Source organism: Chanodichthys erythropterus, chromosome 12 (genome assembly GCF_024489055.1).
Source record: "Chanodichthys erythropterus isolate Z2021 chromosome 12, ASM2448905v1, whole genome shotgun sequence".
NCBI classification, from domain to species: Eukaryota; Metazoa; Chordata; class Actinopteri; order Cypriniformes; family Xenocyprididae; genus Chanodichthys; species Chanodichthys erythropterus.
Genome location: NC_090232.1, coordinates 18,169,908 through 18,314,086, shown reverse-complemented (window position 1 = coordinate 18,314,086; position 144,179 = coordinate 18,169,908). Strand labels below are relative to the sequence as shown.

The following is a 144,179-nucleotide window of genomic DNA, read 5'->3' as shown; positions in this document are numbered from 1 at the left end:
CAGCTGAGATCGGTTTTGTCCGTTAAACACGTTCTATGACTCAATCAGTAATCACTAAATTTGGCAATTCGATGGCAATTGGATCGCAATTTGATCACATAAAACTATAAAAAGTTCCACCGAATTGCATATAAACAGTATACGGATGAGGCTTTTGTGCCACATTCTGCTTTGTAACTTCGGGAAACATTAGTAAACCATAGTAAATTGCACGTCTTTATTAGAGCAGGTTGTCTCTATTCAAACAAGCCCAAACACAACATAGCATGATGAATAGAAAATCCTCATGGAGCAAAATGACATGCTGCTTGGCTAAAGTTATAGGACTTCTGGGATCTGATCATGTCGCAGTCATGACCCAACGTCATTTGAACCAATAACTGGATCTTGGGTATGGTGTGTAGAGACCAATCAGACACTGTTTTACAGCTGGAACACCCTTGGATTGGAATCTTTCGCTCAGATTGACGTTTAGCTTTACTGTGCACCATAGAATAGGAGCACACAGCTGAAACGGCGCTTATCACTCATCAACCAGGATACTTTTTTACTTTATTCTATGTTATTTATAAATATTTGTATGCGTTGGCATTTACACATATAAGTATTTTTGATGTTCAGTAAAACACTCAGATCACTTGTTTGGAGAGGTTTTTTAACTTTTGATAAAAAGGCTAACATGGTTCCAAAATGACGTATTTTGATTGCTTTGAGATATCAAATCAGTCATTTCTAATAGTCATCATGTCAAGCATGAATAATAACAAAACAAATCAATAAATAGCATCACTTTTTCTGGGATTTTCTCAGCAGTGTTTTAACATAAGAACCTCCAAACATGATCAAAATCTATTTTCTTCAAAATTCAAAGGTTTTCTATCAAATGTGACCATGTACTTGATGATGCCTTGTTTTAAGCCATTACTTTTAAGTATGCCACTTGCATGTGAAATCATTAAAAATGCCTTTACGGTTAACAGTGACAGTCAACAGAGAGCTTGTATATCACTTTTATAAAGCTTGATTGATCAGCATCGGTATCAGGCAATCATGATGACAAGAAATCGGTAGCCGGCATTGGCTGCAAAAATCTTGATCGGAGCGTCCCTACGTAAAATGTTTCCTACGTAGTTTGTAAGCAGCTCACTAGGTATTGAACACAGTGTGGCATATATCCATTGCTAATAGTTTGTGCTGACACTGACAGTCATTTGTGTGCTTGGTGTCTTACTGGACTTCTTGTTTTTGGGCCTTTGCTTTATGGGCTTCACTGTCTAAGCACTAGTGTCTTTTTGTCTCCTTTTTCTTGATCTCTTAATTTTCTTGTTCTTTGGCTCTTCACTGGTCTGTGTTTTAGGAAGAAAAAGTGGAGGAGTCTTGGGTAAGTGTGACTGCTACTGTCTTTCTCTTTTTTCCTTCACTTTCTCTTTTAACTGTCATTGTTTTGCTGTGTGCAATGTACTAAACAACACTAACACTTCTTTTAATAGCTTATTTAAAAGCTTATTTCTCCCAAATGTTAATATTCATCCTCTGGAAAAGCATGAATTTTTCTTATCAATGTTTTTCTACAATGATTTATATGGTTGTATAAAAGTGTTGCTACTTGAGTAGGAGTGGGCATTGAGCAATATTGTAGTTGAGTACTAAAATGTTTTATTTAGTATTATATAATCAGTAATAGATAAAAATACTCAAATGCATTAATAAAAACAAAGATTTAAAAAACAAATTTATATTTGCAGTCACCTGCGTCTTGCATAGAAAATACATTTGCTCTGTTTTTTTAAAAAAGGATACTAAAGGAGGTATTAAAGGTTGCAGGGACAATAAAATACCACTCTTTAACAAGTTTTCACTGTGAAATCAAAATCTCATTTGATGGTACTCTAGCAACCGTTAGTAGAGTTGTATTCAGTAAGGGAAAAATTTATTGGCGCCTACCGGTGTTATTTTTACTAGTATTTATATGATATAGTTTTTAAAAATATTTGGAATTAGGTTTTAATTTTTTCATTTTTTTAAATATCATTTTTGTTTCATTTTTAGTAAATTTTAGTGTGCTTTTGTCTATTACGGCTTAAGTTTAATTTATTTTTATTTCAGTTTTAGTTTGTTCAGTTTTAGTTTTTAATTATTTCCTGTTTATTTTAGTGCTTCAACTTAAACTTATATCAGTTAGTTGCCAATTTATCTAATATTAGATATTATTTCAGCTTTTTCAATTATTAAAAGTTTTTTTTTGTTGTTGTTGTTGTTTATTAATTTTAGTTTTAGTTACTGATAATAACCCTGTTGCCTCTAGCAAGTAAGCGCAAATAAACATCAATTTCCAAGTAATTTGATTTGGTATTTTACTAGTTTACTGGTTAGTTGAAGAACGAGTACTTGACTAGTTACTCATGCTCATCCCTACTTTCTAGACATGTAAATATTTCATTAACCTGTAGCTAGTCTCTCATCTATATTCTCTTCATTATGCATGTTAAAAAAAAGGCTGTGATAATTCCCCAGCAGGATTCTCTGGCAGATTTATCTAGCTGTCTTGCTAACTTCCTGTTGGTTTGATGTGTTGACCCGTTTTCATTAACATACATTGCCTTTTGTTCTAATGTGTTTAGGTCTCTAAGCCAGGTGAGCAGCTCTTCTCTCTCTGACATCGGAACGATGGGCGGGAAGAGGAAAGGGAGGCGGAGCTCTTTTCTCAGTGCTAAGAAACTCTATGAGGTGGAGATGATGAGTAGACGTGTGCGACAGTATCTGGACTCACACACACACGAGAGTAATGAGGACACACTCCATGAACTCTCCATGCAGTGTGAGCCCGCCAACAGCTCGAGTGAGTTGGCGTGCACATTTTAAAGAACACTATGACCCTGAGGAAGTCAAAAAATAATCGATTATTGCTAGTTGTGCATTATATCAGTAATTACTTTATAGTGCCTATCTCTCATGCATGTATTTTTTGCATTGATCAGCTCTGTTTATTAAATCAAGTCATGCGTGAATGATTTTCTTTTATGCCTTTTATGTTCTCAAACGTCCTTAAATACCATAATGTGAATAACATAATAGCATAGTAATGAAATGGACTTTTCTTAGAGACTAAATTTATATGATTAGTCTGGAATTGAAAAACTACAGAAATACAAAAAAATGGCTTTTTTTTGTTCTATAAATTAATATCCACAACATTTATACCTTTCATATAATGGGCCAGCTAACCTTGTGTATGTGTGCTTGTGGTTTCAGTGCTGAAGAACTCTAACGACAGGAGGCGAGTGGATGTATCTCCTGTTGGTCAAAGAAGCGCCACTCCGCAGCAAACAAATGGAAGTCATGGTATCAAGAAATCACTTGACAAAGAGTTAGCACCATTTGGTAAGACTTTCCTCTGTTGTACCTATACAAATGAGCTGAGTTCTGTTAATGTTTGAGCGCCCTCTGCTGGTGACTTGTAAGTTATGTTTGTAGTGAGATGGTGTTCTTTGTGTCTGTAGGTGCCCAGTCTCCTCAGTCTCTCCATAAGATTTTGTCTCTGTCAGAAAAGGGGCGGGACAGACAACGAAAACCGCCTGAGGACAGCCAGTCATATGCTTCCTCTCTACTCTCCTCTCCACGTACCTCACCTCAGAGCACACCTAGAAAAGGTATGTAGGAATGTGCATTGATTCAGTTAAATAAAACTTGGTAGCACTGATGGAAACATTCTTTAGAGATTTTGGTCCATATTGACATGATAGCATCAGGCAGTTGCTGCAGATTTGTCGGCTACACATCCATGATGCGAATCTCCCAAAGGCCTCTCACTGGATATTTTCTCTTTTTGGTCCATTTTCTGTAAACCCTATATGGTTGTACGTGAAAATCCCCATAGATCAGCAGTAGATCCTGATAGATGATCACACTTCTAAAGTGTAAGATGTTCTCTGATTTATGTAATTATTGTTTGCTTATGCATGTGTTTTTCTCATAGCCCCACAGTTAGTGGTGAGTGAAGCATCGGATCAGTTGAGTCTGTTAAGCTCCTCCTCCTCTGATCTCATCATGGTTGATGACCACACACATGCTCAACCCCATACGCTTGCACACCCACTCAGCACGCGTAGATCTGAGCCTGACCAAATAAGCCTGGGGTAAGAGGTTTACACAAGTTAGAAAAAAATATTTTTTTTCTTTTTTTTTCCCCCCTTTTTGTTTCTGGATGTCAAAGCTTGTTTCTTCCACTGAATTAAAAACAAAATTTTTTTGACTTTTTATCTCAAAATTCAGACTTTTTTTCTTGCAATTGCGAGGTTACATCTCACAATTCTGACTTTTTTCTCAGAATTGTGAGTTTATATCTCGCAATTCTGACTGTATAACTCGCAATTGTAAGTTAATAACTCACAATTGTGGGTTTATAGCTTGCAATTCTGACTATAACATGCAGTTGCGAGTTATAAAGTCAGACTTGCGAGTTATGAAGTGAGGAAAAAGTCAGTTCTTTTTTTTTTTCTTTTTTTTTTTTTTCTCTCAGAATTGTACTTTATAACTCCCAGTTGCATATCTCACAATTCTGAGAAAATAAGTCAGAATTGTGAGATGAAAAAGTCGCAATTATCTTTTTTTTTTATTAATTTATTTTGTTCAATAGCAAGCTTCCATAAGTACCTTATTTTTAAAGTTTTTCTATATTTCTTTCTCTCAGGTCCTACTCCTTGACTCAGGATCTGTGTGACCGTGCGTCGTTGGACGCAGCAGACAGTGGCCGTGGCAGCTGGACGTCCTGCTCCAGTGGTTCCCATGACAACATCCAGAGCATTCCACAGCGTGTGGGTTATTATGATAACCGCAGCTGGGAGACGCTGTCAGAAGGGATGGGACGTAGTCACGTGACCACACCTACCGGTTACTGGGGTGATGAATTGGAAGGTGACACAGGAACAATAAAACGAAGGGGTGGAAAAGACGAGACTCCAAATTCAAACAAGAATACTGCGAGTCGGAGGGAGGGACGTTTTAGAGAGCCGCCGCCCACACCACCTGGTTATACTGCTCTGTCATTGGCTGAGGCAGACAGCCACAGTCATGCTCATGGGCGACGCCCACCAGACTACACAGCAGCTCTGCAGAGGTCTCGATTCCTTAAAAGGTCATGTGATCCTCCTCCAATACACCCATCCAGTAGATTACCAGCATACAACCACTGCCAGTCACGAAGACCACAACCAGATGGTGAGTATTTGATTACTCAGTAATCACTACAAAAAAAAACAGTCATATTGTGAAATAATATTACAATTTATAATAACTATTTTCTATTTGAATATATTTTAAAATGTAATTTATTCCTGAGATGGCAAAGCTGAATTTTCAGCATCATTACTCCAGTCTTCAGTGTCACATGATCCTTCAGAAATCATTCTAAAATGCTGATTTGATGTTCAAGAAACATTTATTATTATTATCAATGTTGAACACTGTTGTGTACAATTTTTTCCAGGATTCTTTGATGAATAGAAAGTTGAAAAGAACAGCATTTACCTGTAATAGAAAGCTTTTTATACACTACCGTTCAAAAGTTTGGTTCAAAAAAGTTTTTATTCATACTTTTATTCAGCAAGTATGTATTAAATGGATCACAAGTGACAGTAAAGACATTTATAATGTTACAAAAGATTTCTATTTCAGATAAATTCTGTTCTTTTCAACTTTCTATTCATCAAAGAATCCTGGAAAAAAATTAAACATTGATAATGTTTTTTTTTTTTTTTTTTTGACAACACAGGCATAAATTACATTTTAAAATATATTCAAATAGAAAACGGTTATTTTAAATTGTAACAATATTTCACAATATTACTGTTGTTTTTCTTTTTTGTATTTTTAATCAAATAAATACAGCCTTTGGTGAGCAGGCGAAACTTCTTTTAAAAACATTAAAAATCTTACCGATCCCAAACTTTTGAATGGCGGTGTATTTGATTATTGATTTTGATATTATTATTTGTACAGTTGTTTAATATATTAAATAACAGCCAAGAATGTGTAGCTTAACAGTTACACATAGCCCAAAATTTTGCATAGAAATTAAATGAATAAATAAAAATGTTCTCATTCATATTATGATTTTATTGTTATTATAGTTTATGATATACAAGATAGATTTCTATTTTTAAATATTAGGAAATTATAATTCAAGTTTTCTTTTTTTGTCTTTTCTTTCTACAGAAAATGAGCAGATATCTGCAGTTTAATAAGGGACAATTATAATATATCTCTACCCTCATAGTTTCACAACCTTGATATGACAGTCGATATGGAAACATGGCCCTGGACTGAACTACAGCATTTAAGGCCCTTCATGGAGATCACTGTGAAAGAGTAAAGGAGCAGAGAAAATGTTGGCACTTTTAACATAAGTTCTGCAAAACAAAGACAAGAAGGAACAAACTGATTGTTGCGTAGTAAAATGAAACGCAGTCTCATTTTAAGCACAGAATGATGAGAGGTGTTGCACATAATGCAATATCAGTGTTACAAAACCATGGAAACCAGTATTATGTCATTTCATTTGAAGTTTTAATCTGCCATGTTACTATTTAACATGCTAAAGAAACTGTATGTGTGTGTTTGTGTGCGTGTGAGAGAGAGTGTTCAAATCAATGACAGAAGGAGATGTAGCTCTCTTCGGACACTTGAAGACAGAAAGAAAAGACTGAGCAGCTGCCTCTCACAGACCTCAATAGTCTCAGACATCTCTCTGTTCTTATATCAGTGTTTAATGTTACTCATTTACATTTTAAACATGCCTTTTCTCATTTGATCGTGACCCCAAAAACTTTCCAAATGTGCCCACAAGATTCTGTTTGAAAAGATTTTATGTTTTGTATTTTTATTTAATTTTATGTGTCAGTTTTATTGTTTCTGGCTGTCGAAGTGTATGGCACAAATCATGAACTGTTGCACAAATTTTCAGAAGCAAGCGATAGTAGTCAAGAATATATAAATTATAGTTGTTGCATAGATGATAGGTGGTCATGATATGGTCAGTAAATAGTTACGACAATATATTTTATATAGAACGTCATGAGTTCAAATGTATCGCTTTTAGCTCCTTGTGTTTCTACCCAGCCAAATCTATAAGAATCACATGTATTTCTACGTCTTTTACAAAGACAACTGGCAAAGTCTGTAACTACTTTTGTATTTTTAATACAACTATTGTAAATACTGGTTATATTTTGTTAAAGATTTCAGAGACCTATTCTGTTTATTGGACACAATTCAGCTACAAATGACTGAAGGAAAATAAACACTGTAGCAATGAAATCCCATGCCTCGTATCTCCATCTTTAATTCTTTTGGTGCTTTAACGTTGTGTACAAAGTATTGTAGGGGTGAAGAATTTGCATAAAGTTTGACAAACAAGTAGCCCCACCCAAAACTCATGCCACTGGCAGAGAGGAGCCTCCATGTTTTCTGATTGGCTAACACCTGTGGTCTGCTCAGATTCTTCTCTGCTGTTTACAGAGCCCAGGGTTGTCAGTGTTGTATCTCAGGACATGTATTTCAGTGATACCTGTCAGGTAGTGGGGGCATTTTATGCATAGTATTTTCAAATTATTAGCTTATAATTAGTGTTGTTGTCACAAAAGAACAATCGTAAGATTGAACTATCTTTTCCCCTGTGCAACAGTAGAATGTTCCATAGTCAAGACTTTGTTCCTATACAGAAATTAATGTTCAGAAATACTGAGAAATGTTCACTGGAGTAAAAAGTTTAACAACTAGCCCTGGACTTCATTATTTAGAAATTTTCAAATCATTTTATGAAGTATGAGGTTCAAGGGTGGGAAAATTATAAAGCTATTGACAAAGACATGTAAATGTCTTTTGTTTTTTTAATTATTTTGAAAGCATTTCGACATATATATATATATATATATATATATATATATATATATATATCTTGGTATATAATTGTTGAACATTACAATTTTGAACATTATTGTACGTATATTAATCTTATGACATTTTATATGAATTTTAACTATATAAAATGATTAAAAACAGGATGTCCTTGGACTTAAAGGGTTAGTTCACCCAAAAATGAAAATTCTGTCATTAATGACTCACTCTCATGTTGTTCCAAACCTGTAAATCCTTTGTTCATCTTCAGAACACAAATTAAGATATTTTTGATAAAATCCGAGAAGTATCGGATTATTATTATTTTTTTTAGACCGCAATTTAACCACCACTTTCAATAGATGTGGAACCTGGAAGCACTGAGTGTAAACAGCATAGGAGAATGACACAGAAGAGAAGATATTGTTGAATAAAGTAATTATTTTTGTTTTGTTTTTGTGCACAAAAAGTATTCTGGTCGCTTCATAAAATTGAGGTTGAACCACTGCTGTCACGTGGACTATTTTAACAACGTCTTTAGTACATTTCTGGACCTCAAAAGTGGTGGTTAAATTGCTGTCTATGGAGGAGTCAGACAGCTATTGGATTTCATCAAAAATATCTTAATTTGTGTTACCGGTTCGGAACGACATGAGGGTGAGTAATTAATGACAGAATTTTCATTTTTGGGTTAAACCCTTTAATCTGGTCTAGGAGATGTAACCAAACGGCACATTGCCGTCTCTCATTTGTCTGCCATGATGAGGTCTTCCAGCAGAAGGGGGCGCTGTGGGGCCGCTCGTGTTTTTGTGTTTCGCCGAAGGAGAGTGTCATTCTTTCCTTTACTCTTGTTTTTGTATGTGAGATACAGCGTCTCAGTCTCTGGATGTGTCCTGTCTTCACCCACACAACGGACCTGTCTGTCTCTCATTATCTGGAGACGTCAGTCACACTGACACCGTTTCTGAGGCCGATTTTCATTTTCGTTAGCGGAGCTGGACCCGCACACCGGGACTCAGTCCAGCCCGGTTCGGCTCGGTTCGGTGGACGGGACACAGCGGGGATTTAAACGACAGAGCCCGACCAGAGATGGAGAGACGCAGACTGATGTGAACAGAACCAACGCTATGGAGATACATCCACTGTAAGCGCAGTGTGTGTTTGTGTGTGTGTGTGAGAGAGAGAGAGACGCCTGCATGTGTTCACACTACTGTAATGTCAATATAGAGTAAATCAGTTCAGCCATAAGATCACATGACATCTCTCTGTCTTTGTCCACACACCTCCAACACTTTTTCTCTCACATGTTTAGGAACTGACTTATGTCACATTTGTTAATTGCCATATAATGGAGGCTTGTTTCCGCCACGGAATAAAAAAATAAATAAGGTTATTGTAACTTTTTATCTCACAATTCTGGCTTTTTCCCTCATAATTCTGAGAAAGTTCTGAGAAAAAAGGTAAATTGTGTTAGACAAACTCGCAATTATGAGGAAAGTCAGAATTTAAAAGTCACAGTTACCCTTTTTATGTTTTTATTTTGTGGCAAAACCAAGCTTCCATACCATATGGCCACTGTAAAGATTGTGTAATGTACAGCATTTGCCGAGGAACCACTCTGTGTGTGTGTGTGTGTGTGTGTGTGTGTGTGTTTCAGATGCACTAAGCTTTGCCATCATAAAGCTGTGGAGCTGAAGGATGATGTGTGTGAGAAACAGAGTGCAGTCACCATCAATCCACGTCACATGAAGAAAGCCTTCAGGATCATGAACGAGCTCCGCAGGTGTGTGTGTGTTATACTGTTAGAAGTCATGCAGTGACTATTAATAACAGTGGTTATAAACAAAGTTTTTATGTTTCTGCTCATAATAGATCATTTACCTAAAAATGAAAATGCTTTCATCACTTTCTTCTGTTGGAAGAATGACAGCCTCAGTCAAAGTTCACCTTTATTGTTTGTTTGTTTGTTTGTTTTTTAAAGATGCAATGAAAGTGAGCGGTGACTGAGGTTAACTATTCTATAACACAAATATAGGTTGTAACATTAAAACAGTTATATTAATGCAGATGCAACAAAGTATTTGTTGAAGAAAAAAAGAAACTTTTTAAAAATGTCTTTGCATTAAATATCAAAATATCCAACAAAATGGCATTTATTTTTTACAATATACAGTACTGTCCAAAGAAAAGAAACAAAATAAATTAATACTTGTATTTATTTATGCATTAAATTAATTAAAAGGTCAAATAAATGCAAAAAATATTGTTCATTTGAACATAAACACACACACACACAAAAAAATATTAAGCACAGCTGTTTTCAACATGGATTAGTAAGAAATGTTTCTTGAGCACCAAATCATCATATTTCTATATATATATATATATATATATATATATATATATATATATATATATATATATATATATATATATATATATATAAAATGTAAAACATTTATTTTAACATTAATATTTCAAAATGATTCTTTTTACTGTATTTTCATCATATATGCAGACTCAGCACAAGCACACATTTCAAACTAAATATTTTAGAAAAGCTTTTTCAAAATCTAAAACCGTGGACACACTGACCAATTCCTAAAAACACACACAGTGTCCCCAAAAAGTAAAACATGTTCATAGTAAATGTGATGAACTGCAGCTTCAGTTACTCTGCTTGGACACCTGTGTGAATTTATGGGAATTTAATTCATATAGCCACTAAAAATCACTTTCACACCAGTTTCTTGAAAGTCTTTTTAAAACGGATCAGAAAATGTTAGTTATGAGGAACTTCCTCTGTTTGCAGATCCCACATGGTTTGATGTTAGTAATGTCAAATGCAATGTCATTCAGACATTTTGTCCAAAAGTGTCCAAATACTTTTTGGCACCACTGTGTTTTTTTTTTAAGAACTGGTCAGTGTGTATGAAATCTTTCCTCTCTGCAGTCAGAGCGTGCTGTGTGATGTCACCATCATTGCGGAGGATGTGGAGATAGCTGCTCATCGAGTCGTCTTAGCTGCTGGGAGTCCTTACTTCCATGCTATGTTTACTGGTAAGTTTACAGAACACGCACAGTTTTTAATTACAAGTAATTTATTTGCACGATTGTGTTATTGCAAAAGCATTATACAATAATAGAAATATAAAATATAAAATAAATATACAATATTACAATACAATATTACAATAACAACAATAAAATAGTATTAAAGGTGCTAATTAATAAAAATAACATTAAACAAAGATATACATACATATATACATACATATATATATATACATACATATATATACATACATACACACACACACACAGTAGTCAACATTTGAAGTGGATCAAAACCTTCTTCTTAGGACAACTTAGATGAACTTTTTTGATCCACTTCAAATGTTGATTACTAATATATATATATATATTATATAGACCTTATGACACACTCACACATAAACACACACCAGTGGAATGTCACATTAGTATGATTGGACCATTAGTCCATTGGCTGGTCATGTAGTCAGAGCTGCTAGAATATAGTAATAGTCTGGAAATGAAAAAAAAAATCCTTAATAAAGGACAAATAGGAAAATGGTCTTTGTCATGATGGAAAATCGAAATGACTCAAGTTTTCTACTAATAAATGCACAAATAAATGGTTCACTTTGCATGGTTTGTGTTACAGTGAATTCACTGTTAATTCATGCAACATTTACTAAGCTAACAAAAATTGCTGCCACTAAGGATGCAAAGATTCTAGAAAATAATGACCCATAGATAAAAACTAGGCATTTTTTTTTTAACCAATTTGATGTGCCTTGAACATCGAGCATACAAACCACTATGACAGTGACATATTTGAGGGCCAAAATTTTGTTATCACCATATGTATAACCTACAGGAGCATCTAACACAACAACACCAGTCCAAATAATACAGTAAACAGTCATTTGGATTAATTATACATGCCATAGTGTGTGCTGGGAACTGTATTCCTTCCTCCAGCACCCCAGACATCACTTTTACCTAAATAAACTTATAATAACATTTACCTTTTAAACTTATAAGTTAAACTTATAATTTGGTTGTTATTGCATTCATTGTTATTTTGTTATTCTACATTTATTTGTGCTTAATTGAACTACATTAGACTGCATAAAATATATATACGTGTGTGTATTTTCAAAATGCTAAAGAATATTTAAAGTAAAATTTGTAAATATTTGTGTTTGTAGGAGAGATGACCGAGAGCCGTCAGAAGAAGGTTCGAATCAAAGAGATTGATGGCTGGACTCTGGGAATGCTGATTGATTATGTTTACACTGCTGAGATCCAAGTAACGGAGGAGAATGTGCAGGTGAGTGTGTGTGAGTGACTTTTTGCATGCTATGAAAATATGACCTAAAAACACACTTGATTGAATCTGTATTATTTTTTTACGTTGTGCTCTTTGGTATTACTCTGAGAGGACAGAAAATCACATCCAGGAAGTGTGCGTGTTTGTGTGCTGTGTGGGTGGGTGTCAGTAGCTTATGTGTCTGTGTCTGCACATTTGACTAGACGGAGGGTGTTAAAATGAGGCCGAATTTTTAAGGAAGGGACTCAAATGCAAACTTTGCTGCAGGGCTTACAATAAGAATGCCCCAGGGCCAGTTGACAGTACCATAACTTGCCCAGTCTAGGACGATTAATTTCGCATGTGCGTAAAGCTTCTTTTGAGCAAATAGAGGTGAAAAGATGTGAGGTGGGAGATATGGCAAAAATATATTTGGATGTATTTTTTTTTTCTTCAGGAAAATCACAATTCACAATTTTTTCATGTTGGTTTTACTATTTAAAAAATCACACTATCAATATTTGCACACATATCAAAATAGCTTTATTCACAACGTTTCGGTCTCATGACCTTCATCAGGAATGCCAGGTATGGCTGATAAAGGTCATGGGACCGAAACTTTGTGAATAAAGCTATTTTGATACGTGTGCAAATATTGATAGTGTGGGATTTTTTTGGTTTTGATTTTTGACTTGTTTTTGGTCTTTTTTCCTACACACCTATCTATCACATAGAGGTGTGTGAGGATAATTGTTGATAGGTTTTACTAATTTGCAAGTGACTGAGCAGTACAGCCAAACAAATTTACATATGTTAAAAAATTTAAAAATATAAAAGAAAAAAGACTGACAGACCATTTAGGCCAAAGTAGGTGTGGGTGAAAATGAAAGTATTTTTTTCATTATTTTATGTTTTGTTATTAAAAATAAGAACAAAGATGCACATTACAAATATTACAATATAACAATTACAATATAATATACAATATATAATATACAAATGAAATAAACTGTGCTTTATTTTTTTCACAATAGATGAAGTATTCAAGAATGTAAATAAAATCATGAATAAACAAATGTAAAAATATAACACTAGATTTCACTGTATAAATTATTTACACACTAATTCTTATTAAAGCTACTAAAGTTACTTAGTGAAGAGCAGTAAGTGATTTCCTGTCTTTTGTTGTTTGATTAACATTAATGACAAGCGACAGCCGGATTATTAGGCTACTGTCACTTTAAAACCTCATGCACAGATCTAATATACAGATACGCATCCAGTTTTCTTCCAACCGTTTACATTCACATAAGACATAATTGACTGTGCTTCTGTAAACCTTGTGTGTATTTGACAGTTTAAGTGTATTGAAACGTGAAAGAGAACATAGTTCAGTACTCACATGCTGTTTGACAGACTTTTAGTATGCATGCGAGTGTATTCGCTCAGAAAAGCACATGTCAGAAAAGTGTGCAGATAAAAGGGTTAGTTCACCCAAAAATTAAAGTTCTGTCATTAAAGCTGCTGTCCACGATTTTTGTCCCTCTAGCGGTTAATAAACACAACTGCACGCGTTTTGTGGAGGAAAATTCTAGCCAGAGCTAGTTTTCTCCGTGTATGTCTATGGCGAGTCACGCAGTTAATGTGATACTCTGCGGCGAGTCCTACCAGTCCGGTCTGAAATAGTCCGAATATAAACACTTATTATAAGTGTACCATAATGATTCAGGATAAGACAAAAACACAGTTTGGAAAATGGATTCATGTTTATATTCTCATTATATAATTTTTGTAAATTTTTAACACAAAAAAAGTTGTGGACTACAGCTTTAATTAATTCCTTCCAGCTCAGTATTGGCCGACGCTGTTCACGTGAGCAGCACGACACATGCGTGTGATGCTGATGCAAGAGCCGGCCAATATCTTTAACCTTTAAAACATGCAAATAATAAACTTTTGTGATTGTGAATAACTGCAATGTCACGTGAGCATAACCCTATCTCTTCGAAATATTTGATGTGAATGTACGTGGTGTCGTTCAGTATGTTGAGATGGAGGTGCCAGAACAATATTTCTTAAAAAGCGATTGTGGAGACATTTTAAACGTCCACGATCAAAAAATCATTATATCGCACACCCCTAGTGAGGGGGTGTACATACAGAACACATTCTTCCGTTAAAAACAGTCAGATGAAATGCAACGTGGCCTACTTTTAACTTCATGCAGCATTCAATGATGTGAGACCCTTAAAAAACAATGCAAAAGATGTCCATTTCTCACATCAAACATAGGCAGGAGTGCATCCAGTGTGTATACTCTGCAAACCTTGCAAAAGTCAAGAAACAGCATTTGCAACCCATTTTACTTATGTAATGTGACATATTTACAAGGAAACAGGATATTGAATGTGAGAAATTATTGCCTGGGCAAATAAAAATACAGCAGATCGCATTCTTGAGGTTGTTTGTGAGGTATTTTCTGTTTATGTATGTGTGTGTTTAGGTGCTCTTGCCTGCCGCTGGTCTGCTGCAGTTGCAGGAAGTTAAAAAGGCCTGCTGCGAGTTTCTCATAACTCAACTTCACCCAACCAACTGCCTCGGTATCCGCGCCTTTGCCGATTTGCACGCCTGCATGGAGCTGCTCAATCTCGCCAACACGTACGCAGGTGTGTGTGTCTGTCCGTACAAGAGAAAAGCGAGAAATTCATGTACATGATAGTCACAATAGTTATGTTTCTTTTTGTGTGTCAGTAACTCTGTTTAACAGTCTCAGTCTCTCTCCCACTCATTGACACTCACAGAGCAGCACTTCTCAGAGGTCGTGCAGAGTGAGGAGTTTCTCAATCTGGGCATGGAGCAAGTCTGCAGCCTCATAGCAAGTGACAAACTGACCATTCCCTCAGAAGAAAAGGTAACGTCAGGTTTGATTAGAGACTTGTATTCCTGCTAGTGATCTGTAACTATAGCGGCACACAGGTGATTTTTATCATGCAGACTTTAGCAGCTCTGTTACCATGGTAACATACTGCTGGTACAGTAACACTATGGGAATAGCTGTAGCTGCTGGTGGTGAGAGCTTGTTTGTCGTCATGGAAACAAGAGTTGGAAGATGCAAGGCGTGGGCACCATGCTGTTTTTTTGCCATGGCAACACCAGCTTCTAAAGATATCATATTTTTGTGTTTTTATTAATTATAGCCTTTTTCCACATGGTATTAACATTCATCTCTGGTGATCCAGTCACAAGTTTTCAGCTATGACAGAATGCTATTTATACCTGGTATTGACATGCATCTCTCCTGTGATCAGATTTTGAGGAGAATGTGTCTACTTTAGTGACTACATGCATTCAAATTTGACCGAATGGTTATTTCTGCAGAAAATAAACATATAATATGAAAATAATATCATATACAGAAGCCCTGCAGACTCTAATGACAGTGTCAAGGTCAATAAATCTCTTAAAATATCAGATAATTTGACAAATAAACTTCTTATCACAAAGCAAGAGTAGTTCAGGGTATAAAATGTATGTGTTTATGTCTATGTATATTTCTATGTTGTGACTCCCCAACAGAGTTATTATAATGAACTAAGCCTTTTTTGTTATAAATAAAATACAAATATTAGATGAAAAACTAAACTATTGAAGAAAAATTTTAAATGAAAATAAATAAAAACTAAAACTGAACTCAAACTAAAATTAAAACTGAAATAAAGATGTGGTAAATATCATTTATGGTAAATCTAAATAGTAATATAAAAAAACAAAAACTATTTAAAATGACAAAAGCACAAATATCAAAACTTGTAAAAAAAATATAATAATAATAATAAAAATATTAAAAATAAAATCTAACTCAAAATATTAATAACTATAATATTAACAACAATAATATTATATAAATTATACTAAAATAACACTGCTCTCCAAAAATATCCTAAAATGTATGAATTTGTGATGATAAAGATGTGTAATCAAAGGAAATATGTTTTTACTTTTTGCGTGATGGAATTTTTTTTTTACTTTGTTAAAAAAAACATGGAGAAAAAAAAAGTAAATGTTTCTAAATAAATGTTTTTTTATTTTTATGATTGACAGATGAGTAGGTGGTGCTTTGATGTTTTAATTTTCTTTTCTTTTACTTTCACGTATTACTGTTCACTTTACAAATGTGATGTGGATATCTGCATATGTGATTGCAGTGAATAGGATCTCAAAATGTTTTGGACCTTGTTCACACCTGTATTTCATGCTGACCATTTCTGATCTGAATCACTTAAGATAAATATATAAAGTGGTATAAACATTCCTTGTGTGTTTGTAGGTGTTTGAAGCGGTCATAGCGTGGGTCACACATGATAAAGATGTGCGTCAGGAACACATGGCTCATCTGATGGAGCATGTTCGCTTGCCCCTTCTTTCCAGAGAATACCTTGTGCAGGTGAGTGTGTGTGTGTGTGTGTGTGTGTGTACTGTTGCATTAGTAAATGTGTGCTTGGATGTTCTTTGTAATTTAATGTAATTTAATTTAATTTTTAATATAATTTAACGTTTGTGTGCGTGCGTGTGTGCGTGCGTGTGTGTGTGTGTGTGTGTGTGTGTGTGTGTGTAGAGGGTGGAAGAAGAAACTCTAGTAAAGAACAGCAGTGCCTGTAAAGACTACCTTATTGAAGCCATGAAGTACCACCTGCTGCCTGCTGAGCAGCGCTCCATGATGAAGACCATCCGCACCAGAGTGAGAACACCCATCAGCTACCCAAAGGTTTGTAAGGACAGTCTTAATCATGATCAGTTTTGTTTTTTTAATTTTGGACATTTTAATTGATAACAGCTGTAAAGAGCAGGAAGTCATTGGATGAAGAGGGGGGAACATGATCTGCACATAATACAAGCTGGATTCAAACTGTTGTCACCCATCTTAGAATGTATGGAATCAACTGTTGATTGACGCCATACAGTTGTGGCCAGAATTATTAGACCCCTTCATAAATATGATCAAAGATGACTCTAAAAATAAATCTGCATTGTTCCTTTTGATCTTCAATTCATAAAATTAGCAAAAATCTGACCTTTCATTGAAGGAAAAGAATTGAAAGTGGGGGAAAATAACATTAAGAAATAAATGTTTTTCTCCAAAACACATTGCCCACAATTATTAGCACCCTCAGAATTTTTTATGAGTAAAATATCTCTGAAGTATATTCGCATTCATATTTAAATTTTTTTTAGCTCACCGGGGTGATCATGAACAACACAAAGGCCAAATTCCCTTAATCATTCATCACTATGAGAAAAAACAAAGAATATAGTTCTGATGTGCAGCAAAAGATTGTTGAGCTTCACAAAATAGAAAGTGGCTGTAAGAAAATACCTAGAACATTGAAAATCCCCATTTGCTCTATCAGGGCAATAATTAAGAAGTTCCAATCAACTAAAGATGTTACAAATCAGCCTGGAAGAGGAAGTGTGTCTAAATCATCCTAATGCACGGTGAGGAGGAGAGTTTGAGTGGCCAAAGACTCTCTAAGGATCACAGCTGGAGAATTGCAGAGATTAGTTGAATCTTGAATCTCAGAAAGCCTAAAAAAAATTATCAAACAGCACCTACATCACAAGTTGTTCAGGAGGGTTTCAAGAAAAATCCTCTGCTCTCATCCAGAAACAATCTCCAGCATATTCAGTTGTCAGACAAGACTGGAACTTCAAACGGGACAAGCTTCTATGGTCAGATGAAACTAAAATAAGAGCTTTTTGGCAGCAAACCCACCAGATGGGTTTGGTGCACACATGGATAAAAAGTACCCCATGCCCACGGTTAAATATACTGCTGGATCTTTAATGTTGTGGGCCTATTTTTCTGCTGGAGGTCCTGGACATCTTGTTCAGATACATGGTATCATGGATTCTATCAAATACTAACAGATAAAAAAATCAAAACCTGACGCTTCTGCTAGAAATCCAATAATGGGCCGTGGTTAGATCATCGTTGGGACAATGATCCAAAACAAACATCAAAACCAACACAAAAATGTGTCACTGAGCACAAAATGAAGCTTCTGCCATGGCAATCTCAGTTCCCTGACCTGAAACCTAAAGAAAATGAGTGGAGTGAACTGAAGAGAAGAAGCACCGACATGGAGCTGGGAATCTGAAGGATCTGGAGAGATTCTGTATGAAGGAATGGTCTCTGATCTCTCCTCAGGTGTTCTCCAAACTCATCAGGCGTCATAGAAGAAGACTCAGAGCTGTTATCTTGGGAGAAGGAGGTTGCAAAAAGTATTGAATAAAAGGGTGCTAATAATTGTGGGCAACGTGTTTTGGAGAAAAACATTTATTTCATAATGTTATTTCCCCCCCACTTTCAATTCTTTTCCTTCAATGAAAGGTTAGATTTTTGCTAATTTTATAAATTAAAGATCAAAACGATAAACAATGCAGATTTATTTTTAGAGTCATCTTTGATCATATTTATGAAGGGGTCTAATAATTCTGGCCACAACTGTAGCAACTTTCTGCCATCTCACATGTTTGGTATTCGCTATTCTGACCAAAGAAATGTGACAGCGACAAAAGACTCATCATGTTCAGCAATTTTAACTAAAGCACAGTCGACTGAGGCATCGTGTTTTGTATAAAGGCTGCTTAATGGAGTGTGTTCTTGCAATGTTGTCATGTCCACTTATTATAAGTGTTTTGGGCTTGTTGTTTAAGCTTGTCTGAGCAGGTGTGGGTCGAGATATTTTGGTCTTGTTTTCAGCATAAAGCATTTGGATTTATTTCGGTTTATTGTGGGCTCGTTCTTGTCTGCTGTTTTTATAGCATAATCTGGAAACACGAATGAGTCAAAGCTTGCACTGCTGTCCTTGTGATGTTTTGCACAGGACAAAAACCCGCAACACACAGTAGACACTTTTGTGCATCGCAGAGCATCTCTCTCGCGCTGTGTGAAAATTGAAAAAAAACAAAACAAAAAAAACAAAGGCTAATTCAAAATGTTTATAAAAACTATACTTAACTAGCATATAAATAATACTAAAATAACACTGCTTCCAAAAATGCCATAAAATGTATGAATTCATAATGATTAAGATGTGGGTGTATATAATATATATAATTTTGGGTGTATATAATATATATAATTTTTTTTTTTTTTAACTTTAAACAAGCATGAATTAAAAGAATGTTTCTAAGAATTTACAGTATACTAAAATAACTTTTATTTATATATATATATATATATATATATATATATATATATATATATATATATATAAAATAATTTAAACTAGATAAAAATGTTGAGAACTGCTGTTCTAGAGGGTTTTGATTCTTTTCTCATGTGTGTTAAAGGTGATGGTGGTAGTGGGGGGACAGGCCCCTAAAGCTATTCGCAGTGTGGAGTGCTATGATTTTGAGGAGGAGAGATGGTTCCAAGTGGCAGAATTACCCTCCAGACGATGTCGAGCAGGTGAGAAGGCACACTCTTATCATTGACAATCATCAAGATCATTGGTGTTTTGGACACCCTATGAAAATTATGAATATAAAATGAATATCTTTACATTGCAAAAGGGGCCTCATTTTAAGTTCCATATGTACCACAAAAAGGTGCGTTCACAGACTTTTTATGTGGCATAAATTTATTTACACAGAAAACATGAACTGAAAGGATAAAAATCTATTGGGTTTAAATGTATGTATGTTTCCAACATTATTGTCCCAGGAAAAAAGCTATTTAATATATTTCATAGCTATTAATACAGCAAGGATGCATTAAATTGATCAAAAATGTACAGACATTTATAATGGCACTATAATTTTCTATCTCAAATAAATGCACATTTTCTGTTCATTAAAGAATCCTGGAAAAATTGTCACAGTTTCCACAAAAAAAAAAAAAAAGCACAACTCAGCAACTCAGCATATTAGAAAGATTTCTGAAGGATCATGTGACACTGAAGACTGGAGTAATGATGCTGAAAATTCAGCTTTGCCATCACAGGAATAAATTAAATTTCTAAATATATTAACATAGAAATGTAGCATTTTAAGTTATTTTAAATTGTAATAATATTTCACAATATTACTGTTTTTACTTTAGTTTTGATCGAATAAATGCAACCTTCAAAAATATTTTTAAAAAATCTTACCAACTCAAAACTTTTGACTGGTAGTGTAAGAAACAGGGTTGCATATAACATATTGTGAGACTATATGGGATAAGTTGTCACAATGAAACCTGCCATTTTTGGCTTTTCAGCAAAATTTTAAATAAATTATGAAATACAAAATAATTAATGAATAACAATATTGTATAACAAATAAAAAATCTTCACTCACCAACTGTTATAGATGTTCACAAAAATATATTTTTAATTTATTTATAGGTGTGGTGTACATGGGCGGTGTTGTGTACGCTGTCGGGGGTTTCAACGGGTCATTGCGTGTGAGGACGGTAGACGCATACGACCCAGTAAAAGATGAGTGGTGTTGTGTCAGCAGCATGCAGGACCGGAGGTCAACATTAGGGTCAGCTGTCCTCAACGGACTGCTGTATGCTGTAGGGGGCTTTGATGGCAGCACAGGTAACGTGCAGTATATTCATTTTGAATCAAAAATGCTTTTACGGTGTTGCAGCACCATTTTTTACTGTGGAGAAGTGCATAACTGTTATGTTAGTTAGGGTAACAATGCTTATTACTATGAACATACAAATAATAATTGCAGGGTTTTAGAAATACTGAGGTCTTTTGTATATATGTGCATTTTAAGATTTCTGGAGGGCAAAAATTGGACAACAATAGCTTTAAAACCATGCCAGTCTTTTTCAGTGGCGGCGCTAGGGCGGGGCTTGCCGGGGCTGTAGCCCCACCAGAAATTTGCATAGCGCCGGCACATTAAAAACCTAAAAAATAAATTAAGGTTTAATAAATGTTTAATGTGCCTATATGGTGTTGATGTGGGAAAGGGGTCAACTAAGCCACGCTCAGGTACGGCGCGCATTAGCGAATAGGGATCATATTAAGCTCTTCATCAACAGCGAACATAATGGAGCACTATTAAATATGAAGCAAAAGATCGCGGACTTCAGACACATCTCAGAATGGCTCAGAAGATAACGACAGACGTATTGTCCTCTTGTAATCTGCTATTGGTGAGTAGCTACTTTGGTGGCTTAAGCCCCTGATTATTGTCGAAAGCACCTAACCTTTTTGAAGATTCCCTCACGTTATAAACGTCAACTAAAATTAATTTTAATATAAATTATTGCACTCTGTCTGCTCTAAAAAAAATTACAATTATTTATATATATATATATATATATATATATATATATATATATATACAGTACAGACCAAAAGTTTGGAACCACTAAGATTTTTAATGTTTTTAAAATAAGTTTCGTCTGCTCACCAAGGCTACATTTATTTAATTAAAAATACAGTAAAAACAGTAATATTGTGAAATATTATTACAATTTAAAATAACTGTTTTCTATTTGAATATATTTGAAAATGTAATTTATATCCAGTGATCAAAGCTGAATTTTCAGCATCATCACTCCAGTCTTCAGTGTCACATGATCCTTCAGAAATCATTCTAATATGCTGATCTGCTGCTCAAGAAACATTTAATGTGTACAATTGTACAAAATATTTGTGTACAATATTTTTTTTCAGGATTATTTAATGAATAGAAAGTTCAAAAGAACAGTGTTTATCTGAAATCTAATCTTTTGTAACATTATAAATGTCTTTACTGCCACTTTTGATTGATTTAATGCATCCTTGCTGAATAAAAGTATTCATTTCTTTAATTTCTTTTCAAAAAAATAAAAATAAAAATTCTTACTGACCCCAAACTTTTTAACGGTAGTGTATAATGCTACAGAAGCTTTGTATTTCAGATAAATGCTGTTCTTTTGAACTTTCTATTCATCAAGGAATCCTGAAAAAAAAAAGTACACAACTGTTTTCAACATTGAAAATAATCATAAATGTTTATTGAGCAGCAAATCAGCATATTAAAATGATTTCTGAAGAATCATGTGACACTGAAGACTGGAGTAACGATGCTGAAAATTCAGCTTTGCATCACAGGAATAAATTACTTTGTCAAATATATTTAAATAGTACACAGTTATTTTAAATTGTAATAATATTTCACAATATTACTGTTTTTTACTGTATTTTTAATTAAATAAATGTAGCCTTGGTGAGCAGATGAATCTTCTTTTAAAAACATTAAAAATCTTAGTGGTTCCAAACTTTTGGTCTGTACTGTATATATATATATATATATATATATATATATATATATTTTTTTTTTAGAGCAAACAAAGTGCTCTAAAAATATACTCATATATATGTTTACACATATATATGTTACACTCATACAGTTATACTCCTCTATATGTTTACACTCACTCATATATATGTTTACATTGTCATGTAAACACATATATATGTGTGTTTACATGACAATGATGTACTAAAATTGGAAGGTTTTTCTTTTGGTTTTTCGCATACAGACGACGACATTGTCAAAGCGATCCCCGTTCACACAGATCCACGAAAACAATTAAAAACTGTATTATGCTGCCAGGCCAGTAGTTGGTGATGTCACTTTGTAAAGAAAAGTACACGTTCACGAGTGCACGTTTTTGAAAAAGATATCGTTATCATCTCTGTGTAAACAACAAAAATGCAGATCTGTGAAAACGGTGACGGCATGCACGTTATTAAGTGTTTAGTCTATAGGCGTGGGCCCTGTCCCAAATGGCATACTTCATATGCACTTTCGGTCTTGTAGACTTATAATGGCTGCTGCGTGCGTGTGTCTGTTAAGTCTGTGAGACCGTAGGGTGTCACATTTGTCATTTTTAAAATGTGATTATTCAGGGTGCCATTTGGGACAGGGGCATGATCTTTTGGCGCAAATGCTCTGTAAAAGAATGTGTATGTACAAAGTGGCATCACCAACTACATACCTGGTATGCATAATACCGCGTTTTTAGTCGTTTTTGCCGATCCGTGTGAATGGGGATCATTTTGGCAGTCATTTGTACAAAGAAAAAAACATACCCTAAGACTCACCGTCCTGTGGCTGCTGGTCTGAAACTGCTGGCACTGCGGTTCTGCAGCTGGATATAGAGGAAGAGCGCAACGCGTCATAATCTGAAAACCACGCCCACCGGGGGGAAAACGTACTCGGTTACTAACGTAACCTCAGTTCCCTGAGATACAGAACGAGTACTGCGTATGGGGAAAGGTCTCCTTTTTCCCCGTTACTGAAGCCTTTTTCAATAACACAGTGTAACTGCATCGTCATTGGTTCACTCATAGACAAGTTGTTGAACCAATGACGGCGCGGCATAGCTGCGCGGCCTATGACGACAAAGCGCGCGAAGAAGCCAGCCAAAATGGGCAGGGCTTACGGCTATATAAGCAGGCATTTCGCCATAGGATTTCAGGTCATACGACTGAAGTGACGACACTGAAGCCGCAGCCTCGTGGCACAGCATGTAACGCAGTACTCATTCCGTATCTCAGGGAACCAAGGTTACTTTAGTAACCGAGTACGTTCCCTTTCGATACTTCACTCGTACTGCGTATGGGGAACGAATTCAACCGCACCATGCCATGGCAGGGAACGACTGAACTTGTCTTGGACACCACGAGGGAACCAGCGGACAAGTGAGGACAAGGACAAGGGCCGGAGCCATCGAACCCATGTGTTACACTTGCAAAAGCGGAGCTAACTCCTGAAGTGGCATGAGGCGGCGCTCGATAGAGGCCGCTGTATCATACCGAGAGGACCCAAGCTTGTAAGGTCGGGATATCCAAATTATAAAATCTAACAAAAGTGGACGGCGAGGACCAGCCGGCCGCCTCACAGATGTCTTTAATAGAAACACCACTGGACCAGGCCCAAGAGGAAGCCATTCCTCTAGTTGAGTGGGCTCTAACTCCTATGGGGGAGTATAGAGGAGTAGCAAAGAGCAATAGCATTGACTAACCAACGCGAAAGACATTGCTTTGAGACCGAAGACCCTTTGGTGCACCAAAGCAGATAAAGAGCTGATCGGATTGCCAAAAAGGCTGTGATCGCTCAACATAAGTCCTCAATGCCCTGACAGGGCAGAGTAATTCCAGCTCTCGCTCGTCTGACGAGGGAGGAAGCGCTGAGAGGGAAATGACCTGTGCTCTAAATGGAGTCGAGAGCACCTTAGGAACGTAGCCATGCCTCGGTTTCAAAACGACCTTGGAGTCGTTGGGCCCAAACTCAAGGCATGCAGGGCTCATGCAAGTCGCCAACACGCTTGACCGATGCTAGTGCAAGTAGCAGAGCGGTCTCCATTGACTTTGTATTGTGTGAGGCTGCCTCCTTGTCATTTCTGACTTATAAAAAAAACAGAACAATGTCTAAAAGCTGCTATGTGACAAGGTGTACAACAAACAAGCTAAAAAAAAACCCAGAACCAAAAACCCAGAAGATTTTATAAGCTATCGACCCAAAAAACGAGCGTTTATGGCCACAAAAGTAGATACAGGCATATTGAGTCAGAGCGCGGCATGTCATATAACTATGAGAACTACGCCCACTGGAGGGAAACGTAATCAGCGACAGGAAATATAATATATAAAATGGACATTTGGATATTTGACTTATCAGTGACTAAATGTTTACTGCACACGTAGGCATACTGAGGCATACTGAATCCCAAAATGTACCCATTCTTCCTGCTGATGCTTCACTTCTTATTGCCTGTATCCACTTTTTTCTCCTTAAAGGCTGGCTTTTACGGTTCTGTAGCTTATATAAACTTAGTTCTGGGTTTTTTAGCTTGTTTGCTGTACACCTTGTCACATAGCAGCTTTTAAACCTTGTTCTGTTTTTTGTTATAAGTCAGAAATGACAAGGAGGCAGCCTCACGCAATACAAAGTCAATGGAGATGGATGGATTGTTTTCCCCCCTGGCGTGGGCGTGGCCTAAATGTGCTCTGTCTCTATACAATATCTCGTTCATTTACCTCGCTGCAGTTTTAAAAGCCCTCATTATCTTCTCCGGCCAGCAGGTGGGACTGTCAGCTGTCAGGTTTCGATAAACCGTTGTTGATTCAAAAAGCTAATAAGGTAATAATAAAGATGTTCAGTGAAATTGATAACATGCTTAATTACTGTGCACACTTTACAGTGTGACATTGTAAATATAGTTTTAAGTAGGGATGCCCCGATCACGTTTTTTTGCCCTCGAGTCCGAGTCCGAGTCATTTGATTTTGAGTATCTACCGATACCGAGTCCCGATCCGATACTTCTATAATACATGAAAAAGAATAAAGAAGGGCGAAAAAACAGATCCAGGAACAGTGCTTTTCAGGTTTTTCAGGTATCTAACAGTCGTTTTCACGTACAGAAAATGGATAAAGTAATCAAATATAAAATGTCACTGCAAATTCTTCAATATCTTTACTGTATAAAATAAATAAAGATTAATCATTATTGAAGTTACAAAAACTATTCAGTCAAGAGCAGTAAGTAATTTCTTTGTTATTTGTTGTTTTATTTAACATTAAATACAGGCAGCAGGAATAGTTTTTCTCCCTTTAAGACATGCACAATTCAGTACATACCTATACTGTTCCACATGCGCTGTCTTTCTCGACTAATATACGTTCACTTAAGACATAACCGACTATGTTTGCTAGGATACTCGCTAGGACGGGCATTTTTAAATAATTTTTGTATGAATTTGTACGCTGAAGCGCAAGACGTGAAAGAGAACTCAGTATTTGCGCGCTGACTGGAATAAGCGTTTGCGCGCTTCGGAGGAGCGCACACAAATCTTCTCACAGCGCGTGCGAGTTCTCTTTCGCGTCTTGTTCTTGAAGGTTTAAATCAGCAACTCTTAAATTAGTTAGTTTAAACACAGATAGCAACTTGTGCTGTTCAGGTCTCACCTGTATCAACACCCGGGTGATGACGACGTAAATTACTGGACATGAGAGCAGACGGCACTCGCAGTTAACAGTTTACAAAGAGGGACTGTTTTGTCCACGCTTTTTGATTATCGTTTTGCGCATCCATCGACTGAAACATACATTATTTGAACTCTGTCTGTCTGTTTTCCACGTTGCTATTTTAAACAAACCATACGGTACGGTTCGATTTTTTTTACCGAGAACCGTTGCACCCCTACATATATATCCGAGTCCTGATCGGGAGGTAACGTCCGATTCCGATCGAGTCTGAAACCACGTGATCGGGCCCGATTTCCGATCACATGATCGGATCTGGACATCCCTAGTTTTAAGGTAAAAATGGAAAATAAATAAATAAATAAAATTCATGATATTAATTTAATACAAATAAATACAGGATATTGAAGTTATTGATGCACTTAAAAAAATTCTTAGCACACTCTCTGAACTGTTAGAAAAAATCCTGGAGCCAGCACTGGTCTTTTTCATTTTTGTTTGTCAGTGAAGTCACCATCATAGTCATAGTTAATGAAAAATAAAATTTGAGTTTGGAGTGGAAAGTTTGAATAGGTAAATTATAACTAAATAATAATAGAATTGTCATTTTTAGGTGAAATATCAGTTTAAATATGGACATATCAATATACAAAGGTTGTAGACAATTGGGGATTTCTTGTGAAAAAGTGAAGAATTTATTGAAAAGTAATATTTTTTTTTTTTTGGGCTAAATGACTGTCCTAACCACAACCTAATAAACACTGTGATTTTTTTCCATGTTTTAGTGTAGTTCTGTGGATAAGTGAATTTACAATATGCACACATTCATTCTTAATCTTATTGCCTATGCTGAAAGCACCTCTGGTTGAGTTGCTTCCATTACTGTATATTACTGTTGGTCATTTAACATTTCTTTTGTAACAGTTAAATACACTGTAAACGCTAATCAACATTTTTAGCTACTTCTTACATCTCACTTTCTGACCGCTCGGCTTCTGTAAAAAAAGTAACAGTAAGTCCCACCTTTTTTGATTTGATTGGCCGTCTCAGTCGTTTTTACACTGACAAGCGCTGTTACACTCCTATTCAATATCTTGGTGTTGTGCAGTATCTTTGCAGCACCAAGTTATTATTTGGCACAGTGCAGTTATTATTAGGAAATTATTTCACAACTTTTATACACCTTGGAAAAAGTACAGAGGTCTGGACCTCAAAGGTGGGTATGGCCATGATTGAGGTGATGAACATGTACTGTATTCCTAAATCTGTGATCATTACAATGATGAAAATGTTGGTTTGCAGGTTTAGCTACTGTAGAAGCATATAACGCTAAGGCCAATGAGTGGTTCCACGTCAATCCCATGAACACGCGACGTAGCAGTGTTGGAGTCGGCGTTGTTGGAGGTTAGTGACTGCCAAGAAACCAGACACCATCTGTATATGTACAGCCACAGCCAATAGACGTACATTGCTGTTATTTGTTGTTTGGCGTTTGATATTGACTAAACAAGGGGTCTTCAACCTTTTGAGACCTATTACATATTATTATACCAAATTTATACATAATTGCCTTACCGGTAATAAGTATATAAAAAGTATGTTACCATATTATTGTATTTGCATTTTTTTTGTTTTGATTCTGATTAGTGCTTACATTATAATGCCAATAAATATTATATAATAAATGAATTATTAATAATAATAATTAATAATGTACGGAATCATATACACTACCAAAAGTTTTGGGTCTGTAAGATTTTTTTTAAAAATAATTTTATTCAGAAAGTTTGCATTAAATTGAGAGAAAGTGACAGTAAAACTCTTAATTGCAAATAAATGCTGTTATTTTGAACTTTATATTTATCCAAGTATCCTGAAAAAAGAAATATAAAATTAATAAATATATAAAATATTAGTCAGTGCAACTGTTTTCAACATCTGTAGAATCATGTGACACTGAAGACTGCAGTAACGGTTGCTGAAAATGTAGCTTTGTTGTCACAGGATTTAATTACATTTTAAAATATATTAAAATAAAAGTTATTTTAAATAATAAGATTTCACAATATAACTGTTTTACTGTATTGACATTTCTTTCAAAAACAAAAAAAAAAATCAACGCCAAACTTTATTTTTCTTTAGTATTACATTACTAATATATTATTTAAAACATTTAATTTTACACATATAATTTTACATAATACATTTTAATTCGGGATTGATCATAAAACTTAATATTATGTTTTTGTGCAACGCATATTAAACATTTTTTTAAAAAATAAAAATATCAAACAGCTTGATTTCAACTGATGATTTCAAACTCTCTCTTTTTAGGTTTGCTTTATGCAGTCGGAGGGTATGACGGAGCAACACGTCAGTGTCTGAGTACTGTTGAGGCCTATAACCCCAACACCAATGAATGGACTTACACAGCAGAGATGGGAACCCGTCGTAGTGGTGCAGGTAACACACAAACACGCTCTCACGCATACCTTCACATATCCTGGTGATCAACATGTATCTGTGTAAACCACAAATGTTTGTGCTGGACAGGTGTTGGTGTGTTAAAAGGTCTGCTGTATGCAGTAGGTGGGCACGACGGCCCCTTGGTTAGAAAGAGCTGTGAGGTGTTTGACCACACCACTAACACATGGAAACAGGTGGCTGATATGAACATGTGCCGCAGGAATGCAGGTGAGTTGGTCAAATGCTATATCCTTGCTGAACAGCACAACATGCATCACTGTGCCAGCTAATATGAAGAATTTCTAGCTGTGATGTTTATGGATTAACAGTATATTTCAATAACTTTGTGTGTTTCAGGTGTGTGTGCCGTAAATAACCTGCTGTATGTGATTGGTGGTGATGATGGCTCGTGCAACCTAGCTTCAGTGGAGTTCTACAATCCAAACACTGATAAATGGACCCTACTGCCCACCTGCATGAGCACAGGACGCAGCTACGCAGGTCAGAAAAAGAGACTGTTCAAAATGGCAGACTACTTGTATATTGTTTTTATTAAAATAAAAAAAAATAAAAATATATATATATATATATATATATATATATATATATATATATATATAGTCAGCAAGGATGCATTAAATTGATCAAAAGTGACTGTAAAGACATAATTTTACTTAAGATTTCAATTTTATATAAATGCTGGAGTTTTGAACTTTCTATGCAAAGAAGAATCCTGAAAAAGTATCATGGTTACCACAAAAATATTAAGTACCACGACTGTTTCAATGCTGATGATAAGAAATGTTTCTCGAGCAGCAAATCATCATATTAGAATGATTTCTGAATGATCATGTGACACTGAAGACTGGAGTAATGATGCTGAAAATTCAGCTTTGTCATCACAGGAATAAATTACATTGTTTAGATAAAATGTATTAAAACAGAATACAGTTATTTTAAATTGTAATATAAATCTTTACTGTAGATTTGATTTAAGAAGTACAGCCTAGTGAGCATAAGAGACTTATTTCTAAAACAGTAAAAAAGAAAAAATATGCCACTGCCAAAATGATTTAAAGTGCCCCTATTAAGCTATTTTAAAGGTCCCTACTTTTGTTTTAGAGATCTCCTACAATAGGTTAGGTTTACATTCATCCAAGGTCTAAAAACACTTGAATTTTATCATAATATACATCACACATCACCTAATTTCTCAGAGTCTGAAAACGGTTTGTTCAAAGATTCTCTCTCTAAACCCCTCCTTACCACCAACATGCTCTGCTCTGATTGGTTAGACGGCCCATTCTGCTGTGATTGATCTACTGCTTACAGTGTGTGTTGGAAATGAAATGTCTATCACCATATCTGAATTTCAGCTCCAAAGGCCTCCTTAGAGCTTAATACACTGTCATACGAGCGATGGTGACAGTTTTTCCGTATATCAATTCCAGCACGAGTCCTCATCCTTTTGAAGTGGATGCAAAGTTGATTCACAGCGCTGAAAACAGCGTCTTCTCGATATGTCGACAAAAACTCTTCCAGGCCTCAGCTCCAACTACAGGGCGGGTCAAAGTAGACTTTGTTTGCGGGCAGCCGGTGAAGACCATAGGCTGACAATAACTTTATTTGTCGTGCACTTTAATCTTTAAAACTTAGCAGGTTTGTTACAGTCTAATGACAGGATCATGCTATGTTTAATTGAAATTATTTTATGAAATGAGTCAAATATTAACAGATACCTGAGCAGAGGCCCCCATTAGAGACCAGAGGAGAGCACAGAATGGGAAAGGGCCCCATCTAGTGGTTAATAAGTGTATTTGTACCACATATGACCTGGTGTTCAAAAGTCACAAATGTTTCATCATTCTGCATGTAAATTAATATTTGGCCACTTTGTAATTATCTGTATCAGTCGAATAAAATAATTATTACATAATCTTTTTTTTTTTTTTTTTAATTTTGATGTTGGAAAGTATATAAAAATGTAAAAATATATCAATATAAATGAATTGTATTAATATAATTAATATATTAAATCATTTAATATTCATTTATATTAACTGATTTCTAGGGTTGGGTATCGTTTGGGTTTTTACAATACTGGTGCCAAATTGATACTTTTAAAACGGTACTGGTGCCTAAATGGTGCCTGAACCAATACTTAACAAAAAAAGAGCAACAAAATGACGGTGGATAACATTAAAGAATGGCTTTTGTATAGAAAAAAGAAAATCAGCAGTTTAAGTGGCACCGAAATCTGCTTTCTGATTCATCCTGGTACATACAGGTCATATAGGTATGGGTTTCAGTGCTCAACCCTATTAATTTCCCAAGCCCAGTTTCATGTTGTGATTTATTAATAATGATTGCTGTATTAGCAAGTCCTTTTTTGAATGACTGTACTGATCCACTGTGTGTGTGTGTGTGTGTGTAGGTGTGACGGTCATTGATAAGCCTCTCTGAGCAGCTGTGGAGTTGTTGAACACTGAAGCTGAAGCTGACATACAGCAGAGGATTCGCTCACACTGAAGCTCTTACGATGACTGAGGCTTCATGCTGGAACTGCTTCACCATGGACATGGCCTGGAGAATACTGCTCTCTCTCTCTCTCTCTCTCTCTCTCTCTCTGTCTCTTACACACATTCACACACTCATTCAGATACTTAACTACAAGCATTCTCACACTACCTCTTTTGTCTCTAGCTATACACTTACACACTCTTTATCTCTCTTTTCTTTCTGTTTCTCTTGTTTGAGAGTAGTCAGTGATGAAGTTTATTGCACTTTGAGGAGCACTGAAGAAGCAGGACCGAAACACAATGTTGCTAACCTCTAAGAAAAGACTGGTGCAAAAATTCGGCCAGCACGTCTGGGACATGATCAAAACGTTCCTGCGTTTGAGCCGAGAGGATGGCCAGAGATTTTTGCTGCTTGATCTCTTGATCTGAAGGAACCTATTGATGGTTTTTGCTTACTGATATAATGTTTGAGGGAAAATGTGTCTAGTTTAGGACCAGCACTTTGTTGCCTCTTGGAAGGTTGTTTATGAAGTCACTGGACTTAAACCATCTTCATTATGAAGTTTGGATGATGATGATAATGATGTGAATTTTGTTTTATGGTTAGAGCTGAAACTTTTCCTATATGCAAGAAGGGTCTCTACTGAAGATGAACAAACTTTTACATTTTGCAATTTGTTTGCCAAACAACATTTGAAGTCTGAACCGTCTGTTGTTGATTTTTTTCTTTTAGTATCTTTTTTTTTTCTTGTAGTCCGGCTGTTCAAGAATTGCGATCTTTGACATATTCGAAACGTTAACTTGAACGCTTCGGCATGCACGATACCGTGGACTGATGCTGGTTGCTTGGGTATTAAACCGCTTTGCATGGTTCTAAATACTGATGTTTGTGTGCCATTCTTAAACTACTGCTGTACTCACTAACCAACGTGACGTGCTCTCTCTGTACTAGCGGTATTGAACGCTGAAGAAGTATAAAGGTACAATTTCTTTCTTTCTTTTCTCTCTCTTTTTGTTCTCTTCCTCACTCTCTTTTTTTGCTTCTTTTGATTTCTGTAACTTTAACGGTTTTCTCTATTCTGCTCTTGCTGTTTAGTATTTAACTCTCTTTAACTGTTGTCACCAAGCCTATTAATGAATATATATATACAACAGTGTATTATTAATTGTCAGGAATTGTCAAGAGGAATGTTGTGTTCTTGAAGTTTCATAACTTGTTTTATATCATTAATAATAAACATGCTTCTAGTAAATACACCTAACATTATGAGTTTTTTTTTGTGTGTGTGGAGAGTTTCTGTGTTCACATGAATCACAAGACAAATTAATGTTAGCCATGTTTTTCCAATGTGAAAACTTATACTTGTACTGAAAGTAGATTCTGTTAAATAATGCATTTGTTTGGTACAAAATAACGGGGGGAAATGACAGCAAGAGAAATTAATACTCCATTATTAACACTTCATTCATAAAATACATCACCTTCCCCTATAGATTTCCAAACGGGGGTCTGGGGACCCTCAGGCAGCTGCTAGGGGTCTGTGGAAATGTTTAGAGAAAGTGTAAAAAAAAACTGTTCATAAATAAAAAGATTAAGATTAATGCAAATAATAAAATAAATAATAATAATAATATACAAACAAGTAAAAAAAAAATCAGATTAAAAAGTAAAAAAATTAAATTAATAGTTAATTGTAAATTTTATGCATGTTTATAATATTAATTTTTCACAGTTGACCGATAAAAGCAAGCAAAAAAAAAAAAAAAAAAAGATAAACATTTTATTGAAACAGATATAAAAATAATGAAATGAGCATGACGAGTAAATAAATACATACATAAAAAATAAGCAAAAAGTAGTAAATAAATACAGTAACCATACCATAACAGAACAGTACTAATAGGATTTTTTTTATTCTATTTTAATATTTTGGACACTGTATAAACTGGGTCCTTTTGCAAGAAACTACACTGCCCTCCAAAAGTTTGGAAACGCCCTAGAAAAGTGGGGTTTTGGACAATATTGGCATGAATCCTTTTTAATTTGTGATAATTTTGCACTGATAAGGGACAACACAAACTACAAAAACATGTTTTATTATATAAACAGATTATACATAGAAAAAACTTAAATTTTCGATTCATGAAAATATCCACCATTAGGAGCTATCTGACCTAAACTGGGTTCTAATTGGTTCATTGTATTCTAAACGTAATTGGCAATCAATTGTTGAAGCTATTAAGGTGTGCTGACCCAAAAATCTTTTATAAACCTGGGCCAAGTTTAAACCAGTAACCAGGCATCACAGCTGGCAAAGGGGCATGTCTGACTTTGACATGTATATATTGCCATTATTATGTAATTAAAATGAAAATTATTATTGCTGGTCTTCAATGATAATGTCAAGTTACTGTAATGTATTTGCACCAAAAATCGTCCAACACCACACTTTGCCAGGGGTGTTTCCAAACTTTTGGAGGGTAGTGTATATGTATTTTAAGTTTTAAGGATGGGGTCCGAGGCATCGACTTCCTCATTGCCTGTAGGTGCAGTTCAGTCATGATGCATGATACAGGTTATGAAAGACGAGCGCGGGTTTTCATTGGCTGGAGCTGCGGAAACTCACGGTCTCACTATCGTCAGTTCATTCCCTTAACCAATCAGGCCGCTGCCTCTGCCCGTATACGTCAGTCTCCTTCTCGTAACAGCCAATCAGCGGGCAGCCTCTGCCCTCACACACCGTCTCCTCTTGTCTCAGCCAATGGTCCTATGTAAAGTTCTATGACATTAAAAACGAGCACTCTGCCGTCGCAGGTAGAAGAAGAGCTTCTCATAGGTGAGTCAACAACGCTAGTCTAGACTCATATAATAAGATATTTGTTGTAATGTTCGTTAAGAAATAGTTGCGCTCTTTCATCTGCCTTACAGCTGCAAAGCAAACACGCATTAAACATGTAAATTATGTAAACAAAGTATATTAATGTTGGAATACACAGTGCGTTTGTTAAATTGGAAATTATTTCAATAGATAGTTGCCTTAATAGATAATAAAAATGTTTTTGGGTCTTTATTGTGGTTTAACAGACAGTATGACCAAAATACCTAATAGTGTCTCTACGCATTTGTTTATTTGTGTATTTATGATTATTTATGGTCATGCAATGTCTATTCTGGCTACCAAAATATTATCATGCATATTTAATAATTTGAATATTATGTGAAATCTTACCGTTAAAATGTGTTAATTTAAAAATTATATTTTTTTTTGTCATCAAAATGTGATCATCATTTATCATAATTTATCATAATTTAGAGGTATATGAATTAGTTTAAATTGGAAAGCTTGCATAACTTAAATGAATAATGACAAGCAACATCTGGGTGTATCCAGTCACACTCAAGTCACAAAAAAACTTGACTTCAAACTCAGCTCCACTTGACTTCAAGTTTCTTGTGAACTGCTCTTTTAATCTATAATTTAAAAGAAAAAAAAATTGAACTTGAGATGTGACTTGAAACTTGGCTTAAAGGGGTGGTTGATTATCATGTCACTTTTTTAACTTTGTGTAATGTTGCTGTTAGAGCATAAACAACATCTGCAAAGTTACGACACTCAAAGTTCAATGCAAACGGAGATATTTTATTTTAAAGAAATCGCTTTTTAAGGACTACAACAAACGGCTGGTAGGGACTACAACAAGCTTATTCCCAGGTTGGTGACATCACTAACCCTAAAATTTACATAAACACCGCCCCCTGAGAACACGCAACAAAGGGGCTGAGGTCAACACAAATTTAAGTTCCCACACGAGCGATTTATATTATCATGACAGAATATGCTAATCAATGACTTTCAATATAGTTAACTCCACATTAGCTACATAAATTCATCAACTAACCATTCAGGAACATCCTGTTGCATTCTACATCATTGTCTGACTCAAAAAAAAAGACAAAGCACCTTCACTCGCTTCCATTGTAGTAACTGAAGCCGCCAGTGTGTCTATATGGCGCTGACATCTTGAGTCTGGAGTCTGGCATAGTAAACTTGGAGCTCGAGTCTGCGCAGTAGTGAGCACGAGGTGGAGCCGCGATATCAATGTCCCGCCCGAACTCAGAACAACTCATTATGTCTGTGTGAAATAAACAGTTATAGAAATGTAGAAATTAAAGTTAAAGCTCTATTTAACCTTGCGAAGATCAAAAAAAAAGTCAGTTGATGCCTCAGTGACTACTTCATTCAGAGAAGCTGTCAATCACAGCTGTCAATCATGACGTCCCACCCCCGTTTTTATAGCATCAAATAACTAACTAAAACCATTTTTTTTTTTAAAGAACAAACACTAACACCAGCATGATAAAAACTCCCTAATACAACAGAAAGTCTTTGTAAAAAAATATTTAATTGTTTAGTTTGTCTAACGTCCCATTGAAATACATTAAGAGGGCAGGATTTATGACATATACTGCATCCAGCCACCTGGGGGCGATTGAAATGCTTTGGCTTCACTTTTCAGGTCTCATGCGGCACGCTTGGTTTGAACATAAAAGGCTGAACAGTTTCTGACATTTTCAGTGAGTCTGCGTGAGGTAATCGCAGCTTCTGCTGCTCTTGAAGCTCCGCCCTTTTCTTGGGAGCAGCAGCTCATTTGCATTTAAAGGGACACACAGAAAAACGTTTTTGCTCACCCTCAAAAAGTGACATTTAACATGCTATAAAAAATTATCTGTAGGGTAGGGGTGTGACGAGATTTCTCGTCGAGGCGAAAAGTAGTCTCGTGATGTTGCCATGACAGAGTGTTAAGGTGATTAGGAAAGAATATGCCACCGCTACGTTTACATTACGCCTCCACTGTCGTTTTGCTTTATATTTAAATAAAAAACATTTAATTCAGTTGGATAACGGTCACCGCAGCTCCATATTTAAAGAGTACGTGCGATCGCTGAAAGTGAAAGTAAACGTGAGCGCGCATTCAAACGCGATTTCAATACCCCGCATTTTGAAAGCGGCTCCCTGATGATGAATGCAAATATCTTTCAATATGAAAGCTATTTTAGGCTGGGCAGTGTAGTTGTAACCATCTCTTAGCTCTGTATCAAAGAAAAATTTGGTCTTATTTGCACTTTGAATATTGAGAGAGTACGATTATGGTTGCACTTACTGTAAAGTGTTACCATAAAAATGAATAACAGTTTTCTCGTAATCTTATTAAGCACAAACAGTAAGGTTTCATTTGTTAACATTAGTTATTGCACTGTGACCTATCATGAACTAACAATAAATGACTATTTTTATTAACTAACATAAACAAAGATTAATAAATACTGTAGCATATATATTGCTCATTGTTAGTTGATGTTGGTTAATATGTTAATGTTAATAAATGAGACCTTATTGTAAAGTGTAACCATTTTTATTTATACTGTTTTATTTCTATGATCAGTTTGTGGAAAGGAGTTCATTTAGGAGGTCAAAAGTTGTAGAAGCTCATAAATCATGTACAGTAGGGTCTGAAGAGACTGAAATCATACAGAAGAGAAGTCAGTCAGTTGAGTTAGTGGCAAAACCTTTTACAGTACTCGAGTATTGTTGTCTTTTACTGCATATGATAATTCATACTCAGAAAGTAGAACTGAAATGACATTCATTACAAGATGATTAGTTAAAACATTTCAAATACACCTGCAGAATATTTTGTCTAGTCATGTATTTCGCCATTGAGGATTTCTTAAAAATAGTGTGTAAAAATCTTGTCTCGTATCGTGAACTCAATCTCGAGTCTCGTCTCGTCTCGTGAGATACCCGTCTCGTCACACCCCTACTGTAGGGTATTTTGAGCTAAAACGTCACATACACACTCTGGGGACATCAGAGACTTATTTTAGATCTTGTAAAAGTGGCATTATATAACCCCTTTAAAATCTGACCTATGCATGAAAGACTTGGACTAGTGACAGACTTGACTTAGATTGTCTGTCAGAGACTTATGAACATATCTGGCTGTAACTCGTGTTCATATTTCTGTTTAAAACTGTCCTTATTTGATGCATTTCCATATTAACAGCCTGTCCTTCAAGCAAGCCTCACTCGGAGACTGATAACTGAGTGTCATTGATCTTTATTATGTCATGTGTTTATACAGTTAGTCATTTGGAGACTCCCACTGACTCGCTGCCATGGAGGTGAACGGCACAGCCAACATTCTGTCTTCTGCATATCTGGCGGTGGAATACGTGGATTCATTTCTTCCAGAAAATCCACTGCAGGAACCTCTAAAGCATGCATGGAACCACATGCTGCAAAACTACAGCAAATTCCAGATCGCCACCTGGGGCTCGCTCATCGTCCATGAACTGATCTATTTCCTGTTCTGTCTGCCTGGATTTATATTTCAGTTCCTCCCTTTCATGCAGAAGTACAAGATCCAACCAGTATGTGGAATTAAAGGAATTTTTTCCATCTGTTATTTTAAATTAAATATTTATAGATTTTTTTTCTTAAAAATATAGTTTTTATTAACTCCTCATATATGTTTTCGTCATTGTCCTTGCAGGATAAACCAGAGACGTGGGAGAAACAGTGGAAGTGCTTTAAGATGCTGCTGTTTAATCACTTCTGTATCCAGCTACCGCTCATCTGTGGGACATTTTACTTTACAGAGTTCTTCAGCATCCCTTATGACTGGGACTCCATGCCTCGCTGGTGAGAACACCTCTCTCGCTTTATAAAATTATTAAAACATGAATAATTCTATGATAATAGGTCTATGACGTTACACACAAAGTCCTTAGGTGGTACTGTGGCTGTAACTAAATCTTTATTGAAGCAAGTGGACCTTGTTTTCACTTTTTATGATCTCTCTCACCATCTCAGGCCTTATATATTGGCCCAGTGTTTTGGTTGTGCTGTAATTGAGGACACATGGCATTACTTCCTCCACCGAGCCCTACATCATCGCAGAATCTACAAGTACATTCATAAAGTCCATCATGATTTCACTGTAAGTTACTCGCATTCTCACACTCAATGTGCATATGAAGTGAAACTATAAGACAACCAAAATATGCTTGTAAATGAAACTTTTTAGTGAATTCATACTATTACACGTTATTTTCTGTTAGTTTTACATTGTATTATATAATTAATATTTGCACACCAAGGACGATAACTATATCTACAAACCCCTTCACAGCACTGAGTCTGCTATCCTAAAAGTTCTCAATGATATTTGAATGAATACAGATGCAGGTGAGACCATGGCTTTAGTGCTATTAGATCTGAGCTCAGCTTTTGATTTCGTTGACCACAAGATCCTTTTATCTCGACTGGAGCGGTCAATTGGTATCACAGGCACAGTCAGGGATCCCACTCTTTCATGAACACCAGATTCAAGGACTTTCAAGGGCTTTTTAAACCACTGTTTATTTTATATCAAGCACCTATCAAATTCACATCACATATGGAGCGTCATGAAAGACCTCTTACAATTCTTAACATTTTAATCCTCCTATTGCATTTGCATCCATTTTAACCCGGAAGAGGTACAGAATCATTTGTACATTCATTTTGGAAATAAATTAAAACCGTTTGCAGCTTTCTTATCCCTAATGTTAACAATTATTCCATACTTGTTTTGGTTTTCATTTTTTATGAATCATTACTTGAGTAAAAAAACATTATAATATAGAGAGAATATTATAAAAATACATTTTGCAATTGTGTGAAAAAAAAACAGTATTATATGGATCGTAATTGTGGCTTAAAGTATAATATATACAATATATTATAGATATAAGCTTGCAATTCTGAGAAAAGAAAATCAGAATGGAGAGATATAAATGAGGACTTCTGAGAAAAAAATTAGAATTGCAATTTATATATCACAATTCTGACTTTATAAGACACAATTGTGGCTTTATAATCATGCAATTTTGACTTATTAAAGGGTTAGTTCACTCAAAAATGAAAATTCTGCCATTTATTCACCTTCAAGTTGTTCCAGACCTGTTTGAATTTCATTGTTGCAAATGGTTCCAGTCCTTCCTATCTAATAGATGTTTTTCAGTTAATTTAGGTGCTCATTTGTCCTCAGCGACTCGCCTCACCTGCGGTGTACCTCAGGGATCGGTTCTGGCACCTCTTTTATTCTCTTTATACATGTTACCCTAAGGATCAATAATGAGTAGATTTGGTGTGTCTTACCTCTGCTATGCGAATGACACCCAACTCTACATACCTATAAAACACAAAGATAGTCCCGCACATGAGAGATTAGAAGCATGTCTTCATGAACTTAAACTGTTCTGTGGCTCACTAATAATTTTATGTTATTGAACGACGATAAAACCCAAATTATCTAATTTGGTCCAAATGAGCTCTCTAACGGTAACTCTATCGACCTCGGTACCCTCACACCATACCTTACCCCCACCGTTAAAGGTGCCCTAGAACTTTTTTTTAAAAGATGTAATATAAGTCTAAGGTGTCCCCTGAATGTGTCTGTGAAGTTTCAGCTCAGAATACCCCATAGATTTTTTTTTATTAATTTTTTTAACTTCCTATTTTGGGGCATTATTTAATTCTCTTGCTCCACGCCTCAAGAGCTTGTGCTTGCCTTAAACAACATAAAAAAAAGTTCACACAGCTAACATAACCCTCAAAAGGGATCTTTACAAAGTGTTCGTCATGCATGTCTAATCGCGTAAGTACAGTGTTTATTTTGATGTTTACATTGATTCTGAATGAGTTTGAGGCTATGCTCCGTGGCTAACGGCTAAAGCTACACTGTTGGAGAGACTTATAAAGAATGAAGTTGTGTTTATGAATTATACAGACTGCAAGTGTTTAAGAATGAAAATAGCGACGACTCTTGTCTCCGTGAATACAGTAAGAAACGATGGTAACTTTAACCATATTTAACAGTACATTAGCAACATGCTAACGAAACAACATAAAAATATCACTAAAAATATCATGTTATCATGGATCATGTCAGTTATTATTGCTCCTTCTGCCATTTTTTGCTATTGTCCTTGCTTGCTTACCTAGTCTGATGATTCGGCTGTGCACAGATCCAGACGTTAATACTGGCTGCCCTTGTCTAATGCCTTTCATAATGTTGGGAACATGGGCTGACATATGCAAATATTGGGGGCGTACACGTAACAGTCGGTGTTATGTTGAGATTCGCCTGTTCTTCGGAGGTCTTTTAAACAAATGAGATGTATATAAGAAGGAGGAAACAATGGAGTTTGAGACTCAGTGTATGTCTTTTCCATGTACTGAACTCTTGTTATTCAACTATGCTGAGGTAAATTCAATTTTTGAATCTAGGGCACCTTTAAAAATTTAGGATTTTATATCGACAATAGTCTTAAACTATACAAACAAATCAATAGTATAGTTAGCACCAGCTTTTATCATCTAAGCTCCCTGCAACGATAATAATATTAACAGTCAATCATAATCCATCCTGCTTTAAAGAGCGCAAGCATGATGACAAAACTGCATCACATGCTTATAGTAAACAGAACGTTATCATCTGTTAGGGTGGACAATAATATAGTTATCATTACCTTTATAGCTATCGTTCTCGGTGTGAATGTGCCTTAACTCCTAATTTATATTTTATTTTTGTCTTAATAATGATAGTTGATCTACCATCTTTTTCTTTGTGTGTATGTTAGGCTCCATTTGGCATGCAGGCAGAATATGCCCACCCTGCTGAGACTTTGATTCTGGGGGCTGGATTCTTCATTGGCATCATGGTCTTCTGCAATCACATGATTTTGCTCTGGGCCTGGGTCACTTTCCGGCTGCTTGAAACCATTGATGTTCACAGGTAAGCTCAGTACACACACTGGATCAGGACATTTTGCAATGTCTTTTATGCTGATAATAACTTTAGAAATGCTAGGGAGCACTATATTACAAATGTATTCATTTGATATACTACATGACCAGAAGTATGTGGACATCACCTTCTAATTTACAACATATACAATATTTCTAGGATTTTGATTATTAAACTATATTTTGTGTGGAAATATGTCCTGATAAAATATTTTATAATACTTTTTTGATCATATAACTGATCTTTATAGTATGTATGTGTTTTGTTCTTTGACATTCCTTCATTTGCCCTCTCTTTAGTGGTTACGACATTCCCCTGAACCCCCTACATCTGATTCCATTCTACGCTGGAGCTCGTTTTCATGACTTCCACCACATGAATTTTGTTGGCAACTATGGATCTACATTCACCTGGTGGGACCGACTTTTCAACACTGATTCCCAGTATAACAAACATTACACACATCAGAAAGCTGTGAAGAGTGACTGATAGACAGAGATTTCTCTCACATACACTGATGCTTCATCATCACCTAGAATGATCTTTCTATCTCCTGTCTATGGACTCCTGTGTTGGCTTTGGTTGGTCTGATGCTTTTGCACTGCCTCCTCTTGCACACACTCATTGTAAAGTATTTAAAATTGGACTGAATGGATTCAAATCAATGCCAGCATCTAACAGCAACGTGCCTTTGAAAAGGTAAAACACCCAACCCACCCCAAAACATCATTAGACCACCGATCACAGTACTCCAATGGACTGTTTGTTAGGAATGAAAGGATTTCAGCCTCTCAATCATTATAAACATTCATCTGTTTCAAGTAATGATGACATCATTCCTCAAAAGCACTTTACTTTCACCTTAAAAATGACACGTTTTAAATTCTTATTTTTGTAATGGCTTTTTTGCTTTGTTGCCTTTCCTGATTTTGCAAAATTCTTGTAAAGATTTTATAACTTTCCTCAGTGACCACCCATAGCATTTAGATATGCCTCGGAAGGGATTTGAAAACAGAGATTTAAAAATCAGTTTTATGGTTCAAAAGGGATAAAGGATTGAAGTGTTAGCTTGTTAATCTGAAGGCAACTTAATAAAAACAAATTAACAGAAATGCTGACTCTGCGGTTGTGCTCAACGAAAAAACTGTGAGCGCTCTCAAACACTATCCCTGTGTGTTTTCATCACAGTTTTACATTCTCTATCATTGATTATCATACAAGTCAAATGTCATATTACAGTATGTAAAGTGCCATATGGGGTGGGTACAGTCCCACAACAAAATATACATATTACAGTATGTACTGTGTCATATAAGGTAGGTAGACAGTCCCGGATAAACATACTGTAATGTGTAAAGTGCCATATGTGATGGGTAGACAGTCTCAAAACAGAATATACTACATATATGTAAAGTATCATATGAGGTAAATAGGCAGTCGCATATTACAGTGCGTAAAGTGTCATATAAAGTGGGTAGATGATTTCTTTTTCCTCAGTGTGTACACAAGTCCACAGAGTTGTATTGTAACGAAGTACAAATACTTCGTTACTGTACTTAAGTACAGTTTTTGGAAATCTCTACTTATTGCATAAACTTTTTGTTGAAAATTTATAGTTTTACTTCTAAACATTCCTCCACATTTTCGTTACATTTGCCACAGCTCAGCGCAAAAAAAAAGCTGTTCCACAAAAGATTCACGATTTAATCAATTCTGTTCCTTTGAATCGCTACTTTTTTTGTGAAGGGTTTCAAACTAAATTTCTGTTCATTATGTAGTTTGAGTTTATTTTTATTTTAGTTAATATTTCTTTGTTCTGCGTTTGTGTAATGCCAAAGACAAATTAATCAGTTCGGTTCTTTTGAATCTGCTAACCCGGATCGCAAGGAGTTCTGAATTATTAATTTCGCAAATCACGAATCTGAATGGGGTCATTTACACAGAATGCGTTTTTGCGTTTAAAAACATGAGAGACAGGGTGGTGAGACGCGTTTTTTAAAGTTAAATTTAATGTAACTTAAGGACACCATATTCATATCAATATCATGCACAAGCGGACCTCGTGAAGATGGAAATACGGCACCGCCTGCAAAGTTGGTGGGTTGGCAGCAGAGGGCGCCCTAGATCGTAACCAAAAATTTCTATCAGCTCACCTACACTCTTCACACTTTACATTACACATGGCATTACTACGGTGTTTTAGACATGAACCAGAGTACCATGTAAATATTGTACATGAATTCCAGTATCATGATATATAATACCATATAAAACCATCTGGTATTAACATGTACATCACTGCACTTTTGTACAACCACAGTACTTTTTGTGTGAGGGGTATTAAACGATCTCCCTTCATTAAATAATGGCAGCTTATATTTATATTAGTATATATTTCTCTGTTTTTTATAATGTCAGAGGATCTAGTCATACCTCTAGAGACATTATCGTAATGATTATGGCCATGAACTGATTTTTGTCACGCATATTAGGCTGCAGTTTCTGTAGCAGTTAATGATAATATACTTTTACTTCCTCATGTAAACAATGCATTTGAAATTTCACAAGTATGAAATTTCAACATAAATAATTGACAGTATTAGGCTACTGAATTTGTTGTTAATGACTGTATGAACACATTAGGCATCATTGTCATATATTAATTAATATATTGTTATGGTAAGTTCATTTTTATAAAATGAGTTTGTATTTAAATTATTTCCTAGATTAAAGCCAGGACTAATTTATGTTCTGAAGAAGAAGAAATTACAGGGTTAGTTCACCCAAAAATTAAAATTATGTCATTTATTATTCACCCTCATACCGTTCCACACCAGTAAGACCTTCGTTATTCTTTGGAACACAAATTAAGATATTTTAGTTGAAATCCGATGGCTCCGTGAGGCCTCCATAGGGAGCAATGACACTTCCTCTCTCAAGATCCATAAAGGTACTAAAAACATATTTAAATCAGTTCATGTGAGTACAGTGGTTCAATATTAGGCCTAATATTATAAAGCGACAAGAATATTTTTGGTGCGCCAAAAAAACCCCAAAATAATGATTTATTTTAGTGATGGCCGATTTCAAAACACTGCTTCATGAAGCATCGGAGCATAAATGAATCAGTGTATCGAATCATGATTCAGATCGCGTGTCAAACTGCCAACGGCTGAAATCACATGACTTTGGCGCTCCGAACAGCAGTTTCGATACACTGATTCATTTATGCTCCGGTGCTTCATGAAGCAGTGTTTTGAAATCGACCATCACTATATAAGTCGTTATTTTTATTTTTTTTTATTTTTTTGGCGCACCAAAAATATTCTCGTCACTTTATAATATTATTATTGAACCACTGTACTCACATGAACCGATTTAAACATGTTTTTAGTACATTAATGGATCTTAAGAGAGGAAAGGTCATTGCTCCCTATGCAGGCCTCACGGAGCCATCCGATTTCAACTAAAATATCTTAATTTGTGTTCCGAAGAAGGTCTTACGGGTGTGGAACGGCATGAGGGTGAGTAATAGGCTACATGACAGAATTTTCATTTTTGAGTGAACTAACCCTTTAATACAGATTCGTTACAACATGAAAATGAGTGAATGACAGTTTTGTTGTTGTTGTTGTTTGTTTTTTTTTTTGTTTTTTTTTTTGCTAACATCAATCCTTTTAACGTTTGTAAATGTTAATATTAAATGTATTAACAAAGACTCCATCAACTCTACTCAACTACAATCAGCTGTGCCATTATTTATAAAATTCACCTGCACTTGTTTTGATATATCAGTTACTTTAATGCGTATATTGTAGTTATTCTAATACTAATATTGAGTCAATATCCATAAAAGTATCTACTTTTACTTAAATATGACGATTGGATAGCTACTTTATAGAATACAGTAAGATCATTCGTCATTATATAAGCCACGCCCCTGCAGGGGTAGCACCGTGCGCGTTCACCCATTTCTCGTGTGTAATCTTGAGCTTTCAGCAGCTTCACACTGCACGTCCTATCTCACGCGCGCCCCCGCGGCTAAACAGGTAGTCAGGACTCGCGCTCACGCATCAGTTCTGCAGTTCCATACGGGGCACGACACAGAAAAACAGAAAGAAAGAAACAGACAGGGAAGAAAAGAAAGACGGACAGCAGTGCTAAGAAAGACAGAATAAAAATACGTGAAGAGAGAGAAGTGTCGAGTGTTTCGAGAGACCGGAGTGATGACGGCGGCGGTGTTTTGCGGGGCTTTGCTGATGCTGGCCCTGGCCTCGGGCGGGGATGCTGCGGGAGACGGAGGTATCTCGTTTGAGTACCACCGATATGAGGAGATGCGGAAAGCGCTGGTGTCCGTGTGGCTGCAGTGCCCCTCCATTACCCGCATCTACACGGTGGGGGAGAGTTACGAGGGCCGAGAGCTGCTCGTGCTGGAGATGAGCGACAACCCTGGCATCCATGAGCCTGGTGAGAGATGATCATTAATTATGCCAGATTATAATAAAGGAAGAGCATTAACTAATGAAGCTCTATAGAGCAGCATAAGCAAGCATTTCCCTTTGTGTGCCATGTTTATCCATTCTACATGAAATTAGACCAGGCCATGGATCAATAACAAATCAATAAAGGGGATTCTCAGATGACAGTCACCCTCACCTTTCCAATTAAATCCCCCATTGCTTTAAAAGTACGTTTTAACCTCTTGCAGACGACAAATTATATTCTTAAAATGAGCACATCTCAGTGTAAGTGTATGAAAGGTTCATAAATGAGGCGAAAACAACCTCTGAGTGGCCATTGAAATTTATGATTTTAAATTTAAAAAGCTAAAATGTCTTTAATATTGAAATTTAACAGGGACTGCATTAGAGACTATTTTGCATTTTCGCACTGTCTCATTCAATAATTTTGCAGGGTTTCATAAATCATCGCATGAATGTCTATCTCTGCTCGCTGTGACGCGCAGGTGCGCTTTGGTGTGTCTGCGCGCTCACAGAGATGTGATGACAGCAGCTCACTGTGCGCGTGGACGCCATTTTGCGAAGGTTGTTGAATGAATCTGTAATTGCAGATCAATTATAGACTCAGTTACAAAGCTTATTGCATGGCTTCTACCAAATAAATAAACAAATACACATATTGATGATTATATATCGTTTATATTGTTTATTGTTTTCAACAATGAAGGGGGTTGTCCAGAGGAGGGGAACACAGTGCCTTGGACAACAGTCATTATTAAGAAATGTCTAATTGCTGAATGTAGCTATTGACCAAACAGATTCTAGAGAGTCTTGGATTAAAATCAGTATTTTTTGCTGTGCACATGCAGAACTTTATTGTAGGCTTACACTGTCATTTTCTTAATTATTGCACAGGTAATTAAGGTTTGAGCAATACAGGCTTAAACATTAAAGTAATATTCTTATTTTCTTTTAGTTTGTGTTGTGTAGGCCTGTGTAGGCTAATATGGTTTTAAATCCTTGATCCGAAGTTGTGTATACTAATTAGTTCATTTAGTGTGCTCTATTTGGGTTTTGGATCTTTTCCATTTACAGTCCGGAATTAGGCTGATGGATTAAACTAATTACTGAACACCTCATATTGAGGAGTTTAGGAGTGTTAATTTTATGATAATTTCTGGTTCCAGTACTTGTTTACCAAGACTCAGACTAAAGTGTTATTACAGTGTTATTAAAGTGTTATTATCTCTTTATCAGCAATTTCCTCAGAGATCTTCTAACTTAAATAGCTAAAACAAGCACCCACCTTTACCCTATATTTTACTTTATTCTGGTTAAAGTTGTTTATTAACATTAGTTAGGCCTAATGAGTTGGATAGCTAACAATGAACAATACTGTTAAAGCAGTTTAATGTTAATTTCTACATTATAGCCTACTAATATATTATTAACATTTCAAGTTGAATGAATTAATGAAAAAATCATAAATATTATCATAAATAAATATAAATCTCTTTAATAAATAAAAATATTATACAATTAGAAACACATAATAATAATAAAATTGTAATAATAGTCTATTATAATTAATTGTCAATTAATAATAATAGATTAATAAATGCTGGAAAATTGTTCATTGTTTTGATACTGAAAGTATTAACTAATTTAACCTTATTGTAAAGTAACCAGCATTTCTGTATATGCCAGTTTAGCTATTACAGCTCATTTTCAGCTGTGGTCTCTGGACATGTATTTATTTATATATGTATTTTGAATAAGCCGTGGATTTGATTTCTATTACTGACACATTAAAGGGTTAGTTCACCTAAAAATGATTTTTCTGTCATTATTTTCTCACCCTCATGTTGTTCCAAACCTGTAAGACCTTCGTTCATCTTCGGAACACAAATTAAGATATTTTTGATGAAATCTGTGAGCTTTCTGACCTCCCAATACACAGCAATGTCATAACAAATTTCAAGGCCCAGAAAGGTTGTAAAGACCTCATTAAAATAGTCCATGTGGCTACAGTGGTTCAACCTTAATGTTATGAAGTGACCAGATTATTTTTTGTGCGCAAAAAAACAAAAACAATGACTTTATTCAACAATTTATTTGTCTTCCCTTTTAGTCTCCTAAGCTGTTGGTGTAGTAAACACAGTGCAGTGCTTCCGGGTTCTACGTCAGAACGCTGGCTCATTATTGGCTGGCTCCTGCATCAGAATCACACGCATGCGTCATGGTGCACACGTGAGCAGGGTCGGCCGATAATGAGTCGGCGTTAATTTTAAGGTTGAACCGCTATAGTCACGTTGACTATTTTAACAATGTTTTTACTACCTTTCTGGGCCTTGAAAGTGGTGGTGAAATTGCTGTCTATGGTGGAGTCAGGGAGCTCTCATATTCTTAATTTGTATTCCAAAGATAAACAAAGGTCTTACGGGTGTGAAATGACATGAGGGTGAGTAATTACTGACAGAAATTTCATTTTTGATTGAACTTATCGTTTATCTGTTGACTAAGCATAGCGGATTCACAGTCTTGTGCAAATTGGTGCTGATGTGGAGTTCTGTGTGTGTGTGTGTGTATATTTGTGTGTGAGAGAGAGTAAAGGAACACATGTTCATTTGTGTTTTTGTGTGTATGAGTGTGAGCAGTAGGAGGAAGAGCCTTTATCCTAATGGTAGGGCCCCTTTTCCTTAAATAGTATGGTTGGCTCTCTGTATGTGTGTTTGCGTAGATATGACTCATTGCATTAAGTCTTTTATTGCTACCAGATGAGTTTCCAGCACCACCCACACCCTGTAGCTATGGGCAACCAGCTGCACCTCAGCAGCAGCGTACAGATGCGAGAGAATGGGATATCAAAGAGAGGCCCCATCGTCAGGCAGCGCTGCATCGGGTGCTGTTAGTTTTGAGTGTTACGGCTGGGCAGAAATAGCTGTTGCCCTGGAGACAGATCAGCTTAGCACCATGAGCCATGCGCTTCCCTGTGCTCAGTCAGATGAGGAAGAGGATGAGTAGAAGAATTAGCGTGCAATGCCGTCTGCCACGGGGGCTGGGACTCTCTGAGAAACAGGCCATCTGGTGCTCTGCTGAGTGAGCATGTGACAACACCTATATCAGATACACACATTCATCCATTAGCTTGCCGAATATCTTTGATAAGATCTGGCCTCACTGTCTTCTTTCAAGCCTTTCAAACAGATCATGTGTATTGTTTAGTTCCATTATGCACTTTCCACAATGGTATTCCATTACATTTTAAAGCATTAGAGAGACACATCCCGTGGTTTTTGTTGTGATAAAGCATAATATCATACAAAAAAGCCATAGTTTTACATCCGTTGAATTGCATTCATTGTAGTAAAAATAATATAATCATTTATAATTATTAATTGCATGACCCACCCCCATATATACAGTGGGTACGGAAAGTATTCAGACCCCCTTAAATTGTTCACTCTTTGTTATATTGCAGCCATTGGCTAAAATCATTTAAGTTAATTTTTTTTTTCCTCGTTAATGTAGACACAGCACCCCATATTGACAGAAAAACACAGAATTGTTGACGTTTTTGCAGATTTATTAAAAAAGAAAAACTGAAATATCACATGGTCCTAAGTATTCAGACCCTTTGATCAGTATTTAGTCGAAGCACCCTTTTGATCTAATACAGCCATGAGTCTTCTTGGGAAAGATGCAACAAGTTTTTAACACCTGGATTTGGGGATCCTCTGCCATTCCTCCTTGCAGATCTTCTCCAGTTCTGTCAGGTTGGATGGTAAATGTTGGTGTACAGCCATTTTTAGGTCTCTCCAGAGATGCTCAATTGGGTTTAAGTCAGGGCTCTGGCTGGGCCATTCAAGAACAGTCATGGAGTTGTTGTGAAGCCACTCCTTCGTTATTTTAGCTGTGTGCTTAGGGTCATTGTCTTGTTGGAAGGTAAACTTTCAACCCAGTCTAAGGTCCTGAGCACTCTTCTCCCCCGATAGTTCAGTTTGGCCGGATGGCCAGCTCTAGGAAGGGTTCTGGTCATCCCAAATGTCTTCCATTTAAGGATTATGGAGGCCACTGTGCTCTTAGGAACCTTAAGTGCAGCAGAATTTTTTTGTAACCTTGGCCAGATCTGTGCCTTGCCACAATTCCGTCTCTGAGCTCTTCAGGCAGTCCCTTTGACCTCATGATTCTCATTTGCTCTGACATGCACTGTGAGCTGTAAGGTCTTATATAGACAGGTGTGTGGCTTTCCTAATCAAGTCCAATCAATATAATCAAACACAGCTGGACTCAAATGAAGGTGTAGAACCATCTCAAGGATGATCAGAAGAAATGGACAGCACCTGAGTTAAATAAATGAGTGTCACAGCAAAGGGTCTGAATACTTAGGACCATGTGATTTTTCAGTTTTTCTTTTTTAATAAATTTGCAAAAATGTCAACAATTCTGTGTTTTTCTGTCAATATGGGGTGCTGTGTGTACATTAATGAGGAAAAAACATGAACTTAAATGATTTTAGCAAATGGCTGCAATATAACAAAGAGTGAAAAATTTAAGGGGGTCTGAATACTTTCCATACCCACTGTATATATAAATTTGTGAAACGCAAGATGTAACGGTATCTTCACACAGGATGACAAATAATTATCATTCCATTCTCTAAATTTTTACATCTATTGTAGTGTTAAGTGCATTCTTCAAACTCAAACCCATTCATCCTGTTGCACAAGGTACTGTAAGGAAAAAAATACATACGCAGATACGCTGCTGCGAGTAAGACATAGTTTTGCTGCACAAATAGCATATATCAGTAACCCATAGCAGATCTATACAGGTGGAGCTGGGGAAGGTGGAGGGTTTTAGAGGAACTCTGAAGCGCACTGCAAACTGCTATAGTAAATGTAACCAGCCATTTAAATGTGTGAGCAACAAGCTCATTGGCTGCAGAAGTGACATGGACCAATCAGCTTGTACAAAGTAGTTAATGCTGTAATTATAATCATCTTGCGTTAAGGACCCATCAGCCTGCGCCATCTAGAGTTTCATGACTGAAATATGTATATAAATATACTGGGGCTTGGACAATACATAGAATCTCGATTCGTGATGCGAAGAATATGGAGCGATTCTGATATTTTCTGATGTATCGTGATTCTCTCGAATCAAATCTGAGCTTAGTTTTTTACAGCAGATGGCACTACTATATAAGTGCTTTCGAAACACCTGTACTCTGCCTGCTTCCAGTTCCTTTACACACACCACTTAAACCTAAAATAATCATTCATAAAGTTTGAAAAGTTTGAAGTCTCACATCATAAGAGCATTATAAGCCGAGCTGCAGAGCGGAGTGATACAAACGATAAAACAGTACCAGTGCTGATACTGGGAGAATATTGCACGGCTCTCAGCCAATCAGATTCAAGAACCAGACAGAACTGTTGTATAAATATATACAATTTATAAGTTCATCAATAACTACAAATCTACATTTGTACTAAACTCGTTAGTCCCTACTAAGCGGTAGTTAAATTTGCAACTGTACCCATTCTGGCATAGTTTAAATATAATTTAATACATCTAATTTGCTATAAATGTATTTAAATACTTAAATGCATAGTTCACCCTAGGTTTTGTCATAATTTACTCACCCTCATGTATGAATATAATTTTTTTGTGTGAACTATTCCCTGAATTTTGAAAATATGAATAGAATATAAAGCAGCTAATTTAGTTTGCAAAAGATATTCATTGAAAGTGTCATATATTAATTCTATCTACACCTTTTTCCCACAGTATTGTACATATTTATTGTCCAGAAAAATAAGAACCTAACTAAAGCAAGCAAAGCTCTCTTTCTTTGTGTAAGTTCATGATGAAAGTGGTATCTTCCAGTGAGCGAAAGTTCATTAATTATACATCCTAGAGGGATTCCACATCTGTTCTCTCTCCTTCTCTATTTATGGTTCACATAATCAGTTTTAGGAGATCATTAGTTAAATTAGACAGAACTAGTTTAGTCTTTGAACAATGTACAACATTCTATTTGCAAATCAAACCTTTTTTAAAAAATATTTTAATCTCCCTCTGTCCCCATACAACCATCTTTTTTTGCAGCGGTATTGTTGTTATGTCATACATGGCCTGAGCATTTGTGAAATATGTGTGTTTTTCCACTGCAGAAGTGTGCTGAATCAATTATCTTGCATTAATAGTCTCCTTTGGTCAACATAGCCATGGAAACTAGCATGTCTCTGACGTTTCTGGTACTGTTTGTCTACGTCTTTAAGAGGTAATAGACTTGCGTCAAGAGCACACATTTCCTGACTGAATTGAATTGATGGATTCACGGATGGATGGGTTTAGTCGAATGGACATAATATAAGAGAGGATGGAATCAAAACTAAATGTACACAATTTTTATATCTGAGGTTTCAGTTGTGATGTTTGAGGTTATAGAGAGGAAGAGAGTCTTTCATGTTATGTAAAGTGATAATGTGAGTTTTTGTTGTCGTGTGGTCAGATGAGGATCAGAAAGATTAGAATAAAATCCTTCTTCTTTCTTTTCCTCTCATGAAGATGAGACAGCAGTTTCTGCTCACTCACTGCATTTCTCATCTTTGGTTGCTCTGTTCTCTCAATGTGTGTCTCTCAGGCCAAAACACAGCAAGGGAGAGAGATCGTGAAAGGGCAGGAGGAGGAGTTCGAGTAAACATAAAACTGTGCTAGAGTGAAATAAAATTCAAATCAAAATTTCATTCTGAGGAAGAAAAAAATACACATTAAGCTCTTGATCATTTTGATACTGCAGCAATAATTAATAAAAACAAACTTGCTGTTAAACATATCTTTATTGAATTTTTTGATCACATATATATGCACTTGGTCAGTACAATTAGAAGACTGAACTACCTTTTAACTGTATATTAAATATTACTTGAGCGAAACACATGCTTATCTATTCATATTAAAAAGAAGACCAGATCACTGCTGTGACATAAAACATCTTTAGTGCATAATATTATTAAATCTAAATGCATTTAATGCAAATTCAGCAAGGATGCATTCAGTTGGGCAATATGGGCAAAAAAGACATTTATAATGTTATAAAGATTTATCTGTTTCAGATTCTGTTATTATAAACTTTCTATTTATCAAAGTACCCTGAAAGAAATATCACAAATTGCACAATATTAAGCAGCACAACAGTTTTCAACATTAATAAGAAATAATAATAAGAAATGTTTCTTGATCACAAATCAGAATATTTGAATGATTTATGAAGGAATCTCTGAAGGAATTCAGCTTTGCCATCAAATGAATAAATTACATTTTAAAATATATTAAAATAAGAAAAAAGTTATTTTAAATTGTAATATTATTTCACAGTATTACTGTTTTTATTGTATTTTTGATATGATAAATGGAGCCTGAAGGGTAGTGTGTATATATATATATATATATATATATATATATATATATATATATATATATATATATATATATATATATAGATTGTGTTAAAATTAATTTAAAGGGTTAGTTCACCCAAAAATTTAATTTCTGTCATCATTACTCACCCTCATATATTTATATTTATTTCACTATAAGACCCAATTTACATCTTACATTTTTTACTGAAAGAATTATGATCTGTTTTATAAGTTTGTAAGTTTGAATATTTATGCAAGAAGTTTATTTGAGGCAGATAGTGGCAAATAAGTATGATATGCATGTTTACCAAACCTTTGATGATAAATGATTTCTTACCCATGTCACTTAAATTACATTTAGATACTCTTAGACTGTTATAGATTTGTGATGTAAGCATACACAAATCACAAAGCTATGTCCAAGAAACAGAATCCAGTGTTTTCAATTGTTTGTGTTCTTGAGGAATTGTCCTAAAGGAGGTTACAGTTCTTCTCTTTCTATTGACATATATTTTCTTTGTAGCAAGAGAAGAAGGAGAAAGAGTAATAAAAGGAGGTAAGAGACCGATACAAAGAGTGGAAAGATGAGATGGGTATGGTTGTGATGTTACAGAATATGTTTAGAGGGAGAGGTGATGTAGGCTGTAGGCTTTGAAATGTGTTATTTTACCCTTTTTGTTTGGCTGTTTCGCTGATATATTAGCAGTTTTCCGTCCCCTCCTGCCCGCACCTCACCTCATCTGTACAGCAGATGATTTCTTCATCACTGCTATCAAGACACAAATATGTAACTGTGTTTCATAAGAAAGGGAAGGGAAGTTTGTTCTTCACAATCTTGTGGAGGATTTCACACCTTTTGTGTTTATCTTTGATTAGGAGTAGGGGTAGTGTAGAGGGATAGAATATACAGTTTGTACTGTATAAAAACCATTATGTCCATGGAGTCCCCATAAACCACATATACAAGTGTGTGTGTTTGTGTGTTTAAACATATATAAATAAATATATATATATATACACACACACACACATATTAGCAGATGCTCATCCAGAGGGTTGAAGTGAAATTTCAGTAATATAACAATAACAATAGTAATATAACAATAATTAAAATTCTTCTCTATATCAGATTTTTTAGTAATGTTTGTTATGTCTGTTACTTCAGCATATTTTTGAAAATAGTTATAACTCATACCAAAACAACCTTTGTTCAAAATGTTGATGCCTTTGAATTTAATTTACATATATTTTAGCTCTAGGTTGTTAATTAAAAGTTAAAATTGAATGACAAATGGCAAGTAGTAGCTCACTGATTTAGTCTTAATAGTAGATTTTATCTTAGATGCGAGGTCAAGGGCAATTGAATTTGGAACACCATTTATTGCATTATTATATTCCTTATGCTTTCTTAGCTGATATAAAAAATATATATATATATATATAAAAAAACACTCAGTGAAAGTTACACAGCACATCCTGTCATATATGTTAAAAAACGTTCTGTCTCTCAATCACTCTCACTCACTTTTTCTCACCCACTCACACATATACACACTTGCGCACACACACACACACACACACACACACACACACACACACAGCACATTCAGACGCATATTTCCTGTGGACAGGCCTGGGAATACTTTGCTTTGACTTTAACATCTGTGAAAGAGTTTGGCAGTAATTTCATTTTGAAGTAGCTGGAGCTTCAAAGGCTGGTTGTAAATGTGACAGGGACATACATCCTTATTTAGAAGCCTGAACACACACACACTGTGGATATTCCACACATGCTTCTCTTTAATTGCGATGTAGAATATTTAGATGTTCAGGGGAGGCAATGAAATAGATGGCTATAAAAAGGCCAGAGCCTGCAAGGACCCCTGCTGATTGAAACAGCGCTTCCATCTGCTTCCAATCTGTGTGCATTGCAAACAAATGTGCATTCAATACCGTATGCCTTTGTTTTCTCACTTGGCTTTTCTAAACAGGTCTGTCCAATGTAAACATCTATTTCAGAGCCCATGGCCTGTATAAGGTGCTTATATTATGTTTACCACGCAATGGCAGGTAAAAAATGTTTACATGTTGTGTATTTGTAAGCTCTTTATCACAACAGTCAGTATCGTGTGCTTATCTAGCAGAATAGTTCTCAAAAACTATTGAAAAAATGTTGTGTCCTTTCCTGGCCTCTGATTATTTGTGCTTTTGTTACCTGAGGGATGAAATGTGTTTGCCTATGTTCAATTCTTAGGGAGGGTTTAAATGGGTCAGGGCATTGTGTAAAAGTAGAGAGGATTCTGGAAAGCTCCAAGGATATTACCTGAGCCCATGTTTGCACTGGGTTTAGACAGGTATACTGAATAGACCTGTTGGTTTAATCTACCTCTATCCAGTGTCTTTATACACATATATTTGACCATACACTACTGTTCAAAAGTGTGAGGTTCTTGCTGAATAAATTAATTTCTCTTACGGACTGAACTTTTGAAAGGTAGTGTACGTGCAGTCTAAACTAATTCCTAGTTTTTTAAATGTCTAGACAGTATTATACAAGGCACTGTGACATAAATATACATTTATATTGAAGTACTCAGAGAGTTATGTTTTATGCTATTCTTCTGATAGAGGGAAACATGATACGTTATTATTTATTCTTCAGACATTCCTCTTCAAATAAGTATCAGCTGTGTGCAAAGTGAACCACATTTGGTTTTCGATCACTGAAAACGGGTCAAATTCAACCATTTGAACATGGAGCTACTTTGAGATCCCCATATCTATGGGACTGAATTATATAGGGCTTTGAAAATTAAGATATCAAAACTAAAGTTTCTAGATCTAGGATATTAAGATATCTTGAATACTTTTAGAGTTACAGGCATGCAAACTTTGGAAAAGGAATATTTATGGCACTCAGACAGGTATGTTCTATGCATTTGTGTTGATAAAAAAACACGAGATACATTTCTAGTTTCAACATTATTTGTTCTTCACATATTCCTCTTTAAAGAAAAAACTCTCAGCTGTATGCACATTTGGTTTTTGACCACTGAAAATGTGTACAATTTACCAATTACTCATGGAGCCGCATTAAGACCTCCCTATTTCTGGGATTGAACCATTGAGGGCCTTTAAAATGAAGATTTGGTTCTTTGTTAAGAACCAGAATCTAAAATGATATTAAGATATCTTTGATACTTCTTGAGTTAAAGGCATGCAAACACAAGAAGTGCTTTTTGCCATTTTTGAACTGTCATCATTGGCATATAATGAAACAAAAATGGCTAAAGTCAACCGATTTTACTAACAGACCTACCAATTTCTGTGTAAAAATAAAATAATGATGCTGCCATCTTTCTGAAGTCATTTTTACTCCCCTGTAAATTGGCTCCAAATCTCAGGTGAAAATTGTCATTATGACCCCCCTCTACAAAGTAGTGGATTACAGTAAATATACATCTGTGACATTTAATATTTTGGCTTTTATCAGTATTTATGTTTGTCTTTGTACAGAACAAAATATTAACAAAATAAAAAATTTGAGCTGGGACCTCTGATTGAGTTGAAGCGGAATGACCCAGTATTAATCACAGCTTTGGAATTTAAGGTTAAATCACAGACTGTAAAAAAAATATGGATGATGCACCTCCACTCTCTTCCATTGTACGAAGTGAAGCCGCCAATGTCCAATATGGTGCTGACATCTTGTGTGGAGCCGTGCGCTATCAAGGCCCCGCCCACACTCCCGCAGCATTGTTAAATACAGTTTACTGCAAAACAACTCATTATGTTGGTGTGAAATAAACAGTTCTTGAAATGTAGAAATTAAAGTTAAAGCTCCAATCTCCTCCCGAAAAAACTGAAAAAAGTCTGTTTGTGCCTTAGTGACTACTTGTGTCTAATTTTGTGTTATTTATCATGACAACATGATGTAATATTGATGTATGCATATGCAGTAAGTCCAGGTAGGTTAGCTAGCTAGCTAACTCAGCACATCATTGCTTGGAAATAATGACGGTTCTTTGTTCATAATACATATATTTGAACGTGAAATAATGATTAAAGGCAAGACGGAGTAACGTTAGCCTGGTGTGCTAAAATTATAAGCGGGAGAATGTTATCATTGCAAAGTGGTCAGGCTAACGTCTTGTGTTTATTCCACAAGACTTATGGATAAGCTGTTTGATTTATAATTATTAGGTTATTTTCACAAATTTCACTTAACCTGCTGTGGATGAACAAAGCTTTTCCTCAATAAATTGTGTGTTTCCCATTTGAATGGTCAGCGTATAAAGGGCTCGTATTGAAGGCGGCTGCTGCTCGCGCTCGGAGCTTTAGCTTCAATTTTGATCAAATTATTTTCTAATCGGTTGCATATTATGTCGTGGATATATCCCTCGAATGCATACTGCAGTCCCTTTTGTCTTGCTCTCTCAGACATTTCACCTGTTCACCAAAAATGACTAATTAGCTCCTTGAAAAAGTCTGACACCGGTGCATACACACTGTAAATGACTTGCCAGGCTCGAAAGCTTGACAGGCGTAGCAACAGAAACTAAGGAGGGCGGGGCTTAGCGAAGGGTCCATTTAGTTTGTCTCACATTCCATTAAATTACATGGAGAGGGTGGGGTTTATGACCTATACTGGGACCAACCACCTGGGGGCAATCAAGATGCTTTGGCTTCAGTTTTCAGGACTTGTGCGTCACACTTGTGTTAAATCCATAAAGTATGGGGGAAGTTGTTGTTTTATTACTGCATATTTGCATTGAGTTCAGTATTTGCAAATAAAACTGTTGCAGGAATACACCTCTGCCCTTTATCTTTATATACTATATGCACATTATATTATATGAATAAAACCAACAGACTGCTCTCTGCCAAAAAAGGATGATTGAATGTTTGTGAACATAGATCCATAGATTTGAAATGAATATTTGTGCTTGGTGTGAATATACCTTTATGCATATATATTTTTCAGCTGCACTTGTCTTCACAAATATTTACAGACATCTGAAAACATTTGAAAAGTCATGTATGGTTTCTCTATTTACTCCATCTGTTCAGTCACTCCAGCATTATGGATGTTATGCAGATTATTGTTCTCTCTTTCTCTCTGTCTGACTTTGTGTGTGTGTGTGTGTGTGTGTGTGTGTGTGTGTGTGTGTGTGTGTGTGTGTGTGTGTGTGTGTGTGTGTGTGTGTGTGTGTGTGTGTGTGTGTGTGTGTGTGTGTGTTGATCTTGACATCTGGCTAGGTGTACCTGGAGGAATAATTCTCCGTAAATCCACAACCTAGACAAGAATCACTCTATAAACAAGGGGAGACATAAAGGTCATAAAGTAAACAAATAAGACCATGTCTTGAGTATGGACTAATTAAATGGACTGCTTTTGAAGGGGTAGAGAAGACAACATTAAATAACCAAGAGGAAGTCCAACATCTCATGTAAAATGAATAGAAAATAAAATAGCTCATAAAATATTTAGTTTGACCTCCTGGGGTAGAAATGAATTTTTCAGGCCCTATTTTTGGAAATAGACAAGTATATTAAAATGTTCTTTAATTACGTAGATATTTTAAATATGTGTCCTTGTTGCATTGATTTGCAGTGTTGTTGTTTTTTTCTTCTAATATTTTCTGATCATTTGAATCCTTGTATTAACCATGCTAACAGGGATCATTCTCAGAACTTTGGCTAATGTTCTGGCAAGGTTCTCTCATAGTTATAAACAAACAGTCTTCCAGTAACATTAATAGAACATTTGTTCAAAGTTATCTGGTCTTTAAGAAAGATCTCAAAATGTTAGCACAAAGACGTTATTTATACATTGTTCATGGAACTTTTTTTTTCTTTTTGTTGGGTGGTTTAATGTTTTTAAATGTTACTTCTTGTTTCAGAATGTTTAGAGAGCATTCAAAAATAACGTTCCCAAAATTTTCTAAGGATTGAATGTTCCCTTAATGTTCACATATGCAGGATAAACATTAAAAAAAGGACATTTCGAACATTCAGAGAACATTAAGAAATAAAGATTTACTTAATGGGAACATTAGCAAAACATTCTTAGAACATATTTTTGTTAGCTGGGAAGCAGGAAAAAGCTTTAGTTTCAGTTTTTGAAATCAACAGTGTAATGTGATAATTTATATTATAATTTAAAAGCTTAAAATATAAGTTGAACTCATTTTTTTTTCTTTTTACATTTTTCTTAAATACAATATGTTATTATTTATTGAATGTAATGCAGTTGAACTTAGGTTAAAGTTTAAGGTCAGTGTTTATGTTTCTCTCTAAAGGCCTGAGTATACTTTATATATATTTTATATGTTTTTTACGCTAGTGTACGCGCACAGTTGAATGCATAGCCTTAAAAAAAAGTATACTTCATTTGACTCATACGCATACACAGGCATTTGACGCATGCGCAGTTTTGCGCAGTCTCTCGCCATGAGTTACAACCCATGTAAACATCTTTGTATTCTTTCATGCTAGAGTTGTACAAATTAGGGTACTTTCTAAACTCTTCACACAATCTCTCGTATATGTAGGCCTCCATCATCGCTGTAGCTTGCATGCGTTCCGGTCTGTTCTGTTAAGTTTTTCTTTGACTACCTGAATTGACGCACCCAGGGCAAGGTTGCCACCATGTGGAAAGCGATCTGCGCATACCAGTATGCGTGGTTACAAAAATCCGGCGGTGCGCGTACAGTACGCGCATACTCTACTGATAACAAAATTTGTGTCACAAACACTGTACGCTGTACGCTGACCCTCGTGTACACATAAAACTATACAGAACTATACTTTGTTTGACTCTCTCTACTCGTTCTAACCCAGTACCAGGATAATAAAATGTATGTAAAAACAGCTAAATATGATCTGTTGCTAAGATAGTATTGGTGTACTAGTAACTTTTTGAGCATGCAACTCAAATAGTACAGTTCACTTATTTAAGATAAAGCTTAAAATAACTGGCAAAGTATCATTTAGTTGTTATTTGTGTGAGTTAATTTGTATACGGTGTTATGTCATTAACTGTGTCTGTTTTTTGTGTGACAGGTGAGCCGGAGTTTAAGTACATTGGCAACATGCACGGTAATGAGGCCGTGGGCAGAGAGCTGCTCATCTATTTGGCTCAGTATCTCTGTAATGAGTACCAAGAGGGCAACGACACCATTATCGACCTGATCCACTCCACACGCATTCACATCATGCCCTCCATGAATCCTGATGGCTTTGAGAAAGCAGCCTCACAGGTAAACACACACACATCTTACACAATAAAAGAGAAGAATGCAGAATGCAGTTGTATCTCTTTATAAACGGTATTTGATGGACACAATCATATTTAGAACTATAAAACAAAGAAAGATGACAATATTCTGCTGCTAATATATATGTATTGTCCTGCGACTTTTACAGTAAGCCCTGGTTGTACAGTATTTTGAGTTTTCAGGTATCACCAAGCGGTTGACTAGTCTGATCTTCAACATCTTTTAGCAGATAGTTGTTTTGGCAGATTGCAGCGGTGCTGATTTCATAACACTTTACTGTGGTTTACCACATCCTTCTGCAGCCTGTACTCAAACAAGTGTGGGCTTTGACATTTCAAGACACATTTGACATATTTTATAAATGAGGGCTCTGTACTTTTGTTAAGGGGAAACCAAGAGATTATTAAACACCTCACTGGGATGTGATTTACCACACTGCTTTACTGCTTCAGCTGTAATAAATCTCTATGCTGACCACACAGCAAACGTGTCGTCTCTGGGCTTTTGTGATCATTTCAGAGGTGGATGGAAAGTCTTGTCCTGGCAACTATGAGCATAAACGATGCATATTTTTTAGGAATTGTACATTGAAAAAAAAACAAAAAAAAACATTTTACTAGAAAATGATTTGACTAGGACGGAGGGGATGACAGAGGTCACAGATAGGGTAAAGGCTTGTGTCAGTGATACAGGGTTTTTATTTACATTAAAACAGTTGTAATGGTTGTATTGTATTCAGACTTCCTCTTTCAGCCAAACTCACTTTAGAAGACTCTGGCATTTCCTGTAGTGTCTGCAAAATGACAAGCAACCTAAGTGATTTCCTCCACACCACAGTCTGAAACTTAGTCTCCGTATCTCAGTCTGTTTCACCAGTGTGTTATGTCAGATCTTCAAAAAAAACAAAAAAACACTTAAATCCACATGTTTTGATGTTTTGATGGTCTCCCAAACTGGCCAGGCTGGTCTGTTGGCTGGTTTTAGATGGGTTGTGAGCACATTTTTGCTTGTCGGCTGGAAGACCGGCTGGTCATCTATCTAAACCAGCTGAATACTATCTTGACCAGGTTGGGAGATGTGCTAAACAATATATATATATATATATATATATATATATATATATATATATATATATATATATATATATATATATATATATATATATATATATATATATATATATATATATATGTGTGTGTGTGTGTGTGTGTGTGTGTGTATGTGTTCTGAAGGATAATGTATGACACTGAAGGCTGGAGTAATGATGCTGAATATTATTATTATTATATAAGTATTATTATTTATTTATTTATTTTTAAAGTGTGAGAATAACATACACGTTTGGGGAATGTTTTTTTTTTTTATAGAGAACTTGTTTTTTTTAAGTCATGTTTTTAATGATTGTGATAATTCTGCTAATGGTATCATTATTATAATATATATTTGTGCAGCCTGGTGAGATGAAGGACTGGTTTGTGGGCCGCAGCAATGCTCAGGGGATTGATCTGAACCGCAACTTTCCAGATCTTGATCGCATCGTCTACATGAACGAAAGAGAGGGAGGAGCCAACAACCATCTCCTGAAAAACATGAAGAAAGCTGTGGATGAAAACACCAAGGTTTGAAAGGGTTTATTCAACTATTTGTCAGAAATTGCAGCATGATATTAGTAGTGTTACACATCTAGGAACAGAATCAGTGGTTTTTGGACTGGTAAAATGAACCTGTGTATGTTACAGCTCGCACCAGAAACTAAGGCTGTCGTTCACTGGATTATGGACATTCCATTTGTCCTGTCAGCCAATCTGCATGGAGGAGACGTGGTGGCCAACTACCCATATGATGAGACACGCAGCGGTGAGAAACCACACAAAACAACAATCACATACAAACTTAAACAGAATATACAGTATATACTATTATTCTTAAATTGAGCTCATAATATAATATATAATTCAAAAGTTTGTGGTAAGATTTTTTTTTAAAGAAATTAATACTTTTATTCAGCAAGGATGCAATAAATTGATCAAAAGATTCAATAAAGACTTTTACATTGTTACATTGATTCTATTTCAAATAAATGCTGTTCTTTTGAACTTTCTATTCACCAAAGAATCCTGAAAATACTGTAATCATGGTTTACACAAAAATATTAAGCAGCACAACTCTTTTCAACATTAATAATAAAAGTAATGTTTCTTGAGCAGCAAATCAGCATATTAGAATGATTTCTGAAGGATCATGTGACACTGAAGACTGAAGTAATGATGCTGAGAATTCAGCTTTGCCATCACAGGAATAAATTACATTTTAAAATATATTAAAAACAGTCATTATTAATAACAAATATTGTAATATTTGACTATATTACTCTATTTTTGATCAAATAAATAACATTTGAAAATCTTTGTAATATAATCGCTACAATAATATTAACAATCATTTGACACATTAAAGGATTAGTTCACTTTCAAAATGAAAATTACCCCAAGCTTTACTCACCCTCAAGTCATCCTAGGTGTTTATGACTTTCTTCTTTCTGATGAACACAATCTGAGATATATTAATAAATATCCTGAAGCATTCAAGCTTTATAATGGTAGTGAACAGGGGTCACGAGTATGAAGCTCAAGAAAGTGCCTCCATCCACATCCACTGACGCAATGCAATGTCAGTTACGTTTTTTTTCGTAAGTGGAATACAGAAGGTGGTCTGGTGAAAGCTAGATATTTTACTTTATAACTTGTTAAATATGGATATTTTTCTTACACAAACACATTGCTTCGCTTCAGAAGGACTTCATTAACCCCCCGGAGCTGTGTGGAGTACGTTTATAATGGATGGATGCACTTTCTCGAGCTTCAAACTCGTTGGTCCCATTCACTGCCATTATAAACCTTGGATGCTTCAGAATATTTATAAATATAACTCTGATTGTGTTCATCAGAAAGAAGAAAGTCATAAACGCCTAGGATGGCTTGAGGGTGAGTAAAGCTTGGGGTAATTTTCATATGAAAGTGAACTAATCCTTTAAATTGCGTTTTTGTTTGTGGATTATTCGCTTTTGCTTATTGTAAATAAAGTTAGCTGCTATTAGAACTGCTTCGCCTCACCTCATGTTCTTCCTCTGACCTGTAGACATATAGACATATAGAATTAAACCAGTAACTTTTATCATGAAATTTGATTGGGTAATGAAGTGTTAATAATAGAACTGTCTCCTTTCTGTTTGTCCATCAGGTTCTACTCATGAATACAGTGCTAGTCCAGACGATCTGGTGTTTAAGACTTTGGCTAAGGCCTACTCCAGCTATAACCCAGTGATGTCTGACCCAAACCGGCCGCCATGCCGCAAGAATGATGATGACTCCAGCTTCAAAGAGGGCATCACTAATGGAGGAGCCTGGTACAGTGTGCCTGGAGGTACAATGCACAGCTTATGAAAATCACTCATCTGGTGTCTGTACTACTTTTGCTGTATATCTGAACATCTGTAGAGGAGTTCATATTGTTAATGCCATTTATTTTACATCTACATCTCTTATTCAGTGACCTAGAAATAGGCCAGAATCTTAAATCAGAGTTCCATTTCAACTTTTCAAAATCGTAAACCTTTAACAATTTCCAGGTTAAAATGATTAATTATTATATAATTGTATACAATACAAATGATTTGTCATTAAATTTTTTTTAAATCCCAGATTTTGATCCCACTGTATATACGGCAGATATGGCAGAATCTGATTTCACCAAGTGCAACATGTTCCTATATCAACATCTTTGTTGATCCTGTAACAACATTCGAATTAACCAATCAGATTTGAGGCACAACTTTAAAATGTATTATGTCAATTTGAGGCTTGCAACCAGGTTATGTGCTACTACATCAGTGTTATTCACCTGTCATTTCCCTCTGATTTTAAGGATAACTTATGGGTAGGGTTAGGTTTACGTTTAGGGATATGGTTAGCATTACAATTTCAGGCAGGAATGTTGTTCCAGGTTCAACAAGATATGTTGACCCATGAACACATCTAACTAGGCAAAATCAGTGCGTGCGTATATATGATGCAATGGGTTAATGTGCATCCTCAGGACATTGCCTAATGTATGTCTTCTGTGTGTCTTTTTTTCCAAAAAGGCTAAAAGCAGAAGGTTTAAAGGTGCAAAAGAGGATGTTTTGTTTTATACTTTTTTGCAATATTACTTGAAACTGTCTTTACTAACTGATAAAAGACTATTTATTAGGTGCACTGAACTTAATTAATATACATCATCTGTGCATGAGGTAGGGCCTTAAAAAAATCAGCCAACGATTGGCCCTCTGGCTTTTCAATCACTGCCGTGACATTCCTTGTGAGAGACGTGCGCGGCGCGCTCCAGTAACTTTCCACACTCCACAGGCGCCGCATGCAGTGTTTTTGTCAGGAGACAGGAGTAACAACTGCAGATTATGAGTTACCTGCGGTGAGTCCGACATAATGAATCCAAAAAACATGACACAGCGAATGCCTGTGGTAAACACTCGTGCACGAGTTTTGGGAGGCGTTCCTTTGAAATGAGCTGTGAAGGAGGGGGGTTGTTCTTACGCATGCGCTCATTTCAAAAACTCAGTCTGGTTTCTCAGTCGACGAAAAAATCCTCTCTATCACCTTTAATACCAGATTTGCAAAGGAAACTAACAAATGTTTTTAAATGGCTAAACATTTCAAGATGGAGGTATATTATACGTTTACAGCTTTATTTAGTTGGAAGGAAACTTGGAAATTCATAGTAATGCCATGAAAATAGCATGTCGAAAGCTGGCAATCAAATTTTAGAGATTTGTGGGCTTTCAAATATGTGGCAGCAGTTTGGGGAAGGCCTGATAGCATGACCTGAACATCTTTGGGATAAATTGGAACACCAACTGCAAGCATCACACAACACCAGTTTCTGACCATGTTGATGTTCTTTCAAATCCCCACAGCCATGTATCAGATTGTAGTGGAACAAATTCCTGGAAGAGTGGAAGCTTTTATAGCAGCAAAGGGGATTAATGCAGATAGTTTTGAAATTAAATGTGCAACAAGCACATATGAATGTGTCTTTGGGTTTTTTGTGCATATTTTTTTATTTTTTTTTAAATAAAAATAACAAATACCAAGAAAAATGGCACTCACAGTTAGCTTTCAACCCTTGATCTTTCTTTTTTTTTTTTTCTTTGTCAGGCATGCAGGACTTCAACTATCTGAGCAGTAATTGCTTTGAGATCACTCTGGAGTTGAGCTGTGATAAGTTTCCTCCTGAGGACACACTCAAGCAGTACTGGGACCAGAACCGCAACTCACTCGTCAACTACATAGAGCAGGTACAACCGAATCCTTTGCTTTCACATGCCTAGTGCTGACAGGAAGAGAGACTTGTTTTGTTTTCTGTAAAGCTCAGACTCAAGATTCAAGATTAAAAGGGGGTACTTTCATCCCTTTTGATCCCTCATGTCCTTCACAGGTTCACAGAGGAGTAGCAGGATTTGTCCGTGATCTCCAAGGGAACCCCATCTCAAACGCTTCTATTTCTGTTGAAGGAATCGACCACGATATCACCACAGGTACACACACACACACACACACACACACACACACACACACACACACACACACACACACACACACACACACACACACACACACACACACACACACACACACACACACACACACACACACACACACACACACACACACACACACACACACACACACACACACATGTTTGTTTTTGTGAATTGTGGGGACTTTCCATAGACTTCAATGCATTTTACACTGAACAAACTGTACATTCTATCCCCCTACCCTGCCCCTACCCCTAAACCTAACCCTCACAGGAAACTGTGCAAACTTTTACTTTTTCACAAAAACTCATTCTATATGATTTATAAACCCATTTACATTGTGGGGACCGCTGGCTGGTCCCCACGATGTAGGTGAACTCAGGTTTATATTACATCATGGGGACATTTGGTCCCCACAATGTAATATAAACAAAAGCACACACACACACACACACACAGCAATTTAATATTAATTTAAAGGCTAGGCACCACTAGCATCATTAAACAGAATTTATAACTATATACACTATATATTTCATTACATCTTTTTTTTATGTATGTGTGTATACATATATAAATGTTTTATAATTGATGAATTTTGCAACATTGAACTGACTTGAGCTGAACTGAATAATGACACTATTAGATTTGCTTTACTGCTGATATTGATGTTGTTTCATAATTGATTAATTCTGCAACATTAACACTTATTTTCTTGGTTATACTGTAAAGCTACTTTAAAACATTTACCCCTGGTTTTACAAACAAGGCTTAAGCTAGTCCTAGACTAAAATGCATGTTTGAGCTGTTGTAACTGAAAGCGACTTGCACTGAAATATCTAAAAATATATCAGTGCTATTGTCCTAACTGAACTAAGGCCTTATCCTGGCTTAATTTAATTCCTGTCTGAAACCAGGCCATTATTATTATTATTATTATTATATACTGTAACTTAAAGGGTTAGTTCACCCAAAAATGAAAATTATGTAATTTATTACTCAACCTCATGTCGTTCTACAACCGTAAGACCTTCGTTCATCTTCGGAACACAAATTAAGATATTTTTAATAAAATCCGATGGCTTAGTGAGGCCTCTATTGCCAGCAAGATAATTAAAACTTTCAGATGCCCGGAAGGTACTAAAAACAAATTATTTAGTACAGTTCATGTGAGTACAGTGGTTCAACCTTAATATTATAAAGCGACAAAAAAAAATTTTGTGTGCCAAAAAAGTAACATAACTTTTCAACAATATCTACTGATAGGCGATTTCAAAACACCATTTCATGAAGCTTCGAAGCTTTACAAATCTTTTTTTTCTAGTCAGTGGTTCGGAGCGCCAAAGTCACGTGATTTCAGTAAATGAGGCGTCAGAAGTTTTTCGAAATTCCAATAGTTAACTTTGGCAGTTTGATATGCCATCCGGACCGAACCACTGATTCGAAACAAAAGATTCCTAAAGCTTCGAAGCACTGTTTTGAAATCAGCCATCACTAGATATTGTTGAAAAGTCGTTATTTTGGGGTTTTTTTTGGCGCACAAAAAGTATTTTCATCACTTCATAACATTAAGATTTAACCACTGTAGTCACATGGACTGTTTTAAATGTCTTTAGTAGCTTTCTGGGCATTAAAAGTGTTAATTGTCTTGCTAGCAATAGAGGCAGAAAAAATCAAGATCACAAAAAAAAAAATAATAATAATCAAAGATCACAAAAAATACACTTTTTGCGTTTATGACATGAACTCTACAACCTAGTTAGGTTTCTATTTAAAATGTGTGTGTAGGTCTGCCCTCTTGTGGCCATTTTTTGCCACTTTTGGAAGTAAAATTTCAAATGTAAATCGCTCTTATTTGTTTTTCTTCAGCTAAGGATGGCGATTACTGGCGCTTGTTGGCTCCTGGTAACTACAAAGTATCAGCATCTGCTCCTGGGTACCTCACTGTGGTCAAGAAAGTTGCTGTTCCCCACAGCCCTGCTACACGGGTAAACACAGACCCCCTTTTCTCTTCCTCTTCCCATAAAATATCATGTCTTTTTCTCATGTCTCCAATTGTTCTCAATCTCAGCTGGATTTTGAGCTGGAGTCGCTGGAAGAGAGGAAGGAGGAAGAGAAGGAGGAACTCATGGATTGGTGGAAGATGATGTCAGAGACACTCAACTTCTAACTGACCTGAAGCAGAGGCCATCATAAGCATTATTGGTGTAAAATATTTATTGTTGTCATATGTGTGTGCTCATAAACTTTTCAGTTCAAGTACATAATTCAGTTTTTTTGCTTTGTTTTGATGTTTTATGTTAGTGGCACTACATCTGAACATATTTACACTACAACAGCCATATGCACATTATTCAGTTCATACAAAGACAACCTGTAGTAGAGCTGGGCTAGGTATCTGCATATATGGTTGTCCTTGTAAATATGGATGAATACATATATTTCCACTAGATGAAATGCTGTGTGAAGTGCCCCTAAAGTACAGCTGATCCTATTGCAGGGTTTTTGCAATTTTGATCAACCTGGTTATTGTTATTTTAGAGCATTGTGTATCATCTGCCTGTGTTTCCTGCAGGCATGCAAAGGTAATTGCATGTACACACATAAAAGAAACATGCATAACGCAGACGGTCGATATTGTGGAGGCGTCGGACCGATCTGTTTCTCTTTTGTAATGTTGTGTTTTACATTGATATTGTGAGATTCTTTTGTAGCTATGGTCACCATTTACACCAACCAATCAGAGAGCACTGTGTTGTGATGAATGTACGTGTCAGCAATGAATATTACTATTTATTCTGATTATGACTGAAGCCAATGTAGACAGCACTCATTTACACCTGGTCTGTTTCTGTTCAAACACTGTCCTGTTTGTTTAAATAATATTATGCTTGATGTTTTGAATGGGAGTGCTTTTGATAAACCTTTTTCATTTACTAATGCTTTAATAATAATAACTTTGAATATCATATCCAGACATTTGTGTAGATGAAAAGAAAATGGAAGAGGTTATCAACTGAACTCCTATCTTATATTATAAGAACTATATGGGAAATTAAAAAATTATGAACATATGATAGATAATAGCTATAAATCTGTATTATCTATGTTTGTAAAGCAGAGAGTTTCATTTCAGATCATATAACAGCAGATTTTAATGGCACAAGCTAAACAAACAGAAGTTTATTTAGATCTGATGGTTTTATAATCTATACCAAAATGCACAATTGTGCCCAATGAAGTACTATCTGCAGTCTTTACTGAACGTTCTGTAATATATTGTCTTTTTTTTTTCTTCTTGTCTGTTTCAGTATCTTTATAATTAGTGTTTTTCTGTAATATGAAATGGCACATGTTAATGCTAAATCAATCACCATTATGATCAAGTCTATAATCCTGCATTCAGAATTTCTCATTGGTCCAGCTGATTTGGGAAATTTCATGCACATTCAAATTAAACAAATTAAAACTTTCGATATTTATGTCATAAAATGGCATTTCAAGCCAGCTTATATATATATATATATATATATATATATATATATAATTTCTCTTTTGAGACTTCAGTGGTATGTCTTGTATATGAATATAATGATGGTTTAATTGAATGACGCAATTTGCAACCAAAATAAACTTCCCTTTCTGTTGTCAGTCCTCTTCCTGTTTTTCTTGTCTTTCTAAACCAATTTGTCTGTTTTGTCTGAATAGCTGCAAATACTAACATTTGTGGTATTAAAATGAATGTAAGTGTGACAACACTGCAGTAGGAAGTCTAGAAACAAAACAAAAACATAATGGAAATATTTAACTGTATACAGTATCCAATAATTAAAATCATTCAAAATCATATTTAAGCCTATATACACACCTACCAGAATTAGTAACTTTAACATGTTAAACAAGTTTGTGAACAAAGTTCTTTAGTTTACATCTCTTTAGTAAAAGTGAAGTTTTAAAACTTCATTTTGCCACTCTTTCACTGCTATCCACAAAGTTCTGCAGTTATGTAAAGTTGTAGGCAAGTTATTCATCTCTATTCTGTATAGTTGCTGGCATAGCAGATCCAAGCAGTCTCGCCCATTATTCATTCCTTACCTATTAGCATAAACTTGATCAATACTATTGATCAGAGAGGAGACAGTAACTGTATGGCAGTACTCCTGTTGGCCCAGAGGGATCTCAGAATGCCTAAAACAGCAATACTATCTCTCTGAGGTACACTTCTCTCATTATTTCCCTGTGAGAGGGGTGAGAGTAGCATTGATATGTGTTTAATTAGAGCTAAAAATACACATGCGCTCCAGTCTCCCAAGAGAGCTGACACCGATATCTAACTGAATGCATTAAACAACAGCACAAAGTTTTCACAAACGGCCAATTACTTTTGCACTTGACTATGTTTTGGAGACTTGGCTTACATGGGCATGTTAGTCACTTTCTTTTTAGATTGTTTCTTCCTTTTCAAGAAAGTTCTTTTGTTTGTTTGTTTCTTACTTTTCCCAATATGGCCATGTGAAAATACTATGGTCTGGCAAATGAAAGTGAACATCAACAGAGGGCGCTGTTGAAACATTTTAAATGTTAAATGGAGTATTGATGGTACCTTAAGGAAGACATTTAGAGGAAAAGTTCTTAGAACTTTTTAATTCAGCTCTTATGTACAAAAGCACATATGTATCTGTTCCACGTGTTCCACACATTCGTATATCATTGAGAGTCTAATTTTAAATGAGGCAGCATGTGAACTGACACAGAATGATGTTTTACCCCATTTCCCCTAGTAAATGTGCGATGCCTAATGCTCATAAGGTGCCCACATTATGAACATAAAGGTTTTAATCCAAAATGTTAACAAAGGCAGTCCTGTTGATCTCTCTGTATGTTGATACATAAACTCTGCCATAGGGAGACAAAAGTTGGAAGCGAAGGACACAAAAGAGAAATCAGAGATCAGGACTGAAAAAGACATAGCCATAGAACTAGAAGTGGTCACATGCTAAATCTGCATTCAAGCGTATGTGTGTGTGGCAGAAAAGGACATGTGTGTGTGTGTGAGTTTGTTTATATTACATTGTGGGGACCAAATGTCCCCACGATGTAATATAAACCTGAGTTCACCTACATCGTGGGGACCAGCCACCGGTCCCCACAATGTAAATAATTAATAAAGATACTATAATGATGTTTTTGTGAGAAAATAAAGGTGTGCACAGTTTTCTGTGATGGTTAGGTTTAGGGTTAGGGGTAGGGTAGGGGGATAGAAAGTACGGTTTGTACAGTATAAAATGCATTGCGGCCTATGGAAAGTCCCCACAATTCAGAAAAAACAAACGTGTGTGTGTATGTGAGGTAGAATGTGTGTTATTGAGGCAACGTTGCTTTGATTCGAGAGCTGTTTCAAATCCTCTCCTTCTTTCCGTTCTTTTCCCTCTTTCTGTATTTCTCTTTTGTTCTTCTGGGTGGCCTAACCTTCTCTCCTTTCTCCAAATATCCTACTATCACTGGACTGTGAACAGCATCCTAATCTGTGAGTGTGTGTTGTGTGTGTACAGTATATATGTGTGTATGCAACGAAAGAATAATATGTTAGATTTGCATTCTTGTTTGTGAGTACCTGTCTATTTGAACTAGTGTATGTTAATGTTTGTGTATGCAAGTGTCCCTGTGCTATGGGATTGTATGTATGAGTGTGTGTGAGAGAGAGAGAGAGAGAGAGAAAGGGGGAGATGCTGGAAAGGTCATTGGGTCCAGTATATGTATTGTGATGGTAATCATGGGATGTGATCATCCTGTATTATTCTATAGTCTCTTTCTGGCTTTGTGGTGCGGGGACAAGTATCACTAGTATTATTTTTTCTAAAATAAAATAAAATAAAATAAAATAAAATAAAATAAAATAAAATAAAATAAAATAAAATAAAATAAAATAAAATAAAATAAAATAAAATAAAATAAAATAAAATAAAATAAAATAAAATAAAATAAAATAAAATAAAATAAAATAAAAATAAAATAAAATAAAATAAAATAAAATAATAAAATAAAATAAAATAAAATAAAATAAAATAAAATAAAATAAAATAAAAAATATATATTTTTTGTATCTGGACCTAACCTAAATAATTTTTTAATTTTTTTTATAGCTTTTTTAGAATTCAGGGTCTATTTATTAAAGGTGCTCTAAGCGATCCTAGGCAGAGTAACTTCTTGTTGACGTTTGAAGTGTTGTCAAACAAAACAGAGGCTAGCTAGACCCCCCTCCCCCTCCCCTCCGTGCTTCCTGAAACAGTCATGAACGAGCATTTAAAATCATTCTTGTCGGTTATTGGCTGGAGCATGTTTATTATGTTTCGTGGTCCAGGCTGCACCAGTTTGTTTTTGTTGCCATTTTTGGAGCTTGTGGTGACTACAGAGACTGTGTTTTTTTACAGTGTGTTCAGGGGACAGGCAGCTAACGGATAGTGAGGAGATGTTTGCTGTATGTGACAAAAAATGTTTTGGCCTAAAAACACGTGACATCACTTAGAGCACCTTTAAGAGTATCATAAACAACAAGAACAATGAACTGGACTGTGGAGAAAAAAAATCATTAAGATTTAAAAGATCATTTTTACTAGACTATTCTCATTTGTGACATTGTGAGTGGCAAAAAAAATATCCCTATATATAGGCATTAAAATAGATCCCTGGTCCATATAGGGCACAGAACACTATGGAGACTGATGGATTGGACTCTTTTGACTTAGGGCTGTAAATAATCACCCAGAACACCTTAGCAAAACATATAGTAACTTGATAAAAACCACTCAGAATACCATAGCACCCAACACAGCAACCTGGCAACTACTAACAACCACTAATTTTATTGATATAATGCAATATTCTAATTTAGTTGTACCTTGGTTTATGAGTTTAGTATAAACTTTTGCATTCTTGGCTATATTGTTGGAATGTGTTATAATCGTTGTTTTTTTGTTTTTTTTTTGACCTGTGCATGTGTGTGGCTATGACTGACTCTAGCAAAGCAGCAATTACCCAAGAAACACCTCTAAACTATATCTATTAATCATGACACATGCTGGGCTACTGTAGGGAAATCCAGCAGGGAATGAAATTGTGTGTATGTGTGTGTAAGAGAGAGAGTGATACTCTTTTTTTTATACCCTTTCTTTAGTTTTATCTTCGATATGTCACAATCCTGCATCTCTCTTTTAATTTAAATAGCACAGTGTAAACTCTTGTTCTTTGTCTTTGTAACAAATGTCACATCCATAATATAATGATAACTCTGCAATTGTGTAGTCCAGCGCACCGAGCCTCCATTTCCCCAGTGGCTGCGGTGGAGTCTGACAAACAGATGCCCTGGAGGTGTTTTCATGCGACTGTTGGACTTTGAGTTTTATGTATTAGAACAGCTGCTGCTGGGGATCAGCCAGTCACAGAGATGAGCAGTCACCTCCACAGACACCTCACACAGACCCCGGCAGAACCCTGCCACAGCCAATCAGAGACAGCGTGTGATAGGTCACTACCCCAGGCACATACAGACATTTTCACATTTTCACACTCTCTTATTAAAGTAACTTTAAGTACATAATCATTTGTTAACCTCATGACAGAAAAAAAATAGCTACATGGCAATTCTAAAAGACATTTGAAGTGTACAAAGATGAACGTGGACACAGCAGGTTTTCTTCCTTTTTTTTTTTTTATTGATCCAGCTTTTCACACCCACAGTTGAAGGACAAGCTACCACCTTTTCTACTTGTCCTCTGTCAATCCGTCCATTTCATTCTGTGGTAAGATCGAAGAATAGCTCTCCTGAGATAACAAGAGAGAGTTGAAGTACAGGAAAGAAGGGAAAGTGACAAAGTAAAGATACAAAAGTAAATGTAAAAGTAAATCATCATTAATTTGAGAGAATAAAAATAATGTGTATTTTACATATTACTTTTAGGAGATGCATATGCAACCCGATCTTGCATTTTAGATTTAGATTAATATTAATGACTGTATTTGCAAGGGCATTTGTCAAAATCTGGCCTTTACACATGCTGAAACTAGTACACACACACACACACACACACACACACACACACACACACACACACACACACACACACACACACATACACACACCAACCTAAACTCGCAGAAGCTCCTTTAGTTTATGTAACAATCCTTTCAGTATCCTTTGACAAACACTCTTCACGTCCTTTTCCTGTTTCAAAGGGGGCCATTTCCTGTTGGCGCTGCCACCTCAGCTGTCCAATCTTCCCCTGTCCACAAAGCCCGAGTGGTTTGGTCCGCATAACTCTTATCTTATCTGGAGCAGTCCACACCTTCATAGTGAGGTGATGGGGGAAAGAAAATGCAAGGGGCTGCACATGAACCTGAGTTACACATACACCTTATGAAATTAAAATTAAGCATGGGATGGTATGAAGTTATATCTGTTTAATAAGCAAAATTAATGTTTTTAGTGTAATTTGGTTAATGGACTATGTAAAAAAAATTAAATAATGAGTCAATACATTATCAATGCTTCTTACAATACTTTGTCTTACCCTGAGATTTTGTGTTCAGAGAAGAAAGAGGCGGGAACCGGCAAACTATCCACAAAATAAACATAAATAACAAAACATAAAAGTAAAAGTAAGTAAAGCGACAGCCCCTCATGGACGACTGATACATAAACTAAAACAAAACACCAACATAAATGTTCCAGGCCTGGTCCTCTCTCGTCTTTCACTGTCATCACTCCTTCTTTTATCCTTCCGGAGCTCCTCCGTGGGACTCAAGACCAGTGTGGCGCACAAGTGATGCTCATTAAAGGGGACCTATTATGCCCCTTTTTACAAGATGTAATATAAGTCTCAGATGTCCCCAGAGCGTGTCTGTAAAGTTTCCGCTCAAAATACCTCACAGATCATTTAGTATCCATTTTTGAGTGGAAGGAAAAACATGCTGTTTTCGTGTATCTTTAAATGCAAATGAGCTGCTGCTCCCCACCCTGCTTTCCGGAAGAGGGCGGAGCCTGTAAAACTTGTGCCTCATTCTGGATACTCTGCCAAAAACAACATCTGTTTGTTTAATTTCTAATTTCTAAAACTAAATTTATCTTTAACATCTTATTGCGCTTAAACATTCAAATACACACAAGGTTATGTCAAAAACACAAGGTTCACAAACACAGTCGGTTATGTCTGTGGACATCAAACTTGCATGTATTATATCTTTGTATTAAAGTGACAGCAGCGTAATATACAGCATCTACTGCTGTATATGCTTTTAATATGAATCAAACAACAGAAGTAAAACAGAAAATTACTCAATGCTCTTAAATGAATAGCTTTAATAGGAATACAATTCTTGAATGCTGCTGATAAATGCTCTGGCGAGGAGATAAACATGGCATACTGTGTACAGCTATGCTAATAGGGCAGAGTCCGTCAGCAGTCGTGGGTGGGGCCTGTGCAATGTGATGTAACAGTTTATTCTGAGACACTGCTTATGATTTATGGGGATTTAAAAAAAGGAATGGTTGGGTTTTTACTATTATATAGTGGTTGTTTACACACACTGTCGAGTCCGACACACATTTATGTTCAAACACCACGTAAAAGTGAATTTTGCATAATAGGTCCCTTTTAACACTCGCGTCATTTGGCTGCGCTCCATTCCCAAGGCTCTCTGCCCCGCCCTGCTTGCCACAATAAGCCTACATGCATACACACGTCACTCGCCAGTGCGTGTCTTGAGAGAAAAGTTGCTCTGGCTACTACTGACGCATGTATGGTGTGGGAGTTTAGTTGTCACAACAAGCGAGAAAGGTTGACATGGAGCACGTTTTTAAAAAAATGCCCATCAGTGTAGAGTCTGCTGGAAAAAAAAGAGAATGTGAGCTTATAATTAAACATTGGCTTGGATTTTCAGAGATGGCGAGAGCTGAGGGATTTGAAATGTTGTAAAAGCAATGTAGTGATGGTGTTTTTATTACTCAACAGGTGAGTAAGGTATTTTAGATAAAGGTAACAGATACATTGCCATATGTAGCTCTCTAACAGAGTTCATTGATGTGTTGTGAAGGATCAGAGTCACGCAGAACTGAAGCACAACCAAAACAATGTTTTTCTGCAAAATGCATGCAGTTGTATTTTTTTTTTGAACTGCTAAAAGGGTCAAAAGTTGCATTTTGTATCTTTAATGAAACCTCACAAACAATGTAAATAAGTTTGTATGTCTTTAAAAAAATATTTTTATATTACTTTCATGCTGTATGTTGGGATTCCATTCAGCCACAAACTACTTGCAGAAATGCCACACTACTAGCAGAAAGGTCCATACACACACTCCCTAAAGCTGATCATAATGCACTTCCACTCGGGAGAGGAAACATATCTCACACAGCCAGAGACAGACTCAAAGAGACACCAGTTCCTGACACACACATACACTCTTTACTTAAGGAAAATCACAGCATGGTGATTTCCGTGTGTTAGTACGGGGCTGAAAGCTTAGCTCCTTTCAGAAATTACTTGACCATGTGCCTCATGTAATTGTAAATGTACATTTCTGTACAAGCGCACACATTTTACAAGTGTATATTTTTCTATCTCTCCTTCTGCAGCTGTTCTATTTCTTTGAAATCCTCTAATTGCACTGGTTTATATTCACATTAAAATATGAACTACTGTTGAATTTAGTTCTATTTTAATTTTAAACTTTATCTTAAGCACACACACACACACACACACACACACACACACACGCACAGTTTGCATTGTGTTCATGGTAAACCCATGCCTTTATGGGGTTTCTTTTCATTCCACAGTTTCTCCTTGTTTACTGGTTTTGCATATTCTCACCATCCTTTTATGTGGATGGAAATGGGTAATATTATAAAATGTTGCTGAACGAAATTATAAGGTCAATTATTTATTCAGCCTTTTAGAGGCATTTGATGCAACCAAAGTAACAGTGAAAATGTTCAAATCTCAGTACATCCCTTTCACTGACCTCGCTTCTGTCTCCTCTCTCCTGGAACACACACTCTCACACACAGTGTTTAAACAGAGGAAATCCTCTCTTCCCGTTGGCCGAGTGTGTGTTTACTCACAGAAGGACTCCACTACACTCCAGAACTGAGGTCACACATGGGGTCAAAGGGCACGGTCCCTCACTCCTCACTTACACATACAGTGTGTAGTACCAGACTTCACCTTTTGCATTGGAGCACTCCATGCCTTCCTCTTATAGTAAGTCTGCTAATTTAATGACATTTTACATGCAAACTCATGCCAAAAACACCTGCAGAGTGTTAAATATATTAAAATGTTTTATGAAACCAGCACGATATTTATGTAGCCTATAGACTTCAATAATTATATTCAAAATAATATGAATAACATACAGCAGTAAATTACGGTCATTGAATCACGTTGCAGACAGACTGTCAGTCTGTGCAGCAATATGGGAATTTCTCAGTCATGTTTTCTACAGGTGATATAATTGTGCCAGTAGGTGGCGACATAATTCATTCAAATAGTTCGCTACTGATTAAATCAGGAACAAAACACTACTGTGTTGCTCGGAGATGCACAGCTGATGTAGCTTCATTTGGAACTACTACGTTGGCGACAATGTAACTGGCAAAACTGTGTCTAAAATGTAAGTAAGTAGGCTAACTCAAAACTAAACTTTATAGATCTATTGTAAGTCATTTATTAATGTTGTTAAGTATCAAGTGACAGGTGAAAGGTGGCGCCGACACAGCGACTGTCGAAGACTGCGAGGTAAGATTAAATTGCTGAAATTTTAATATTTGACAACTATTTTATAATGTAAATGACGGACAGTAATATCCAAGTATGCAAACTAGGCCTACTCAACGTTTTCTCCAAAATACATCCTATCATTTAACTAATTCGTGCTCCGTGAGGCCTGCATAGGGAGCAATGACATTTCCTCTCTCAAGATCCATTGATGTACTAAAAACACATCTAAATCAGTTCATGTGAGTACAGTGGTTCATTATTCAATACGCTGATTCATTGTGCTCCGATGCTTCATGAAGCAGTGTTTTGAAACCAGCCATCACTTTATAAGTCATTATTTTGTTTTGTTTTTTGGCGCACCAAAAATATTCTCGTCGCTTCATAATATTAATATTGAACCACTGTACTCACATGAACTGATTTAAATGTGTTTTTAGTACATTTATGGATCTTGAGAGAGGAAACATCATTGCTCCCTATGCAGGCCTCACGGAGCCATCGGATTTCAACAAAAATCATTACAATAAATTCTAGCTAGTTCTTTAACTTTGTCTTTCAAGAAACCCTCAAGTGTCTGCTTGATATTCGTGTCAGGTTTGTGCTTTTTTAAAAAAAAAAAAAAAAGTTATCAGCTGATGTTATCATTTACTTTATGTCATTCCAACCCCAAATTATGTTATCTTTTGTGAAAAATAATAAAAGATTTTTTCACTTGCTTACCATTTTGAATATAATGTAATAAAATACTATAAAAATTTTAATAATATAATTATTAATAATATAAAATCTAATATAATCAACCTATGTACATTACGTATTATAACAACTGCCTGCAGAGGGCGCCAACAGCCTGGTGATTGTTGTTGTTACACTTTACAGTATAAACAAATCCTTTTTTAATATTTTTAATATTTAATTCAAATGTATGCTTAATCTTTAATATTTGGCCACGTATTTATGAAAGAAAAGCTACAGCCACTGTCATTTCTTAAACAAGAACATGGGACATCAAAACATGCAAACTCAGAGCGAGGGCCTAAACTTTTATTTTGAAATAAATTTTCGCTATGGAACACAAAGCATGTCAGACTTTGGAATATGCTGGGGGTGCCTACCTACCTGCAAAATTTAGATCCAACCCTGATCCAACACACTTGTCTGTAATTATCAAGTGCTCCCAAAGATCATGTATTGTTGCCATTGGCCTTGAGGCAACCTATCATATGCATATTGTGTGGATGCAGTCAGTTTTGACCACAAAAGATGATTTAATTTGATTGGATGTTTTGTATTTGACCTTAAAGGGTTAGTTCACCCAAAAATGAAAATTATGTCATCATTTACTCACCCTCATGTCGTTCCACGCCCGTAAAACCTTCATTCATCTATGGAACACAAATTAAGATATTTTTGATAAAATCCGATGACTCAATGAGGTCTGCAATGCCAGCAATAACACTCCCTTTTTCAATGCCCAGACAGCTACTAAAAACATATTTAAAATAGCTCATGTGACTACAATGATTCAACTTTAATATTATAAAGCGATAAGAATACTTTTTGTGAGCCAAAAATGACAAAATAGCGACTTTATTACACAATATCTAGTAATGGGCGATTTCAAAACACCGTTTCATGAAGCTTTGACATATCATTTGTTTCGGTGGTTCAGAGCGTCAAAATCACATGATTTCAGTAAACGAAGCTTTGTTACGTTGGAAGTGTTTTGAAACTTCAGTAGTTCACGTGACTTTGGCAGTTTGATACACGCTCTGAACCACTGATTCGAAACAAAAGATTTTTTAAGCTTCAAAGCTTCATGAAGCAGTGAAATCGCATATCACTAGATATTGTGGAATAAAGACGCTATTTTGTTATTTTTGGTGCACAAAAAATATTCTTGTCGCTTTATAATATTAAAGTTGAACCACTGTACTCACATGAACTGATTTAAATATGTTTTAGTAGCTTTCTGGGCATTGAAAAAGGAAGTGTTATTGCTGGCGATGCAGGCCTCACTGAGCCATTGGATTTTATCAAAAATATCTTAATTTGTATTCTGAAGATGAACGAAGGTCTTATGGGTGTAGAACGACATGAGGGTGAGTAATTCATGACATAATTTTCATTTTTGGGTGAACTAACACTTTAAGGCACTATGATTTTCCTGTTTTTACATTAGAGGCAGCATTTTGTCTGTTAGAAATGCATGCTCGGTTTTAATGTTATTTTAAGTTGGGGCAGAATTAAATGAATGGCAAAACTCAGTGTTTTGTTCGTGTACCCCCTCTGTCATTTCACGTACCCCCAGGGGAACGTGTACCCTAGATTGGGAACCACTGAAGTATGGGAAAGGGCTGGGCTCGTGTTAACTCATGCCTCATGCTCACATGCTTATATTACATTGTACGACACTTGAATGTGTCTCATTTTCTCATCAAAATGCATGCTGCTTCCCCAAATATTACACAACATAGCCTACAGTACATCATAAATCACTAGTCTTTCGACAAAGATGTTTGCTATAATAAAGCAAATCAAAAAACTTTGCCATTTTCAGTCATTTGAAGGCAACATGAATAATATTATGTGACACTCTTATCTCAGAATTTGCTTTTTAAAATTTAAATGCTGAAAACCTAGGAACTATGAATTCCTTCACCACAGTAATTCATGCATGGCTATACTTGCAACAAGAACAACAAATAAATAAACAAAAATAAAGCTATATGCATGCAAGGCAACAGAAATCCTGATTTGTCAAAACATTTGTGCTAAACAGCTCGTCAGTGATCTCAAAATGAAATTAATATATTAAACTTTTTACACCTTACCTGATCACATATTTATTCTAGATTATTCTAAATGGTGTATTTAGACTAGTCAGATGTGGTGATTTCCATAAAGACTCATGATAGTACCAAATTCTTTAAAAGCCTGAGCTGATTGGCCACCTTTAATTAGGTTATTCATTTTAATGGAAAATGTCTCATCAAATACAATATTTCGCAGCTGACATGTACTCGGCAGAAATGTGATGGAGTGTCATTATGAAATCACTAAATTACACATGTGCACATGCAATGGTTTCACTATATTAAAGAGGGCATTGCACAGGCGCAATGGTTTTAATACAGTGGACGACATTAGGTAAACCCTAACCTTACACATAAATCTAATCCCTCAAATGACCTGTTGATTTAAGGGGCCATTTACACAACACCATTTTCAAGTAAAAACGGAAAACTTTTTATGCGATTTGGCTGTTCATTTACATGACAAAGTTCTATCATGACAACTCTCGGAGAGATTGGCATAATGGATATGGCAGTGTTAATGTATTTGGTGTTGGTGGAATAGATCTGCTACACTGCTGTTGCTTTAGAACAAGTACCGAGACTTGCTACTGCCAATAGATTCACAGATATGCTGTTGCTAACCCCTGTTACTCCCCCAGACAGGTGGAGCTGGGGAAGGTGGAGGGTTTCTGAAAGCGTGCTGCAGACTGCTAACAGCAAACACTACCATTGTTTGAATGCTGAGCCGATGCAACAGCAACCAATCAGCTGCACTATGTAAATAACTATGTGGTTGCTAGCAAATTGAGCTACGGACCTATCAGCTTGCGCCATCTAGAGTTTCATGAGAGAACTTGGTATTTATCATTACACGTAAGAATACCGTTATCTTCTCCATGTAAACTACAAAAACTCAAATTAGCGAAAACTGGTGAGGTCATATGTATTCGTATTACAGGTTCAGTCTATAGGCGCGAGTGTTTCTTTATGAAGTGACATCGCCAACTACTGGCCTGGCATGAATAATACAGCGTTTTAAGTCGTTTTTGCAGATCTGTGTAAACAGGATCATTTTGACAACATTGTCGTCTTTATGCAAAACTTTTCAAAAACCCAAGAAAAACTTTCCCATTTTATGTACATTGCTGTAGTATAAACAATAAGTTTTTTTCTTGCCTGATTTATGAGCATTTTAAATAATGAAGAGCACCTCAGATGTCCTCATAATATGGTTTTCAACATGCTTCACTATATTTGTGAGGACATATAGCCAAAACCTATACACAAACTTTTACTTAGATGTCTATTGGTAAATACAGACAAAATATAAACATGATTTATCCTTATCTTTCATACTGTAGTTTTAGTTCTCCAGAAACACTTATGATTGCAACCCGATCAGAGTCATATATTTCTTCTGCTCCTTTATTTCAGAAACAGATTCTTACTTTTTATGACATTAATATCTTATTTTATGACTTTTCAAATCTATATAATCTGATTTTTGATATTTGTTGTTGTAATTATACTGTTTTTATTATCTTTGATGTAGTCATAAATGTATGTGTTCTGGGTTATTTTCTATTACTTTGTGAAAATTAAATGTTGTTTAGGTGGATCTAATGATTTTTTTTTATTATTATTCCTTACCATAACCTCACACAAACCTTTCTGCATTTTAAGATTTTGTAACTCCCCACAATATAGACAAAACCTGATCTACACACACACATGCACTCACATGCACTCAAACTCTAAGAAAGCTTAAGAGTATGTTCGCTGTTCCACTTATCAGAGGAGATTCCCCATCTTTGCACTGCCTTGTTTTCTACCTACTCTCTCTGACTTTGTCAGGATGCACAAATGGCCTGTTAGCAGCCAATCATGCATGCCGTAGTCATTTTAACCTCAGTAAAGCTAGTTTACAAACACTAGGGCTCTTGTCATGCAGTGTATGAGTGTGTGCATGAGTTTTTTTTTTGCCAAGTGAGGCATAGCTTGATGGATTGATGGCGTGACGTCAACACACAGTTACCTTGCCGTGAGGGAGGGGGGAACTAATCTGTGTGTATGTGTGTGTCAGGAGAGAGAGAGAGGGAGAGAGACGCGTTAATCTCCAGGGAAATGGGCACGTTTGGAATAAGCGGTACCAGTCTGCAAGCTCACTCTAATATTCCAATGGCTGTGGGAGAAGTGTTTCCAGAGAGAGAGGGAGGGAGAGAGAGAAAGAGAGAGAGGGGGAATATGAGGGCAGTACTCAGGATGAGCCTGCGCTTTGAGGCTGTAAAACACTAGACCCTGAGGGCATTCTCTGAGGTAAGCTCTCTCATATTTTAACAAGGTTTGACGCCACAGTGTTAAACTACGGCGCGTCTATTCTTTATGTTTGTAAAGTAGCGCGCGATAAAGGTTCGAGTCTCCTCGCGCTCCTCCATATACTTGGACGCTCTGCGCGCTAGAGAGGTCGCGCGCTCTGTTCTGTCAGATGACGAATGCGCTTAAATCGTACCGGCTTCGCAGTAAACTCTCCCGAGGTAAATATGCGTTAAAGGAGACCGGGCCCCAAAGGTTATCGCAGGTAAATATATTTAGCCAGGACCTGAAAATGTATAAACGAACTCAAAGCCGTCTTCATGAGTCTGTTCGGCGTTTTGACAGTCACTTCATATAAGTCAGAGAAGTTTAGAGGCTACATTCTCCTCGAGATGCGTTGAATGAAAGACATATATATCAGCTATAACCTGCTCACTTATTTCTTCAAGTATTTCTTGGCTTCCTTGTTTTAGCAGGCTGCAGCTATTTTGAGGTCCACACTGACCAAATTAAAGCAGCCTCACGCAGCAAATTACACACTGAGAAACTGCTTTTAGTTCAGAGACGTGTGTGATAGAGAGAAAGCGCTTGAGAGACCTACTTTATGAGGGGAGTTAAACAGGTTTGTTAAATGTCACACCACAGCCGCTTTTACTGTCACCTCCCCATAAAGCAACTATTGTATTTATAACAGTTTTTAAATACGATCTCACCTACATGGAACTTGCGCTACATCCTGAAGTTTTGTATAGGCGACGGGAAAAACAGTGCATTTGCCGGATTATTGCGCAAATTTTAGCGAATGTGTGACTTTTACAGCTACCGGCTCGTTTTGGGTCAAATCGGTTGCCATTGTTAAAGTGAACCAGATTGTTTCCTGTGTTTATAATGCATGAAAGATGTGTGCCTGATGTTAAGTAAGTTTCTGATAGTGTGTAAAATCTATCTATCTATCTATCTATCTATCTATCTATCTATCTATCTATCTATCTATCTATCTATCTATCTATCTATCTATCTGTCTGTCTGTCTGTCTGTCTGTCTGTCTGTCGAGGGTTTGAGCTAGCCTACTGTATGGGGATGGTGTAAACTCTGCTCAGGTTCATTTAAATATGTTAAACATCTTAATTTAAATAATAATTTAAATGTACATCATGCCTCACCCTCTGCCTCCAGTGTCTTAACTTGTTTCATGTAAAGACTGACTTTCATTGCAGCTCTCCCTCTTCAGGAATCCTGACTGCAAGAGAAAAGAAAAGTGAGCTGGTGTCTGCCGTAGTTGTAGAGGTTCATATCGATGCATTGGGCGTCCAGCTGAGATGCCGCGACACTGACGGTCCTGCCCCGTCTGTCGAACCGGACCAATGATGATAATGAACACAATGATGTCCACACGGCGCGTGTAGCGCTAAATTCACCACTACCGGACTCTTACGAGACACTCCACTTTGATCCGCGCTCATTCAAACTTCAGATGGACTACCTTCACTCTGCACTGACCAGTAAAATGAATTGGATCACACTACTGCTGGCCGGCTTGACTTTTTGGGGCAAAGTGTCCTTGCACAGTTGTTTAGATTATGATGACAGTTATGATTATTATGAAGAGGAGAAAACGGAGACGATAGACTACAAGGATCCCTGCAAAGCCGGTAAGACGCTTTTCTGCAATTTGTCCTTGCTTTTGATGTTTTAACACTTTCTGTGAGGTGATAAAAGGATAAACCATAAACACCTTATTTGCGTTTCACAAGATACTGCATATTGATTAACGTATGAGTTGTTGTGCGTGTCATTCCCAAACTTTAGTTGTTTTTTTCATTACGCGGAGACTTGCGTCACCCAGAGTCCTCTGGTAGCCTGCACGAGCATCAGCGGCGCCTCTTTTTATCTATTTTTTCTTCCTTTTTTTGACGTAGAAATATCTCACACAAGCCTCGCACGACCCCTCCTCCTCCGCTGATATTATCTAGCCCGCTATAATTCGGTTTCTCCCGGGATGATCCCGCTGCTCGCGAGGCCACGTGCGCTTCGCTGTCATAAACCCGTGCTATCCGCGCGCACGTTTGTCCGTGCAGGTAGAGCGCGGCTGCACGATTTACAATATCGTATGTAATTATTGTATCAATCTAGCGAATGTGAAACTGAGTTCGCTCAGTCCATCTGAACCTGTATTTCTCTTGCTGACAGCTTGCAGAATTTTTTGACTACTAATTTATTTATTCAAAATGTATTGACGACTGACCTCCTGTTAATATCTTGGGTAAGAAAAAAAGAACGAGTAAATATAATCCGTGGTTTTTATTGGCTCTGCGTTTACGTTGTGCATAATCATTGCATTTTACGTTTATGTAGTGTAATGATTATAGATTTAGTGGTATCGACATCTATCATCAAATATTTTGATGTAATATGGAGGGTTAAACTGTAAAAATGACAGACTCACTCAAGGGACAGTCAATGTATGTGAATTGAATCTATTTCAACGGTGGCATGTTTATGTTTTTTTTTCTAAATGTTGACACATCTTCATACAGATTATCATAAGGCCAGTAACACGATTTCTTTTTCACCCCGTTCTCTTTTGGATGTGTGAGTAAACTCAACATAAGACAGAGCAGATGTTTAAATGCAGTTACATTTTGTAAAATTGCTCTGTTCTTCCCTCTCTCCAATGCAAACACACAGATTCACTCAAAAATCTCCCTCTCCACATTCTCTCTCTCTTGTTTTCCTTTGTGTATATATCATGTTTACTCAGGAACTATAAATCTGAACATTTGTTTCTCTGCTGCAATGTGTTGGCATTGTTTCCAGGCCTTCATAAGACAGATTCATGTACACACGCAGAGGGCATACATACTATACACACAAGTAATATGGATTACTGATGAGAATGAAAAAAAAGCATCTCAGTGGTTTTGGGCTGGGATTGCAAGAGTGTTTGTATGCGTGCAGTGTGTATGTATGTTTGGATTAGTGTATCTGTGTTTGGGTGTATGCGTTTGCGTGTAGGAGTATGGCTGTTTGGCAATTACAGGGAGGACCTCTGTTTTTCCAAACTGTGAAATATTCAGTCTAGAAATTTGACAGGATCGTTGATAGCAGTACTACAGGGAAAGGGTGGACAACATCATCACATAACCGTTAAGCACATGCATAAATAAATGGACTTAGAAAAACACTTTTAATCTCTATTACGCACACTTCTGTCAGATTTCTGTCACGTATTCATGCGATCTTAATTCATATTGTTAGTACTAGCCTGTACCATATGAACATGTACCCGGCTGGCTCTCTTATAAGTACCAGTGTACACCCAAGATGACTGAATGTCATTATCAATGATAATATTTCAGATATAGTTAATGTGCTATCACACTAAACTACTAATGTTGAGTCTACTTTTGACAATGGCCCCAAGATAAGATGATGTTAATATTAAAATGATAGTTTTAACAGTTGTAATTCATAAACCGCAACTTTATATGTAGTTGCTACACTTGTGATATGCATTAGTGAAAAAGTTTGCATTATAGTGCTTAAAGATCTTTGCATCATACCAGGTGAACTGCTGACCGTCCAAAATCCGTCCAAGTCATTGAGCTTGTTCGATCCAGCTCTCCCTAATGCTAACGCTAGCCACTCTCTTAGCTGATGGAGCATTTTACCGACATGCTCGCAGTGTAGACTTGCATTAGCATATCTGCGCTGTGTTGGTGTTTTAGCAGAAATAGCCATGCTAATTAAATGCAAGGTGTCAATGGGGGGAGCTGCTGTGCCTTTCAGATGAATGAACCCAAATTTAGTTTAATTGTTTACAGGCGTACAGTATTAAACCTTGGTGTGAAGTATTTGACCTAACACACATCACAAACTTTTGCTTAAATATATTTTTTTCATTTTACATTTGTTTTTCTTAATATAAGCTAAATGTAATTACTGCAGACTAGGCCTAAACACACCAATAAAATACACGTTTTGGAATTTGTAGATATAAATTAAGACATTATTCACTTCATTTATTAACTACATAGAAGGGTTTGGTGTGGCTGTACATTGTACATTTTTAGAAATGTAAGTCAAAGGGTTGAAAAACCTGAAACACATGAACATTTACTTCTGTATGTTCAAGGTGTACCACCTTCATGAGTTCCTATTAATGGTTTGTTTTGGTTGACATAACAGAAGGCTATTAGCTCCATTAATGAGGTAAGTGCATTGTTTAAGACTTCTGTTTGTGTTTACAGAAACCAGGAGCTCTATTGGTTTCAATAGGTCACTAAAGGTCTAGTTACATTATACAGTCATTAGGTGATGTTATCTGTTTCTGTTATCTTAAGACATTGTAAACCTAACGACACTGTTGCCACAGAATAACCAATCTTTTCAGATTATGCAAATTTAGCCCACGCCTCCTTGTTTGGGCAAGAGAAACATAAACAAACCCGAGGGAGTTTACTGGGAGTGTATGCGGATAGGCTTAGCTTAAGGGGCAAAGATGCAGAAAAGAAAGCTGATGTGCATTTTATATTTCTCTTAGAGTCAACAAAGCTGTATTGTCAGCATTTGCGATATTGCCAAAGTGTATACACAGTACTAGTAGTGAAATATACAATAATGCAGTTAGGAAAGAGACAAGTTAAAATTGAATAATGCAAAATAGAATATACCATGGGGTGAATTTACACTGTAAAAAAAAAATCCCCGTAAAGTTTACCGTAAAAAAACGGGAGTTGTGGTTGCCAGAGCTTTACCGTAAAAAATACGGTAGCGGCATTTTGGGTTTTATGGAACATCAGTTAGTTTACTGTCTATTTTACAGTTCAAAACTGTATAATTTAAAGGTTTATATTGTAATAATTATGATTCATAACTGTTTATTTTACACACTGTAAAAAAAAAAATCAGTTAAATTTATGGAAAATGTGAAGTGTGCCCCTAATTGTTTTTTAACTGTAAATTATACAATGACTTATTTTTCACTTCCAAAAACTGTAAATTATACAATGACTTATTTTTCACTTCCAAAAACTGTAAATTTAAAGGTATTTTACTGTAAAATTACATTACATGTACTGTTAGATCTATTACAGTTATTCACCGTATATAGTATGGAAACTTTCTGTAAACCAATTAACTGTTTTTCACCATAGCATTTTTAGACTTTTACTGTTAAAATCACAATATTTTTTGTACAGTGTACATATAAGATGGTAAATACAAAAAGTTGTAGTAATGGATCACCCATCAAAGTACACAACACCCACTAAAACTCACACTATACTATTACCCTTTTCTGTCCCTTTATATTGTTCTCTTGTAATGTTTGCTGCTCCTCTCAGATACTTTCTGGACTTTTCATTCTCACTATATCTTCATTGGCTACACATTCATTTTTTCCCATTAGTTTTATAGAAGGCAGTGCTTTATTTTGTGGAGTTTTAGTTTATAGTCCTCTAATTTATTGTAGTCAGTGTCTGGTAAACAACATAATTATACAGCCTAAAGGCTGAGAGCTACTTCTAGTGATGATGTCTTCACACACACAAAAAAACCTTTTGCTATAACTGACAATGGTATGTAGTTTGAGAAAATGTAATGAATAAAGCAAATTATGCTGTTTTTATTTTTTATCTGTCAAAAAAACATGAAAAAAACATAACTTTTTTTGAGAATATAATAGTTTTGTTGGCTTAATGCAAGGAGATTTGGTGAAAAAGGCATCCGATCCTAGACTTTTTAACTGAGGTAAAATTGTTAAAAAATGCACATCATAATAGATGATGATTTCCTTAGGAGACAGTTGTATGTCTTTAATTTGATTCTCTCACCTCTCTGACATGTATGTTCAACTTTATCTGCATACACACTCACATATACAGTTTATAGCATATCTCAACTGCTTGATTGCTTGTAATGTTTAAAAAACTTAAACTGTATTATCGCCCAGCTCTGATCTGCTTAATGTGGCATGAAGACATTAAGAAATTATAAACATTATTATCCTGATTTTTTGTAAAGTTGATTTGAAACTATGTATTATGAAGAGCGCTATACAAAGATATTTGACTTGACATGACCAAGTATCATCATACCATTTTTCAAGTCAGCTTATTACAGTGTAACTCTTATAAAACCACTTTGAGTAACACTGTTTCATTTACTAACCAAAGCCAATTTTTATCTACATTTGGTGCTTGGTATTAAAGGGTTAGTTCACCCAAAAATGAAATTTCTGTCATTAAGTACTTTAAATAAAGTAAAGATTTTTTTATCCCCCATCGAAAGCAACATAATTACCATCATTCAAGGTCCAGAAAAGTAGTAAAGACATCGTTAAAATAGTCACTGTGACTGCAGTGGTTCAATCTTAATGTTATGAAGCAACGATAATACTTTTGTGCACAAAAGCAAAACAAAAATAACGACTTTATTAAAAAAATTCATCCAGCCCTTCCAGGTTCTGCATCAGAACGCTGACTCAGTATTGGCCGACGCTGTTCACATGAGAAGCACAACACATGCGTGTGATGCTGACACAGGAATCGACCAATACTGAGCCGTTGTGCTGATGTGGAACCTGGAAGTGCTGAACATAAACAGCATAGGAGAATGACAGGGGAGAGAAGAATTTGTTGAATTAGTTTTTTTTTTTTTTTTTTTGTGCACAAAATGTATTTTTGACGCTTCATAACATTAAGGTTGAACCACTGCAGTCATGTTGACTATTTTAACAATGTCTTCACTACTTTTCTGGACCTTGAATGATGGTAATTGTGTTGCTTTCTATGGGGGATAAAAAAAAAACGTCTTGGATTTAATCAAAAAGATCTTAATTCGTGGTCCAAAGATGAATGAAGGTTTTACGGGTTTGGCGTGACATGAGGGTGAGTACTTAATGACAGAAATTTCATTTTTGGGTGAACTAACCCTTTAAAATTAAACACTGTACTACTGGAACAGCTGGTCAGATTAATGTGCGGGAGGTTCTCATATCAGTCTGACAGTAGTCTGGTCTTTTATTTAATCTTTGAGTCTATGTATCTGTGATTTTTTTCATATTACAGTACATGGTGCAGCTGGGTGAAATCCCACCTCTGCATACGTGTCAGATTCATGGCCATCTGTTTACATATTGCGTATGACCTTGTATGTGTGTGTATGTACGGTGGAAATGACTCTATGTGGTTGATCATCTTGCTGCTGTTGTTCTTGGGAAAACAGAATGTGAATATTTGGCCGTGTGCTTATCTCATGCCATTAGAGTGCACTAAACACATTTCCATCTCTTTGTACGCTGATTTCCCTCACTGTGTGTGTATGTGCGCGTGTGTGTGACGAATGTGGGAGCCCACTTCATTCAGGCACTTATCTCTTCCTGGTAGCCTGCATCCTGCCACTTAGCTTGAGAAGAATCTCTCTCTCTCTCTCTCTCTCTCATACACACACATGCACCTTCATTCATGCCCTTTACAAAAGAGGGTTTTTGTCATAAAACTGTGCACACAGCAAAACATAGAGAGTGACAAGGAAAAAAAACTTTCACTTGCAGTTATATTGTTTGTGCGTCTGCAATGCAAAAATGTATGGAGAGAGTTGTGTGGACAAATATACTGAATTTGATTATACACTGACAAACTGACTGATTATTACTTGAATGTAAAGCACATCACACATGATATCAGCCTGCCTTCACATGTCTGGACACACTCACATTAAAATTCAAAGCTTTCAAGACCTCATCAGACTGCTCTTGGCTCTTTGACTGCATTTACTTAAACTTTTCTCTGAAATCAGCTTGTCATAATCAGAGTAGATTTGTATATGTGTGAAATGGAGATGGTCAGTGGAGTCGTGTTTAATAAAAGAGGATTTTCCAGGAGCACTCTGGCCGGACAGCCAGCTTCCGAAAATTCCCAAAAATTCCAGCGTCAGCACTCTGTTTCGCCATGGACTGTTTGTTTTGGAGCGGGGAAACATGAGTCAGCGAGCCACACACTTCCTCCTAGAATGTGTTTAGCTAATTAAACAATTACGGCTTTACACATCCTGACGTGTGAAAAGGTACTTTGATACTCCGACAGTGGCTCTGACTGAAGTTTGTCTGGCTGACAGAGAGTGTGATGACAGTGATTGCTGTTGTTTAAGTGGTCTCTCACAGACCAGTATTCACATCAGTTTTGGACAATCACAAGTAGTCATTGATAAATACAGATATAAATTGGCTCAAGAATATGCAAATATTAAATCAAATTGCTGCACTTATAACTTAAGCCTTGTTGTTATTCGCCATTTTGGCTATGAAACTTACTGAACTGAATGTGACGTACAAATCTTCTTCTTTTGGCAAATTCCCAACATTATGGTAAAAAGGTGTTGTTATGGTACCTTCTGTTTGTAAAACCAGCCAGTAATCTCAAAAAAATGCAACCACTGGATCAGAATCTGTGGTAGACCGCATGAACAACTAAGCTAAAATCTCTACATTTGCAGAAAGAATAGGAATAGTAGAATACAGTATGGTGGATGTTTTTAGAAAAGTGAACTATTGATTTAAATAGTGTTTGTCATTCTATATGACATTGACTTTTATTCATTTTACACTTCTGTGAGTTGTTTTTTCCATTATATCCAAAGACATGATACATGGTAACTTTATTTTAAGAAACACACACTGGTTCACTATCTATGTAGGGACTCTCCATAGACGTAATGGTTTTTATACTGTACAAACTGTATATTTTATCCCCCTACACTAACCCTCCCCCTAAACCTACCCATCACAGAAAACCTTCTGCATTTTTACATTTTCTTAAAAAACATCATTTATCATGTTTATTAATCCATTTCCCCCATGGGGACTGCTGGCTTGTCCCCACAATGTAGGTGAGTTCAGGTTTTACTATCCTTGTGGGTACCATTTGCTCCCCACAATGTAATATAAACCTGTACACACACACACACAGAAAGTGTAGAAAGTGTCTGTTAAACATTGTTCCTTAATGTCAGTATTTATGACATGCTGGCTGGATGTCAGATTTCCCCATTTTCTCATTCCCTATTGTTCATAGGCTCATATTTAGTGTTTCAACATCACAACCTGATACAAAAGCTTGTGCAATAATAAATTATAAATTCATCAGGTACATTCAATAATAAATTCATCAGGTTCATCAGTGTCATTTTGTTTAGGTAGACATAGATACATATATAAGAACCCACAACTAAAAAGTGGTGGGCGTGGTTAAGTAATTGCTGTTGCAAGATTGATTTTGTCCTTTGAAGGAATTAAAGGGGCTATGTGGTAATTGTCAAATGTACCAGTACTACTGGTACCGGTCGGTACTAAAATAAAAAGGTGACGGTATTTCTGCAGTACCGGTAGTACCGAATACTGGGTATGTATGGTACTCGCTGATAGACGCTGCTTTCAAATGCCCTTGTTCCTGTTTGTTTGAGCGCTCTCTAAGCGTCACAGGTTTATATTTACAGCATGTTTTGTGCACTGTAGCCTTTCTAGCCAATCACACTCATATCTGTTGAATGCATGAATGCAATGACCTATCACAGGTGCTAGTCAGTAAGTTAATCAAAAGGTTTTGCTAAATTTTTATTTTTACTTTTATTTTTATCATAACAGGAGTTTTCCCGAGAGAGCAGAATTCATTGAGCTTGTACTTTACAGATTGACAGCTTTAGTGATTATAAAAGGAGGGTCTTCTCTTGCTTTCTGTTTATTACCCATTCACAATCTCAATGCAAGTTTAGGTTTTCATACTGCTATGCACACTGCAAAGTTTCTGAACTTGACAACTGTATTTTAACGCATGATTGAATTGGAAACTGCAATGTTTGACAGTGATCACCAACAGACAAGGCAAAACAGGATAAAATTTTAAAGTACTTAATTCAACAGCTTTTGCTCTGGTATCGAAATTGGTGGAGAGAACCATGATAAGTTACTGGTATTGTTACCAACTTCTGAAATTTTGGTACTGTGACAACCCTACTACATGCATAAGACTTAACAGAACCTGCATCTTTAAATTGATACTCTTTAAAGCACCACTGCCATACATAGACATCTTTGGCCATTGCATTGCACAATGTTTTTGCATAAATATATATTTGGACACAAGTGTGCTATTATGTCTTTTTTGCACCCTATAAACATGCAGTAACACACTGATATAGTGAGTTATTAATGAAGTCTCAAATTCAGAGACCAGTCCCTCCAATCACAGGAGACACATTTGAGATGCATGTTGCTGTCAGGTGTTAACTGCAATGTGTCTCAGCTGACCACTTGTGATCTCATCACAGATTCACAGAGACAGATTTTAATACTAGGTGTAAATGGGCCATTGATGTTTATACTCAGCCTGAATCTCTTGAGCAGTGGGATCCAAAACATTTTCAAGTGTGGTTGAGTTTAATCTCAGGACCTCAGAAAATCGTTTAAAATATAGCTTTTTCAGTTAGTCGGGTGCCATGTATATCCAGTGAATTGTAATTGTTCTGGCCACTTTTATGATTAAAAACAAGATGTCTGTTTTTAAGGGTGCTTTCACACTTGGTTTGATTGCCTGGATCGAACCCAAGTTCAGTTGCTCCCCCTCCCCCTGCCCCCACTGGACTGTGTTCATATTATATTATTTGGGTCCGAAACGCGGCTCGTTTGCGTCATCAAACCAGCAGCTGTTTACCTCGTACCATAACAGAGTTCACTTGAATCGTACCCCAGACCACCCTTTTTAAGCGGACTCTGGTACGGTTTGCGGGTGCACACCTGAGTTCAGAAGACAGTGTTCACATCATGCAAACGTACCGAACTCTGAAGTCAGTCGGGTGCGCACCAAAAGTGCTAATGTGAAAGCACCCTAACATTGTAAGGATGCTAAGGTGACATCAAACAGTTATTGGAATTGTGTTTGGATGCATATGTGTTTTTGTTTGAGTGTGTCTGTCTGTACCTTATTCTTCCTGTGATCAAGCTCACAGGAATGCTTTTTGGGCTGTCACCCAAAATGCTCTGCGTCATGTCTCTCTGACATGTGGCGCAGATGTCTTTAGTTACGCGTGTCACTGACAAACAGAAACACCCCACTCATCCTTCAGCTCCCATGATACTCATTCATCAGTCTCAGCTGTTTATTTCTGTGGGTTTAAGGAGGGAGGCGATTCTTGGTATTAAACTGACATCACAGTAATGAAGCGTCAACATATGGTTAGACTTTCTGAGCCCGTAGTGTGTGTTCATCAGTGCCTCCCTCCAGGATTCTCCACAACATCTGCTGTCACTGTGAACATAAAAACAGTCTGTCAAACTGAAGGGATTGACTACAAGAGAAGATGATCAGTGGCCATTCTTCATTCAAGCATACAGTCTTCAGCTCTGTTCTAGAGCCTAATGAGCTGTCTTGATGTCATAGACAGTTGCCTTCTAAGGAGCCATTCACACACAACTTGTTTTTTGTTTTTTGTTTTTTTTGCATTTAAAAACTTACAGTTGATCCTAACATTGGTTGAAGTTAGCATGTTATAAGATGATATACATAAAAAAAATACTGTGAAATGATTTTTCGAAGTTCTTAAAGATTATTGTATATTTTACAAGAAATATTCAAAGTATAAGAAGTATATTAAACAGGTAAATACTATTTTAGTCTTTAGAATTTTTCTTAAATGTGTTAATTGTTGTTTCCTTGTAATTATTTGTGGAGCTTACTAGCAATTTCTGAGTGAAAACTTGTTCAAAGCAAATCCTACACAGTTTCTTTTCCATTTTTTTTAGTGTAGCACATAAATATTATATAAAATAAAACCATTTTAGGTAACACTTTATAATAACTGCACACTATGAAGCATTAGTTAAGCATTAGTTAATAGTTATTTCATCACTTATAAAGCATTAATAGACATTTGTAAGTAGTTTATAAATACAGCTATAATTGCTTTATTCTTGATTTATAAGCATATCTATAATGTGTTTAATAATTGTATTTTCATACTTTATTAATAATCAATGTATCATTTCTAAATTAAGTATTACATTATTTACAAACCAGTTATTTGGGAGTTGTCAGTGGTTCATTTAGGAAGTGTAAGTAAATGATTAATAAACTATTTAAACATTCATTTATACATCTTATTATTTAGACACATAGTAATAGTTACTTAGTGTGTTTTATTAACACACATTCCTACTGCAATTCATGATTAATTCAGGTAATTATAAAACATTTAGAAGTTGTCAGTTAACTATTTTTGTGAGCTCATCTAAAGTGAGGACTATTTATGCTGTAAAGCTTTTATAAATGAGATTTAAAGGTTCAGTGATCTTCTGCACTGCTGTTCTCTAATGTTTTAAAGTTAGTACCGTGGAAGTTTTGACACTAGGAATATGTTAATAAAGCATTTATTAACACGCTAAGTAACTATTACTATATGTCTAAATAATAAGATGCATAAATGTACATTTAAATATTGTATTAATCATTTAGTCACACTTCCTAAATGATCTTATGAACCACTGACAACTCCTAAATAACTGATTTGTGAATAATGAAATACATAATTTAGAAATGATAAATTAATCATTAATAAAGTATGAAAATACAATTATTAAACTCATTATAGATATGCTTATAAATCAAGAACAAAGCATTTATAGCTGTATTTATAAATGGCTTACTAATGTCTATTAATGTTTTATAAATGATGAATTGACTATTTACTAATGCTTAACTAATGCTTCATAGCGTGAGTTATTCTAAAGTGTTACCCAATTTTAATTAGATTGAATTATTTTTATCCAATTAAATGTAAGTATATTTATAATCAACCTTTCTCTTGCTTTATCCACAATTATGGATAATTATTCTGCATTTTGTGAAGAGCACCACTTATAATACCTAAAAATGCTGTTTATGTAGATTTTGAAACAGAGCTTTTATCTGAGAAATTAGATTCTAAAGGTTATGGTTAACTAAATCTTTCACTTTTGGTAAGATTTGCAATGCAAAAATATTTCTCATAGTCTCTATGTACTTGCTGAGACAAGTACTCAAAGTGGATGCACAGTTAGTTACAGCAATGCTCTCCTCCAACTCTTAAATCATTCATAGGAAACAGAAAGAATGACTTGGACTTTTCCAGGATAACCTGGAGTATCTCATTTGGAACTGTAGTGTGACCTCCAGGATAATCTCACATTTTAATACACAATTGTATCTGCGGATATCACTGTACCCAGATTAAAACACACCTCCCACCGCACTACAATATCCTTGGAACTCAGATTATCATTTCATATTCGCCAAAACCTATCCCCCCTCCAGATGACACTTTGTTCCCATTTGAGCAGATGTAAAGCTGTTAAACTGTCAGGTTGATTTGACTTTTAACATTTAACTTTCAATGAAAGAGACACTCTACAATTTACAATCCCATGTGACTGTGATGGTCACGTGTTAGCCTCTGTATGTATAGTATAGCCTCTGCTCTGTGTTAATCGATCATCACGGCTGAAGTTATTGACCGGTGCTAAGTTAAGATGTGCAGTCAAAGACTCATTGATGCTAAACGAATACATGATTGCTGAGGCATTACTGGGCTTCACTCCCAGACTTGCCGAATCAATGTACAATTCAACACAAAGCCTTTTCCTCTGCGGTCAAGTCGAAGGCACTTTGCCTTAACCTGGAGACATATTTTACGCTGTCTTGTCTCACTGTCAAGGCTGTCATGAAAACTGCAGAGAGACCTTATGTCAGCTCTTAAATATAAAATTATTCTGCAGAAACTGAAATATGCATATCTGTCTGTGGGGGCTAGATTTGTATACTTGTACTGATGGATAAATGACTGTGTAATGTGGAAGAAACCATTCAAGACCACACAGTGATTTAATGTAAAAAATATACTTTTTTTTGGAATATAAAAACTATAAGCAAGTAAAACTTAGCATTTAATTAAAAGATTGAAAGATTGAAAAATGTACAATAATTAATCATATTTTTTAAATATTTTTTAAAATGTACAAATTCATTTTAAAATAAGTATTATGTGATCTAAAAATTATAAATGTAAATCTAAACTTTTAAAATTAAATTTACATTCATAAAAAAATAATTTATTTTTTTATTTAATTTAAGGTGCAGTGAAAGAGTTTTCGACTGTATTAGAGAGTCCCACAGATACGTGAAGTGGGGTTAGATCAATGCTAATATTAGTTCTCCGTGAAGGGTGTGATCCACAGGAGACTCCAGCTTTATATGGATGTGATATGGAGCACAATCAAGGATTCATGCTGAACAATGTCTCCAAGGAATTGATGGGGGAGGGATGGATGCTTGTATACACACATGCACATACAATCACAAACAATAGTGCAGTTCACTGTTACGTGTACATACGCATATGGACACTCGCACACATGCATGCATGCACAAGGGCAAAGTTTATTCCAATATGGAACAATCAAGATAGCTTAAAGCATGGTCCTCATTGTTTATTGTTTTATATCAAGGTTGAGGAGTGAATAGCCTGCCAAAACTACTCGCACACACAAATGGCGTAGTTCCCAATATTATCTCCTTTCTCATGGTCATCTCTATGAACTCCTTGGCGACAGGCTAATTTAGGGATATATGATATCATGACTGTAGTTGAACATTAGGAATGTTGGAACATCCGCCTGGCAATTTTTATTCAGCATCTGAGGGTGCGAGAGCGAAGGGCAACCCAAGACAACTCGATGTTTCCTCTCATGTTAACTTGTCAATCGATTGCATATGCAGCAAACCTTAAATTAGCATCAGTCAATAGCTCAGGCCGCGCTGATCTGAGTCTTAGTCATGTCTGCCAGCACTTAGACCATCAATCAATGATGCTGCCAGAGTGTGTGTTTGTGTCCTCTAATAATATCCTTCTCTGTTTCTTTTTTCCAGCTGTATTTTGGGGAGATATCGCCTTGGATGAAGAGGACTTGAAAATGTTTCAGATTGATGGGACGATAGAGCTTTCGCAGCAGTCACATGGGAGACAGGGACACACATCTGGTAAGACACATCAGATATCACAGGGACTCTACTTATCGACAGTAGTCAAAATGGCCAACTTGCGAACAACAGTGTTAGGGGAAGTTACTTTTAAAAGTAATGCATTACAATATTGCGTCACTCCCTAAAAAAGTAACTAATTGTGCTACTTGGTTACTTTTTATGAAAAGTAATGCATTATATTACTTTTGCGTTACTTTTTCTCACTTGGGCTGGGCTTGCTTGTTTGTTTTCACACCTTTCAAACCAAAAATGAAATGAATAAGCCTCAAGCTGAAGGAAATGCATATTTACACCTGTACAGTACAGTAAACAGCTGTGCTGCCATTCTGGATTAAAGAAGAATAGGATACAGAAGAAGGAAGTTCAACACTCTTATTTCTAAATCTAATTTAAAGTAATTTTTGCTTATTAGTATGGTTGAATTAGATCATTGAATGTCAGCAGCAAAGACATTGGTAAATAAAGTGAGATTAAATACATAAAGAATATTTGTGTAATTTAATGTAGTTAATTATTACACGTTTGTGTAAAATTTTGAGATTGCATTTCTCTGTTTTTATTAATTTTGAGGAATACTGATTGTTTTCATGTAAGTGAAATGTTCACATTTAGTCTAGAACTACAATAACCATCATGTTTACACAGTGCACACACAACCTCTGCACTTTATTTCTCTCAACATGGGGACAGGAGAGCTGTCAGTCAATAAATGTGAAAAAGTAACTTGAGTTACTTATTTGAAAAAGTAACTTAGATATTTTGTTGTAAATTAAAAAAGTAATGCATTAATTCACTAGTTACCTGAAAAAGTAATCTGATTACGTAACTCAAGTTACCTGTAATGGATTACCCCCAACAATGGCGAACAAATTACTCTTATGAACCAGTTTTGTGAAACAGCCTCAAACTCTCTTGTGATTTAGCAGTTTGAATCTGACTTATTCAGTAAATGGTTCTGAGTCCTTACTGAGTTCGCAACTGACTGAGACGTCCTCAGTTTAGTTTAGGATTCTAATGCACATGTTTTTTCAGCTGAGTTCAGTAGCAGATGTACAGTAGACAAGGATAAAGCTGCAGTCAGCAGCTGCTAAGGGTTGTGGATTGTTTCTGGTGCAGAACAACAACAATGACTCTTTCTACAGTCAAGTTCAAGGTTTGAGCTTCTGTTTGACTCAGTCCTTGAAGCCACTCATGTTCTTTTTTCATCCTGATGTCATGTTTGAAGTCAGACCTTCCTCCAGGCATTAAATTCTAGCGCTGGCCTCTGTGCAGTTTCAACTGCAGGGTGACACACAGAAACAGGCACACACAGTAGCCTCTGTGGATTATGTATTATATGCCTCGTCTCCACTGAGCGGAACAGTAATTTTTTGCCGTTTCCATTGTCAGAAGTTGTGAATGGTACTCGAATTCCAAACCATACCACTTTTTTGGGACCCTTCCAATAGTCCAGTACTAAAGGGTGGAGCTAGACTCACTGCAGAACATTGATTAGTTGACAGAGAATCGTCACTTGCACATGCTACAAGAGGAATGTTGCCAAATGGGAAAAATGCCATTTTTTAAATAAAGTTGAAACACAATACCATTTTTTTTTGTGCCAAACAGCCGCATGCTGAAAAGCAAGAACAAGATCTGCTGTATGTCCTTCATTGTTGTTTACTGTGTCGCTTTCTTCTTTGCGAAGAATGACAGCGATCGCTACTTTCCAACATACACCACGTCTATCAAGTAAGGGTACTGTTGGCAGTGGAAAGGCAAGCCAGATCAGAGTTTACTGTCCTGAATCATACTGAACTATACTGAACTGTCCTGTACCGCTTGGTGGAAACGAGGTAATGTCTTGATCAGTCTGAGATATTGAGCTGTCATGAGGATGGAATAGATGTCCATTATTGTGTTGTGGGCTGTGGGTGATTTAAAGTCATTAAAGTCATATTGAAGTTGAAGAATGTGTAGGGATATTGGGAGTTTATAGCTTCAAGTGATTAGACTTGATAAATGCTCCTGTCTCAACTCCACTGCACCATCAGCAAACAACGGTGTGTGTGTGTGTGTTTGTTTGCATAGCGAAGTCTTTGTCTTTTACTCCTTATGTAATGGGAAAAGTGCAGAAGTGTGTGTGTGTGTGCAAATGTTTGTTTTTTGTAAGTTAGAATAAACATTGTTAACAAAATCCTTCCTTGCTGTTATCTAAACTGACCAGTCAAAATGTGTGTATGTGTGTGTGCATCTTTCCCAATGGCATATTGCTAAGGTAAACTGTCAGTGTGTCTAAAACAGGATACAATCATTGGTATGAGTACTGACTACTCACAGACTAACAGCCAACTAAGAGAACTCTACCTTGCTGGTAGCAGCATTGTCAGCAACATCACCTTTATCATAATCTGAGTCTTTGGCAGCACAAAGACGGAAGCGAGACCAAAAAGACGATAAGGATTCAGCTTTGCGTTTCCGTTCTGACTGGGGTTGTTACAGGATGTGCCACCAGGGCAAAAGGGCAAACTGCATCAGGACCATGAATAGCAGAAGAACTGATGCATGTTTAGTCAGGACAGGTCTTCCTTGGATATTTCCAGATTCATCAGGATACTGTCATGTAGACAACAGCACACACTTGTATACCTGCCAGTGTAATGTGTGTGAGATTGTGTGCAAATTAATCCCAAAGCTCAGACTTTTCCTGTGTCTTGGATTTAGAGTTTTGTTTGTTCCTCACTTTCCTGTTAGCATCAGAGAAATTCCAGAGAGAGAGAGAGAGAGAGAGGGGATAAATGCAAAAGGAAGATAGCAGAGGAACAGAGATGTGTGAATATAAATGTTCAGTGAGAACCCTGGGAGTGAAAGACAAGAGTAGGTGAGATGTTGAATGAAGGAGAAGAGGATGGTGAATAGGGAATGAGGAGAGGTGAGGATAAATGGATAAAATAGGTGTGATAATGGCAGACAGCCAGTGATGGAAGTTTCTCAGATAACTGACAGCGTTCATGGAACATTATAATGGCACTAGTGCAGTTTGCTATTGGAAATTTCCTACTTCTTCTCAGGGCGACACCAGGATTATTCTTGTCTATTTATTGGGAAAATCTTATTAAAGCCAAAATTACAATTAGCGTCTGTGACGAGCAGGGCGGGCGAGAGCCGTGAGGGAATGCCGCGAGGCCGGTGACGCGAGTGATAATGAGCATCGAGTCTCTCACGGAGGAGCTCTGGAGGCATAAAAGGAGGAGCGACGTCAGTGAAGGACGAGAGAGGACCAGGCCTGGACTTTATTTTATGTTTTATTATGTTTGTGTGGCCGGCAGATGTCCACGAGGGTCTGCCGGCATTACTTTCGTTTTGTATTTGTTTATTTTGAATTAAACCTTTGTTGAACGTTCGCCGGTTCCCGCCCCCTTCTTCCCGTATCTACGAACTACGTTACAGCGTCCCATTCATTGACAACCATATAAACTTCACCACAGTATCTAAATAGTTAGCTTGCCGACAGTTCTGGAATTTCAAATACAAATGTCAAATACAGGCTATTTTTGCTGTGTATAAAACATATAATATGCTTCAAATGATTATTCATGTAAATAAGCACTACTTTAACATCAAGACAAGGCAATGTGAAAAAAGCAAATAAAGAACACCAGACACAGCAGCAATCATTCTCTTCTCCGCCATGTTTAAGGTTTATGGCCTGCCCAACTCAGGAACATGGGTATCAAATTTATCCCAGATATTCCCAGTGGTAAATATGACTTCAGAAGGTTAATTATCATATTTACGAAAATTCCGATAGCATGTGAAGGCAGCATAAGCAGCAGCATTTACTCAGTGCTTAACAACAACACTCACAAAATGTTCTCATAACATTATGATATCCCTCTCACAGCATTCTTCAAATAACTCTCTTGTATGTTTCTTTTTCTCAGGTGGTCTAGGAGAGCATAATCCCAGTAAGAAGAGAGGTTCGTTATATCTGTTGCTGGACAGAATACGACGGTTAGGTTTTGGTAAGTTCACCCTTTGTACATAAACAAATGAAACACTGGGACCTTTTTTGTCCTATTTACCCTACAGCACCATCAGTAAGATCTTTAGATTGTATGCCAGTTAGTCCAACTGTACACTGAGCTGAGGACCGTCTGCCAAGTGTATCATAAAGGGGGAAAAATATATGTTTCTAATGTCTTTTTCTTAAAAAGCATAAAATATAACAAATAAAATGAATTGGAAATATAACAGTGATCCGATAGCTGTATTTCTCGAGTCAACAGCAGTACACGAGTCAAGAGTCAGTTAATGGTTACAATAGTTCACCAGTACACTGAACTGAGGAAAGTGTTCAGACTCTGACATGTCCGCGAAGAACCGATGAGCTGCTGATACAACAAGCATGCGTGAACCTTTGGAGCCCCGCACATGACATGCAAGAAAAAAAAACGATTTACTAAATTGTGCGCACAATTTACTGTTTCGTTCCCTCGATTTACTCAATTGTGCGCACGCTTTAGCCTACAATTTTTTTCCTGCATGTCATGTCCGGGGCTCCGTATGGACCAATCAAAGTTTTTTTTTTTTGTGGTTTATGTAAAAAGGTGAGTTGATTAAGACTAGTTTATTCACTTTACATGCTTTAGACATGTAAAACATCCACATTTCACATCATTATTGGGTGCTTTAATAATAGAATTGCATATATGTGACGTAATCACGTGATTACATAAACAAACTGTTGAATCTATTTTTTTAACTGGTTCATTGAAACAAACTGTCCGAAAGGAGCAGTTTGGGGATAAGAATCGGATTTCACATCACTCAACCTTTCATGTCAGACGTCCATGGGAATGGGAAGGGCATGGGAATTTATGAAAATTATATATTGGGGTATATTTTTTTTGATCGTGACATATCTCGTGACATCATTATGATTTTCAACACATAGTTACGTACAGTATATAGCTAGTGCATAAACCGACACCTACACCTAAACAATTTCTAGATATAAAACAATATAAAACACCTAACAGCCAGATAAAAGTACAGTCACAATAATTTAGATGTCGTTTTAACCTTTATTCATATAATACACAGTAGAAAGCAAAGGGATGGGATTGGAGAGGACCACAGGCGGGAACTCTCAATGTGTTCGAGCGCTACACAAAAAGCAATTTTTATATGGTTTAGAAATGGTCTGGTTTAGGGAAAAAAAAAAAGGGAAACTATATTTAAGTTTAAAGAATTATTGATGCAAGTCATTCTATTGACACCAAAGGCTTTCAGCATCTGTGTAGCAATGCAGAAAAATAGAAATTTAATTTAGCATTTTTATATATTTAAAAACAAGTTGTATATCATGTACAGTAGTCAACATTTGAAGTGGATCAAAAAAGTTCATTAAAGTTGTCCTAAGAACTAAGTTGTTCCAAGAAGAAGGTTTTAGGTGAGAGGTTTTGATCCACTTCAAATGTTGACTACTGTATATTATTTTTAATGAAATAAGAAAATTAATTTGTATCTGCTTATTCTATTCATTAGTGTTAGAATCAATTAAGAACTCGCCTATTCCATATTTAATTTCACAAACGTACACAAACCTACTGTAAGGTGTTTTCTATCATTCTGTGTACTCTTCTCTATGGTGCAGAGTCATGGCCAGTGAACAGCAGTAAAGATGTTTCCAGCCCCAAGGCTGGAGGAAGGAGTGTAAACAGCGGCAGAGGTGTGAAATCTCGAGTACCACGTGCTGCCACATCCCGAGCTGAGAAGATCTGGCCTGGAGGAGTCATCCCTTACGTCATAGGAGGCAACTTTACCGGTAAGGGGACCTGTGTGTATGTGTGTGTTTGACATCACCATATGAATGTGTGATTTACAAATGATCTCTGTATGTGTTTCTCAGGAAGTCAGAGGGCCATGTTAAAACAAGCAATGAGACACTGGGAGAAACAGACGTGTGTGACCTTCATTGAGAAAACTGACGAGGAGAGCTACATCGTCTTCACCTACAGACCCTGCGGGTTTGTGTTTCTGCATTCACTATAATCAAAATACATTCATAATACCAGCCTGCGTTTCCACTGATTTTAGAACCAAATGATAATGATACTACATAATATTTGCACAATTAAACATCCAGAAAAATTTACATCTAAAGTAATTTAATTCAACATTTTTTGACATCACAAGCTAGAAGCTATATTTGATTCATTGATGTCATAATGAATCAATTTATACATTTGATACAAATCAAATCATTCAATTTTATGCAGTGAGACTTATAGAATGTCTCAAGAGAATGTCTGTCAACTGAACACATTACCGCATTTGGGTGATTCTAGAGTTTACAGCTTTGTTAATTATTTTAGAATTTGTGTAAAATAGATTTGTATGTCATCAGCTAGACAAAGTTGTTGTTTTGAAAACCTTCAGTTTAAAGTTGTGATGTAATGGAAGTAGTGACATCTTTTCTTCGTATTGTGTCGCACGTCTGAGACGGATTATCGAAAAAGAAAAAAATGGGACTTGGTTCTATTCATCGGTTGTTGATTGGATGGAGAAAGATCTGAATGTGAGCTTGCAGATGACTATAAAAATGGGGAGAGGTAAAATTATAACAAAAGTTCGATAACTGTTTGATATAATGTTTAGTCACTGGGCAAATAATGCTGTGCATGTGTTGCAGACCATCGCACTGGTGCCAGTACCAATTTGCCTGACTGATAAGCACTGCTATTTCTGTTTAGTTAAAGAAACATTAAACACGCCAAAAGCGGAACAAAACAGAGCTGCTCGTTTGCATCGTGCACCACACGGTACATTTATTAGCTCGGCACAAATCACACCGCCGCGTGAGCTTAGAGCGAATACATTTACTCGTTTACTGTCTTAATCACATGGCCACTAAACAGTGCTGTGAGATCCAGTGAGAAAAGTTCCAGTTCGCTGCAGAGTTCTCCTATACCAATCACAAATCAAATAATTCATGATTTAAGCTAATTTAAGGAACCAATATTTCCAAATATACCCAATATATTACAGGACCCAATATTTCCTCTTTCTTTTTCTCTTTTTAAGAAGAGAAGACTGCTTGAAGACTTTCAAGATTTTGTATTGTTTTGCAAATTTTTTGCAATGGATTAATTAATAAGCATCAGACTCAGTGTGCAATGTTTCTGATTTTTAAGATGACAAATACAAAAAATGGATATGAAAATTTCGGACTCAGTGTGCAAGGACCTTAAGAGACTAAACATGTAATATTAATTTGTGAAATGTTCACCTGTTTGGCAAGTGCTTGTCATGTTCTGATGATAAAACCACAATTAATTGTCTGGTTTCTACAACTTTAACTCAGGATCAAAAATCTGTCTGTAATCTTGAAAGAAATAAAGATGTAACATTTATCATGATAATTATCGATATCGACTGATATGAAAAATTCTATCATGATATTTTTGGCCATATCGGCCAGCCATAGTTTAAGTGGACTAAACGACTGGAGAAATCCGGCATACGTCACCAGAGAGAAGTCTAACATTTTACTGGAAGATCAATATGTATTTTAATAGAATACAAGATCAACATTTTTTTTTAAATTAAACCTGCATGGAAGATTTTTTCGTAAAATCTATAGAATGCATTTCAAAAACAGATGAATTTTCATTTCATGCCGACTTTAAAGTTCCTGGTTTTAAACTAGCACAGTTTAGAGACCAGTGTAGAGCTCTAAACCATATTTTATTCAATGCATGAAACACTACAAGGTTAGCTACCAGCTCCAGCACCGGCACTTTGGTAGCGTATGAAATCTAGTTTAGAGTTTTGATTCTGGACTTCTACAGGCTGTTTGTAGTTTGCATGTATTGAAAGTAAGAAAGGTTGCGTGAAACTCTGTGGTCATTAAGGAACACACTCAGATACTCAGCTCTCATTGTTATGAGTGCATCCTGTAATGTGTGTTTAAAACAAAGGTATGTGTGTGTTTGTGAGCGAGGGAGTGAGAGTCGGCTGAGATGACTACAGTCGGCCTGGCTTTCCTTCCTTTCCCGTTACCACGGTGAGCAAACCATCCATTGTTCTTAGGAATGGAATCCTAACTGTGTGTTAACAAGGAAGAGAGAGAGAGAAAGAGAGAAGGGAAGACGGAAATCACATAAGTCTAGATAAATATATTGTTGGCAATCGTTCATATCTGAAAACTTTGATTATTTAACTGATTATTTGATCATATGGCGCATTGTTTAATGACATAACACCTGATAAGAAGGTTTTTAACCACTAATAGAAGTGTTATCGGTCTATGAATGTTATATCAGTTATGAATGGAAACTGAGGATGCAAAATGTCTGTGTGGGAATGATGGTGATGGAAGGTGAGGTGAAATAATGATGTAGATCCAGACAGATTACAGAGAAATAGACAGAATGACCATTGACAGAAGGACAAGACTAGATTAGAGCAGAGGGAAGAGAGGTAGAGAGAGCATTACATAATATTATCCATCTCAGTGCAGTCATATCTCTTATAATCAGCAGACGTCATTCAGCTATAAACCTGCTGACAGACCAACACAAGCATTGAGTGTTAACCTTCTATGTGTCTGTATGTGCTTTTTAAGCATTTGGCATGTAGCTTGTGCCCATGTGTTTGTGTAGAGAAGGTTTTGACAGGCTTAATGACTGACTCCTTTGCACAAATTTTGATTAAATATAAAGACAAGATTTTACAAGGTTGGATACTTGAATGTTGCATATCTGTGTGTAGGTTGTAAGCAAGTCACTTGTTAGAGTTGAATTTATTTGTATAGCACTTTTTTTTTAATAATACAAATGCTTCCAAAGCAGCATTACAGAAAATAAACAATATTCAATATCCCTTTCTCATTTTTGATGTAGATTGATGAATGTGTTTTATTTTGAGTCTGTTTCCTTTTATTAGTTTGAATATATCTGTGTGTGTGTGTGTCTACACCACACTATCAATGGCTATGAAATGAGGGATTAAGGTGTTCTAATCCAAGTTATAAATAGTGAGTGACTGGAATCGAGATTACTGCTTTGTTTGTGTGTCTGAGACATTCTAAATGGTAGACTATTGAGATTCTATCTGGATTCCTTGGACTCTGTCTTCACAGGTTTAACCTTTCTTTTGCCCTGTTTCCACCTGTTATTAAGATTTTGTTATGATTTCATCGAGACCCTCCTCTCCCAATGTAGTGCTAATCACTTTATGAATGTATCACAAACTATGCATCTTGAAGGTATGGTAGGCAATTTTGGAGAGGCTAGCAATAGCAAGCTTTGAAAGCATAAGATCCCACCCCCTCCCTTCAGAGCGCTTCCCAAAGCCACACCTCCTCCAAAACACACGAACGCGCACAGCCAGAGCAGAGTCTGCAAAGCATCACGAGAGACTGCATTATATTACCTCATGTCTCAAAGAACATAACATTACAATAATGAATGTAAACAACTTACAGAGCTCTGACTTGTACCACCTGACTGCTGCAGATTCATTTCGCCATTGATAGCATTGCCATAGAAATCCATAAATCCGATTCTGAAGATGTGAACAGCTCAGGGTAGAAAGTCACGGGGTGCCATCTTGTAATTATGGTTACGGCATGGCGGGAAAGCAGCATATGTTTGTTGTTTTGGTTCAGGAGGAACTGTAAAAGGTGGCTGCTGTTTGTTTGCATAGCCTCTGCATAACTTCATGAAACATGCTGATGACGTGTGATGTCTGCGCAGGAGGGCACGCAGAAGTATGGAAATACATGCTTTGACAAAGCACTTCACTCTTTTTATAATTACGTATTATATGAAGTATAACTAGTACATTATAATATAATACAATAACTAAATATAACTATAATCTGAATTCAAAACAATACATTTACCAAGTAAAACTTATATTGTTATCAATACTAAATGTACTAAATATTAGTGTTACAAAAGCAAACCTAAAAAATTGTGTGTATTTACACCATTCGATACTGTCTTACTTTCCACTCACTGATCTGATTATAGATTATATTGTCTATTTTATAAATCATTGTTTTCAAAACAACACACCTTCCAATGTAGCAACTTGTGTATCATCTAGAATTCCGCATTTCATACTTTAAATACAACTTTGCTTGGTCATTTGTGTGCCTAGAATTCTTAATTGCGATATTTCCAACTCTACTTGAAGGAAAAATCATATTACTACATTGTAGAACACTAAGTCTTCACTTTTCACTTCTCTCTTGCCAACATTCTATTGTTATTCAGAAAAACAACTGGGAAAAAAAATAATAAAAAAGAACAGCATATAAAACTGGTCAGCATATACTAACATAGCTGACCACAACACACACACACACACACACACAGTCAGCAGGGTTGTGAGGCTGCTGGCAATATTGCTGTTAATAATAATCGGATTTGCAGGCTTGTACAAACACCAGCAAGTGAAACAATTCACCTTAATCAGCCAAATATTCTCCCTGCTTAATGCAACACACATAATTCAGTGCAACTTGAATAGCGCTGTGCAGGCACAATCAAATATATATTGTAATTCTTTTTCTCACAATATTGCATCAAAAAATAATGAGCAGGGGGAAAAAATAAACAGTTTTGGTACTGTAGTGGCCAAAATTCCCTACTTGATGCCCAACTTAAAATCTTGTTTCTGAAGCAAAACCACTGCTTTGGACTGTCTTATGGGATGTACTTTGGGACCCACCTGTATCTCTTTAGTTCCTATTTGTCTCTCCTGCGATTCATTGCAGTAGCACTCAGTCAGAGGTGAACAATGTGTGCTTATTTGTCGTTAAGGAAACAACACAGCAAGAATCTGAAAGCTAACCTCAACTCACCCTAATCACCATTAATCAGCTCTCATCATTTCACACTATCCCCTGCTCACCCCACTGTAAACTACATTACCCCAAACAACTAAGCGTTATCCCAGCTCACCTCCCATCACCCCCTCATTACACTCATTGTAGCACTTTATGACACTTCTGTGACATAAGCAGAATCAGAGTTATTCAAGAGTGGGGTGAGCCAACAAAATGCTGACATTTAATTGAGATCTTCAGACATTTAACTTTTTATTTTTTGGTTCTCAAGGTGTTGCTCTTACGTCGGTCGTCGTGGCAATGGACCCCAGGCAATATCCATAGGGAAGAACTGCGACAAGTTTGGCATTGTCGTTCACGAACTCGGGCACGTAATTGGCTTTTGGCACGAGCACACTCGACCTGACCGTGACGATCATGTGACCATTATCCGAGACAACATCCAACCAGGTACTACGTGACTCATGACTCAAGTCTTTGCATCCTACCAGGTAACCGCTTGTTCAATATGGCTGCATTTCACAGTGGCAGAAAATCAAAGATATTTTTAATATGCTCTCGTAATTTTGCTCCATCCATTACCAAAATTTTCATGCTTCAAGACATTGTAAAAGTAATCCATAAGAACCAAGCAGTTTAATCCATGTCTTCTGAAGAGACATTATCACTTAATGATTTAACTAAACAAATTTAATGAAGGCTTTTATTCACATTTAAACATTGATCAATGCAAATACATAGAGCCCATCAAATATAATAAACACGGAAGCTCAACCGTGGTTGTTGATGGGTGAGAACAAACCTCATTGGTTCTCACATGTGAAGCAAGCACACACTATCCATTTAAATTAAGATTTGATTAATACATTTGCGCTTTGGACTTGCATTTAAATAACATTGTGTCAGTTACTGTTTGTTAAGAATTTTCAGTGTTACTGATCACCATCTTTGGTATTTATTCTAGTCACTCTCTCTGTGGTGACAGGCATTATTCACGGCTATCACAAGAATAGAAATGGTGCTTGGCCTCAAATATTTGTATTCAGATATTTTGTATTTGTATAATATATCAGTATTTGAGCTGTTGTTGTATGAACAGAACAGTTTGAGAGTTCAACTGTTAGTATATCAAGCCTAAACATACAGTTGAGCCTGTGAGCCTAAACATCTGTTTTAATATGAGTGTATCTGTGTGCACTCAGGTCAGGAGTATAATTTTATCAAGATGGAACCAGGCGATGTCAACTCTCTTGGTGAGCCGTATGATTTTGACAGCATCATGCATTATGCCAGAAACACTTTCTCCAGGTGAGACTTGTCACACACAAGGAATTTCACACTCAGTAATTTAATACACAACTTTCTAAGTATTCTCGTCTTTCTCTTCTATAGAGGAATGTTTTTGGACACAATTCTTCCCTCTCGTGATGAGAATGGCGTCAGGCCTGCTATCGGCCAAAGAACTAGACTCAGCAAAGGAGATATATCGCAAGCTAAGAAGTTGTACAGATGCCCAGGTAGGCCTACAGTGTATGTGAGAGAGAAAGTGAAAATTTAAATGAAGGAAGACCAAGGGTGTTAACTACAGGAAGATGACCACTTTATGAGCAGAGAAGTGTCTCCAGCTAATATTGTGGTTTATATGTGTGTATCTTTGTGTTAGCTTGCATGAGATCATTCGTTTTTGTTTTATGATGCTTATACGCTTTTTGAGGTGGCTCATTGGAAAACATGCCTCACTGCAAGAATGTCACTTGTTTAAGTTCTGGCTGAGCCAGGTGGCCTTTCTATGTGGAGTTTGCATGTTCTTTCCATGTTGGCATGGGTTTCCTCCAGGTGCTCTGGTTTCCCCTATAATCCAAAGACATTAAATTGCAACCCTACATGGGACAAGTGGTTTGTTGAATGGATGGGTGTGCATTGTGCTCAGGAAAGAGAAGACAGCCACCCTGACATTTCACAGACAAAGAGCATAGGATCCTCTCGCTCTACTGCCTGTGTGTGTGTGTGTGTCCATGTGAGTAGCATATGAGTGTGTTACTTTACTGCTGTATTGTTTTGAGTTCATGCACTAGTGAGGGTGTGTGTGTAAATGCCTAATGCATGGCCTACTTCACATACAAAGACAAAGCTCTCTCCCTTCCACCTTGTTAACTGTCTGTGACAAAATTTATGAACTGAATGCCCACTTTCATTTTACAATTTACATTTTAAGCCGCTACACTCCCAGAAAGTTTTCAGTCCAATGATGCAATAAATAAATTAAGTAAAAAAATAAATCCAAAACTGCACTAATTTAAAGAAAACTAAACTAAAGAGACGGAACAACAACAACAAAATACTGAAACAATAACAGACACCCGCATTGACAAGCGCTTGTGTGAAGGGATTATGAGATAGTCGCAACTTTAGTTTTTTGAGAATCACCCTTCAGTCTGAGAGTTTACTTTGCTGGATATAGCAAATGATGACAAAATGAGCATGTTAAACAAGAACAAGAACTTCACTATACAGTACGACTGTGATTAATCGCAATTATTCACACAAAAAATGATCATGATAAAAATTCAAATCTATTGACAGCAATAAAAATAATTTGGCATGGGGTGAGTAAACTATGACATCATTTTCATTGTAAGTTTTTTTGGAAACTATTGTTGTAAGTCCAACGTTCATATCTCTGCTGTTACATACAGGTTATCAGTAAAAGTTTATTCTGAAATAGGGGTGACTGTCTCCACCCAAGCCAAAGATAACAGCTTATCTAATGCAAGACTGTGCACCGGATTGTTCTGTGACTTGACTACGTCTTTATATTTCCTTGATATTGACGCCCAAAAGCACCTACATATCCAATGAGCTGTGATGAAAAACAGAGGCCTCTCAGACTAATGTTTGGCCAACCGCTACATCGATAATTGGGAGAAACATTTGGCAAATGTTAGCAGAAGATTTGGCTTCTCTTGAACAGAGAATCTGCTCCCCTATCCTGCACTGTTTGGCTCCTGAGATCTCATTAGAACAGTCAATAGGTCTTTGTTGCTTCATTGTGTGTGTGTGTATCTGTTTCCTGCACTGCTATTTAGTGGTGGCGGTCGGCCGCTGCTGAATATACAGTGCTACGGCACAAGAATTTTTAGCCGAGTTGTGAACATCTTTCTATTGTGTTGTCTTCCCGGCTGCATGAAAAAAACAAACATTCAGCACATCCAGTGTAGTCTGATTCATGAGCGAATGACAGTTTTGAGACGGTTCATTTAATTGGTCAAAAAGACTCGTTAATCAGTTTGAGTCCATCTAACGAATCATTCACTGAATCTTACAGAGCGATTACTGAATTAACGTCTAATTAAAGTTACACATTCAAGTTTTTATAACAAAAGGAATTTTTCAATTACTGAAATGTTATGCAAAGCAGTTTTTCTCTATGTACACTCATTAATCATGTTATTGTGTTGGTCTCTTTCCAGCATGTGGTGAAACACTACAGGACTCAGTGGGGAATTTCTCATCTCCAGGATATCCTAATGGGTACCCGTCATATACACACTGTGTATGGAGGATCTCTGTCACACCTGGGGAAAAGGTAAGATACTTCTGTGTGTTAAGTGTTTGACTTTACAAAGGTTAACTGCACTGTTGAACCGTTCATTGTACATCAAATTGTTCGGCAGTCTTCTGTATCTGCAATTTTCAATCCATTTTTTCCTGTAATTGTCTTCACTATGAGGCTGTAGATAAAGAAACGTTGATCCAATGTGTGAATTTTGACGTATTTGACAGCTGCATGTGTGCTGCCCATTTCAGATAGTGTTAAACTTTACCACTATGGACCTTTACAAGAGCAGCCTGTGCTGGTACGACTACATAGAAGTTCGTGATGGATACTGGAGGAAAGCACCATTGCTGGGTACATACATACTGGTGGATTCACCAGGAATAATCTGTAATTTATTAAGCAATCATATGAATCACCAGTGCATGCTTATGGGGGACTGTTTCTTATATTTTATTGTGTGTGTGTGTATCTTTGCAGGTCGTTTTTGTGGTGATAAAATTCCAGAAGTTTTGGTCTCCACAGACAGTCGGATGTGGATTGAGTTCCGCAGTAGCAGCAACTGGGTTGGAAAGGGATTCGCAGCAGTCTATGAAGGTGTGTGCGTGTTAGGGCTGTCACAATATCAGATTTTCAGTACACGGTTATGGTGGCCAAAAGAATTCATAATAAAAATAGTATAGTGTTATCCATAGAAATCAAAAAATAAAATGCTTGGACAGTGAATCACACTCAAAATACAAGTGTAAGCAGGCAGAGAGATTTTGTAAGCACAATTGTACAAAAGAACTATTGAGTGGCTGCAGACTTAATTTTCTAACACCTGGTCTTTTTTCTACAGAATCCAAAAAACTCTTTACTTCTTGATTTTCTGTTGTATGATGGGTGAAAACCAGCATTAATACTATAATACATTGCATTAATGCAATAATGCCAACTACTATGTTGGACTGTCAGCCAAATGGTGCTGGATTACTTACGATATTATCATTTGTGTAGTATTAACATTATATCAGTGTGCAATTTTTTAAATATCAAGGTTATCGCCAACGCTGGTATATTGCGACACCACTAGTGTGTGTTTCTTGTTCATTTCAATTAAATGTCTTAACGATGAAGTATGCGGCACTAGCGACACAAAAACAGGTTCGCAAAACTGATGACTGCTTCAAAACATATTTCCAAAATACTTCCCCATCAGTCACTGGTCAAATCAACCTACAAATAGATTGCTTATAGCTGACTGCATATTAAATATATAAATATTTTAATAATTTAAATTAGATCAGCTTTAACTTTGTATTTTTTAAAAACTAGCTTACAAAACAATAAACAATAAACAACATAAAAATGTATAATATTAACAAATATTTTTTCAATAGAAAGCATTGCAAATTGTTTAAATAAATAATATTAAAATATTACTTTAATAAATAATATTGTTTAGACGCTGTAAAAATTGCATAAATATTTCTGATGACTAATTAAAAATCTTTGGTTTGTGTCTGGTAGCAATATGCGGAGGGGAGATCAGTAAGGACTCTGGACAGATTCAGTCTCCAAACTATCCAGATGACTACCGTCCATCTAAGGAATGTGTGTGGAGGATCACAGTGTCCGAGGGCTACAGCGTGGGCTTGAGCTTTCAGGTCTTTGAGGTGAGGTTGTTGTCTCCTCTCTTTTGGCTGTTTTCTATTTATATATTTTCGGTCAAGTACTATTCTCACTTTAGCATTCCTCTTTCATCCTCCTCCTTTTCCCTTGTCTTTTCATTCTGAGAAGGAGAGAAAAAGAGGAGAGACGTCACTATTTACATGTGTGCTGTTTAGTTTATGTGTATGATATACACGCACAAATAGACACACATCATTGTCAAGTTGATTTTTCTATAAGACTGCAGATGTGTGAGGCCAAAAGTTAGGCACGTTTGATTATTTACATTAAAATGTCAGAATGTTGTTACAAGTCAGAAGTATGTATGCACACTATTGTGTGTGAGTAGGTCAAAGGTGTCGAATTGTTCAGAGGAAACGAAAACACACTCTCTCTCTTTGCATACATACATTCACACTTTCTTTTGCACGCATAAAGTCAATGTATAAAGAGCAGGACGTGTACCAGACCTGAGAGCCTGACATATAATATACACAGAGACGCCTGAGATCCTGTTTTTATTGGACCACTGACACCTACTGTAAGGTGCTATAGAAACGCTAATGCCATTAACACATACTGTATTGTGCCTTTGTTTGTGCAGATCGAGCGACATGACAGCTGTGCATATGACTATCTAGAGGTTAGAGATGGTTTGTCTGAGAACAGCCCTCTGATTGGTCGATTCTGTGGCTACGATAAACCTGAAGATATCCGTTCCACCTCCAACACCCTCTGGATGAAATTTGTCTCTGATGGCACTGTAAATAAAGCAGGCTTTGCTGCAAACTTCTTCAAAGGTACACACACACACGTACAAAATAGTTCTATCAGAAACTGATGTTTTGGCCCTTGTCCATTCAACTGAAGTGTCTGTGTCATTAAAACAGAGGAAGACGAGTGTCTGAAGCCAGATAACGGAGGCTGTGAACAGAGATGTGTTAACACCTTAGGAAGCTTCAAATGTGCGTGTGATCCTGGATACGAACTGGCCCCTGACAAGAAGAGCTGTGAAGGTAAGAAAGTGTGTGATTGTGTTTGCGCACACTGCACACAGGTGCTTCCGTCTGCTTGACTCAGACATGCTCAGCGGATGCTCAAGCCAAACTGAACGGTTCAGGAAAACATCCACAGTCAACAGGAAAACAACAAGAACAAACAGCACTTAGGCTACACTCACTCTGCTCAGAAACCACATGATTTCTGTCATTAAAAAAGCACAATGTGTTGCGGTAACACTAAAATACATGTACTTTATAGTTTATATTTAATTGAATGCTTATTAGTCTGTATACCGCCAGAGAACTGAAGTCAGAATCTTTCACTTTTGTGTTTTTAAAAGTTTGTTTTCGCTCTTTTTTCTCTTTCAGCTGCATGTGGTGGCTTGCTGACTAAGTTGAACGGCACAATCACCACCCCAGGTTGGCCTAAGGAATATCCTCCCAATAAGAACTGTGTGTGGCAAGTGGTTGCTCCCACTCAGTACCGCATATCCATGCAGTTTGAAGCCTTTGAACTAGAGGGAAATGAGGTGAGAGCACATACTCGCTAACTCTGTGTGTGTGCCAGTGTGGCACATAGAAGGATGGATGTTTATCAGGGTATTTTTGTCTATTCTGTATGTGTAGGTGTGTAAGTATGACTATGTTGAGGTGCGGAGTGGCTTGTCATCTGACTCAAAGCTTCATGGGAAATACTGTGGTACAGAGGTTCCAGAGGTCATCACCTCCCAGTACAACAACATGCGAATCGAGTTCAAATCAGACAACACAGTCTCCAAGAAAGGCTTCAAAGCTCATTTCTTCTCCGGTAAGACCACCATGGCAGCACTTTTCATTTGAAATGGAGATTTGGAAGTCTTTAGCTATGTTTTGACACCTCCACCCAAGCTCGCTTGTATATATGAATTTCATAATGTAAATTTTAAAAAGCTTTTCAAACATTTTCCAAGGTAAAAGGCTCTCTATCTCATGCAACTGTATCGTGAGAAGTTCTGTGGTTTTGGTAAGAAACTATCATTGTTGGAACAGACTACAAATCATTAATCCAAACACTGGAATCTGGACTTGAGCGTAATTGTATTTCTAACCTGTTTGGATGCTCGATTGGCACTTGTAAAAGTGACATTTTAATGTGCGTTGACAATGTAATTTGTAAAATGAAAAGTGTATGTGTGTGAATCAGGGCATTCTCTTTCCCAGACAGGCCTGCTCACTGCAAAGAGCGACTCTTTATATTTTTGTCCTGCCAGGACGTTGATAATGATGTGGCAGATTTGATTGGCCAGCAGGTCATGTCAAGGCGTGTTTCAGGTACAGCCTTTTCTCGCCTGATTGGTTTTTGGGAATGGATTTGCCCTTAAATCTGAGGTGCCTTTAAGAATCCATTCATCTTCTAGGACTCTGGGCTCGGTCTCTGTGGCAACAAATGTCCCAGCCTTTTGGGTCAGCAGCATTTGTTGAACTTATTGCATGATAATAAGATGGTGTAACTTTTTTACAAATGGTTAAATATTATTTGCAACCATTTGTACTCCACTACTAACATGATTCACTTTTTTGTCTGATTAGAGAGCTCACAAACTAATAATAAAAAACAGGTAATATATGCAGAAGATTCATATGACAATAGGATAATCTTATAATGCTTATATGCATTATAGACTGTACAGGAGAAAATGAGATGTGAGTTTGTGTATAAATATACTTTTAATATCTGCTGATAATAGATGTATAGAAGAAGAATATCAGTTGTGTTTTTCCTTCCCCATGCAGTGAATCCCTGTTTTTTATTATTATTTCATAATGTCACATGAGATCTAGAAGATATGAAAAGACTCAAATTGGTTGGCAAAGGTACAAAGAGAAAGAGATATTTTCTGATTCCAGAAGATGAAGCAGATAAACAAGAAAAGTTGTAAAAACTAGATCAGTCTTTGTTGGGAATAGTAACATTAGAGTTTAAAAAGTGTTGTTCCTTTAAAGCTGTAAAAGACCCCCAGTTTAATGTGTGTCCCTACTTTTCAAAACACACTTTTTGACATTTTAATAATTTATTTATTATTTATATTTTATTAGGATCAATATTATATTCTATGTACTGTAAGTGATTTTATTCATTTGTCCTCATGCCTTCTTCCAACCTTCTTCCACCTTCTGAAACAAGTCAATCTAATGTCAATCTAATATCAGCAAACTTTACATAAATACATTTTTCTGATGGGCTATTTTCCGTGTTTTAAAAAAAAATCACACAGCTAATTACTTTTAGCTGAAGCATAAGCATGGTCTGCCACTTTATGAGTCATCTGTTTGTATTTGGCTCTTCTGGATAGATTTGTACAGTATAAAAGGAATGCACAAATGAATGTTTAGCTCACGCACATGGTGAATGACTCCAGCTGTATGCGCAATGTGTGTAAGTGGGAGAGAGAATAAGCTCAATTCTCAATGAGTTATAATAGCATCACTCTCATTGTCTGGAAGTCCCTGAGGTTGGATTTTTGCTGGCCCAGTGCCGGCAGACTTAGGGAGGTCCCCAGAGCTCTCCCACATGCTCCTGATCTGTGTGAGTGTGTATTGAGCCGAATGAGAGCGCTGAACTGGAAACAGTGACAGAGGGGATTCATTTCTTGTAAATGCACAGGAAAGAAAGCAAGATCCTGATACGCTTGACTTGTAAAATAATTTTTTGGAGTAGGGTTGATTTTTGAGAAGCACACCCATACTTGTATCTCTTCAGCTGTGGTATTTTATGATCAAGCATTAATTTCTTTTATTAATAATAAAACAACAAGAAATCGTTCAAGACATAATACATGATTGAAAACACCATTAATTATGAAAAATGTGTGGTAACTCACAAAGACTTTGGCTCTTTAGCTCTCTCTCCATCTGTCATGCATTGGCTTTGATGAATATGCTGGTGGTTTTGAGCAGTGGTGGAAGTGTGATAATTAGCCAAACCTGAGACTTCCATGGAAATAACAGCTTTTGTGAGGCTTTTGACTCATGGGATGCTGCGGTGTATAGATATGTGATGGGGGGGATCACTGACTGTTTCTTAACATACATCATTAAAGGTTTAGTTCACCCAAAAATGAAAAAAAAAAAAAAATCACCAACGTCATTCCAAACCCATAAGACTTTTGTTCATCTTCAAAACACAGAAAGTTCATAAAGAGATCATGAAACTAAAGCCATTGCATCTCTTCAGAAAACTTGGACTAAACCGCTCAATTAATATGGAGTTTTACAATCTCTTTATTAACTTTTTGAATCGTCAAAGTGTTAGTTGCATGGACTTTCAGTGGAGGGACAGAAAACTCTCAGATTTCATTTAAAAATATCTTAATTTGTGTTTCGAAGATGAATTAAAGTCTTATGGAATTGGAACGACATGAGGGTGAGTAATGATGACAGAATTTTATTTTTTGTGAACTAACCCTTTAAGTCACACATTTAGTTTACTCTTATCAGACACATAGACTAAATATGCTATCACTTTTTCTTAATCGCTTAGCACTTCCCCAACAACATACAATATGTATCTCCATACTCTCCTGTCTTCTTGTTTTAAAGGGGGCATTTGTGCCCAATTATATATCAGCTTATTTGCAAGAGTGTTGTTTTTTGCCCAATTAACTAAAGGGATTATGCAAATCAGATGGTACATCTATAATATATGCATCTATAATAAGCCTAATTTACATAAAATGAAGGTGTGTTTGCGTTAGAAAAAAATGCCAGTGGTTTAATTGAAATATGGCGCTGCCTTATTTCATTGCATTTATCATGTGGTTAAATGGATTTTGGGAGGTTAGCGAATAAGATGCAGAGCTTTGTGTTGAAATATCACGGATAAAAGTGACATTACTGTGAATTTACCCATGAATCTTTTTCCTTTTCCCTGTTATTTTAAAGATTTTCTTCCATCTTCTTTGGTTAATTAACTGATATATACATTAAACCTCAGTCACTCACTGTAATTGCTCTTTAGAGAAAAATAAATATCACAATCAGACTCCAGATGTCAGAATTTATTATTACGCTGAAGACAACATTGTTATATTTCTCTCAACAATCACAGGCCACCATCTCTCATGCAGATTTCAAAATGTCTCAATCAAAGGATATAAAAATAAGTTGAGAAATCAAAAGGATCTGGTTGGATCTCATTGTTCATCACTCTCTTCTTTTTCTGTTACAGATAAAGACGAATGTTCAAAGGATAACGGTGGATGCCAGCATGAGTGTATCAACACTATCGGCAGCTATGTGTGCCAGTGCCGCAACGGCTTTATTCTGCATGAGAACAAACACGACTGCAAGGAAGGTATGTACAGGAACTCGCAAAACAATAATAGTGGCTAGGAGAGGATAAGTGAGGGTAGTCATCTGGCAGTGGCACATCTAGCATGTGTAAGCATGTTGATTTATACTACATTTTGCTGAATACGAGCAAAAACCCACAAACAACAAAGAAAAAAACCCTGCAACTCTCTTCTCAGCATTTAAGATGCAGAGTGATTCATTTCCGTGCTAGTTTTCTGACAGTTTTTTTTTTCTTTTAATTTTGCCTCTATTTAGGCTTTAAATATGAATCACATTTAAGATTTGACTATAAAACAATCCCATATTTTTTCAGATTTTTCCATATTATGAGGAGTCTGATATCAATTTCAATCTGACCTTGACAGTTGCAGCACATTTCAGTATGGATTGCAGGCTTTAAAGAAACTTTGTTACGAAAGATGGGGCAGTTTTTGTATAAATAAAACTACACTGGAGCTGATACACTGGAGTACACAACAAAGCATGGATGATCATTTCACATGTGAAGAGGCCATTTACACACGAGTCTTAAAGGCATAGAAGCAAAACAACCCTGTTTATACAGTGAGAGTGACATCAGATAAAATGATGACAAAACTTAAAACCGTTTAATAATTAAATAATCTTATAATAAAGCAGTGTAAAGAAAAAAACGAATATAAAAACTGCATTATAAATACAATGAATGAGGTGACCAAACTTAAAGTGTTAAAGTAAACTTTGAAACAGTTGTCCTCCAGATCTCCTCACATGTTGAAGTGTTTAGATGGTCTGTTATAGTCAAACAGTGTCTCCCACTAAACCTTGCCTTTCATACAAGCACTGTCAACCTCCAGTGCAGCTCTGCCCTGCAGGCCTTTTAACATTTTTGTGGGCTTTGGAAAGTTTAAAGCAGTGTGTGTGTTTCTCTTTGAAAAGAAAAACAGTTAGACCTGAGGAGAGAAGGATAGAGATATTACCCTTTAAGCTCCAGAGTCAGGGTCAAAAAGTTAAACCAGCGGCATCCTGGAATACACACACACACTCAGACTCACTCAGTCTGTACTGTCTCTTCAAGGCTTGCTCACTGACTCTGATTTTAAACATCTGGAGTTTCACAAAGCTTCAAAGTCTTAATCCTGCTTCTGTTTTCATTTTCCTTTGTGCATGTGCATGTGTATGTGTAAGATGTGTATCTCTTAAAAAGTCTCTCAGTAGCAACACTAGACCAGCTTTACTAGTTGCTTATACAAGTATTACTAGTATATTTACACAAGAATATCATCATAACAAAGTCAAGAGGGCTGTCTGGTATATTGTGCCTTTAATGACGGTACTGTAAAATTAATGATTTTGTCATGTGTAGACTAATGAAACTAGAGAGAGAGAGCAAAACATAGATAGCCTATGGGCAGATATAACAAAGTTTGACCTAGAAACACACACTCTTTTCAAGTCACCTTATGTATACACATTCAAAAACATGCAGAAAACAGCAGTGTTTGTGTGCATGTGTGAATGTGAACCCCAGAGGCAGAATACTGAAAATACTTTTGTTCACTAATGCACACTGACCTGATTATCAGAGGGAAGAATAGAGGCTTATCCAGACTTAGTGCTTGTGTGTGTGTGTGTAGTGTGATAGTGGTAATACTGTAGATGATACTGTGGGGTCCAAAAGTCTAATGCCACATACATATATTTATATATATTTAAACCTGAAAAAATAGGCTTTAAAATAAATAAATCAAATATAATTATGATACAAAGTGAAGAAGAATCAATTAGAGTTCAGAACATCTTAGGTAACTAATCAAATAAGCACATTTGTGCTACTGACCATGTGAACTCCTTTGTACAAAAGGTCAAATTGTCAGCTTCCATTGAAGCACAAGATCTTGGAACATTCTCAAATCATGTTGGATAAGATGATCACCAGGTTTTACACAAATTTGTAAAGTTCATGCAGCTCGAGTGGTTCGGTCACTGAAGCAGAGGAGAGATATAAGGCAAGGCAAGTTTATTTATATTGCACATTTCATACACAAAGTGCTTTACTTAAAAATTAGAAATATAAACCAAAAAACGGTCATCAAAAAGAATAAATAAATAAAAATAAATAAATATGAGAGTCAAAAAAGACAACAAAACAGTAAACAAAACAGTACAGTGCTATCGGTATAGTGCTGAAACTGTGCTCAATCAAATGAACTCTTTTCACAATAAATAAAAGAATTTTCACTAGTGGTCTCAAACTTTTGGTCCCCACTCTTTGCAATAACAGAGAAAGCCAGGGAAGGTTGGATTGTTCTCAGTCATTCATACTGGATAACACCCACTCGAACACACATATACATGCACTGCAGGGTTTTGGTGAAAAGGTTTATCTGACCTGGTTTCTCAGGGTCACAGCAGGTTAACTGACAGAGTGGATCTAGCTGTAATCAGATGTCCGTGTGCACACACATAAGCACACTCACACACACATTTTGCCAAAATGTTTTGAATATTTTCTAGTGAGGATGAGCGAGGATAGGTTAAAGAAAGGTAGTCTCTTGTAAGGTGGATTGGAAAGGTGAGTCTCAGGTAAACTTATGAGCCCAGGTAAACATTCTAAAGGTTAAGCATTCTGTAATAGTCTTTCTGTGATGTACACACATCACAACCAGGGCAAAGTTCAAAGTTTGAGTTGCTACTCTTCATTTGGAGAAAAGTGATGTCACACATCTCTCAGAAAGCAAGTGAAGTCACATAAATGAGAATTTTGTTTACTGTTATTTGACACAACAGTGTGTTGACTTACAGTTGACCCTTTTCACAGACTGATGTTAACTTCTGTTAACATCGAACATTTAGTAAAGTTTTTTATATTTAAAAAAATGTATGTAATTTTTTTAACACTATACTTTGTGTTATATTCACATTAAAAAACAAAACAAAAACAAAACCTGCTTTGTGGCTGTTTAGGAGGGATGGCAAATTTGACATTTTCCTCTCCTGACCATGATATTTTTTTCCTCTTTTGGAAAGTCATGCTATCATAGATTTTTTCTTTTGCTTTTTTCAAAATATATTTGTTGTAACTTCCATTCACCACTGTAGAAGTTTACCCAACTATGACAACTTCCGTTTCTTAGAACCCCAGAAATGAGAAAAGGGTCCATCAGATCTGCTAAAAGATTATGGGTTAAAATGATGTAGCAAAAAGCTTTTCAAGCCTGATTATTTATTTTTCAAATATAGAAAAAACAAATATTGAATGATAAACTTTCAGCTCAACACGTACCACATTTAAATCCATTCCACAGAATTCCAAAGACCCCCCCCCCATTCTTATCTAAACTTTATTACTCACATGTTGTTATTATTGTGCTGTATCACTGTTTCTAATGATCTTTACCCTCTTCACCCCATACCTGTTTATCAGCTGAGTGTGAGCACAAGATCCACAGCACAAGTGGAACCATCAGCAGTCCCAACTGGCCTGACAAGTACCCCAGCAGAAAGGAGTGCACGTGGGACATCACGGCCACACCCGGCCACCGGGTCAAAATTGTGAGTCTTTATAATACATCTGTGCTATATGTTTGCTTCTGTTAAATGAATAGTTCACCCAAAAATGAAAATAATCCCATGATTTACTCACCCTCAAGCCATTCTAGGTGTCTATCTTTCAGAAGAACACAGTCGGAGATATTATTTAAAAATATCCTGGCCGCGAGAGGCGTCTAAGCTTGCGATACTCCTACATCCTGCGTCATACATTGTGTACTCAATTGGCAAAAGTCGACTTGCGCAGTATGTGTATGGTCGTCTGACATAAGCTAGTTATTTTACTTTATACATTTTTTTAATATAAAAAACCTATCGCTTTGCTTCAGAAGGCCTTAATTAACCCCCTGGAGTTGTATGGATTATATTTATGATGGATGCAAGCATTATTTTGGGCTTCAAAACACGCCCCCTGTTCACTACCATTGCAATGCTTGGAAGAGCCAGGATATTTTTAAATATATCTCCAATTGTGTTTTTCTGAAAGAAGATAGTCATATACACCTAGGATGGCTTGAGGGTGAGTAAATCATGGGATAATTTTCATTTTTGGGTGAACTATACCTTTAAACACACCTTTACATTAAACACAAACATCTCCTCAACCTTTACACTCAGAAAACACGCACACAGACCTCTGCGGTCATTGACCTGAGTAGTGACACAAGCATATATGTAATCCTATTGTGGTCCTCTCACGTTCAAAGACAATCTCGCATTACACACATTCCCACTCACACATGCTCACATAAACATGCACAGATGTATAATCTCCTCTCAAACATAGCATGCAAACACTTTAACATGCATCAAGACCTCTCAGTATGTAGAAATATATGCTCTCACAAACAAGCAGAAGATAAAAGTAACCCAAGACATTTAATAACTAAATAATAAGGCTTGAGAAGTTGTGTCCTTTTCCTCATATTTCAATTCATAGTTAGGATTTTAACATACTAGTGTGTCAAAGCAAACATGTTAGCAGACTGTAATGGCAGAGGTTTAAAGGGTGACCTCAGTGTCTCCCACTGCTGTCTGGATCTGACTTCTGAGTCGTCTGTTTAGACCTAAACTGATTCTAAATGGCCCTCATCTCTCAGAACGCAAGTGAAGTCACAAAAAGGGGAATTTTATTGTTTGTTTGGGGATTGATCATTTTATAGTCCATTAGAATTAATATATCATTTCAGCATTAATGTTTGAAGTTCTCATAATACATTTGTAGAGTAACTTTATCACCACGGCTTTGCTTTCATTGCTGTCTCTGTGTGTGGCGGTAACAGCTGGCTTTTTACGTAATGCTAATGTTGTGAGCACAAAAGGTACAATGACTTTAAAACATATAATTTAAACTCATGCAATGGTTCAGGGATTTGAAGATGGTCCAACACAACCCAGTTTTAAGTTTTATTAAGGCAAGCTACTCAGTGGCCAGCTAGGCAACGCCCTCAACTACATTCACAGAAAGCTCTGCATATGTATGTAGAATTGAAACACCCATCATTATAAAATGTCATTTATTCCTGTGAAGCTGGATTTTCAGCAGCCATTACTCTAGCCTTCAGTGTCGCATGATCCTTAAGAAATCATTCTAATATTCTCAAGAAACATTTCTTATTATAAATGTTAAAAAAAAAAACAGTTGTGCTGCTTAATATTTTTATGAAAAAACAGTAATTTCAGTAATGTTTCAGTAACATCAAAACTGTACAGTCTGACTACAATGGTATTATTTAACATTTATTCAGTTTATTCAAATTTAGGTTCCTTAGCTCAAATCACACTAAAAAAAATCCTTTTAGGAGGGTCCTACTAATGTGTATGAACAATTTAGAACAAAAAACAAACAAAAAAAGGCAATTGTGTCTTTTAACTGAAAGCTGAGATTTTCATTCCTACAGACATCAGAATCCAGAAGTCTGATTCACTGTTGGTTCCCTCGAGATTTTTCTATAGGGTTTTATAATGGGTTTTTCAATTTATGAGTAAAATAAAGCCTGCGGTAAACATAACATTGACGATACTTTGAAGTATTGTTCTACGGTGCACACTGCACACACTCACACTCCAAGATGTCTTATCTAGTTACTTGTTAAAAAAGTATTTTAAAAAAATGAACACAGTAACCACTTCAAAATTTGTGTTTTCGTGTAATTTACATTGTAGAACAAACATTATAAAACCCCATAGGAAATTCTTGAGGGAACCAGGGTTTTTGACATCATCCCTACACTACTCTATAGACAAATGTCTTGTCCCAGTCACAACCAGATATGTTTATCTGCATTTTAATATGCCAAATGTGTTCAACTTTTAGCTGAGGAGGTCAAAGAGGAGAAACCTTCTCTAACTGTTGTTCAGCTAGAATTCTTGTGTCAGTGACTGCTATAAAATTCATTTTTCCTCTGTTGTCTCTTTCTGTTTCTAGTCTTTTAATGAGTTTGAGATTGAGCAGCACCAGGAATGTGCATATGATCACCTGGAAGCCTTTGACGGTGACTCGGACAAGACGCCCATCCTGAGCCGTCTGTGTGGCAGTAAGATTCCAGAACCGCTCATCTCCACAGGCAACAAGATGTACCTGCGATTCATCTCCGACGCCTCAGTGCAGCGGAAAGGCTTTCAGGCCACTCACTCCACTGGTAACTAACCATGTCTTTTCTGTGTCTGATGTTTTGGTGTATAATTATTTGCATGAATAGCACTTGGATCAGATGTGAGCAATTCTCATTTCATGCTTACAGTTTAATAGAGCCCTCTAGTGTATCAATACTGCATTACATGCTGATTAGAGTCTCTGAAATGTTGCCTTTTCTTTTTTATTTTACTGTTTCTTATTAAAGTCAACAGAAAGAGAAAATACATTTATTAGGTATTACAACTGATAACATTAGTATAAGTGAACAAAACTGAAGGGTCAACAGATTTTTAAGTAAATCAGTGATGATCATTATTGACAGTATTATGTTCATGTGTTTATATGCAGAGTGTGGTGGCAGGCTGAAAGCAGAGGCACGTCAGAAGAACCTGTATTCTCATGCTCAGTTTGGGGATAATAACTACCCCGGCCACAGCGACTGCGAGTGGCTCATAACAGCAGAGTCGGGTTATGGCATCGAGCTCACTTTCACCACCTTTGAGGTAGAGGAGGAGGCAGATTGTGGATATGACTACATCGAACTTTACGATGGCTACGACACCGGAGCACACAAACTCGGACGTTTTTGTGGATCTGGGGTACGAGCTGTGTGTGCTGAGTTTAATATATTTTTATGTCATACAGGTCATTGTATTTCTTCTACTGACCCCTCTCTCCTGTGTTTAGCCCCGTGAGGAGATTTACTCTGCTGGCGATGCCGTGTTGATCCATTTCCACTCTGATGACACAATCAGTAAGAAAGGCTTCCACATCCACTACACTAGTACAAAGTTCCAGGAGGCGCTACATACACGCAAGTAACGTCTACCCTAGAGGCGAGAGAGACTCCAGAGAGACTGAGCACAGGGATGCTACAAGGAGAAACGGACTCCAGAAAACTATCGAGATTGATTTTTGTCAATCAAAGACCCTGCCGTGATGTGTTTCCTGCATTGGATTTGCCTCTTTATGTTCAGCCACTGTGGAAGTGCTGTCATATTGACCCTAAACACCGATCAGCTGCTCTTATGTGTGGGATAGCTCCGCCCACTGGAGTGCTGTCCTGCGCTCTCTTGACTGGACCAGTGCAGTAAATCAACCCCTGGACAAACACACACACTCACACACAAAAACTTTTTGTTGGCTCACTGTTTTTCAGATAGGACGGTGATAGTCATGTAAAATAACCGAAATGAAGAAACAATGACAATTAAGTAACTGCTATTGAACTTGTGTGTGTGTGTGTGTGTGTGTGCATGTCGCTCTGGACAGCATGGACAGTTTGGCTGCTGATGCCACACCACACTGTACCTCAGCTAAAATGTGTGTGTGTGTGTGTTTGTGTGTATGTGAATGTGTGTGTTTGAGAGAGTGAGGCCTTCAAATACCAGCCTGAACTCATTCAAATGTTTTTACAATTATGTGGTTGTAATATTACAGTTATTCTGTTATTCTGTCTTTTTGGCAAAACCTATTATTTTCCATCAGAAGTAAATATGTAGCCCTATTTAACAATAAGCTTACTTATATGTAGCCCATTGCTTATGTCTGCTGTGACGGACATAGCAATTCAACGCAAGTGGTTATGACTACAAAGCTGTTTTAAGACCGTGAGTCTCATTCACTAAGCTTGAGTTTGTGGGTAAAATCTGCGAACGAACATTTTAAGGAACAACAACAATAATTTTTGTACTAAAATGTATGGAAAAAAAAAAATTAGGAACAACTTAAACCACACATACTCAAAAATCACATGCTCGGGGTGGCCTTATAATCATGTTAAGATGTTAAGGATAAGAACAAATTTATGTTTGTGAGTTAGGCATTAATAATTTTTTTTTTTTTTGAGAAGTTCTCTTGTGTACAAATTCAAAATAATCCACTCAATTTGTTAGTGAATGAGACCCAGTTGTGCTTCATTTGTGAGCAGGCCCACAAGGAATCTGCATGTAATTTAATAATGTTTTTAACTCTCAATAAGAGTGTAATACTATCTGCACCATTTCTGTTCTGAAGAATTCCATAGATTTTTTTTTTTCTTAAAACGTAAAAAAAAAGGTCTGCAGATTTCATTTGGGCCTTTTCATGAGTTGCAGAAACCATGTGAAGTTGTTTAAGGTTTAGATGTTTTTGTGTGTGAGAGAGAGAAAAATGATAGAATATTCTATAATTTGCCTGTTGAAGAAACCAGTGGTTTTCTCACTCTTCCAGTAACGCCTCCTGAAGAAGTGAACCGTGAAAATGATGTGAACATAAATTGATGTCATAAAGCCTTCCATAATATGTCTGTTACAGCTGTGACAACTGACTACAACCACCTTATCCCTGTGCGCTTTATATGCACTTAACACGAAAGACTGTATGGAACTGTGTGCTCTCCAGACGTGGAAATGAACCCATGAGCAGTACCAATGAAGCTGAAAAACTCACGTAATCTCAATGAAAATTTTACAGACTCATGGCAAGGAAACGTTCTCAGTTGCTATATTCCCAAATGACAAGTTTTCCCTGCTTGGAAAAAAGCAAAGTCGCTGTTGAAGGGAATTCCTACGGTGCTATTCAGTGTCTCAAAAAATGACAGGTCCCACGAGGCAATGCTCCAGCCATTCAGTGAATGCGTTGGTGCGATGGAGATGCAACGTTGAAAAAATGTTGCTTAATATCAACACAGAACATTGACTCACAGCACTGACAGCACTAGTGTTGTGGAGGAACAATTATTGCCTTAGAACCAAAATGTACATTCTTGCACATGATTATGTTTCTGTAGATAATTTTTTTTCTCCCCAAATTATTATTATATTTTATTTGATATTAAGTTTAAAGAACTTGAACCTTTATGTTAAAAAAAGAAATTGAAATGGACTGACCTGAAGCCGTCCCATTCTGTCCAGTTACACAAACACACGCACACATATCTGCATATATGCTTATATATGATCATGTGCAAACACACACACACACACACAAACAAAATAATGTTACATTAATATTAATGCTTTAAAGTCGGCAGTACGACTGTGTGAACTGTGACATGTGTGCATCTATTGGTCACAGGTCATGTGACTGTTCTGACTCGTGTGAGTATTTCTGTATGTGCCAAGCTCCTGTTGATTCCACTCTTGATGAACTATGACATATGACAATGTGAAAAATGATTTATTCACCTGTTTCATCATTAGCCTAATGATGAAGGAGGACACTTCACTCTCAACAGTGATTAAACTCATGTCAGGTCAATTAAATGTGCCGTCTCATTTGTTCTTATCTCTCATCTCTCTCTAATTGTACATGTTCTTTGCGCTGTTCTTATAGGTGGATAAATACATAGTTCTGTCATGAAACTGATGGCGCAGGCTGATCTTAATGCAAGCTGAGGATAATTACAGCATTAACTACTGGCACAAGCTGATTGGTCCATGTCACTTCTGCAACCAATGAGTTTGTTGCTCACACAAATGGCTGGTTACATTCACTATAGCTGTTTGCAGCATGCTTCAGAGTTCCTCTAAAACCCTCCACCTTCCCCAGCTCCACCTGTATAGATCTGCTATGTGTTATTGATATATGCTATTTGTGCAGCAGCAGCATGTCTTACTCGCAGCAGCAAATCGACGTATGTATTAGCAGTGGCAAGTTCCTGTACTTGCTCTGCAGCAGCAGCAATGATATGTCTTAATGTGAAAATAAGCGGGGCAGCCACAAATCTGCCACAGTGGGTGCTTCTCAATATCCCTCCTCGTCTCCTCGCTCCTCCTTCCTCCATCCATTTGACCCGGAAAACAATCGAGCTCAGCCATCTTGAAGGACATCTCAATTCTCTAATCGCACCGCGAGGAGGCGAGGAACGAGGAGTGAGGAGGCTTCCTGAGGAGTTATGAGCGAGGATACACAGGTGCATTCTTTGCGGAAGTCTTTCTCATTGAGAAACGTGACGCACGCATAAATTCTCCTCCCCCTTCTTATCTGTCACAATAATTTAAATGTATGCTTTACTTTCACAGATTAAATAAACTTTATATCTCATATATTTCAACTAGGCATCTTGCTTTATTAATATTTATTATATTTTTTAAATAACCAAACTTTAACAACATGTGGGTAGATCCCTTGAGCGCAGCTGATGACGCTTTGAAGTGACACTAAAGGGAGCGAGGATTTATCATTTCACTTGATTCAATTCCTCCGTCCTCTCGTCTTTTCCTTGCGTCCTTCCCTCGCATCCTGGAGGGGTGGAGCTAAGACGCGAGGAAAGGAAGCAAGGAAAGGAAACGAGGATGCACAAATAAGAATTGAGAAGCACCCAATGGCTCTCTATGAGAGCGCGCTGCAGTTCCATTTTTCACCACAGATTTACGTTGGAAATTTGTGGGGCGCTGTAGAGCTAGGGAGGACTCCAGTCCTCACACCCTCCGAGAGACCGGCTGCTCGATTAGTATCATGAATACATGCCTGCCGAATCCATGCGCTACATTTTAAAATATCCTGCTCACTTAACGACTTAAAATAGTCTACATAGTCTCAACCATGAACACTATAATTAAACAAACACTATGAGAAACCGTCTCACCAATGAACATCTTGCATACCTCACAAGGATTGCAACAACAAGCTACAAATACAACACGAAGAAAGTCAAGGAAATGCATGCTTCCACTCATCCCAGCATTAAGGTAGTTCTGCTTTTTTTGTCATTAAGGGAAATCATCTTGTCTCAATTAAAAATGTGACTGGTAAATGATAAAGAATGATTTTTCCCGCCTTTTGTATTTATTGTATTGCATATTGTATGTTAAGCAGGGTTGCCAACTCTCACGCATCTGGCGTGACACTCACGCTTTCAGCATCAATCTCACGCTCTCACGCACACGCAAGAAATGTCACGCCAAAATCCATTCTTCTCCCCTCTCAATCCGTTACATTCTGTTGATGACTAGACCACAGCGTATTAATGACAGGAGAGGAGTTTAAGGCCCACAGCTGTTACATCTCCCTACAACGTTCTCACTGCAGTATTCTCTGATCGTTGATTGGCTGAAAACCTTGCACCTGATACGTCAGTTGCGTGTGAGAAGCATAGGTGAGAAGTGAGAGAGATCCCCGGCCGCGCGCGCGCGCACTCAATATACAGAGCGGCCAAAGCGTCAAGCACAGAACGTCTTTAGCACTCCCGGATCGTGCACACTCCGCCGCTGGCCAGGCTGCTTCTGCTTTACACACCATGGCCGTTATTTTCTCGAGAAAAGGAGTTTTCTCATAGCGTTTGCAACGCAATACTCGTTCCCTTATCTCTCAGGGAACCGAGGTTACGTAAGTAACCGAGTACGTTATATACGTTTTGTTATATAACAACCGATATGACAACTTTAGCACATTTATCAGCTATACATTCATTCAGTGTTTTCCATTAATGACCCTCTGCTGCCGCCACCGTTTCATAATGAACTGAAAATTTAAAACATACTTTGCCAACGAACTAAAATCGAAACTGTGATATGGCGTTGTGCCTTTATAAAACAGCAAAAGACAGCGATTAAGTATATATACAGTCTGTCTGTGCTGCGTGTTATAAAGAGAAGAGCGTGCATTTGTGCACGCGATCAGCTGGTGATCAAAATAAAAGCTCAAGGATATCTTTTAAAAAGAAATGAGTACAAAAGTATTGTAAAAAAAAAAAAAAAAATGTTTAAACCCTTTTTAATGTCCAGGTACAAGTCAATGCTGTTTCTTTGTTCAATTTGCACACTGTACATGGGTTGAAGCTCTTAATTTTGAGTTTCCAGAGTGCACCAGATTGATGCATTTAACCTTAAAATGTACAAAATTTGCCCCCGGACCCCCCTAGCGGAGGTACATCCAACAAACTTTTACAAATTACAGTGTCAAATAATGTACATTTTCATACGACAACAAAAGCTCCTTTCGTGTCATTAAAGCTATTAATATAAAATTGAAATGTCTTTGGACAACTATAGATTTGGAATAAGCCCCTAATGTTTACAATGTCTGGCTCCGCCCCTGTCAGGTAACAAAACTGACAAAAAAATAAAATAAATTATTTCACCCCAATGATACTAAAACATAGACTGACATTGATTTTTAAAATTAGGGTTACCAAACATTTTCTCCGCACACGCGCAAACAGAATTTTTTACAAAGTCTCACTCCAGCCAAAGTCCCAAAGTTGGCAACCCTGATGTTAAGGGATGACAGATTGATAAGCAGATATGCTATTTATGAACATGACAAAATACTATAGTAATTTATAGTAAATGCTACAGTGTTTTTGAACCATAATTTAGTAAAGTACTTGAATTAATTTGTTGTGGTAATTCTATAGTTGCTGTGGTAATATAACAACTATAGTAATTTAAAACAAATGACTTTACCCAGTACTGTATTAAGTTTTCTACAACTATATTATACTACAATACACTGCAGATTACTGTAGTAAAAACTAAAGTTTACTACAGTATTTATTACAGTTTATCAGTTCACTATAGTTAAAACGTCTCAGGTTACGTATGTAACCATGGTTCCCTGAGACAGGGAACGAGACTCTGCGTTGCCACGCTTTGGGGAATGTCACACGTGACTCGGTGTCTGAAAAACCAACTATCCAACAACTCCAATGCTCATTGGCCGGCGACAGCATATGACGTCATAGGGGCGCGACCCGGAAGTATAAAAGCGCGCCCGCGGGAGCAGTCATTATCCATCGTCTTGAAGGGACTGCCCAGCAGGCCGCCTGAAGCATGGCAAAGGAACGCAGAGTCTTGTTCCCTGTCTCAGGGAACCATGGTTACATACGTAACCTGAGACGTTCCCTTTCGAAGGGAACTCAACTCTGCGTTGCCACGCTTTGGGGAACGATATACCAACGCCGCCATGCTTAAGGAGAGTGCCTGCCAAAAAAGTATGGCTGAGGCAAAGACCTCAAGGCAGTTCTCAAACTGCCCAGCAACTCCCCCTCGGGTCACACTAGGCTGTCAGTGACAGCATTCCCTTTGGCCAACAGCCCAAGCTGAACTTCCAAAAGGCTACTACCTTTTTCTCTCAAAAAATAGAGCCTAAAGAAATCGCTAAGGCATCCGGGACCCACTTTCCCGAAGGAAAAAGTGGTCCCTTTAAGGGAATGTGGCCAAGGAACCAAAGGGAACCTCGGCCAGCCACTCTTGAGGGGAACGGGGTCACCCTCATTGCCACCAGGGAGGCCGGCCTGGTCTTATATGGGAACAGACTCAGCCCAGGCCAACCCTGTCTGAATACAGAGCCTCTAGAATGCATTCTTGAAGAAGAAAATAGGTAAGAGTGACTGCAAAAAGGCAGAAACCAGCTCAGACCCACGCGTAGAGACGGGCATCCTGGAGAGCAGAACTCAGCAGAATGCTATGAACCCTCATATCGAGGGGAGATAATCCGCTCACCTAGGATCTACCCAGTGCTTAATTAACGCACTGAGGAGGCTGTGCGCTGAAAACCCTGCAAAAGGGGAGCACAAACCAGCCTAGGGCTGATTCTAAAGATGGGGCCTGATGAAGGCCTAACCATCATAAGCAGCTTAGGGAGCTAAGCACTATTACCAAACTCAACCCCAAGGGGGAAGCGAAGAGCTCACCTAACAGGTAGACTATGCCAAGAGCACATAATCATGGAGGCCCGGGAGGGACTTACAACATGACAACAGAAGTATACTCCAGAAACGACCCGTTTTAGTAAAACGCCTTTCTGAAAACCTGTCTAACGTACAGAGACAGATAACTTCCATGGCAGCCGTGGGAAAGCTGCACAGTGCTCCTAAATAATCCACCCAACACAAACCGACAAGCAGTGTACTCAGTAAAAAACACTTTTTACTCTTTGTAAAAAAGCCCATGTTCAGTTTGTGTTCTTTTATTCTAAGGGCTATACAGCTATTATGTTGGTCACTGAATTGAATTTAAAGGGCATGGCTTGTTTGACGATTGCGCGAGAGCAGATCAGTTTCAATGCGCGAACGGCAGAGTGAAAGCATAGGTCCTGCAGTCTTCCCTGTAAATCAGCAAATTAATGCTAGTTAAGATCTCTGTCTGTAGCGATTTCACTTTGTGAACTGCAGGAAGAATATTTGTGATCTCGAATGGCAGCAGATGATGATTATATTGTCCCAGACTTCTCGTTGAAGTTTCCTTCATGACGATTCTGGAATGTGCGTCATTGAAGACCGTGAGTTTCGTTTTGAGTGTTCATTATATTATTATTATGACATTTATTCACTGTTTAACTTGATATACCGCTGCTAGATTATGATTTATGTAAAATGAGTGTGTGTTTCCTCGATTATGTGAAGTATAGCGTTTTTATGATGGCAAGAATGATCGGCCATTATACAGATACAATGACGCAGCAATTTATGTTGTGCTGTTAACGTCATCGCACATTTATGCAGTTTTCTGTTACTGATTAAGTTTATTTGCTTATTATAGAACCACATTTTAGAGTCATATACAGCAACGGGATAAATCAATAACACGCATCATAGACTTTGCATGCTTCATTGCCGAAGATTCATCGTGCTTCGGGGGACCTGAGACTGCAGCTAAACGACCAGCTTCACATCGCTATCCTGACATCTGAACGTCCTAAAGAACTGTGGTGACCAACACAGACTGTTGCACTCATTGTTTTCACTACATATTTGTGAGACCAGCCTCCATCTGTATCCTTGATCTTCAAATCTGTTACAATAATTCAGTTTGTTTGTTTATTATTTTGCGTAGGCCTACGCTCTTTATATGTACATTTATTTGTTATTTTGTGATCTCCTTTGATGGTAAACATATAAACAGTGTATTTGATTATTGATTTTCAACATCTTAAGTAAATTAGTACAATTTAGTACAACTGCCTCCTCTTTATTTCTCTCATGGCCATTGGACATCAGATGTGGTAATTGACTCTCTGAGACGGTTGATACCGTAGTAGTAATTGGTGCAATACAGTTCCTTTCAAACATTTAATGGTCCTTCGAGCCGGATATTATAACTGTCTCAGCAATGATGTCTAGACCTAGAGAGAAAATAGTAGAGGACGAGGTGGTCAGGCCACGCAGAATTACTAGACAACCGTTGTATCTTCAGGAGTATGAGGTTAATTATCCTCAGAGGCAACTGACATTTGCAGATGAGCAGGTTGATGCTGTGACGAATGCTGATGTTCTCTCTTGTATTCGTGAAATGAGAGAGGAAAGCAAGCAACTGCGGAAAGATATGCAACGCATTTCAGATATAATCGCTAGTTCTCCTGTCTTAGCTCAGCCACAGGTTTCCTCACCTTCGCAGTGTTCTCTTAGTGCAGAGGAAGGAGTTTCTTCTACACCAGTGGCTACTAGCGTCTTGGTCTCACAGCAGGAAGATAAAAATCCTAGTCAATCTGAACATGTTCCTTTAGTGCCCCCTAGGGATGAATCCCTGCAAGCACGTCATGATAGCCATCAAGATCTTATCGAAGATCTTACTAATCATCTAATGAGAGTAGGCAGGCTGAGTGGTAGCCAATTAAATTCAGGCCAATCAACACCACAGTATACCGAACCTCCAAATACTGAGAATGTCTCACCACAACATGTTACTGGCCATAGTGCTAATGTCCATGGTTTGCAGCATCGTCAGTCTGCTTCTCCTTATCGCCAGTCAGAGTGTGCCATGTCGTTGCAACGCAATCCATCATTCTACCCACCTCGAGATTTCAGTCAATCTCCTGCAGAGGCACATACTTCTCATTCACATTCAGAGTATCGGCCCATTAGGAATATTCATGATCCATGCTTTGAGGACAGAATGCACCCTTCACAGAGAACTGCCTTACCTGATCATTCGAGTCCTTATCTTCAACGGGACTGGAGAACTGACCACTATCGTGGCAATGAACGGCTGTTTCCCTTTAATCGTTCATGCTCATTTTTGGATCAAGATCTTAACCGTCCTTGGCAACCAATGCCAGTGCAATATCGTGGGCCTACACCCACAATCCCAGATTTCCATCATGATACAAGTCAGTTCGCCAGACTTAAGCTCGCTTTAGACAATGTTCTACCCAATGATGCTTCTGAATCTTTCAAGTTTCAGATACTCATGGATCATTTAAAGTTGGAAGATGCTTTACTTGTTGCAGATTCTTACAGTCACAGCCGCTCTCCTTTCAGTGACACTATGCAAGCTCTTACCGACATGTATGGGCAACCACATCAGCTGGCATTGCAGCGGATCTCCAGCTTGATGGACGGGCCCAACATCAAAAGTGGTGATGTCAAAGCTTTCAAGGGATTCGCTCTTCGTGTTCGGGCCTTAGTCGGAATGTTGAATCAGTTGGGTAGCCCAGGCTGGACTGAGCTGAAGTGTGGTTCTCATGTATCTCGCCTCTTAGCTAAGTTACCTTATGACCTAAGAGCCAACTTTAAGAGATTTGTTAACCCTCTTCATACTCCCATTCCTACTTTACTTGATTTGGCAGATTGGCTTGAATATGAGGTTCGTGTGCAAGTGGAGGGAACCCAGTACAGTACATACCCTGATCATGAGAAGCATAGTTTCCGCAAAGATAAGAAGCCTGGATTCACGCCTCGAAAGCTAACCACTGTTCTGCATGGGGGAGAACAGAAGCAAGTGCCAACTGAGAATCCAAAGACAGGGACAGCATCCTCTGAAAAGTTTCAGGAAAAGCCCAAAAGGTATTGTCCATTCTGAGATACAATCCAGCATTACATGAATCAGTGCTCCAACTTTAAGCTCTTGAACAAGGAGCAGGTCGAGAATTGGATCAAGATGGGCAATAGATGCTGGAGATGTGGCCGAAGTCATCAGACCTCAAAGTGTACTTTGAAAGCGAAGTGTAAGAAATGCGATAGGAGACATCTTGAGGTTCTTCATGATGTTAATACCAGTTCTGAGTCCAGCAGGAAGGGCAACATCAAAGAATCAGAAGGGAGCGCAGGCCCCCTAAGTTCCACTTCCCAGACCTTGTATCTTGACCGCCCCACAAGCGGAAAGCAAGTGTTACTTAAGCTGAGTCGGTTTGTGATTCAGAATGGTGACAAGTCGCTAGAGACTTTTGCGGTACTGGATGACGATCAGAACGAACAATTCTGCTTCATGAGGCCGCTCAACGTTTAGGCCTTCAAGGTACCGTTGAAGACTTAGCACTTCGTACTGTGAGGCATGAGGTTCACACCATCCGTGGAAGTTCGGTGTCCTTCTCTATAGCTCCAGCCTCACAACCTGACAAATCATTCCCCATTCATGGAGCCTTTACTACTAAAGAGCTGGGTCTTGTCCAACATACTTATCCCATTACTGATCTGCAGCGAAAGTACCGCTATCTTAGAGACCTGCCCTTGGACGACATCAATCAAGCCCAACCATTAGTGCTTATTGGATCAGACTATCCACATTTGATCACGCCAGTGGAGCCAGTGAGATTGGGACCTAGAGGCGGACCAGCAGCTGTGCATACGAGGCTTGGGTGGACGTTGCAAGGTCCATCAAGGTTCCTTCGTCCTCGTCTTCAGCCGCAAGAGTGTCTCTTTGTTTCTTGTGTGACATCAGATTCTGAACTCTTTAACCAGGTTGAAAGGCTGTGGAAACTCGACATTCTGCCTTATCGGTCTGACAAGGTAGTTACACGCTCACGACAAGATGCAGAAGCCCTCCGCATTCTGGAAGAGAAGACCATCAGAATTAATGTGGATGGAGTAAATCGATACGCTACACCATTACTTTGGAAACAGTCACTTCCCCCATTGAATGCGCCGAAGGAAGCTGTCATGGCTCTTCTATGTAGTACGGAGAGACGACTAGAGACGACCAGAGAGCCACAAATGAAAGCCACTTACAATGCTGAAATTCAGAAGTTGCTGCAGGCAGGCTACGTCACCCCATTATCATCTCAGGAGTGTGCATTAAGTCCTCATTCATGGTTCATACCACACCATATGGTCCATCATAATGGTAAGGACCGTATCGTATTCAATTGCTCCTTTGAGTTCCAAGGCCAGTCTCTAAATGAGCACCTCTTACCTGGGCCTACTCTTGGGGCAAGCTTGTTAGGAGTTCTCCTCCGCTTCAGGGAGCACCCTGTAGCTGTCTGCAGCGACGTGAGAGGTATGTTTCATCAAGTCCGTCTCCTTGATGAAGACAAGCCTTTCCTCAGATTTCTGTGGCGTAATGGCAATACTGCTGAGCCACCAACAGTCTATCAGTGGGAAGTATTGCCCTTTGGAACCACCTGTAGCCCCTGTTGCGCTACATTTGCTCTTCAGTCCCATGTCGGGAGCTACCTTGAGCCCACAGATGATGTGCGTCAATCTGTTGAATGCAGTTTCTACGTAGACAACTGTCTAAAAAGTGTCCCAGATGAAGCACAAGCTGAGAAATTAGTATACAGACTACAGCACCATCTAATGGAGGGTGGATTCGAGTTGCGACAATGGGCCAGTAATGTTCCTACGGTCATTCGCCACTTTCCTTCTGAGCTGAAATCACAGAGCAGTGAGATCTGGCTTAGTCACGAAACAGCCAATCCTCAGGAACGTACCCTCGGACTGATCTGGCATTGTAAATCTGATACTTTGGCATACAAACCATATCAGAAGGAGGAAGGTGAAACCACCATGCGCAAGATCTACCGCACCCTTGCAAAGCAATATGATCCCCTTGGGTATTTGATTCCTTTCACTACAAGGGCCAAGATCATTGTGCAGCTGCTCTGGGACAAGAAACGCGGCTGGGACGATCCTTGCCTCCCTGCTGATTTACTTGCTGCTTGGCAGCAGTGGGAGAGTGAACTCTCTCAGTTGTCCCAGATCTCTCAGCCAAGATGCTACAGCTCCAGCATGCAATCAAGAATCGCAGCGTTCATGTATTCTGTGACGCTTCTGAGAGAGCCTATGGCTCTGTAGCATACATGAGTACTGAGGATGATCAAGACAATATTCAGGTAGCTTTCTTGGCTGCAAGATCTAGAGTCGCTCCAAAAAAGCAGCTCTCCATCTCACGCTTAGAACTCTGTGCTGCATTGACCGGTGCGCAGCTGGGTGCTGTATTAAAGAAAGAGCTGACTTTAGACATCCGCGACTTTGTGTTTTGGACTGATTCTACCACGGTCCTTGCATGGCTGCAATCTGATTCTTGCAGGTACAAAGTATTTGTGGGAGTCAGAGTCACTGAAATACAAGAACTGTCTGACCCAAAATCCTGGCGCTATGTTGATTCATCTAATAATCCTGCCGATGACATCACACGAGGTTTGGCACTGAATCAATTGGCTCAAGAAACTCGCTGGAGGCAGGGTCCAGCCTTCTTGACACAATCCAAGTGCAACTGGCCGAAGGCACCTGAATGTCAAACCCCTGATGATATTCAAGAGCTCAAGAAACCCGTATTCTGTGGGTTACTTCATGAGACTGCAGCACCTGTCATTCCAGACGTCCATCAATTTAGTAGCTATCAAGAGCTGCTAGAAGCTACAATGCAGTCCCTACATGGGGCGGCTGGCAGTAGAGAACCTGCAGACGCAGATGATTACCATGATGCAGAATTGACTCTTCTGCGGCATTGCCAAATGCAAGATTTCCCTGAAGAGTTTACATTACTCAAGGAAGGAAAGACTCTCCCCACCAGCAGTCGGCTCACAGGACTTGCACCTGAGCATGACAAAGATTCCAACCTGATCAGAGTGGGAGGCAGACTTAGAAGATGTGACAGTCTGACCAAAGATGTTTTACATCCTGTGATCTTATCTCCGACTCATCCAGTTGTGAAGCTCCTTATTAAGCACTATGACACCCAATTATGTCATCCAGGACCTGGAAGGGTGTATGCTGAGCTACGGCGAAAGTTCTGGATTTTACGGGGGAGAGAAGCAGTGAAGAAACATCAGCGCTACTGCCCTGAGTGCCAAAAGTGGAGAGGCCGACCAGAAATTCCAAGAATGTCAGACATTCCACCTTCCAGCCTTAGGTTATTCAAACCTCCTTTTTTCTCCACTGGGGTCGATTGTTTTGGTCCCTTTACAATAAAAGTGGGCCGCCGCACAGAGAAAAGGTGGGGTATTCTCTATAAGTGCCTCACCACTCGAGCGGTCCATCTTGATCTTCTGGACCATATGGATGCTGATTCATTCTTGTTGTCCCTCAGACGCTTCATCTCACGTAGAGGAAAGCCCTACGAGCTTCTGTCTGATCAGGGAACCAATTTCAGAGGAGGGAGTAGAGAAATGGAAGAAGCTTTCATTCAGATGCAACCCACCCTCAGAGACCAGCTGGCTAAGGAACAGATCAGGTTCCGCTTTAATCCTCCCAGCGCACCTCACTTCGGGGGGTCATGGGAAAGAGAGGTGAGGTCTGTGAAGACAGGCCTACGGACAACACTGGGTGCCCAGATTGTCACTGAAGAGGTTTTGAGGACGGTCTTAATAGAGGTTGAGGGCATCTTAAATTCAAGACCTTTGGGTTATGTCTCTGGTGATGTGGCTGATCCAGATCCTGTAACTCCAAACTCATTGCTTATGGGGCGGCCTGACTCCTCACTACCTCAGATAGTTTATCCTGAGTCTGATCTGCTCAGTCGAAAAAGGTGGAGACACAGTCAGATTCTCAGTGATCACTTCTGGAAGCATTTCATACATGACTTTCTGCCTACATTACAGGCCCGTCAGAAATGGAACAGAGAGAGAGAGAACATTACAGTTGGAACTGTAGTCCTTATAGTTGATGAGCAGTTACCGAGAGCACTCTGGCGAGTGGGTACTGTTTCATCCATCCTTCCTAGCTCTGATGGTAGAGTCAGAACAGCTGTCGTTAAAGTGAAGGATCATACTTACACTCGACCAGTTGCTAGATTGATTAGATTACCTGCTTTACCGCAAGACACAGATGACACACAGAAGTAGATTTACTACAGGCAAATTTGTCCACCAAATTTGGGGGCGGCTGTAAAAAAGCCCATGTTCAGTTTGTGTTCTTTTATTCTAAGGGCTATACAGCTATTATGTTGGTCACTGAATTGAATTTAAAGGGCGTGGCTTGTTTGACGATTGCGTGAGAGCGGATCAGTTTCAATGCGCGAACGGCAGAGTGAAAGCATAGGTCCTGCAGTCTTCCCTGTAAATCAGCAAATTAATGCTAGTTAAGATCTCTTTCTGTAGCGATTTCACTTTGTGAACTGCAGGAAGAATATTTGTGATCTCGAATGGCAGCAGATGATGATTATATTGTCCCAGACTTCTCGTTGAAGTTTCCTTCATGACGATTCTGGAATGTGCGTCATTGAAGACCGTGAGTTTCGTTTTGAGTGTTCATTATATTATTATTATGACATTTATTCACTGTTTAACTTGATATACCGCTGCTAGATTATGATTTATGTAAAATGAGTGTGTGTTTCCTCGATTATGTGAAGTATAGCGTTTTTATGATGGCAAGAATGATCGGCCATTATACAGATACAATGACGCAGCAATTTATGTTGTGCTGTTAACGTCATTGCACATTTATGCAGTTTTCTGTTACTGATTAAGTTTATTTGCTTATTATAGAACCACATTTTAGAGTCATATACAGCAACGGGATAAATCAATAACACGCATCATAGACTTTGCATGCTTCATTGCCGAAGATTCATCGTGCTTCGGGGGACCTGAGACTGCAGCTAAACGACCAGCTTCACATCGCTATCCTGACATCTGAACGTCCTAAAGAACTGTGGTGACCAACACAGACTGTTGCACTCATTGTTTTCACTACATATTTGTGAGACCAGCCTCCATCTGTATCCTTGATCTTCAAATCTGTTACAATAATTCAGTTTGTTTGTTTATTATTTTGCGTAGGCCTACGCTCTTTATATGTATAGCGGCTACTATATCCTTTCTTGCCGCTGAGAGACTAAAACAGGGACTGCATTGATGACGCATAGATGATATCGGTAAGGCAAAGGTACTTCTAATAGACTTTTGTTTTTATTGCACAAACTGGTATTTCTGGATGGTACAAAAGTTATGTTCAACAAAGAAATACATTGTCCCTGCTCACCCCCTCTCCCTCCCATTAATCAGTGAACAGGTGACTTATATTCCCATTCTTACACGTGACCCTGTGAACCCCAACCAAGATCACGTGACATAAACAAAAACCCATTAACACTTTCATGTCTATTACATTCCAGCCCCTAATTATTATCAAATTATAATTACATTATTATTAATTAGAGACATGAATTTATCAAATTAATACTTCAGTAACATCATATAAATGTCCATTTCTTCTTCCAAAAAAGGCAAAAAATCTTGAAAAGTGATGCAAAAATAGTGTTCATTAAAGTATTCTTTCCATTTTCTCTGTCAAGTTCATAGGTCAATGTCAAAGTCAAAGAAAATGTCAACAAGTCATCCATCTTCTGCTTCTAGTAGAAGACAGACCTTGGTTATGGGTCTGTCCAGACAGCTGCTTTTTGTTTTAACTTGCACATGACGCACAAATCCTCTTCTGTCTGGAAAGGTTTGTACTATGCGTCCCATAATCCAAGAGTTTCGAGGTGCCGTGTTATCCACTATAAGCACTATGTCTCCTATTTTAAAATTGCGTTTGACTCTTGACCATTTCTGACGTTCTTGAAGCTGCGGTAGGTACTCTTGAACCCATCTCTTCCAGAACAAATCTGACATGTACTGGACCTGTTTCCATCGTTTCCGAGCATAAACATCATCCTTTTTGAATTCTCCAGGTGGTAACGAAGGTGAAGTTTTCAGAAGCAACAAATGGTTAGGTGTTAATACTTCTAAGTCACTTGGGTCTGTGGATGCCTTGGTGATTGGACGGCCATTAAGGATAGCTTCCACTTCGCAAAGAACGGTGTGTAGCCCTTCTTCATCCAGATTCTGCAACTTTAAGGTAGAATTCAGCACTTTCCGCACAGATCTGATTAACCTCTCCCATGCCCCTCCATAATGTGATCCAGTTGGGGGGTTAAACATCCATTTAATTCCTTTCTGAAGGAGGACATCATTGATTTTACACTGATTCCATTCCTTTATGGCAACTCTTAGTTCACGTTCTGCTCCAACAAAGTTCTTTCCATTATCAGAACGAAGCTCCTTGACTTGTCCACGTCTTGCAGTGAAACGGCGGAGTGCATTTATGAAAGAATCTGTGTCCAAGGAAGGTGCCACTTCAATATGTATGGCTCGTATGGCTAAACAGGTGAAAATTACTCCATACCTTTTCACAATGCTTCTTCTGCTCTTTACCTCAAAAGGTCCAAAATAATCTACCCCAACCCGGGTAAAAGGAGGTTCATTCGGAGTGACTCTTTCTGATGGTAAATCCGCCATCTGTTGGCATCCTGGAAGTGAATTCAGTTTTCGACAGATGATGCACTTGGACAGTACTCTTCTTATTGCTGTACTTACACCAGTAATCCAATATTTCTGTCGTAATTTAGATAATATATAATTACGACCACCATGTCCTACCTCTTGGTGTATGTTTCTCAGGATGATGTCTGAGATGTGAGAATTCTTGGCCAAAATAACTGGATGTTTGGATTCTTCAGGCATTGATGCCCTACTTAATCGTCCACCAACCCTCAAAACATCTTCAAGAACAGGACAAAGTCCATGAATGTGGCTACTTTTCTTTACACTTTCACCTCTTTTCAGGCTAGCAAGCTCATCAGGAAACATCTTTTCTTGTGAGAGTTTAATAATATTCAATTCAGCAGTCTCTAGTTCTTCTGTTGAGAGGTGAGATCGCTCAAGTTGACCTTTGAAAATCTCCATCTCTTTTTCCACAGAACTTTGTTGCTGTCCATTCAAATCAGAATCAGCAAAGGCAAGTCTCAGTTGTTTCCTCTTCTGACTCAAAGACAAAAGCAGATTCTTAAATCTCAAAATCCAAGCCACTGCTTTATTTAGTGGAACCAAGAAGAATAGTGATTGATAAAACCTGAAAGTACATCATCCTCCTCTTTGAGCTGCACAGAATTAATCTCAATGCCTTTCTTGACCTCAGGGTCATCCACTTCAAACTTTTCAAGTTCATTGAGATTAACAGGCCACTCACTGTCAGGACGAAGAAGAAAGGCTGGACCTGATGCCCATGATTTGTTTTTAGAAACACGTTGACAGTTGATCCTCTGGAAGCAACATCAGCTGGATTGCTTGCTGTATCTACATATCTCCACTGTATAGCTTGTGAGGCCTTAAGGATTTCTGTCACCCGATTGGCTACAAATATTCGAAATCGTGAGGTCTCATTCTTGATATATTTGAGAACAGAAGCACTATCTGTCCAAAAGATGGAGTCTTGAAGTGGCAGATGCAGTTCTTTCTTCCATAACACATCCATACGGCTTGCCATTGTAGCAGCAATGAGCTCCATACGAGGGATGGTAACAGATTTCATTGGGGCTACTCTTGATTTTCCCATGATAAAAGCACAATGTACTTGAGAATGCCTATTTTGTAACACTAAGTATGTCACGGTTCCATATCCATCCTTGCACGCATCTGAAAAATGATGCAACTGTGCAGTAGAGATGTCACCAAAGTCTGGAGGTTTTAAACATCTTGTAAGCTCAAAGCTTTCCAGATGGTGAAGTTCTTGCAACCATCTGGTCCATTTTTGAACAACCAATTCAGGCAAGACATCATCCCATCCCTGGCTCCTTTGCAAATATCTTGCAAGATCTTTTTTGCAGACAACACAACAGGACTTACAATTCCCAATGGATCATAGATGGAACTTATCATGGATAGGATTCCTCTTCTTGTCAGAGGTCTATCTCTGATTACAATCTTGAACTTGAATACGTCAGATTGTA

The 144,179-nt window shown here is 37.2% G+C and overlaps 5 protein-coding genes and 1 long non-coding RNA gene across 11 annotated transcripts in view; 5 read left to right on the top strand and 1 right to left on the bottom strand.

The window, feature by feature from the left end:
• Window positions 1-7,305, top strand: part of rapgef2a (Rap guanine nucleotide exchange factor 2a) — a 42,423-nt gene extending 35,118 nt beyond the window's left edge. For 2 of the 4 annotated variants that reach the window (XM_067402436.1, XM_067402437.1), the window contains 7 exons: window positions 1,358-1,381; window positions 2,622-2,839; window positions 3,253-3,381; window positions 3,501-3,650; window positions 3,977-4,136; window positions 4,691-5,217; window positions 6,214-7,305. In XM_067402436.1, the coding sequence (XP_067258537.1) occupies window positions 1,358-1,381; window positions 2,622-2,839; window positions 3,253-3,381; window positions 3,501-3,650; window positions 3,977-4,136; window positions 4,691-5,217; window positions 6,214-6,239 (1,234 nt within the window). In that variant the 3' untranslated portion in view covers window positions 6,240-7,305. The remainder of the gene's footprint in view (window positions 1-1,357; window positions 1,382-2,621; window positions 2,840-3,252; window positions 3,382-3,500; window positions 3,651-3,976; window positions 4,137-4,690; window positions 5,218-6,213) is intronic. The other 2 variants (XM_067402439.1, XM_067402438.1) reach the window with 1 other exon arrangement.
• Window positions 7,306-8,731: 1,426 nt separating this feature from the next.
• klhl2 (kelch-like family member 2) lies at window positions 8,732-32,445 on the top strand. Its single transcript, XM_067404432.1, has 15 exons — window positions 8,732-9,037; window positions 9,551-9,676; window positions 10,847-10,953; window positions 12,129-12,250; window positions 14,733-14,895; window positions 15,031-15,140; window positions 16,557-16,673; window positions 16,845-16,994; window positions 19,583-19,700; window positions 20,620-20,817; window positions 27,515-27,616; window positions 28,547-28,675; window positions 28,766-28,906; window positions 29,036-29,179; window positions 31,113-32,445. The coding sequence occupies exons 1-15, from the start codon at window positions 9,021-9,023 to the stop codon at window positions 31,139-31,141; spliced, it is 1,773 nt and encodes a 590-aa protein (XP_067260533.1). The 5' UTR covers window positions 8,732-9,020; the 3' UTR covers window positions 31,142-32,445.
• Window positions 32,446-33,939: 1,494 nt separating this feature from the next.
• On the top strand, window positions 33,940-42,175 carry msmo1 (methylsterol monooxygenase 1). The gene is made up of 6 exons (XM_067404699.1): window positions 33,940-34,034; window positions 37,342-37,630; window positions 37,753-37,901; window positions 38,073-38,199; window positions 40,886-41,040; window positions 41,352-42,175. Exons 2-6 carry the CDS (start codon window positions 37,376-37,378, stop codon window positions 41,539-41,541), a joined length of 876 nt encoding a protein of 291 aa, XP_067260800.1. The 5' UTR covers window positions 33,940-34,034; window positions 37,342-37,375; the 3' UTR covers window positions 41,542-42,175.
• A 2,871-nt stretch (window positions 42,176-45,046) lies between these two features.
• Window positions 45,047-69,444, top strand: cpe (carboxypeptidase E). Its single transcript, XM_067403394.1, has 9 exons — window positions 45,047-45,519; window positions 60,008-60,204; window positions 61,674-61,841; window positions 61,962-62,079; window positions 63,463-63,645; window positions 65,433-65,572; window positions 65,713-65,812; window positions 67,685-67,803; window positions 67,887-69,444. Exons 1-9 carry the CDS (start codon window positions 45,279-45,281, stop codon window positions 67,983-67,985), a joined length of 1,365 nt encoding a protein of 454 aa, XP_067259495.1. The 5' UTR covers window positions 45,047-45,278; the 3' UTR covers window positions 67,986-69,444.
• A 4,063-nt stretch (window positions 69,445-73,507) lies between these two features.
• Window positions 73,508-74,425, bottom strand: LOC137032257 (uncharacterized). Its single transcript, XR_010896669.1, has 3 exons — window positions 74,383-74,425; window positions 73,959-74,157; window positions 73,508-73,636 (listed from the first exon to the last, which is right to left on the bottom strand). It is a non-coding gene; the product is annotated as an uncharacterized lncRNA (long non-coding RNA).
• An 8,131-nt stretch (window positions 74,426-82,556) lies between these two features.
• tll1 (tolloid-like 1) lies at window positions 82,557-128,555 on the top strand. Of its 3 annotated transcripts, none has more exons than XM_067403959.1 (22): window positions 82,557-82,706; window positions 83,921-84,355; window positions 97,658-97,768; window positions 101,695-101,775; window positions 103,410-103,580; window positions 103,665-103,782; window positions 108,886-109,064; window positions 109,817-109,922; window positions 110,007-110,131; window positions 112,085-112,200; window positions 112,422-112,524; window positions 112,651-112,767; window positions 113,683-113,828; window positions 114,428-114,623; window positions 114,714-114,839; window positions 115,194-115,354; window positions 115,452-115,632; window positions 119,032-119,157; window positions 122,563-122,690; window positions 125,116-125,329; window positions 125,674-125,924; window positions 126,013-128,555. In XM_067403959.1, the coding sequence occupies exons 2-22, from the start codon at window positions 84,178-84,180 to the stop codon at window positions 126,145-126,147; spliced, it is 3,069 nt and encodes a 1,022-aa protein (XP_067260060.1). In that variant the 5' UTR covers window positions 82,557-82,706; window positions 83,921-84,177; the 3' UTR covers window positions 126,148-128,555. The 3 variants fall into 3 exon arrangements, with proteins under 3 accessions (XP_067260060.1, XP_067260061.1, XP_067260062.1); XM_067403960.1 differs by lacking the exon at window positions 82,557-82,706 and adding an exon at window positions 82,727-82,968; XM_067403961.1 differs by lacking the exon at window positions 82,557-82,706 and adding an exon at window positions 83,278-83,325.
• Window positions 128,556-144,179: the final 15,624 nt, after the last annotated feature.

What these genes read in the sequence shown, in the direction of transcription:
- klhl2 (XM_067404432.1), top strand. An exon ending in CTTCCATGCTATGTTTACTG is followed by an intron (nt 10,954 to 12,128) that starts GTAAGTTTACAG and finishes TTGTGTTTGTAG; the next exon opens with GAGAGATGACCGAGAGCCGT. An exon ending in TCTCGCCAACACGTACGCAG is followed by an intron (nt 14,896 to 15,030) that starts GTGTGTGTGTCT and finishes TGACACTCACAG; the next exon opens with AGCAGCACTTCTCAGAGGTC.
- msmo1 (XM_067404699.1), top strand. Translation starts at nt 37,376, where the DNA reads ATGGAGGTGAACGGCACAGCCAACATTCTGTCTTCTGCATATCTGGCG. An exon ending in AGAAGTACAAGATCCAACCA is followed by an intron (nt 37,631 to 37,752) that starts GTATGTGGAATT and finishes TTGTCCTTGCAG; the next exon opens with GATAAACCAGAGACGTGGGA. An exon ending in TGGGACTCCATGCCTCGCTG is followed by an intron (nt 37,902 to 38,072) that starts GTGAGAACACCT and finishes TCACCATCTCAG; the next exon opens with GCCTTATATATTGGCCCAGT.
- cpe (XM_067403394.1), top strand. Translation starts at nt 45,279, where the DNA reads ATGACGGCGGCGGTGTTTTGCGGGGCTTTGCTGATGCTGGCCCTGGCC. An exon ending in TTGAGAAAGCAGCCTCACAG is followed by an intron (nt 60,205 to 61,673) that starts GTAAACACACAC and finishes ATATTTGTGCAG; the next exon opens with CCTGGTGAGATGAAGGACTG. An exon ending in ATATGATGAGACACGCAGCG is followed by an intron (nt 62,080 to 63,462) that starts GTGAGAAACCAC and finishes TTTGTCCATCAG; the next exon opens with GTTCTACTCATGAATACAGT.
- tll1 (XM_067403959.1), top strand. Translation starts at nt 84,178, where the DNA reads ATGGACTACCTTCACTCTGCACTGACCAGTAAAATGAATTGGATCACA. An exon ending in TTCACCTACAGACCCTGCGG is followed by an intron (nt 103,783 to 108,885) that starts GTTTGTGTTTCT and finishes TTGGTTCTCAAG; the next exon opens with GTGTTGCTCTTACGTCGGTC. An exon ending in TGACAAGAAGAGCTGTGAAG is followed by an intron (nt 114,840 to 115,193) that starts GTAAGAAAGTGT and finishes TTTCTCTTTCAG; the next exon opens with CTGCATGTGGTGGCTTGCTG.